This window comes from Salmo salar, chromosome ssa18 (assembly GCF_905237065.1).
Source record: "Salmo salar chromosome ssa18, Ssal_v3.1, whole genome shotgun sequence".
In the NCBI taxonomy this organism is placed as follows: domain Eukaryota; kingdom Metazoa; phylum Chordata; class Actinopteri; order Salmoniformes; family Salmonidae; genus Salmo; species Salmo salar.
Genome location: NC_059459.1, coordinates 73,459,655 through 73,603,833, shown reverse-complemented (window position 1 = coordinate 73,603,833; position 144,179 = coordinate 73,459,655). Strand labels below are relative to the sequence as shown.

General features: G+C 43.4%; 3 protein-coding genes, 1 long non-coding RNA gene, 2 other non-coding genes and 1 pseudogene across 15 annotated transcripts; 1 reads left to right on the top strand and 6 right to left on the bottom strand.

The window, feature by feature from the left end:
• Nucleotides 1-13,061: 13,061 nt before the first annotated feature.
• LOC106577904 (transcription factor Sox-19b-like) lies at nucleotides 13,062-18,458 on the bottom strand. The gene is made up of 3 exons (XM_014156344.2): nucleotides 18,292-18,458; nucleotides 17,430-18,085; nucleotides 13,062-15,439 (listed from the first exon to the last, which is right to left on the bottom strand). Exons 1-3 carry the CDS (start codon nucleotides 18,298-18,300, stop codon nucleotides 15,193-15,195), a joined length of 912 nt encoding a protein of 303 aa, XP_014011819.1. The 5' UTR covers nucleotides 18,301-18,458; the 3' UTR covers nucleotides 13,062-15,192.
• A 22,790-nt stretch (nucleotides 18,459-41,248) lies between these two features.
• Nucleotides 41,249-51,838, bottom strand: eif4a1a (eukaryotic translation initiation factor 4A1A). Its single transcript, XM_014156345.2, has 11 exons — nucleotides 51,748-51,838; nucleotides 50,354-50,405; nucleotides 49,886-50,018; nucleotides 49,123-49,262; nucleotides 48,327-48,495; nucleotides 47,651-47,760; nucleotides 46,559-46,702; nucleotides 45,701-45,838; nucleotides 44,522-44,611; nucleotides 44,150-44,229; nucleotides 41,249-43,213 (listed from the first exon to the last, which is right to left on the bottom strand). The coding sequence occupies exons 1-11, from the start codon at nucleotides 51,768-51,770 to the stop codon at nucleotides 43,069-43,071; spliced, it is 1,224 nt and encodes a 407-aa protein (XP_014011820.1). The 5' UTR covers nucleotides 51,771-51,838; the 3' UTR covers nucleotides 41,249-43,068.
• On the bottom strand, nucleotides 43,474-43,616 carry LOC123728814 (small nucleolar RNA SNORD10). The gene has a single exon (XR_006760587.1). It is a non-coding gene; the product is annotated as a small nucleolar RNA SNORD10 (small nucleolar RNA).
• Nucleotides 47,950-48,092, bottom strand: LOC123728813 (small nucleolar RNA SNORD10). Its single transcript, XR_006760586.1, has one exon. It is a non-coding gene; the product is annotated as a small nucleolar RNA SNORD10 (small nucleolar RNA).
• Nucleotides 51,839-55,470: 3,632 nt separating the features above from the next.
• senp3b (SUMO specific peptidase 3b) lies at nucleotides 55,471-82,499 on the bottom strand. 2 transcript variants are annotated; one of them, XR_001322224.2, is made up of 12 exons: nucleotides 82,221-82,499; nucleotides 80,574-81,368; nucleotides 80,016-80,156; nucleotides 78,307-78,418; nucleotides 74,559-74,706; nucleotides 63,215-63,262; nucleotides 59,425-59,502; nucleotides 57,449-57,586; nucleotides 57,115-57,198; nucleotides 56,966-57,016; nucleotides 56,176-56,339; nucleotides 55,471-55,689 (listed from the first exon to the last, which is right to left on the bottom strand). XR_001322224.2 is itself a non-coding variant. In XM_014156346.2 (11 exons), the coding sequence occupies exons 2-11, from the start codon at nucleotides 81,328-81,330 to the stop codon at nucleotides 56,229-56,231; spliced, it is 1,668 nt and encodes a 555-aa protein (XP_014011821.1). In that variant the 5' UTR covers nucleotides 81,331-81,368; nucleotides 82,221-82,499; the 3' UTR covers nucleotides 55,471-56,228. The 2 variants fall into 2 exon arrangements, 1 of the variants encoding a protein (XP_014011821.1); XM_014156346.2 differs by having other exon boundaries at nucleotides 55,471-56,339.
• LOC123728815 (uncharacterized) lies at nucleotides 58,032-58,166 on the bottom strand (annotated as a pseudogene).
• Nucleotides 82,421-142,799, top strand: LOC106577907 (uncharacterized). 9 transcript variants are annotated; one of them, XR_006760518.1, is made up of 6 exons: nucleotides 82,421-82,658; nucleotides 83,178-83,536; nucleotides 83,717-86,667; nucleotides 87,560-87,647; nucleotides 96,837-96,940; nucleotides 141,823-142,799. It is a non-coding gene; the product is annotated as an uncharacterized lncRNA (long non-coding RNA). The 9 variants fall into 9 exon arrangements; XR_006760522.1 differs by having other exon boundaries at nucleotides 83,671-86,667; XR_006760519.1 differs by having other exon boundaries at nucleotides 83,178-83,956; nucleotides 84,764-86,667.
• Nucleotides 142,800-144,179: the final 1,380 nt, after the last annotated feature.

The following is a 144,179-nucleotide window of genomic DNA, read 5'->3' as shown; positions in this document are numbered from 1 at the left end:
TGGCATAGAAGGCCCTCTTGCCTTGTCTCTCAGCTCGATCACAGCTTTGTGGAAGTTACCTGTGGCGCTGATGTTTAGGCCGAGGTATCTATAGTTTTTTGTGTGCTCTAAGGTAACGGTGTCTAGATAGAATTTGTATTTGTGGTCCTGGCAACTGGACCTTTTTTGGAACACCATTATTTTGTCTTACTGAGATTTGCTGTCAGGGCCCAGGTCTGACAGAATCTGTGCAGAAGATCTAGGCGCTGCTATACACCCTCCTTGGTTGGGGACAGAAGCACCAGATCATCAGCAAACAGTAGACATTTGACTTCAGATTCTAGTAGGGTGAGGCCGGGTGCTGCAGACTGTTCTAGTGCCCTCGCCAATTCGTTGATATATATGTTGAAGAGGGTGGGGCTTAAGCTGCATCCCTCTATCACCCCGCGACCCTGTGGGAAGAAATATGTGTTTTTGCCCATTTTAACCGCACACTTGTTTGTGTACATGGATTATATAATGTCATATGTTTTTCAACACCACTTTATATCAATTTGTATAGCAGACCCTCACGCCAAATTGAGTCAAGCTTTTTTGACATCAACAAAGCATGAAAAGACTTTGCCTTTGTTTTGGTCTGTTTCTTTGTCACTTAGGGTGTGCAGGGTGAATACGTGGTCTGTCTCACGATAATTTGGTAAAAAGACAATTTGACATTTGCTCAGTACATTGTTTTCACTGAGGAAACGTATGAATCTTCTGTTAATGATAATGCAGAGGATTTTCGCAAGGTTGCTGTTGACACGTATCCCACGGTAGTTATTGGGGTCAAATTTGTCTTCACTTTTGTGGATTGGGGTGATCAGTCCTTGGTTCCAAATATTGGGCAAGAATCCAGGGCCAAGGATGATGTTAAAGAGTTTAAGTATAGCCAATTGGAATTTGTGGTCTGTATATTTTATCATTTTATTGAGGATACCATCAACACCACAGGCCTTTTTGGGTTGGAGGCTTTGTATTGTGTCCTGTAGTTCATTCAATGTAATTGGAGAATCCAGTGGGTTCTGGTAGTCTTTAATAGTTGATTCTAAGATTTGTATTTGATCATGTATATGTTTTTGTTCTTTGTTCTTTGTTATAGAGCCAAAAAGATTGGAGAAGTGGTTTACCCATACATCTCTATTTTGGATAGATAACTCTTCGTGTTGTTGTTTGTTTAGAGTTTTCCAATTTTCCCAGATGTGGTTAGATTCTATGGATTTTTCACTTACATTGAGCTGACTTCTGATGTGCTGTTCCTTCTTTTTCCGTAATGTATTTCTATATTGCTTTAGTGATTCACCATAGTGAAGGTGTAGGCTCAGGTTTTCTGTGTCTCTATGTTTTTGATTAGATAGGTTTCTCAATTTCTTTCTTGGATTTTTGCATTTTTCATCAAACCATTTGTCATTGTTGTTAATTTTCTTTGGTTTTCTGTTTGAAATTTTTAGATTTGATAGGGAAGCTGAAAGTTCAAATATACTGTTTAGGTTTTCTACTGCCAAGTTTACACCTTCACTATTACAGTGGAACATTTTGTCCAGGAAGTTGTCTAAAAGGGATTGAATTTGTTGTTGCCTAATTATTTTTTGCTAAGTTTCCACACTACTTTTGGTAGGTTTCTCTCTCTCTCTCAGACCTGTCTACCTCAGGACGTGTCTCTACTAGCTCATCAATGTTACCTCTCCCTCCCTCTCTCTCGCTCTCTCTCTCAGACCGGTCTACCTTAGGGCATCAAATCAAATCAAGCTTTATTTATGCAGCACATTTCAGACATGGAATGCCAAACAGTGTGCTTTACATGAAGCAATTAATAAAAATAAAAGCTGAACTATTTACTACACAACAAAGATAAGATTAAAAACTAAAGAATGACATAAACTGAACAACTAAAAAGCACCCTAAGGAAAAGCAAAGATAAAATGATGTGTTTTAAGATCTCTTTTAAATATGTCCACAGCTTCAGCCCCCCTCAGATTCTCTAGCAGGCTATTCCAGAGGCTGGGGGCATAATAACTAAAGGCTGCCTCTCCATGCCTCTTGGTCCAAGGCTTTGGGGTAGGTAAGAGGCCAGTGCCAGAGGACCTGAGGGACCTACTGGGTACATAACTTAAAAGCATGTCTGACATGTATTGGGGTGCACAATCGTGAATTGATTTAAAAACCAATAGAAGAATCTTTAAATTAATTTTAAAACTCCCAGGCAGCCAGTGCAGAGACCTTAAAACCGGTGTAATGTGTGCTCATGGTCCTGTGTGGCTCAGTTGGTAGAGTATGGTGTTTTCTCCGTACTGGGGGACCAGTACGGAGAAAAAAATGTATGAAATGTATGCATTCACTACTGTAAGTCGCTCTGCTAAATTACTAAAAATGTGAAAAATGCTCTCCGTGTGGTCTTGGTCAGTACCTGTGCTGCAGCATTCTGTATGTTATGCAGTTGACCAATGGCTTTTTTGGGTAGACCAGACAAGAGAGCATTACATTAGTCAAACCTGCTTGTAATAAAAGCATGGATGAGTCTCTGTATCAGCCTGAGAGAGAAAGAGACGCACTTTGGCAATGTTCCTCAGGTGGTAAAAAGCTATTTTGGTCACATTCCTAATGTGTGATTGAAAATGTAGTTCTGAATCTAAAATAACATCTAGGTTTTTTTTACCTGGTGTTTTATCTTTATTGCCCATGAATTAAAAGGTGCGGCTAGATTCTCTCTCTGTGCTTTGCTCCAACAAAGAGTACCTCGGTCTTGTCTTGATTTAGCTGGAGGAATCACTAATACTGTCTAATAATTTACCAGTTGAGCTAAAATCCTCTGGTGACACAGAAATGTAAAGTTGTGTATCGTCTGCATAGCAGTGAAAATCAATGCTGTCCTTTCTGATAACACTGCCAACAGGTAACATATAAACTGAACAGTACCGGACCCAAAATGTAATCCTGTGGAATGCCACATGTGATATGTATTTTCTCTGAGTTATGTTCACCAAGAGTGACAAAAATCTCTCGACCGGTAAAATAGGTCCTAAACCAATTTAGAACAGGACCGGCATGTCTCTACTACCTCATTAAGGTTAACTCTCTCTCTATGTCTCTCCCTCTTTCTCTCGCTCTCTCTCATACCTGTCTACCTCAGGGCCTGTCTCAACTATTTGGTTTGACTTGATTTACTAGCTCTTTAAGGCTACCTCTCTCAGATCTGTCTACCTCAGGGCCTGTCTCTACTATTTGGTTTGACTTGATTTACTAGGTCTTTAAGGCTACCTCTCTCAGACCTGTCTACCTCAGGGCTTGTCCTCTGCTAGCTCTTTAAGGTTATCTCTCTCAGACCTGTCTACCTCAGGGCTTGTCTCTACTAGCTCTTTAAGGTTATCTCTCTCAGACCTGTCTACCTTAGGGCTTGTCTCTACTAGCTCTTTAAGGTTATCTCTCTCAGACCTGTCTACCTCAGAGCTTGTCTCTACTAGCTCTTTAAGGTTATCTCTCTCAGACCTGTCTACCTTAGGGCTTGTCTCTACTAGCTCTTTAAGGTTATCTCTCTCAGACCTGTCTACCTCAGAGCTTGCCCTCTACTAGCTCTTTAAGGTTATCTCTCTCAGACCTGTCTACCTCAGGGCTTGTCTCTACTAGCCTTTAAGGTTATCTCTCTCAGACCTGTCTACCTCAGGGCTTGTCTCTACTAGCTCTTTAAGGTTACCTGTCACTCCCTTGACAAACATTTCCTCTATTAGCAGCATTATACCCATGTCTAATGTGTCCCATCTGTCATTGCTGTGTGTGTGTGTGTGTGTGTGTGTGTGTGTGTGTGTGTGTGTGTGTGTGTGTGTGTGTGTGTGTGTGTGTGTGTGTGTGTGTGTGTGTGTGTGTGTGTGTGTGTGTGTGTGTGTGACTCAGACCTACACTACCTGGGAAACTGTGTGTATACATACCACCCATGGTCTTAACAGAGAGTTGAGAATAGGACACAACATCATGATGTTTGCCAACTTGTAGTTTTTGGTTGGTTATTATCAAATAATAAATAACATTAGTGACGCTTGTTAAATCACAGATGGTATACCAGTAGTTCATTTAGTATTTAAGTCAGCAAATATCTCAAACCACACACTCAACAGGTGATTTTTTTACATAGTGGTTGGCTACTAGATTTCATCGCAATCATACGATTATATATTTCAACATATCCATCCATATAGGTCATGAACCGTCATTCTGATTTCTATGTAAAATTGCCTTTTGAGTGACTAAAATATCACCCATAATATTTGTTTTGGATAGAAATGCTTAAAATTGGAGAAAAAGTTTGAAAGACAGGCTGAGTGGATGGGGAGGGTATATTCATGAGCTCGTCTTGACTGACAGCTCTTTGAAACGCCTATGTCAAGCAACTTGGATGCAGTGAGCAGTGTTGCAGTAAAATCATCTCAAGCAAACTTGGTGATACACAAAGCAACTCAAACAACATTGAAATTGTATCAAATATTTTTATACATCTTCCGTTTGGCATGTCTGTTGTGATGCGGTTCACAGCAGCACTGACTGATGTGTTGACTTCACAACTGCGTCTGACTGGTCACTTTTAATTATTATTATTATTATACCTTTATTTCAACAAGGAACACAGACTGAGACCAAGGGCTCTTTTACAGCTGGGCCCTGCGTATACATGTTTACACATACAGTTTAGGTACAATGATTAAGACACTACACAAGACATACAAAACAATCACAGATAACACCAAAAAAAACAGCAGCAGATTACATTTACACATAGGTTATTCCCCTAACAGCACAAAAACTTGCATTACCCGAAACAGTTACAAGCAATACAAAAATAAAAATCCTCCAATAAATATTTAAAATGGGCAAGGGGGACAAGAGTCTGAAGTTTAAGTTTAGTCTGCAGGCTATTCCATAGGCAAGGAGTGTAACAGGAAAAGGCAGCCATACCCAACTCTGTGGAAATCACATGGGCCTCATGCTTGAGACCTGGTTTTAGGAATTATAATTCTAATATTGATGAGTGATGATAAATAAGAAGGTAGTTTATTCAGAAGTGCTTTATAGACAAACACGAGAGCATGTTGTTCTCGTCTCACGGACAGCGAAGTCCAACCCACATTTTGATATAAAACACAGTGATGAGTTCTGTAGCTAGCACCTGTAATAAACCTAAGTGTGCAATGATAAGTAGCATCCAGTGATTTAAGTGTTGATGCCGTAGCATGCATGTAAATAATATCCCCATAATCTATAACATACATAAAAGTAGCTTGCACAATTTGTCTTCTATTTGTAGAGGACAAACATGTCCTGTTTCTATAGAGGAAGCCTAGCTTGATTTTTAGCCGTTTACAAAGTTCGTCAATATGCATTTTAAAAGACAGTTTATCATCCAACCATATCCCTAAGTATCTATATGCAGAGACCTGATTAATTCGAGAACCATCTAAGCTTGTAAGTGCAAGTGTATTTTCAACCAACTTTTTGAAACTATTAAAAATCATAAAATGTGTTTTCTTTGCATTTAAAACAAGTTTCAGCTGTATAAAAGACCCTTGTAATATCTTAAAATATGTCTCCAATAGTGATAATGCTTGGTCAGCCGTTGAAGCAATAGAGTACATGACAGTGTCATCAGCATGTAACCCTGGTCACTTTAATAATGGAACACTGGTCACTTTAATAATGGAACACTGGTCACTTTAATAATGTTTACATACTGTTTTACCCATTTTATATGTATATACTGTATTCTAGTCAAGTCCATCCTATTCAACTATTGCTGTACATATGCTATTCTATCCATGTATTCTACAGATAGAATATGTAGTATATCTACATACTGTCCATAAAGTCTATACATCCCATCAAATATACAGTGCATTTGGAAAGTATTCAGACCACTTGACTTTTTCCATATTTTGTTACGTTAGTCTTATTCTAAAATTGATTAAATAATTTTTTCCATCCTCAATCTACACACAATACCCCATAATGACAAAGTAAAAACAGGTTTTCAAAAAACTTTTTTTTTGCAAATGTATATAAAAAGAAGAAAACCCCCCAGAAATACCTTATTTACATAAGTATTCAGACCCTTTGCTATGAGACTCTAAATTGAGCTCAGATGCATCCTGTTTCCATTGATCATCCTTGAGATGTTTCTACAACTTGATTGGAGTCCACATGTGGTAAATTCAATTGATTGAATGAGGTTCAAAGGCTTGGTTTTTGCTCTGACATGCACTGTCAACTGTTGGAGTTGACAGTGCATGTCAGAGCAAAAACCAAGCCATGAGGTCGAAGGAATTGTCTGTAGAGCTCCGAGACAGGATTGTGTCAAGGCACAGATCTGGGGAAGGGTACCAAACAAATTCAGCACCATTGAAGGTCCCCAACAACCCAGTGGCCTCCATCATTCTTAAATGGAAGAAGTTTGGAACCACCAAGACTCTTCCTAGCTGGCTTTTGGGGGAGAAGGGCCTTGGTCAGGGAGGTAACCAAGAACCTGATGGTCACTCTGACAGAGCTCCAGAGTTCCTCTGTGGAGATGGGAGAACCTTCCAGAAGGACAACCATCTATGCAGCACTCCACCAATCAGGCCTTTATGGTAGAGTGGCCAGACGGAAGCCACTCCTCAGTAAAAGGCATATGACAGCCCGCTTGGAGTTTGCCAAAAGGCACCTAAAGGACTTTCAGCCATGAGAAACAAGAATCTCTGGTCTGAAAAAAACAAGATTGAACTCTTTGGCTTGAATGCCAAGTGTCACATCAGGAGGAAACCTGGCACCATCCCTACGGTGAAGCACGGTGGTGGCAGCATCATGCTGTGGGGATGTTTTTCAGCGTCAGGGACTGGGAGACAAGATCGAAATTGGGGAGAAAAAGGGGTAAAATACAAAAAAAGTATTATAATAATTTGAGAGTTAGGGTGATGTCACCTTATCCCCTTAATAATTCCGCCTCCTGATACCAAGTGTTTGACATGGGGGAGGGGACCAGTAACTTTATGAGCAAACTTATCAATGTAGAAGCAAAGGTTCATGACCTTTAACGAAATCATCCATCTCATTCATCTTGACTGTGAGTGTGAAGCTGTTTGAAACTCCTGAGACAAGGAGGGATGATGACATGTGATGTTTGACTGCAGACTGGAGCCAGACTCACAGACGGTCTTGTCTTATCGTTTCTGAGTTCCTTGAATTAACTCGATGCAGCAAACCAAGCAGCACTAAATACTACTATGCTAGCCCAGCAAGTAGGCCTCCTCCACACACACACATGACAAATCAGCAGAGATTTTGGCTGGCAGGGAAGGGTGGCGTCTTCAACAGCAACTGTTGAGAGTTGTGGGAGGAAGGGAACACAAACATACCTCCCTACCACAGAGAAAACTGTCACTGTGTTAACATATTATCTTGTTGGGCTGGTTCATCCAGACCTGTATTTCACTTTCACAATCACTGATGATGATGATGTTGGCTGACCTTTCTTTAGACTCCATTTTGCAAGATGGTGTGTATTGTGTATTGTGTAACCATGGAAAAGTGAAGATACCTGTGTAACTTTGACTCAAATTGCACTTAATCTTCTTGCCGACTCTGAATAGCTCTACCCAAACCCCTGGACATGCACGTGCACCGATAGGCTCTACCTGTGCAGAGCACGTGCCCCTTTGCTCTTACAGTCTCCAAAGGGCCCTTTTTGGTGGTGATATCATTCCCCAGTGTTGTTTTTTTAATTGTTCTCAACCCACTGCCCGCAAGTCGTCGTTAAATGATCATCTATGATTCAGAACCAAAGAGTGTCTCGTCTTGATTGACTCGTCATATCCAGATTAGTTACCAGAAATAACTTGTTTAATTTCTTCCAGTTTTGCCGGGCAAAATCAGAGTAGGCCTAAATGTATTATCCATATAAAATACAGTTTAGAAATCTACTACTCACTCATCTTCACCAGAACAATATGGCTACCTGGCGATTTGATTGATCATTTTCATATTTCAGATAGGCCTAGTTTGGGTGGCTACTGGCGATGTCAAAAGATAAACTGCTGTAACATCGCACTGCCTTTAATATTATGGGATGGAGAAGTAACATATTCTGGCGAATTTATTACGATATTTGTGAGGAAGAACAGGGCTTCCCGGCTGGCAAGTAGCACTGTGCGAGTAGGCCTGCCCTCCAAAGTGATGGCGTGGTGCAGACAGAACATGCGTTTCCATCCGATCCTGTAACCCCACTACAACAAGTAGGTAGAATGATCGTGCTTGCTCTGGACTCCAGAGTAGTGACATCATATATCCCTAGTTGATGTCGGATGCTAACATGGATTACTTTCAGCTCCAAATGCAGGCGTAGAACGCAGTTTATTTCTGTAGCCTATCTTGCGTTTTGAAAATGCGTCACCGTTTATGGCTGTAATGTCAGACTAAATGCAGCAATTGTGAGCGCATATGTGTGCGCGGGTGTTCGCAAGTTTTATAGGCCTACGGCTTCTTTTTGGGGGTTCCAGGTCAAACGGTTTGACAACCACCGGGATACATGATAGTTGCAACAAATGGAGTTGGGTTAGATATTAGTCATGGTAGGATACAGTATTTCTTACAATCCTCTATTATGACTGGAATTGTGTTGGTCGTTGTTAACAAGTGCAGCATTTATTCCACTTCAAAATAGTTTAGCAAAATACTTTACTCATCGGATTGTGCTGATTTCCCCTCTTGTAGTAATTGCTCAACAAATCTGTGACAGCGGTTGGCGGAAGAAAAAAAATGTGTGTGCCCTTTTTTTTCTGTTTGAGCACATGACCCCCATGCCCTGACAAAACAAGACTTTTGGAGGAATATGTCACCCATTTATATGGTCAAATCTATTGGATATCATGTCAGTCGTCATTGCTACAAAATCTCCTCCACTAATTATAGACCTGACAGGGCAGACAAGTACCCATAGAAGTTATACGGATGTACGTCACAAAACTGCATATTATTACGAATTAATCACTGATCAGGGTTTCCGGTTGCCTCCCTCCTCTCTCCCTCCCCGAGCTACTCTGTGACTCGGGGTGTTCCGCTGCGAGCGGGTGAGGGTGAGTGAAAAATGCGGCGGACCCGGTGTTCACTGACATTGCAGCTGTTCGCTCTCTCCTACATGGTAGCCGACCGGAGCGGCGCTGCGCCGCGCCAGAAACAGACACCCACCCACTTGCTCACCTGCGAGCAAACAACGCAACGAGCTGGTCTTTCAACGACCTGTGGAGAAGGGAGTGGTTGGTTGGCAGTCACACAGTCAGACGTTGATGGGCTGTGGGCTTAAGGTTTTTTTTTTTACCTGTATTTCTGTAGTTAACCTCTCCATGACCATTGATAGGCCTCTATACCGCAGTTGTTAGGCCCATATCTATTAAAACTATATATCTTATTTAAAATGGGCACATTCTATGTTCATAATATGTGTGAGGGGTTGTGTCTAGTTGGGATACTGTTGCCCAACATATAGCCACTTTTATTGTCCAAATAAGCTTCTGCATAAACCTCAAATAGTGGTTTTGGTCAATTAAAGTCCACATAAAAACACGCATAAAACAAGACGTAAGAAGTTGTGCAATTACTATTGGATGTGGTAACTTTAATTTATAGCATTACTTTTCTGTGACGCTCAAATCCTTGCCTAGTCCTAGGTAAACTGTGTGTGCGCGCAGAGCGGGCGCGGTTGCAGAAAGGGTGCGCTCTGGCCTGCTCTGCGTGCGAGAGAGGAGTGGTTTCTTGGCTCCCCAAGGAATGCAGGTAAATAATACGCACGAGAAGTTTCCATGACAACGTTTGATGTGGTGAGGCTTCCTATAGCAGTGCTTACGAAATAGAAATAGGGTTTCTCTTTCTCTTTAGATAACCCGCAATCTCCTACTTTTGAGTGCTGCTCACTGACACATTTAGAGGGACTCAGTGAGGCCAGTTGCTGCGCGTTCATTAGGATAACTAAAAGGATAAATGACATAACAGCAAGCGTTTAGGGTTAGGATCCTAGGATAAGAGGAAAGTTAGTTGAAATGTTGTTGACAGTTTACTGAACATGAACATCTACTGAACATCTTACATAATACTAAACATCTTACAAACCATCTATTTGGGGCTAAATCATTATATGAGGAGGAAATGTGTCAGACTGCACCAGACAACAACTTGCTTAAGGCAAATGTCAACTTGCAGATAAAAAAATAACTGAGGGTATTTGTACCCGACCACCTGAGTCATAGAGGAGACTGTTGTTTGCTTCTGTTGACTACAACTTCTCGTAATTCTTTAAAAGTCACACCACCAGCATCTCCCACGCACTTGTTTAGCCCCGGCTCACCAAATCCATGGCAACCACTTATTGAAGCCTCACTGCCCTTTGCTAAGAGATTGGATGAATTCTACCAGAAATCCTCCTTCCTAAATACACACCACCCCAACACGACCCTTACCACAACCTCACCAAAACCAACCCCCATCTGAATGCACAGGGTGCACAAACTTCTGCCATACAGGGGCACTTTAAAAGGACTTTGTCCAATTATAGGCTATAGATCACTAAAGTAATGTCAAACGTATAGGCCCATATGTGACAATTTAAAAAGTCCTATAGCTATACAGTTCCACCACTCATGTCAAAGAATTGGAGCACCAAAATGTTCTCTCCACACACAATTTATTAACGTTTCTCTTTATCTTTCTTATTTTGGAATAAACCATGTTTTTCAACTATCCAAATGCTCGGAGCAAATTAATATTCCGAGGTGTGCATGTGGTTATGGGCCGGGGCTAGTGTAGTGGCGGCCAATTTACGTGCTTCTTGTCCAGTTTCACAGCCCTAAATTGCCAGGGAAACGACAGGCCATGTTGGTAGAGCTGGCTCCTGAATGTCAGATTGTCATAGAGAGAAGGAGAGAGAGAGAGAGAGAGAGAGAGAGACGTAAAAACACCAAATAATGACAACTCGCTAATTATCAAAATCCAGAAAAGATCCCTTCAATTCTACAACCACCTAAAAGGAAGCGATTCCCAAACCTTCCATAACAAAGCCTTCACCTACAGAGAAATTAACCTGGAGAAGAGCCCCCTAAGCAAGCTGGTCCTGGGGCTCTGTTCACAAACACAAACAAACCCCACAGAGCCCCAGGACAGCAACACAATTAGACCCAACCAAACAAAAAGATAATTACTTGACATATTGGAAAGAATTTGCAAAAAATAACTGCGCAAACTAGAATGCTATTAGGCCCTAAACAGAGAGTACACAGTGGCAGAATACCTGACCACTGTGACTGACCCAAAATTAAGGAAATCTTTGACTATGTACAGACTCAATGAGCATATCCTTGCTATTGAGAAAGGCCGCCGTAGGCAGACCTGGCTCTCAAGAGAAGACAGGCTATGTGCACGCTGCCCACAAAATGAGGTGGAAACTGAGCTGCACTTCCTAACCTCCTGCCAAATGTATGACCATATTAGAGACACATATTTCACTCAGATTACACAGACCCACAAAGAATTCGAAAACAAATCCAATTTTTATAAACTCCCATATCCATTGGGTGAAATACCACAGTGTGCCATCACAGCTGCAATATTTGGGATCTGTTTCCACAAGAAAAGGGCAACCAGTGAAGAACAAACACCATTGTAAATACAACCTATATTTATGTTTATTTATTTTACCTTTTGTACTTTAACTATTCGCACATCATTACAACACTGTATATAGACATATGACATTTGAAATGCTATTATTTTGGAACTTTTGTGAGTGTAATGTTTACTGTAAATTTTATCTATTTCACTTGCTTTGGCAATGTAAACAAATGTTTCCCATGCCAATAAAGCCCCTTAAATTGAATTGAGAGAGAGCGAGCGAGAGGGGGTAGTGTAGGGCTTACTCCCCCCTTCAACGCACTCCACTCATCTCTTCTCCTAGCTACTCTCCCATCTACTCTGCGATTAGCCTGCGCAGGCTCTTCAATTTCCATGAGAATTGCGACAGGCGGTGAAAGGGTTAAGCCTGAGCCGGAGAAAAAGGGGCGACGAAGCCCCCCGAATGCAACGCTAATTTTCTGCTCCGCGGGGGAGCGAGAGAAAGGGAACAAAGCTCTCTGGGGGAGTCTGCGAAGACTCCGCGGCTTTACTATGTGCACCTGCGAGCTCAAAAGCTACTGACAATGTGCCTCCGAAACGGACAATTACGAGCGGGCCAGCCACCCGCTTTATCTCAGGAGAGGGAAGGGAGGGGGTTTTAAAAGAAGAAGTAAACGATCGACCCTAAATCACTCTGCAGCACTCCCCCCTCTCCTCGCGCCTCTCCTGCACCCCGGACGCCTCTGTTCTACCATCTCCCAAAACTTTTTGTCTGACTCCCTCGAAAGTTTTATTTTAAGCATCCCTAAGCATAACGGTGTCCACCTGTGGTGCCACTGTTTAAAGTAAACCCAGCTCGTTTTGATTGAGCGCGTGATGTCAGGCCTGCGATTGTTATTTTGTGTAATGATTTCCGCGGACAGATGAGGTATAACTCAAACAGCTGAGCTGCCATAGCTGAATAGGAGCAAATGAAAAATGTGTTGTAAAACATTAGTCACCTTTATAACAAAAGCATAAAAACGTAGGTCTATTGGCTTGCTTTATCTATTGGATTAGTATCCCGCACTTGAATTTATTTAAGCCTGTATTATGCCATTTCTTTCTGAACTTTGCCCGACAAATAGGCCATCTCAATCGAATTATAAATCCGTCTCCAAATGATTCCCACATCAAAACCTTTTTTGAATCGACCTCTCAATCTGACGTGGATAATCTGCTAACTGGCACAATGTAAATCTATTGTGTCAGACATTTCCCATATAGAATAGCCTATGGTGCGTTCTTTGTGAAAACACTAAATTGCAAAAAAAAAAGACAAAAAAAGGAATAGGCCTACAAAAGTGCATTTCCAAAGGTCAGTGAACACAATGTTATATAGCTTAGAAAATAAGTCATGGCTTAATGTTCCAAGAAATATATTTGTAGACCAGAGTTGTAATTTTTATTAATACTTGTCATCCTTGCCACAGGTGAACATGAGTTAAAAAAAATAACCTTAGTATCAGGGCCTTAAGAATATTTATACACATCAAAAGTTGCAAGCCTTTTCCCCCTCACTATACACACAACCAGGATTGACCTAAATAAAAAAATAACACAGTAAAAGTTCAGTTTAACACACTTGGATTGCAATGTAAACAGTCGTGTTTAGTTATTCTTTTAAATTACAATTAACCCTACCTTGACTTATAAAAGTTATTAGGTACTAATTTCCATTTCAATGCAAGCAAGTTCCTGTTTGGATTGCACAATACTAGGAGACTCAAAACATGACCAATTCTATCCATCTGGTAGAATGGTTCTACCACTTTCATAGCCTAGGTCACCCACTTTTTACTATATATATATATATATATATATATATAAAAACTTTAAGCAGCACTGGTAGACTAAATTATCATAAATGTTGGTTAGCAGGGGCTGTCAAATGAAGGAACATTCACCATCACCCCCTAAGTCTTGTTCAAGCAACTTGAGAAAACATGGCAACTCCTTTTGTAGAATAATTATTAGGAAAATATTACACGGTATCTGAAAATACCTCAAGCAGACAACTGACAGCTCAAATACAAACATGACAAGTTGGATAACTGAGAAATGTAGTGTAAAATAAAATCATTTTTATTCTCCGTTAGTTGCCCGGGCAGAGTGTCATAACAGTGCTTGGTTGAACATGTCTAAAAAGTAGAAATCCATACAGTTGCCAAACTAGAGCACATTAAAGTGTATTTGGTAAAAAATATCTAGCTAAAACTTTGAGCTGAAGTAAACAATTAAATGGAACGCAGCATTTGTATAACAGTTAAGCGTGTTCTATGAACAAAGTTAAAACCTGCAGAATACAGAGGCTATTTGAACAGTAAGCAGTATAGCAACTTGGGACTTTGCCAGCAGCGTAACTCCAAACATTTACAAAAAAAAAGGGTCAAAATAGTTGACTAACAAACAATAATATGGTGCATTAAAACTCATTGCAGGAACAAGGCGTAATGTTAACTTTAAACCATGCTGTTATGTTAAACATTTTATACTCAAACTAAATTAAAATGCATTGGTATGTGGTTTGGACAGTTGCGTCTACTAAACAGGAGTTAAAATAATTTCATACTGTTTTCCATTGTATTCAGTGAACTCATGAGATTGGACAACAGACTATACCATGTCATCCTATGGGATCGGATTGGCTTTAAAAACAAGAGCACATAACAAAGAGGCCATACATACATATAAAAAAATAATAAGTCACTTCATTCAAGTTATGTGCATTTCTCCATCTAGTTCACTTCACTAGCAGGCATCTAGTTGATTTGAGATGATCTGTTCTGGAATCAGAATCTTTTCAAGCCTTGTGGCAGGTCATGTGATTTGTATGTCACTGGCCCTTGGAGGACCTTGATTGGCTAACCTAGTTCCCAGTGTGTTGTGTTCCTGTGGTGGGGCCCCTCCATTGTGGGTTTTGTGCCTGCATCCCAAATGGCATCCTATTCCCTTTATAGTGCACTACTTCTGACCAGGGCCCATAGTGCTTAGATCCTAATTTGTGCATGATGGGTAATAGGGTGCCATTTGAGAGACAAGTCGTGTCTCCATCCCGGTCGGTTCAGGTCGTGATGATTACCCATCAACCCAAGGGGCCGACGCTACCGTGCCAGTAGGAGAATACAATGGAACGTTGTGAACATTATAGTCTTGAAACATACATAGAGCCTGGGAGTTTCTGAACCAAGATTGTACACAAACGTTGTCATCATGGAGAGAAGTAAAGATCGTATGTACAATACAGCAGTCCTTCATAGTTCACAGAGAAGGGACAGGTCTCCATCCAAATAGTGGATGGGAGACTGAACAAACCACCCAGTCTTGGGACGGACGAAGGGATTCTAGTTAAAATTGCAGAGGTAGAAAAATAACCTTTCCTATAAAGTCACTGCTGTTTTTAATGCAACACGGAACCATAATGAGCGTGTCTAAGGCTGTGGCGTTCAGTTCCGGGGGTGCTTTTTAACTTGTGTCCCGGGCACACCCAACATCAGTCCCAGTCACTACCCCCAACGGTCCCTAGATATGACTGAGGGGAACGGTCCCACTGAGATAGTGTTGCTGGACGCTGTAGCCTCCTCTCTGGGCGGCCGGGTCATTGCCGTCCCCCCCGGGGATGTACATACTGATCATATCCCTCAGGTCCCCTTGGAGAGGCCCGCGGTGGTGGTTAGGTCCACCAGTCGGGGAGTGTGATACTGGCTCTGGCTTCACCATGGACATGACCGGGCTGGGCTGCTGGGAGCTGCTGCTGTAGGACATGGGGCTGGGGAGGCGAGACGGGTACAGTTAGCGACTGGACAATATCAATGTTATGCCATGCAATGTCAAAGTGTGACATGCTACAGTGTAAAATGCTACGGTGTGCCATTTTTGTCCCATGCAACTGAACTCACCCAATTCAGGTAGAATTGTAGCATATTGAACCCATTACACTATTCTATGCATCTGAAATGTCCTAATAATATCAACTTCAGTAGCACTATTCATTACATAAAAGAATCTGAAAGGGCTTTCAAGCAACAAAAAACAATTTAGAAAGCATTCATCGGCTGGAAGGTTCTGTAGCATTGCACCCTCCTTGAAATAGCCTCAAACTCAATATGGTGTAATTTGCTGTTCAGTGGGTTTCATTTTCAATAGTTGTTTTGTAATAAAAAGGCATATTGATTGAAAGACCAACCCATCTGAATAAAAATGATTATGATGCGTAACAGACTTGATTGATGTGACCAACATGACAGAACTGCCAGTCACCCGAAGGTAGAGCCCTATACATGTGATGGAATTCACCTTGTTTACAAAAGGCATGGGGCTTGGGCGTGGGGCTGGGGACAGCTAGGGCAGGCCCAGACTGGTTAGGCCACCAACATGACTAGCGCATTGTAAAGTGAACGACAGATATTCTCCTTTAGGTTCACTACAGCTAATCGGAATTCACCATAAACCAACTAAACTTCAGGCGAGAACATTTTTAAATATTGTAAGACTGAAAAGGAGTTGTTTAAAAGTATACTTTTGTTATATTTCTCTAGAAGAGGCCTGGGAGAAGGCACTGAAGCAGACTAGAGGGTGAAGGACCACACACACAAAGCTTTCCCATAGTGGGCCTCTTCACATGCTCATTCCACAGGCCTGAAAACAACAACCTACATTAAACTCAAACGAATAACCTTTAATATTGAGTAAAGTTCTTAAGACAAAAAAGGTAGCATATTTTAATTAATTGTTACAATTACAGTTCTAACTTACAGGTTTTAGGCCTACACAGGTCCTTTGGCAAAATAATCTAAATTATAATATGTGCAGTAGATTTATCATTTCTGATCCCAAAAAAACAGCCATCTTCTGAAAAAATATAATTTGCAAAAAGAAAAAAAAAAGTTATGGCTCTGTGCTGGGTGGGTGACTGTTGTCGAGAGTCATGACACGGGTTATAATGAATCTTCATTTCTGACAGGCCAGCAGATCCAGTTTGGCAACTAACAGATGATCAGATCCACTTGTGTGAGTGTGTTGAAGTGTTTGCCCATGTGAATATTGACTAAACTATAGTAACTCAACTAATTAGATGGGATAAACAAATAAAGATCATTATTCTAATTGTCAAATAGATATTTTAAAACAATAACGAAATAGGATAGGTAAAGCCAACAAATATTGAAATAGGCCTAGTGCAATTGACAACGCAGTAAAAAGCAAATGTTAAAGGGTTTAATAATTGATCTTGGCTTTCAGAATATCAGCCACAACGTATTATTGTAATTAGGCCTAAAGTAGCCTATACCCGATACAATTTAATTTGATTAAACAATTTGTTTTGATGATTGGAACATTGATTCGTCATCTTCAATAGCTATTGCCTTCCACTGTTTGACTTCGAGAAAGTGAGTGCCTGGTTATCATGACTGATATCCAATCTTCCATTCAGATGATACTTTATATAGAGGCCATTTAAAGCAGAATACAAACGTTCAAGCAAGTGTTGAAGTAGACCAAGGTTTACGAGGGTGACCTCTTCAAACTTACAATACTTAATAGACCAAATAATCGAATGAAAAATGCTCAATTTAGTGGAGCTGACGGGCATAATGGAAAAACAAGTACACGCATCAACCTTTTAATTTAAAAGTTTTTTTTTTTTTAAATACCCAAACTGGGATTACGTGTAGTCTAAGAGCATGTGACGTTACATGTTGTCCCTCGAGTCATTTACAAGAAGAGCATGTGGAAGAATGGAACAGAACATAGTCTACCTGTAGGTGTTGGCTCCATTCATATACGTCTGTGCTGCAGTCATGGCCTGGGGATACTGGAGCGCGGACAGGTCATAGCGGTGCAGCTGCTGAGTGTAGCCGAGGGCCTCGTTCTGCATCCCAGCGTAACCTCCCGCCGGGCCCCATCCGTAGCTCTCCATTCTGGTGCTCCCACCTTGGCCCTGCGCGGCCGCTGCGGCCAGCAGGTTCCCGGCGGAGAGAGGGTACTTTGCCATCTGGTTGTCCTTCTTGAGCAGGGGCTTGGTCTTGCGCCGTGGCTTGTACTTGTAGTCGGGATAATCCTTCATGTGCACTGCCCTGAGGCGCTTGGCTTCGTCGATGAACGGCCGCTTCTCGGCGTCTGTCAGCAGCTTCCACTCCGCGCCCAGCCGCTTGCTGATCTCAGAATTGTGCATCTTGGGGTTCTCCTGGGCCATCTTGCGGCGCTGGCCCCTGGACCACACCATGAAGGCATTCATGGGCCTTTTGACCTTGTCCATTGGGTCCCCGCCCGGAGGGCACACGGATTTGGACCCCATGTGAGAGTTGCCAATGTTTCCAGTGACCGGGGACATGCCCTGGGCCGTTTGGTGCTGCTGCTGTTGTTGCCCAGAAGGCTTCAGCTCGTGTTCCATCATGCTATACATTGTTTGGAACTTTAAAAAAAGTGTCACAGTTCAAAATTAATCAAATTTAAAAAATTGATAAGTAAACTAAGTCACAGCCTCTGTCGCCTGTTACAGGCGAAGCCGAACGCACCAGGTGTTCCAAATCAACTAATTAACTAATAAGAACACAGAAGACACACCCGCTTCGAACCACAGGGATTAAATTACGAGTTGGTGTGTAAAGTGGTCATTACCTCAATCATGGGAGAGAAAAGTAAACTCGAAACGTTTACGCTGTTTTAAAAAAACAAACACTCCTTCTGTCAGTAGGTTCTCGGCTCAGTTGCAGACAACCACTTGTAGCGCTTCGATTCCCTCAAACTGAAGAGACCTGCGGGATGACAAAAAGTTCTTCTCTTTCACTCGTCTGGTTTTTCCGAGATAATTGTATTCCAAGAGTCGGGACCAATCCCCGAGCGCGATGGGCTTCCCCGTGCGCGCGCTCATTTGCATCACCATAGGTGGGTCCGGCGCGAGCTGCATGTGCTGGAAGAGCGGGCACTTGTTGATGAGCAAAAGAAAGCGTGTGAGAGAGACCGGGTGCTTTTCAATGAGAAAACGTAATAATCCCGATACACCCATTTAAAAGTGTGTTTTTAGCTCCAATTATTATAATGAAACGTTTAAAAATCATTCGATGACATTGGTAGTTTGGCACACAGCGTACGCATGGATCGGTGTGTATAAAATTGGTATACTTGCTGTGCTTCCATGATTAGGAGTAAAACACAACATGTAAACGTATTATAAAACATTCATATATTTTAACACATTTAATCGATGTATTTATTTCATGATAATGTCAAGACAATTTAAGGCTATTGAATAGAAGGCTACTTCTGTTGCACTTGTAACCACAACAACAAAGTCCACAACAACAGCAAGCTAATTTTACCAAACGAATCGACACAGTGTGTTGTGTCATAGTGTGTCTGCTGCTTTTCTAGACGTCTGACCTCGTTGAAACGATTGTTAGCCTATAAAGACGTTTGTGACTTCTATACATGGTATTGATACGTTTACAATGGCGCAAAGAATTCCTGTGGGGTTCCATGAGAATGAGGTCTGTTGGTTCAGCCAAATAGACGCTTTTCTTATGCTGGAGTTCCAATAGAATACCGGTAGGTCAATATTTCCCAAACCTACCAGGGGCATTCTGGCTCTCTATCAACCCAGTACCTAACTTCATTCTTCCTTTCATACTATTCTTTTTGAAAGGAAAAAGACCAGTCATCATTCAAGTGATGTCTAGCAGATAGATAGGGCTTTGCTCCTCTCCAAGCTCCATCAAAAGGTCAGATAAGGACAAATCATTTCCCACTGGGCACAGAAGTCAATTCAAGATATATTCCAAGTTTAGTTCAACTTAATTTCAACATGTAAACAAAGTTCGTTCTAACAGTGTGTGCCCAGCTGGTTGGAATTACTTGATATCATACAAGTGGAAATCTTTGTATAATATAGACAGATAGTGTATACATAATAAATTGGTTCTTTCATTTTATTAATATGTTCAAAGCACCTTTAAAGTGTTTTCATTTGGCTACTTTGAAACAGGTGGTGTGGTCAGGTCACAGTCAGATCTTTAGTTGCTCTCTGAGGTTTCTAACATGCAGGTGACACACAGATATGTGTGTGTGTGTGTGTGTGTGTGTGTGTGTGGACCCCCCCCAATAGGTGAGCCAGTTTCTGTGAGAGTGACCTGGTTGACACCTGACTGACAGACATTATAAATCTCTCTCTCTCTCGCTCTGTCTCACTGTGTTTGGGTCTCAGTGTGTGCTTGAGGGGCAGGTGTGTTAAAGGGTGTTTTGGGTAGCAGGTGTGTGTAAGTGTGTGTGAGAGGGAGAGAGTGTGTTAGATGCAGGTCTTTGTCACGTAAGAGTGTGTGTTTGTGTGTGTGTGTTCTGTATAGGCGTATAGAGTGCAGGTGTGCTGAGTGGGACAGTTTCTGAGAGAGACATCTGACAAGATAAAACATATTCTGCTAGAGTGACCTGGTTGACACCTAATTGACACACATTATAAATCTCTCTGTCAATTCAATTTCAATTTAAGGGCTTTACTGGCATGGGAAACATATGTTAACATTGCCAAAGCAAGTGAACTAGATAAGTTAACAATAAACATTACACTCACAAAAGTTCCAAAAGACTAAAGACATTACAAATGTCATATTATGTAGAAATAGATAAAGTACAAAAGAGAAAATAAATAAACATAAACATGGGTTGTATTTACAATGGTGTTTGTTCTTCACTGCTTGCCCTTTTCTTGTCTCTCAATTCAATTTCAATTTAAGGACTTTATTGGCATGGGAAACATATGTCAACATTGCCAAAGCAAGTGAAGTAGATAATAAACAAAAGTGAAATAAACAAAAATTAACAGTAAACATTACACTCACAGAAGTTCCAAAATAATAAAGACATTTCAAATCTCTCTCTCTCCCTCTGTCTCGCTGTGTTTGGGTCCCAGTGTGTGCTTGAGGGGCAGGTGCGTTGAAGGGTGTTTTGCATCGCAGGTGTGTGTAAGTGTGTGAGAGGGAGAGAGTGTGTTAGATGCAGGTGTTTGTCATGTAAGAGTGTGTGTTTGTGTATGTTCTGTTTAGGCCCCTAGAGTGCAGGTGTGCTGAGTGGGGGGAGAAAAGCCTTAGAGAGTGTGTGCATGTGTGTATATGTATGTGTTTGCGTGTGTGTGAGAGAAAGTGTGTTTGTGTGAGCGTGTGTGTGTGTTTTCTGGTGAGGCCAGGTGTTGGTCTCTGTTGGTGACTGACAGTAACGCCCAGACACCAATCAAACCAGGGATTGTGGGGCTCCACTCTGCCGTTTCCGTTTCCAAGACAACCCCCTTTGGAATCTTTTCCAACACTCCCTCCCTTTCTCCTCTCTCTTCCCTTCACTCCCTCTCTCTCTCTTTTTTTACATTCAGTTTTGCAGTCTGTTTTTTTCTTGTTTTTTCCCTTTTTCTTCTACAAAAACAACTCTCCTACTCAGGACCTCTGCCCCAGTCTCTCTCTCTCTCACACACACACACACACACACACACACACACACACACACACACACACACACACACACACACACACACACACACACACACACACACACACACACACACACACACACACACACACTCTCTCTCTCCCTACACACATTCACATATATATACCAGCCACCACTTTGCCACTCTTTGTCAATGTTAAAATCCTGTTTTCAAGTCCTTGAAAGTTTAAATCCGCAGCAGCAAGTTGCAACAAGGTTTTCCATTCCTACTGCTTGACAAAAGCCCAGCCACTCACACCATTGTCCGGGGCTTTCCTTAAATACTAATGGACTGATGCGGCAGCACCTGTGCTATTGTACTGTCTGTTTACTATTAGAGCTTACTAATCACTTAAATGTGGGGTTCGTTCACATTACTACACATGTGCCTTGGGATATGAGTATAGACTACACGGCCTATATTCTGTCTGTGACAGTTGTTGTTGGGAAATCAAAGACGAATCTGAAATAAATAGGATCACATTTCTGAGTGATTTCTGTCATGATTTTAGTGGTTTGTAGTAGAGGTCTTCTCGAGTCCAAAAAGTTGGACCCGGACCCGAACGGACCTGAGAGTAATCAGACCCGAACCAGAATAGACTCGGCAACAACCAGACCTAGACCCCACTCGTACCCTAGACCAGACCCGATTGGACCCAAGTTGCTCTTCTGGTTAACAAATAGGCTCTTATATGTTGGCTGGGCTTTCTATAAGTCAATACAATCCACTTTTAGCGTAAAATGAATATATATACAGTACCAGTAAAATGTTTGGACACACCTACTCATTCAAGGCTTTTTCTTTATTTTTACTATCTTCTACATTGTAGAAAAATAGTGAAGACATCAAAATTATGAAATAACTCATATGGAATCGTGTAGTAACCAAAACAAGCGTTAAACAAATGAAAACATATTTTATATTTTAGTTTTTTCAAAGTAGCCACCCTTTGCCTTGATGACAGCTTTGCACACGCTTGGCATTCTCTCAACTAGCTTCACCTGGAATGCTTTTTCAACAGTCTTGAAGGAGTTCCCACATATGGTGAACACTTGTTGGCTGCTTTTCCTTCACTCTGCGGTCCAACTCAATCCCAAACCATCTCAATTGGGTTGCGGTCGGGTGATCAAATCAAATCACATCAAACTTTATTTGTCACATGCACCGAATACAAAAAGTGTAGACCTTACCCTGAAATGCTTGCTTACAAGCCCTTAACCAACAGTGCAGTTCAAGAAGAGTTAAGAAAATATTTACCAAATACACTAAAGTAAAAAATAGTAACACAATAACATAACAATAATGAGGCTATATACAGGGGGTACCGGTACCGAGTCAGTGTGTGGGGCTACAAGTTAGTTGAGGTAATTTGTACATGTAGGTAGGGGTGAAGTGACTATGAATAGATAATAAACAGTGAGTAGCAGCAGTGTACAAAACAAATGTGGGGGGGGGGGTCAATGTAATAGTCCGGTAGCCATTTGATTAATTATTCAGCAGTCTTATGGCTTGGGGGTAGAAGATGTTAAGGAGCATTTTGGTCTTAGACTTGGCGCTCCGGTTGCGCTTGCCATGCGGTAATAGAGAAAACAGTCTATGACTTGTGTGACTAGAGCCTCTGACAATTTTATGGGCTTTCCTCTGACACGCCTATTATATAGGTCCTGGATTGCACAACAGTGGTAGGCCTGATCACCGACAACGATGAGACAGCCTTTAGGGAGGAGTTTAGAGAACCTGCACATTGTGGTGCCAGGACAACAACCTCTCCCTCAATGTGAGTAATCATGGACTACAGGAAAAGGCTGGCCCGAACAGGCCCCCATTAACATCAACGGGGCTGTAGTGAAGCGGGTCGAGAGATTCAAGTTCATTGGTGTCCACATCACCAACGAACTATCATGGTCCAAACACACCAAGACAGTCGTGAAGAGGGCACGACAAAATCTGGTTTGGACACGTAGTCATGGGTGAACAGGGAGTACAGGAGGGGACTAAGTACACACCCCTGAGGGGCCCCAGTGTTGAGGATCAGCGTGGCAGACGAGTTGTTGCCTACCCTTACAACCTGGGGGCGGCCCATCAGGAAGTCCAGGATCCAGTTGCAGAGGAAGGTGTTTAGTCCCAGGGTCCTTAGCTTAGTGATGAGCTTCGTGGGCACAATGGTGTTGAACGCTGAGCTGTAGTCAATGAACAGCATTCTTACATAGGTGTTCCTTTTGTCCAGGTGGGAAAGGGCAGTGTGGAGTGCGATTGAGATTGCATCATCTTTGGATCTGTTGGGCGGTAATGGTAGGTAGGGTTTTTGGGATGATGGTGTTGATGTGAGCCATGACCAGCCTTTCAAAGCACTTCATGGCTACAGACGTGAGTGCTACGGGTCGGTAGTAATTTAGGCAGGTTACCTTAGTGTTCTTGGGCAAAAGCACTATGGTAGACTGCTTAAAGCATGTTGGTATTACAGACTCGGCCAGGGAGAGGTTGAAAATGTCAGTGAAGACACTTGCTAGTTGGTTCGCGCTTGCTCGCAGTACACATCCTTGTAATCCATCTGGCCCTGCGACCTTGTGAATGTTGACCTGTCTAAAGGTCTTACTCACAAGTTCTGGGACACTGTAAAGTCCATGGAGAATAAGAGCGCCTCCTCCCAGCTGCCCACTGCACTGAGGCTAGGAAACACTGTCACCACTGATAAATCTACAATTATCGAGAATTTCAATAAGCATTTTTCTACAGCTGGCCATGCTTTCCTCCTGGCTACCCCTACCCTGGCCAACAGCTCTGCACCCCCCGCAGCAACTTGCCCAAGCCCCCCCACTTCTCCTTCACCCAAATCCAGATAGCTGATGTTCTGAAAGAGCTGCAAAATCTGGACCACTACAAATCAGCTGGGCTAGACAATCTGGACCCTCTCTTTCTAAAATTATCCACCGCAATTGTTGCAAGCACTATTACTAGTCTGTTCAACCTCTCTTTCGTATCGCCTGAGATCGCTAAAGATTGGAAAGCTGCCGCGGTCATCCCCCTATTCAAAGGGGGAGACACTCTAGACCCAAACTGTTACAGACCCATATCTATCCTGCCCTGCCTTTCTAAAGTCTTCGAAAGCCAAGTTAACAAACAGATCACCGACCATTTCGAATCCCACCGTACCTTCTCCGCTATGCAATCTGGTTTCCGAGCTGGTCATGGGTACACCTTAGCCACGCTCAAGGTCCTAAAATATATCATAACTGCCATCAATAAAAGACAGTACTGTGCAGCCATCTTCATCGACCTGGCCAAGGCTTTCAACTCTGTCAATCAGCGCATTCTTATCGGCAGACTCAATAGCCTTGGTTTCTCAAATGACTGCCTCGCCTGGTTCACCAACTACTTCTCAGATAGAGTTCAGTGTGTCAAATCGGAGGGCCTGTTGTCCAGACCTCTGGCAGTCTCTATGGGGGTGCCACAAGGTTCAATTATTGGGCAGACTCTTTTCTCTGTATATATCAATGATGTCGCTCTTGCTGCTGGTGATTCTCTGATCCACCTCTACGCAGACAACACCATTCTGTATACTTGTGGCCCTTGTTTGGACACTATGCTAACAAACCTCCAGACGAGCTTCAATGCCGTAGAACACTCCTTCAGTGGCCTCCAACTGCTCTTAAATGCAAGTATAACGAAATGCATGATCTTCAACCGATCACTGCCCGCACCTGCCTGCCCGTCCAGCATCACTACTCTGGACGGTTCTGACTTAGAATATGTGGACAACTACAAATACCTAGGTGTCTGGTTAGACTGTAAACTCTCCTTCCAGACTCACATTACATCTAGATGTTCCGCTAGCGGAACGCCTCGCCAATATCCAATGATAGAGCGTGGCGCGAATTACAAACACCTCAAAAATCCCAAAACTTCAAATTTTCAAACATATGACTATTTTACACCATTTTAAAGACAAGACTCTCCTTTATCTAACCACATTGTCCGATTTCAAAAAGGCTTTACAACGAAAGCAAAACATTAGATTATGTCAGGAGAGTACCCAGCCAGAAATAATCACACACCCATTTTTCAAGCTAGCATATAATGTCACAAAAACCAAAACCACAGCTAAATGCAGCACTAACCTTTGATGATCTTCATCAGATGACACTCCTAGGACATTATGTTATACAGTACATGCATGTTTTGTTCAATCAAGTTCATATATCAAAAAACAGCTTTTTACATTAGCATGTGACGTTCAGAACTAGCATACCCACCGAAAACTTCCGGTGAATTTACAAAATTACTCACGATAAACGTTCACAAAAAACAAAACAATTATTTTAAGAATTATAGATACAGAACTCCTTTATGCAATCGCGGTGTCCGATTTTAAAATAGCTTTTCGGTGAAAGCACATTTTGCAATATTCTGAGTAGATAGCCCGGCCATCATGGCTAGCTATTTTGACACCCACCAAGTTTGGCACTCACCAAACTCAGATTTACTATAAGAAAAATTGGATTACCTTTGCTGTTCTTCGTCAGAATGCACTCCCAGGACTTCTACTTCAACACCCAATGTTGTTTTGGTTCCAAATAATCCATAGTTATATCCAAATAGCTGCGTTTTGTTCTTGCGTTCAAGACACTATCCGAAGGGTGACGCGCCGGTGCGTATCGTGACAAAAAAATGTAAAAATATTCCATTACCGTACTTCGAAGCATGTCAAACGCTGTTTAAAATAATTTTTTATGCGATTTTTCTCGTAAAATAGCGATAATATTCCGACCGGGAGACCTTGTTTTCATTCAAACACTGAAAACAGAAAATGGAGTCTTCACATGCACGCGCGCGTCCGTGTCATTGTTCTCAGAACGACCACTTTCCAAAACCCCTACTGTTTTCGCCCAGGGACTGCAGAGTCATCATTCCCCGTTCTGGCGCCTTCTGAGAGCCTATGGGAGCCTTAGAAAATGTCACGTTACAGCAGAGATCCTCTATTTTCGATAAAGAGGCTATAGAAGGACAAGAAATGGTCAGACAGGGCACTTCCTGTATGGAATCTTCTCAGGTTTTGACCTGCCATATGAGTTCTGTTATACTCACAGACACCATTCAAACCGTTTTAGAAACTTTAGGGTGTTTTCTATCCAAATCAAACAATTATATGCATATTCTAGTTTCTGGGCAGGAGTAATAACCAGATTAAATCGGGTACGTTTTTTATCCGGCCGTGAAAATACTGCCCCCTATCCTAAACAGGTTAAGCATCTCCAATCCAAAATTTCTATTTCGCAACAAAGCCTCCTTCATTTATGCTGCTAAACATACCCTCGTAAAACTGACTATCCTACCGATCCTTGACTTCAGCGATGTAATTTACAAAATAGCCTCCAACACTCTACTCAGCAAATTGGATGTAGTCTATCACAGTGCCATCCGTTTTGTCACCAAAGCCCCATATACTACCCACCACTGCCACCTATATGCTTTCGTTGGCTGGCCCTCGCTTCATATTCGTCGCCAAACCCACTGGCTCCAGGTCATCAATAAGTCTTTACTAGGTTAAGCCCCGCCTTATCTCAGCTCACTGGTCACCATAGGAACACCCACCCGTAGTATGTGCTCCAGCAGGTATATTTCACTGGTCATCCCCAAAGCCAACTCCTGCTTTGGCCACCTTTCCTTCCAGTTCTCTGCTGCCAATGACTGGAACAAATTGCAAAAATCACTGAAGCTGGAGACTTATATCTCCCTCACTACATTTAAGCATCAGCTGTCAGAGCAGCTTACTGATCATTGTACCTGTATACAGCCCATCTATAAATAGCCCACCCAACTACCTCATCCCCATATTGTTATTTATTTTTTTGCTCCTTTGCACCCCAGTATCTCTACTTGCACATCATCTTCTGCACATCTATCACTCCAGTGTAATGCTAAATTGTAATTATTTTGCCACTGTGGCCTATTTATTTCCTTAACTCTCTAATCTTACTACATTTGCACACACTGTATATAGATTTTTTATTGTGTTATTGACTGTATGTTGTTTATCCCATGTGTAACTCTGTGTTGTTTGTGTCGCACTGCTTTGCTTTATCTTGGCCAGGTCGCAGTTGTAAATGAGAACTTGTTCTCAACTGGCCTACCTGGTTAAATAAAGGTGAAATAAAAAAATTAAAAACATTTGCTGTGGAGAGCGTGATCACACAGTTTTCCGGTATAGCTGGTGCTCTCATGCATGTTTTAGTGTTATTTGCCTCGAAGCGAGCATAGAAGTAGTGTAGCTCGTCCGGTAGGCTCGTGTCACTGGGCAGCTCTCGGCTGTGCTTCCCTTTGTAGTCTGTAATGGTTTGCAGGCCCTGCCACATCCAATGAGCGTCAGAGCCGGTGAAGTACGACTCGATCTTAGTCCTGTTTTGACGCTTTGCCTGTTTGATGGTTTGTCTTTGCAGCAATTCAACCATGTAGGCCTGATTCACGCAGTCTCCTCTGAACAGTTGATGTTGAGATGTGTCTGTTTCTTGAAATCTGTGAAGCATTTATTTGGGCTGGAATCTGAGGTGCAGTTAACTCTAATGAACTTATCCTCTGCAGCAGAGGTAACTCTGGGTCTTCCTTTCCTGTGGCGGTCCTCATGAGAGCCAGTTTCAACATAGCGCTTGATGGTTTTTGCGACTGCACTTGAACAAATGTTCGAAGTTCTTGAAATGTTCTGCATTGACTGACCTTCATGTCTTAAAATAATGATGGGCTGTCGTTTATCTTTGCTTATTTGAGCTGTTGACATAATATGGACTTGGACTTTTACCAAATAGGGCTATCTTCTGTATACCACCCTTACTTTGAAGTCACAACACAACCGATTGGCTCAAACGCATTAAGAAGGAAAGACATTCCACAAATGAGCTATTTAACAAGGCACACCTGTTAATTGAAATGCATTCCAGGTGACTACTTCATGAAGCTTGTTGAGAGAATACCAAGAGTGTGCAAAGCTGTCAAGGCAAAGGGTGGCTACTTTGTTTAACACTTTTTTGGTTGCTAAATTATTCCATATGTTTTATTTTATAGTTTAGATGTCTTCACTATTATTCTACAATGTAGAAAATAGTAAAAATAAAGAAAAAACGTTGAATAAGTAGTTGTTTCCAAACATTTGACTGGTGCTATATATATCTGCTATGGGCTATGCAGAGCCTTGGTCGGGTCCAATTGGGTCTATAAACTGGAGTTAGACTGAGAACCGAAAGAATCAAACCAACCCGGACCAGAGGGAAAAGTTTGAATTTTGGTTCCGGTCTCGGTGTTCGGGTGGAGCCGTGAAGACCTCTAGTTTGTAGCCTATGGTGTTACTTGGGCTACAATATAGGCTTATATAAGGCTAAAGTAACCTTTCCTTTAATTATTTTAATTATTTTAAACACTCTTGAAACTCAAGTCGATACTTGCAATAGCCTACATTCAGGAACTTTCATTCAGGAACTTTCAAAAGCAACACACAAGAAAAAAATAACAAGACCAAAGCGGATGTATAGTATTAGTTATGTCAATAGACAAATGTACGAGGATTAGTTTGTTGTTATAATATCAAGCCTTCCTTCTTTTTTTGCTCCATGTGATAGTTTCGGGGTCATTACCTATAATTATCTTCACACCTCCGCTTCTCTCGCTCGCTCAATTAAATTCGAAGGACTTTATTGGCATGGGAAACATATGTTTACATTGCCATAGCAAGTGAAATAGATAATAAATAAAAATGGAAAAAAACAATAAAAAATGAACAGTAAACATTACACTCAAATGTCGCCCCGGACGTTTAGAGACCCATCTGCCATCCTCAAGGCAAGTGTTGATAGGCGATACCTGCCAATAATGTCGCCTACTGTGGATGACAGTAGACGGTAGCAGTGGCCGCTGTGCAGCCCGAATACTGGTTGCCGCATTGGGTGCATTTGCATTGGAAACAAATTCGCAGCAGCCTTATACACGACAATGCGCCTCGCTACATGATATTAACGGCGAATAAAATAAAGAGCGCGTTTAACCAGTGTGGAGTTTCGAAATCTTGCACGTCATTACTCATATGTCAACCCTGAGAGAGGGATGGTGAGAAGTATTTTCACCTCGGATAATGAGAGGGCTATCAGGAGAAATTCGCTGAATTGTTAGGGAATAAAATAAATATGGGAATTACCACACTGCTATAAGTGCCTGATAATCAGGTGTTAACAGCCATCACTTTTTTTGGAGTTTGTAGAAAAAAATTAAATAATGTCTTGGTAAAAACAAGTTTTAAACTACACTCATGTTGTCAGCATGACTTGCCAAGTTAAATAAAGGTAAAATAAAATAATAAATAGGCCATAAGTGGATGAATAATTACAATTTAGCATTAACACTGGAGTGATAGATGTGCAGATGAGGATGTTCAAGAAAGGATACTGGGGCGAAAAATCCCGTGTGGCTCAGTTGGTAGAGCATGGTGTTTGCAATGCCAGGGTTGTGGGTTCGCTTCCCACAGGGGACCAGTACGGAGAAAAAAAATGTATGAAATGTATGCATTCACTACTGTAAGTTGCTCTGGATAAGAGTGTCTGCTAAATGACTAAAATGTAAAATGGGATGAGGTAGTTGGGTGGGTTATTTACAGATGGGCTGTGTACAGGTGCAGTGATCAGTAAGCTGCTCTGACAGCTGATGCTTAAAGTTAGTGAGGGAGATATAAGTCTCCAGCTTCAGTGATTTTTGCAATTCATTCCAGTCATTGGCAGCAGAGAACTGGAAGGAAAGGCAGCTAAAGCAGGTGTTGGCTTTGGGGATGACCAGTGAAATATACCTGCTGGAGCACATGCTACGGGTGGGTGTTGCTATGGTGACCAGTGAGCTGAGATAAGGCGGGTGTTGCTATGGTGACCAGTGAGCTGAGATAAGGCAGGGCTTTACGTAGCAAAGACTTATAGATGACCTGGAGCCAGTGGGTTTGGCGACGAATATGAAGTGAGGGCCAGCCAACGAGAGCATACAGGTCGCAGTGGTAGGTAGTATATGGGGCTTTTGTGACAAAACGGATGGCACTGTGATAGACTACATCAAATTTGCTGAGTTGAGTGTTGGAGGCTATTTTGTAAATTACATCGCCGAAGTCGAAGATTGGTAGGATAGTCAGTTTTACGAGGGTATGTTTAGCTTAATGTGAGTCTGGAAGGAGAGTTTACAGTCTAACCAGACACCTAGGTATTTGTAGTTGTCCAGGTTTGTTAACACAGTGTCCAAAGAAGGGCCAGAAGTATACAGAATGGTGTTGCCTGCGTAGATGTGGATCAGAGAATCACCAGCAGCAAGAGCAACACCATTGATATATACAGAGAAAATAGTCCCCCGAGAATTGAACCCTATGGCACCCCCATAGAGACTGCCAGAGGTCCGGACAACAGGCCCTCCGATTTAACACACTGAACTCTATCTGAGAAGTAGTTGGTGAACCAGGTGAGACAGTCATTTGAGAAACCAAGGCTATTCAGTCTGCCGATAAGAATGCGCTGATTGACAGAGTCGAAAGCCTTGGCCAGGTCGATGAAGATGGCTGCACAGTACTGTCTTTTATTGATGGCGGTTATGATATCGTTTAGGACCTTGACCTCTCTTCAATGAGACATTGCAGGGATCTAGCTTGCGGACTTAATATAAAACTTGAGTTATCGGCATACATGGACACCTTTGTTTTTAAGCCTTGGATTTTTAATCTTCTAATGTTGTTATTGGATCTGATTTTAATAGCTAGCATTTCGATGGCCATAACGAATAGATATGGTGACAGCGGACATCCTTGTTTAACTCCTCTTGACAATTCAAAACTCTCTGAGAAGTAGCCGTTATTTACTATTTTACACATGGGGTTGCTATACATTATCTTTACCCATTTTATAACAGAATTAACGAAATTGAAAAAATACAGGCATTTATAAATAAAATCCAGTCTTACATTATCAAAATCCGCTATAAATACCATTCCTGGCTTCTTATATGTTTCATGATGTTCTATTATTTCTAGTAGTTGTCGTATATGATCTCCAGTGTATCATCCATGTAAAAAAACCTGACTGATCAAGATGAACAATACCTGGTAAAACCCTTTTAATTCTGAGTGCTATGCATTTTGCTAGTATTTTTAGCATCACAACATTGATGTGTAAGGGGCCTCCAGTTTTTTAGATAGACTGGGTCTTTATGTTTGCCATCTGGGTCTTATCAAAAAATACTTGATATACCTCCACCGGTATGCCATCAAGCCCTGGGGTTTTTCCAGACTGAAATAATTTAATAGTCTCAAGAAGTTCTTCCGCTGTAATTTGGCCTTCGCACTGATCTTTCTGTACATTTGTTAATTTTCCATTTTTTATATTATTTGGAAAGAATTCCTTACCATAATCTTCATTTAGTGGGAAAGGATGAGATGGAAAAGAGAACATCTGCCAATTAGCTTCCTCTTTTAAAATATAATTCGGAGAATCATAGATGACTCCGTCTTCAGTAACGAGTTTCTGCAAATTATTTTTGTTAGCGTTCCTGTATTGGAGATTCAGGAAGAATTTTGTGCATTTTTCTCCATATTCCATCCAGTTTGCTTTATTTTTGTAATAGATTACATTAGATCGTTCTTGAATAAGTTCCTCAAGTTCTTTTTGTTTTTCCTCTAACTTATTTTGTATATCTGTAGTATCGTTTTTATTGCTATCTACCTGTACTATTAGTTCATGGATTTCCCTTGTTAGTCTTGTCTCTTTTGCCAGAAACTGCTTTTTTTAAATTATTGATGAATATTTAATTGAATGACCCCTGAAGGAACATTTAAAGGTATCCCAAACAATAAGGGGATTTGCTGAACCTATATTATACTGGAAAATTCAGTTATAAATTATTTTGTCTTTGTTAAAAATAAGTTGTCCTCCAGTAAACTTTGATTACATTTCCAATATCCCCGTCCAGATGGAAAATCTATGAGTTATGTGAATGTCAATTAGATGATGATCCGATCACATTCTGTCTCCTATTAAAACTTTTTTAACCGTTGATACAAGAGAGAAAGAGACAAGAAAGTAGTCAAGACAACTAGCTTGATTAAGTCTCCTCCATGTATATCTCACTAGGTCGGGATTTTTTAGTCTCCAAATATCCACTATTTCTAATGTGTCCATAATATTTGTCATTTCCTTAAGGGCACAGTGATGATAGTTTGTAGAGTGATTACCTTTTCAGTCCATTGAGGTACTTAACACTGTGTTATAGTGTCCTACCATAATGATTAGATCATTTGTAGCCTGTATGTTCAATAAATTGGTATAAATGTTTTCGAAGAAGTGTGGATCATCCTGATTTGGACCATATAGATTAATGAGACAAATCTCTTTTTTTGTCCACTTTCATATTCAAAAGGATCCACCTTTCTTGCGAACCATTCCTGACTATTTGCACATTCAGATCGAAACTTTTGTTAATTAATATCATCACACCCTTTGAGTTCCTTTGTCCATGACAGAAAATTATTTCACCACCCCATTCCTTTTTCCATGCACCTTCATCTAAGGATGTAGATTGAGTTTCCTGTAAACAGTATATGTTATATTCCTTTTCATTTAGCCATGTAAAGACTGATCTTCTTTTTTTATAATCTGCTAAACCGATACAATTATAACTGGCTATACTTATTTCACCCCTTACCATAACTAGATACTATTCTCAGTCTAAATTGACCATAATTAGTGCTTGTAAAGTTACTGCCATCAGAGGTATTATGAAGGTCAAAACTAGAGCTTTCAAATGTCTGATATTTAGAATTCATGAAATAGGTTCTAGCAGTATTTGTTTTATTCCCTTGCCTGTTTGTCTGTGAGCCAATGCCACAGATGTTAGAAAATTGAGACAAGTGAGAGACTTATTTCTGGAAAGGTGGGATTTTTAAAAGTAGAAGCTCAAACTGTTTGGGCACAGACCTGGATAGTATGACAGAACTCTGCAGACTATCTCTGCAGTAGATTGCAACTCCGCCCCCTTTGGCAGTTCTATCTTGACGTAAAATGTTGTAGTTGGGGATGGAAATTTCAGAATTTTTGGTGGCCTTCCTAAACCAGGATTCAGACACGGCTAAGACATCAGGGTTAGTGGAGTGTGCTAAAGCAGTGAATAAAACAAACTTAGGGAGGAGGCTTCTGATGTTTACATGCATGAAACCAAGGCTTTTACAGTTACAGAAGTCAACAAATGAGAGCGCCAAGGGAATAGGTGTGATACTGGGGGCTACAGGGCCTGGGCTAACCACTACACCACCAGAGGAGGAGCAGGATAAGGGAACGGTTAAAGGCTATAAGAACTGGTCATCTAGTGCGCTGGGAACAGAGAATAAAAGGAGCAGATTTCTGGGCGTTGTGGAATAGATTCAGGGCTTAATGTACAGACAAAAGTATGGTAGGATGTGTGTACAGTGGAGGTAAACCTAGGCGTTGAGTGACGATGAGAGAGATTGCGTCTCTGGAGGCACCAGTTAAGCCAGGAGAGGTCTCCGCATGTGTGGGGGGTGGGACAAAAGAGCTATCTGAGGCATGCTTGGCGGGACTGGGGGCTCTACAGTGAAATAAAACAATAAGTTCTAACCGAGACAGCAGTAGACAAGGCATATTGACATTAGAGAGAGGCATAAAGCAATCACGGGTGTGGGTGTTGATCGGGAGAGCTAAGACAACAACGGGTAAATGGCGATGAATGGGCAGAGAGGGTCAGTTAGGTACGCACAGGACCTGAGTTCGAGACTGGGGCTGACAGATAAACAAAAAGAGGTACCGCGTTAGTAAATAGTCCAGCAGGCATCAGTTGTGTAGCCGAGTGATCGTAGGGTCCAATGAGCAGCAATAGGTGAGTCAGGGAGCCGTTTGGTAGTCGCTACCACGCTAGGCAAGCGGGAGACAACGGCATTTAGAAAGTTAGCGGATCGGTCTTCGGCGACATCGCAATGGAAAAGCCTGTTGAAACCGCATCGGACGATTACGTCGACAGACCAGTCGTGATGTATCGGTGGGGCTCTGTGTTGACAATAAAGGGTCCAGGCCAATTGGCAAAAGAGGTATTGTAGCCCAAGAAGTTAGCTGATATATGGGCCTAGGTCGAGGCTAGCTCTAGGCTAACTGGTGCTTGCTTCGGGACAGAGGTCTTAGCTGATTGCAGCTAGCTAGCTGCGATGATCCGGTGTAGTGGTCCAGAGCTTGCGGCAGGAATCCGGTGATGTGGTAGAGAGAAGCAGTCCGATATGCTCTGAGTTGATATCGCGCTGTGCAGACTGGCAGGTATTGTCCGAGTTAAGGCTCGCTGGTGTCCGAGCTAAAGGTGAAGACCGCTAGCCGTGGCTAACAAAGACTGATAGCTAGTAGCTAGTTAGATGGCTAGCTCTTGATGGAGGTTCCAGTTATAAGGAATACAAATAGCAGATCCGTACCACATTGGGTGAGGCGGGTTGCATGAAAGTATATTTAGTTCGTAGATAGAAAGTGAGATTAAAATATATACAAAAAAAACCTTGACTATTTACTCAGGATAAGACACGGGATAAGACAAAGACAAACACACGTCCGACTGCTACGCCATCTTGGAAAAAAGGTTAATGATTAATTCATATTAAGCTAGAATCTAATTCATAACACCCTGCCACCCTTTACTGAAGTGGAGGTCCCTATCACCCTTTACTGAAGTGGAGGTCCCTATCACCCTTTACTGAAGTGGAGGTCCCTATCACCCTTTACTGAAGTGGAGGTCCCTATCACCCTTTACTGAAGTGGAGGTCCCTATCACCCTTTACTGAAGTGGAGGTCCCTATCACCCTTTACTGAAGTGGAGGTCCCTATCACCCTTTACTGAAGTGGATGTCCCTGACACCCTTTAACGAATATGGTGTCCCAAACACCCTTTACCGAAGTTGATGTCCCTGACACCCTTTACCGAATTGGATGTATGTCCCTGACACCCTTTACAGAATTGGATGTATGTCCCTGACACCCTTTACAGAATTGGGTGTCAGTCACTTAATGTGCATTTGAGAAGCCTAGCATGACATCATGGCCACTGAGTCCCACTCAGGGCAGTGTGTATCTAAACCCTACTTTAGAGTTTATTGTCAGAGTCATTCGCACCAGACCAAATAATGAGGATTCAAATGCTATGTTAATCACCCCGATAACATTGAGCTTAATGGAAAGGAAATGAGAATGAACAGAAATTAAGTGAGACGAAATCAACTAAGAAACGGGGGTTAAAAAAGGAAAGAAAGATAGATTAGAGAGGGGCAGAGAAGGAAAGATAGATTAGAGAGGGGCAGAGAAAGACAGATAGATTAGAGAGAGGCAGAGAAAGAATGAAAGAAAGACAGACAGAAAGAAAGGAGGGAATAAGTTGAAGAAGTGAAGGAAGAAAGGAGATAGAAAAGTTGGAGGAGAGAGAGAAGTCTGGCTAAAGAAAAGAAGAGAAGGGTGGTGGGTTTTGGTGGCGAAGGAGGTGGAGGAATGGAAAGGAGGGCGGGGTTGTTCCTCAGTCTTCTCTGACAGGCCCATTGAATGCACCTCTATTCTCGCTCTCCCTCCTCTCTCCCTCCTCTCTTCTCATGCTAATGGTGCCTTCAGTCTCCCATCCATCCGTCACAGCCCAGAAAGACCTTGGCAGGCCCTTTACGAGCCTCCCCCTCGCATAATCCTCTGCCCCACAATCGAGCAGCCAGCGGGGGGGAGAGGGAGGTGGAGGTTGGGGTTATAGCCAGCACAGACCCAGGGTAGTGAAAGTGGTTGGGGTTGGACGGTGGGCCACCTACACTGTGACTGAGTGAACACGTATAATAACACACAGAAACATAACTTGTTGTGATGAGGTGTCGGCCACAGGGGGTTTGGAATGGGCTAGGGGATAGACCTGTTTGTTTGGGAAGGGGACAAACAGAGAGGTATGGTCTATGGTGGAGTGAGTGAGGGGAGTGCTGGGAAGTTGGCGGACAGTGTATGAGGGACAGATGGATGAAAATGGTTTGTGTGGTTTATGGGTGTGTATGGGTGCATGTGTGTTGAGGAATATTGAATAAAGATGCCTTTGGGCTTGAATAGCTGCTACTATAATTGAGGTTATATACGGTGAGAGAGATGCTAGTAGATTACCCGACCAACAGGCTTACTCTAAACAAAATACACTATAACGTATGTGGACACCACTTCAAATTAGTGGACTTGGCTGGTTCAGCCACACCCGTTGCTGACAGGTATATAAAATTGAGCGCACAGCCATGCAATCTCCATAGACAATCATTGGCAGAAGTATGGCCTTACTGAAGAGCTCAGTGACTTTCGAAGTGGCACGTCATAGGATGCCACCTTTCCAACAAGTCTGCCCTGCTAGAGCTGCCCCGGTCAACTGTAAGTGCTGTTATTGTGAAGTGGGAACGTCTAGGAGCAACAATGGCTCAGCTGCGAAGTGGTAGGTCACACAAGCTCACAGAACAGGACCGCAGAGTGCTGAAGTGCTTAGAGTGTAAAAATGGTCTGTCCTCAGTTGTAACACTGCTTCTGGAAGCAACGTCAGCAAAATAACTGTTCGTTGTGAGCTTCATTAAATGGGTTTCCATGGCCGAGCAGCCACACACAAGCCTAAGATCACCATGAACGATGCCAAGCGTCGGCTGGAGTGGTGTAAAGTTTGCCGCCATTGGACTCTGGAGCAGTGGAAACTTGTTCTCTGGTGTGTTGAATCACAATCTACCATCTGGCAGTCCGACGGAGGAATCTGGGTTTGGCGGATGCCAGGAGAACGCTACCTGCCCCAATGCATAGTGCCAACTGTAAAGTTTGGTGGAGGAGGAATAATGGTCTGGGGCTTATTTCATGGTTTGGGCTAAGTCCCTTAGTTCCAGTGAAGGGAAATCTTAATGCTACAGAATACAATGACATTCTAGATGATTCTGTGCTTCCAAATTTGTGGCAACAGCTTCGGGAAGGCCCTTTCCTGTTTCAGCATGACAATGCCCCCGTGCACAATAGCGAAGTCCATACAGAAATGGTTTGCTGAGATCGGTGTGGAAGAACATGACTGGCCTGCAAAGAGCCCTGACCTCAACCCTATCGAACACCTTTGAGATGAATTGGAATGACGACTCAGAGCCAGGCCTAATTGCCCAACATCAGTGCCCGACCTCTGTAATGCTCTTGTGGCTGAATGGAAGCAAGTCCCAGCAGCAATGTTCCAACATCTAGTTAAAAGCCTTCCCAGAAAAGTGGAGGCTTTTATAGCAGCAAAGGGGGGACCGATGCCATATTAATGCCCATGATTTTGAAATGAGATATTCGACGTGCAGGTGTCCACATACTTTTAGTCATGTAGTATAGCAATAATCAAAATGCCAAGGAGGGAATTAAAAGACGAATGGTTAGTAACAAAATGCCTCTGAATGTATCCAGGTCTTTCCCTCTAATATAGAAACACCAACAGACACAGCAGTAATACATATGGCTTATTGGGGCAAACCAGGGTAGTTCAAGTGGATGAACTTTTCCTGAAACGACATCTGGTGGTTATTAAGCAAAACTTCACCTCTAAGATCCTCAGACTTCAAAGGATAGTTTTCCAGGATTATAATTTCCAATATAGTATTGAAATAGCTCTGAAATTTGGTGGAAAATGTATCACTCACTATCTGATCAAATGACTACTTGATCATGTCTACCATCTAACAACTCCAGTGATGGTATGTATGAATATAATCTTCTATCTCCTTTTGTTTCATAAGAAATGTATCATAGCAAAGATAGGTGATAAAATCTGCAGAATTTCCAATCATCATTCTATCTCAGCTATTCGATTGGCTGTTACAAGAGACGAGGCCTGTATCAAGACAAATAGATTGTTCATAGTTTAATCTGCTAATTTAAAAAAAACATCTTTGTCTTTGTTTTGATTTCTGATACTATTTTATAACACTGCACTTGTTTCCCACCCTGCTCAAGCCAGCTGTGACATGTAGTTATCAGTAGTCTAATGTACTGAAGTAAAAATACTTTAAAGTACTACATAAGTCATTTTTTGGGGTATCTGTACTTTACTATTTATATTTTGGACAACTTTTTATTTTACTTCACTACATTCCTAAAGAAAAAATTATGAACTTTTTACTCCATACATTTTCCCTGACACCCGAAAGTACTCATTACATTTTCAATGCTTAGCAGGACAGGAAAGTGGTCCAATTCACACACTTATCAAGAGAACATTCCTGGTCATCCCTACTGCTTCTGATCTGGCTGACTCACTAAACACAAATGCTTTGTTTGTAACTGAAGTCTGAGTGTTGGAGTGTACCACTGGCTATCGGTAAAATAATAATATATATATATATATATATATATATTTTTTTAAATTATGTATACTTTTACTTTTGATACTTAAGTATATTTTAGAAACTACATTTACTTTTGATACTTAAGTATATTTAAAACCAAATACCAAATACTCAAGTAGTATTTTACTGGGTGACTTTCACTTTTACTTGAGTCATTTTCTATTAAGGTATTTTTACTTTTACTCAAGTATGAGGGTTGAGTACTTTTTCCACCACTGGTGGTTATCAAGGAACTATAGTAGCCCAGACAAAGTTACTAGTGCCTAATAAGATGTCTATCTGTTACTATGTATTGTCACTGGCCACACTGTCAACCAATCAACCCAACTGTGTCAGTGGCATGTAGGTATCAGGGGATCAGATGCCTGATAAGATGTTTTCCTGTTACAAAGACATGTAACCACAAGCCACACTTGAAACAGATACAGTTGCTTCAAGATAATAGCTTTAGTTGTACCAAGGAATCATGGCAAAGTTCCAGTGACATGCAGGCGTCAGGGAAATGCAGCTACTAGCTAGTAGTAAAATTGACGCTTTTTATGCTGTGTACGTGTTATGAAGTGTAATTGAAAGAGAGCGACTCTCCGTTGGGGCTGATCTGTGACCCACTAGCACCTCCCCCGGTTATAAAGGGGAATAAGGCAACCTCAGAGTTACACACAAGGATACTTTATTGACACACACACGGATGAAACACACATGGAAAGGTAGTGGAAGTCGAGATGAGTCCAGCTGTTGTGCAGGACAGAGATGAGCTTGCTGCTTTCTCTGTGGCTGCTTGAGGGAGACAGAGGGGGAGGCAGGAATTGGGGATCTGGGACCCAAGATGACTGTCTGATTGGCTAACCACACTGTGGCGCAGCGGTCTAAGGCACTGCATCTCAGTGCAAGAGGCGTCACTACAGACACCCTGGTTCGAATCTAGGCTGTATCACAACTGGCTGTGATTGGGAGTCCCATAGGGTGGCGCACAATTGGCCCAGCGTCGCCCGGGTTTGGCCGTCATTGTAAAAACGAATTTGTTCTTAAATGACTTGCATAGTTAAATAAAAGTGTGATAAGGCCCCTGGCAACCATGACTCCTAGCAACCTATCATTTGGCTAGGGACAGAGGTGTGAAGGGACGGTTTACAACCCATAGCCTAGCCTGCTTTGTGTCCCTGAGAGAGGGCAGTGAGAATGAGATGGTCATTCTACCCCTCTAACCAGGGACTGATTTAGACCTGGGACACTCCAGGTAGAGCAGAAAACCAGCAGTAGTCCGGACCTCGTAGCGTAAGATTTGAACACCCTTGAACTAGAGCAAGTTGAAACAGACCAACTGTACTTTAAGTAAGCTGCGTTTAGGTACGCAGCCCAATTCTGACATATTGTTTTCCACAAATTGGTATTTTGACCAATCAGATCAGCTCTGAAAAGTATCTCATGTGATTGATCAAAAGACCAATTATTGGAAAAAAGATCATAATTGGGCTGCTTGTCTAAACATAGTTCTAGTAGCAGCACCAGGGGGTGATGGCAGCGGCCAATTCCCAAGACACCAGGAACATAATTTCAGGGGTTCCGACTAGTTAGTAGACAGCAGGTTAGGAGAATTAACACGGTAGGTTAGGAGAATTAGGTTAGGAGAACTAACACAGCAGGTTAGGAGAATTTACGTGGTAGATTAGGAAAATGAATGCAGTAGATTAGAAAAATTAACGTGAAGGGTTGGGATAAGTTACACGGCAGGTTAGGAGAATTAATGCGGTAGGAGATAGTTCTAACCTGACTCATACTAACGCAGCAGGTTAGAACTAACGGTTAGGAAGAGTTAGATAAAATGCTTTCCTAACCTGCCTATTGCTGTACTAGTCACAACCTCATTCCAGAACATAGCCGTTTCAAAGTTGGGCAGCCTGACTGGGTTTATACTGGTTGCCTCCTTGTGGCCATGTCAAACAGTACCAGTTTGTAACCCACCGTCAGCTCTATCAATTAAGATTTATCACGATCTCAATGGTAGGATGTTTTTTAGGACAATTTGAGCTGTCTAAAAGGGTGACGTGATTATTAAATTTATAACTGCATTGTTGGAAAAGGACCAGTATGTAAGCTTATCACTGTATATTACACCTGTTGTCTACGAAGCATGTGACAAGTTGTTTAAGTACATATGAATGCATCTTGAAGCATGATTTACTTGATTTTGAACAGTACCAGTTTGTAAGCAAGGACATTAAAGATTTGTGAAATAGGCTTACCTTAAGACTTGTACCCAAAAGCCTGTTTGATCATAGGCAGCACCACAATTATTTCACCGTTGAAGTTAAACTGGGTGGTACGTCCTATGAATTAAGGAGGTGGGACTTCCTATGAATTAAGGAGGGATCACAACTCCATCCAGGTCATTAGGATCAGCCAATGATTTATACTCGTAAACATCCCATAATTGCAGGTGGCAGCCAGTCACCAACCTTGGCTTTATACCTGTTCAAACACTTGCAGTAGGCACCCTTTCAGTTCACCAACTCAGTGGAACTGTACTTCAAGATAGTTGGCCTCAATGGAGCTGCCCGTGCTCACCATAACAGGACAGAGCCAATGTCTATGGCTTAACATAAATATGTGAAAGCAGGTGAACAAACTAAACACCAGGAATATTATTCGAAATACTAGTTTGACAACCTAATGTGTGAAAATGGACACGAATGCAACTTCAACCATAGTTCTTGTTAAAAAGGAGAAATACCTTTATTTTATTTAAGACCATTAAAATAAATACTATACAGAACCCAATGTAGAAAAGTTGGTACACGGCTTCTGTCTCAAAAAAAATGTTAACATCACATTTCCTTTAATAAATTCAGTTAAAAAATAGCACTGACCAAGCAATAACTCTGCACATTCCTTTTCCCACCCACCCAGTGACAGGCAATTTTATAAAACGAAAAAATAAAAAGACAATCGCCATCATTTGTAGGTCGGTCCTTCGTATAAAGACCTCTCCAACAGTTTGGTGAGGTAGGTTACAAAAGTGACACCCTTTCAAATCTAATCTTTCTGGAAAGAAAATCGTAAACTAAAGGAAATAGCCTGTGAAGCGTAAAATCCTCACAACCGGGTTTGTGACCATTGGAAACAAGGCATAGCTGGATCTCTGTAAGGCTGCAGAACCCTTCCAACTGCTATTGCTGGGAAAATCGGGGAATTTTTGGGAAAAGTTGGAATGTCACAATTTTCTGCCTTGAGCAGCAGTCACCCCATCAATACACGACAGGCCTCAAACTAAAATAATGCTACCGCAACTTGGGACTATACAAAAGGATAAAGAAAGTATAAACAAGAGAATCACACAGCAGAGATCAGGATCAAGGAAACATTTCATACTCATTCATGATCACTTCTCTACATTTTATTTTTTATTTGTTGAAGATGCTCCTTGAACCCCTTTAAAACCCACCCCCCAAGACGAGTTGAAACCAGTTTCATTTTGTTGGATACATTGTAGTCTTTTCAGAAGTACTATTCTGTAAGTAATAACTTCTCCAAGCCCCCCCCAAAAAAGGTCAATAGTAATTTATAGTCGCACACTTAGTGAAGAACTTAACACCCACTGACTGAAGATCAATGAAGCACGTCACAATAGTGAGGCCGCGTCCAAAATTGCACCCTGTAGCCTACATAGTGCAGTATATAGGGAATATGGTGCAGAGTCAGATGCAGCCAGAGTCACCCTAACTAAAAGCTAGTCACTTCCCAACATTATACACAAATGCCATTAAGTTGCATCAATTGGGGGTAAAGAGTAGACAACCACAACTAAGGTGGTCAGGTCAGTCCATGAAGTTAAATAGAGGGCACAGACGGCAGGCGGTTAAGAGCGTTACCAGCAACCTTTAGATTACTGGCCCAAAACTGAAAAAAAAATGCCGACATGCCCTTGAGCAAGGCACTTAACAGAAATTGCTCCTGTAAGACGCTCTGGATAAGAGCATCTGCTAAATAACTAAAATGCACAAAAGCCATTACGGCAAAGATGCATGTGCCCTCTATCAAACTCTATGGGGAGTTAAAACTTATCACCCAGTATCAGTTCTAAATGTCAGTCTTTAGTGCTTGGCACCCAATCATTTAGAAACATCTCAGGGTGTCAGGGGTTTAAAAACCCAAGAGGAACAAACCCATCGACAATGCATTTTTGACTTTGGAAAGAGGTGTGGGTGGGGTAGAACTTAAGTAAGCTATACTAGACTTAACAGAGTGTAAAGGGCTATTAGGACAAGACAGAACCCCCAGTGTAAGAGCAAAATCATTTGTAATGGGTTTGAACACCAGTCGGTATTCAATCACAAGGATGGGAATCAAAGGTGAAATAGGATCGGATTGGATTTCAGGTCAAGAGGGGGAGGGCTCCAGGATCTGAGTGATCATTATTTTAACCAATTGGAGGGGGATATTGGGTTTGGGGGTTTTGTTGAAGCCAAGGGAATTGGAGAGGGGGGGGGACAGAAGGTTTGGGACGGGGCAGAAGGAAGTCTTCCAGAATCTAGATGAGGTCAGCCACGTTCATGGGCATCTCCTCAACAGTGGTGTTGTAGAATGTCTCGATGTCCCTCAGCGTGCGCTTGTCCTCCTCAGTAACCATGTTGATGGCAACTCCCTTGCGGCCAAAACGACCCCCTCGACCAATCCTGACAGATAGAATGGAGGGTTTAGGTTGGATATTTAGTTTCATCTCTTTTGGTCGACATGTAGTTGAAATGGACCTGCTGCATGTAGAGGAGCTGCTTGGTGCTACTGGACAAGAGATCAGTTCAACCCATTATCTGGAACCATTGACAGTTCACATTTACCCAGTCGTTTTCCCAATTCTGTAATTCTACCCAGTGTACTCCACTAAATGCATTGTTAGAGAACATGGAAAGGAATCTCAACTTCCATCAAATACGCTGTATTCAGCCAGTGTGGAATCTGATCATGAGGTCCAGAGCCCTGAGGTCCAGAACACACCAACCAACAGAACGCTGAGTGGTAGAACTAGAACACCCAGGGGGTTCTAGAGTCAGTTGACACGCATGGATTTCATCATTATACAGCTCTAGAAACCTACACTTACTATTCATGGTAGCAGATGCACGACTGAGCATTCTAATCAATGAGCGCTGATGATTATCAAGTGCATTTCAGTGGCTTGGAAATACAATGACATTGAAAAGTAGTTAGAAAAACCTGATCATTTTAGTGTATAATATTTGAGTGGAGCACACCATTAGTTATCCATTTGACAATTTGCTAGCACAACATTGACACCAGTCTAAAGTAAAACTGATGCCAATGCTGGCTAAGTTGTTTCATAAGTAATATGACTACTTTAGCGATGGCAGTGTACTTCAGGCTAGAGTCATTGGCCTCTGTCCAGAATGACTGAGGGTGTCAGAACTTTAGGACCCACACTACACTGTCGCTTAAGCACGTTCATAATGGTATGAACAAGAGGTGCCACCTACAAAGTCAGATATATGTAGGCACATATCAAACATGCACCACCCTGGTGTTAATATATTGCTCTGCATGGATCATAATGTTCCCAAATCTAACTGCCTTCTGGGAATTGGAGTTGTAGTCACCTGTGGATGTAGTTCTCCCTATTGGTGGGCAGATCATAGTTGATGACCAGGGACACCTGCTGGACATCAATACCTCTGGCCTGGAGCGGGACAGAGACCGAGGGAATAATCACTCATTAGCGCTGTACTTCGACTGGTGACAAAGCGTAAGAGGATGCACATGTTTTACATAGTCAGTCAACAAGGAAACAGACATTACATTGGAGAACGATTGTAAACCGCTAATAAGTCATGGGACAAGTCATTGGGACATTGAGGCCAGTCACTGGAGAGCAGACTAGATTCACTACCAAAGACCAAGCTGGTAGGAGAAATCTGGGGCCAAATTAACAGGGAGTGGGTGGGGGACACCATTAACAGGAAGGGACTTACCAGCAGGTCAGTGGTGATGAGAACCCTGCTGGAGCCTGAACGGAACTCCCTCATGATCAAGTCCCTCTCCTTCTGGTCCATGTCTCCGTGCTGGAAGAGATCAGACATGAGCTACAAGTTATATGAATGCATAAGACAGGGGTATGAGAGATTCCTTTAGACTCTGGGTTTCAGTTTGGATAGTGTAGACTATCATTGGTGTGGTAATGCCACGATGGCCTTAACTGGGTTGTCAAAATGCTATACACAATGTGAAAATAATAAGTTTGTCATCTGTGCCCATAGCATGAACCAGCCTATTCCTCACTGAGCAGAGCTGGCTGGGATGAACATGGACTGATTCTCTTCCCCTGCCAGATATAAGACTCAGTGCCATTAGAGGACACTGCCTTGCCCAGTTGACAGGGGGCATGAAGTCAGATGGTATAAATAGAATTCTGACCCCATTGACTTGACGTGCACACAAGTTGTATGGGACAACCCCACCTTGACATAGTTACATTAAGGAAATCAGACTACACTTATGGACATTACTTTGATGGCCTTGTGCCTGGGCCACAAATCTTAGAGCCAATTTAAGCTTGATCTGAAAAGATGTTGGAGACTCCGTATGGAGGGTGAGGGGCAATTGTGGAGCCTCCGGAGGTAAGCAGAGACCAAATTAAGCTCTGTACCGCATTGCGCCTCCCAAATATTGTAACAAGGCTGAGGACACCATATAATTCCGCGTTGACATGATTGGTTGCCTGTAGGTGGGGGCAAGAGGTCCTGTATAAACAAGCTCCCTTGACAACAGCTCTGTGAAGCTGAAGTAGGAATGCCCTGACTTCTGCAGAGGCTGTATCACCGTAAATTCTGCACGGCCAGTGCAGATGTTGAATTGACCACGCAGCGCCTTAATCTAAAATAACCGTAAATGAAACCGTTACAGCTTCAATTCTCATGCATTTAGTCTGTAGCATAAGGCTCAAGTTATATTCATGCTATTATGGCTGAAGCCTAAGAAATCGCAAGTTCAAAGGGGGTTCCGTACTCTTGCTAGAGATTTCATAGCCACAGCTAGAGTAGTCAGGTCAGCCCATAGAACTGAATAGAGGGCACACTCGACATTACAGCAGCGATGCATGGTGGTGCCCTCTATCCAACCCCATGGGTTAGTCAAAAGGGTCCTCGTCTTACCAGAGCGGACACAGTGAAATCCCTGGCATGCATCTTCTCAGTGAGCCAGTCCACCTTCCTCCTAGTATTGATGAAGATCACAGCCTGGGTGATTGTCAGGGTCTCATAGAGATCACACAGGGTGTCAAGCTTCCACTCCTGGTAGAGGGGAGACATTGAGAATGGGTTAGATGACTATGCAGTCAAGGATGTGAGTTTAGTCACTCACAAGGATAACCTTCCACAATATGGATATCGTCTGAACAGAAGTAGCTTTAGTATCATTTAGTTTATCCTTGCAAGATTAGGTACAAATGGCCAAAGAGAAGTATAGAACATCTCAAAACAGATGATTTACCACCCAATATTTCCACTCAGACTTCTAACCTAGTCCAACTTATCTACGAGCCAAAATCTCACAAGAGGAAAGTCTATGGCAGGACAGTAAATCATGAAGGTGTGCCATTCGCAGCTTTACAGTCAGATCGCCTGTGGTAACAACCAGCTGACAGAATGCCAACGGGAGGCCCAGGGGGTTCTGGGATCAGTTGACATGCATGAGTTATCAAAACCAGCCATTGGATTACTGCAGCCATTTTGCAAGTTTAATTTAATGTATGTAACGTAGTAGTCTTTGGTTGAAGTTACTCCAGATAAGATTCTGATACATTACTGAAATGTAACACCTCGGGATTGAAGGCAGCGCGGCCATAGGATGTACTCAACTAGCCCGTAAGAAAACAGGCTAAATTGATTCTAGCGAGATATTGGACCAAATGCAACCCCATCTTAGGTCTGTGCCTAAAGGAAATGTACTCAGACCACCCAAACCTAAGCTCCCCAACTGATCTTAGATCTGTGCCTAAGGGCAATGCACACCTCTTTCTCCACATTGATGTAGAACTGGCGGATACCCTCCAGGGTAAGCTCCTCCTTCTTGACCAGGATGCGGATTGGCTCACGCATGAACTTCTTGGTGACCTCCAGGACATCCTGGGGCATGGTGGCAGACAGCAGAACCACCTAGAGGGGTGTCAGAGGTTAAAGGTCATGTTTAACTACTTGATGTAACAGGAACGATAAAGGGTTGTTAGATGTGTTTAAGTCAATGGCCTTTCGTCAATTGTATTTGCTTAACGCCCGAGTCCTCCCGCCTCCCTTTGAAAAAGGTCAAAGGTAATCGAGGAGCGGAAGAGTGAAATCACTAGGCGCCTTTGTCAAGATGGGAGATCCCAAAAGCGATTTAAAACAAATCAAGCAAGACATTTTAGATAAAAACTATTCTACTTAGATTAACAGGCACATGGTGCCCTACCGACAAAACAAAAGTTGATTCAAGGGGGTGCGGCTGATCAAACCTCTTCTGAAGGACCGATGGCCACCTTACAAGGTTAGTCATGCTTATCTTGTAGGGGAGAACTCTTCCATTCAACTACTAACAAGTAGACACTACCACCGTTTCTGGGTCTCGGAGGAGCAAGGGCAGAGAATGGACTTTCACACGAGAAATGGCATCAAATGAAAAGTTCCTTGAAGTCTACAACAGTTCAGCCTCAGGGAAGAGGCAATGCCAACCACACCCACAGGAGTGACTGGTGTGCTGAACAGTTGTAAACTGAAAGTTGGGCAACCGGTGACTAAGTTGTAAACAGCTAATAAGTTATGGGTTGGGACTGGGGCCAGTCACCGTGGAGAGCAGTTAAACTGAAGCAAGTTCATAACTAAAAGCAAAGTACACAGCAATGCAGTTAAGCCTGTCCTACAGATGAGTTAGCTGAAAGGTGTAATAAGTGACTTATGCAAGCTAACTAAATGTCCTTAAGACAGTGCACTTTAGCAATGACCACCATGGCAAATATTTCAAGCTAGAGGAAAAACCAGACACAAATGTCAATTAAAGTTAATTCCAATCAGATTTTAGCTCGAGTTACTACAGATGGGTTGGGGTGAGTACTAGTCAGAATGACAGACCTGCGTGCTGGTGGGGAGCTTCTGGAAGATCTCGTAGATCTGGTCCTTGAAACCACGACTCAACATCTCATCAGCCTCATCCAGCACAAACATCTTGATGTTCTTGGAGGCTGCATGGAGGCAAGGTGGAGTGACGCAACATTAAAAATACATCTACAAGTAGGCACTTCATTCTTCACTGGTATTATCACTACTACATTCATGGCAGAAGGGATAAAATGAGGACAAATGCCCAGTGAACCATCTGAGTCAATGCCTTTACTACGTGCAAACCAAGTTGTGAGTGATTGAAAAATACTGTATTCAGCCAGTGTGGAATCTGATCATGAGGTCCAGAGCCCTGAGGTCCAGAACACACCAACCAACAGAACGCTGAGTGGTAGAACTAGAACACCCAGGGGGTTCTAGAGTCAGTTGACACGCATGGATTTCATCATTATACAGCTCTAGAATACTACCCTGTCAAGCAAAGAAAAGTCTTATCATGAACTGTAAACCTGGGTGCTACTAAGGAACAAATGCGCAACAAACCATTGTTACCACTACACACGGTATTGGTCAACTACTACATGTGGTGAGTTGGATAACACGTATTAAAGTACTTTTTACAAACCTCACGTCAAGCAGAAATTCAGCCATAGATGGTCAATTAAACAATGGTTTAACACCTACTTACCCAGGTATTTGCGGTTCAACATATCAAACACACGACCAGGGGTCCCCACCACTATGTGAGGGGCCTCAGCCTGCAGCTTGGTGACCTCGTTACGGACGTTGGTCCCTCCAATACAGGCATGGCAGGAGGCTCCCATGTAGTCACCCAGGGCCAGGATGACCTTCTGGATCTATTGAGGGGAGGAGGAGATATTATAGTGAAGTTCAAGTGAACAATCAGGGGAGAAATAGAACGGTTTCACACTATAGCGGGGTTGTTTTCTTTACTCAAGACACTGTACTTTGTTAGACTGCCACCTATTTTCCACATCAAAAGCTCTCAACGCTATGTTGGAAGCACGTGACATACAACTGTGCCCATAGCATGAACCAGCCTATTCCTCACTGAGCAGAGCTGGCTGGGATGAACATGGACTGATTCTCTTCCCCTGCCAGATATAAGACTCAGTGCCATTAGAGGACACTGCCTTGCCCAGTTGACAGGGGGGGGGGGGGGTTAATGAGGTCAATAAACACAAAAGGTCCCGAGTTTAGAATTGTGTGACACTTCAGGGTTGATTTAGGGTTAGCAAAATGGCAGCTACATAAACCCAGGCCAAACCAAAGTTAGCTTTGTGGCATGTCTTAAAAGCAGTCACTGATAAGAAACTAAACCTACTGAAGTTATTGCAATTCTTGGATATAGGACCACAGGACAAGAAATGCAACAGTTTCATGCTAGAGATGTGAACATTACCCATTTGTTTTTAATTCCTTCTATTGTCCAGCTCATCCCCTCTCCTCCCTTGTCAACACACCTGCTGAGCCAACTCTCTGGTGGGAGCCAGGACCAGGGCCTGTGTGCCCTTCAGCTCCATGTCAATCTGCTGCAGGATGGAGATGGCAAAGGTCGCAGTCTTCCCAGTACCAGACTGAGCCTGTGCAATCACATCATAACCTGGAGACAGACAAGAATGCCAAGCTCAACATATAAATAAAGTTCATACACACTCAGGCAGATTTAGTGGTAGGTTTACTAAACTGTTACTCTTTGAGTGTTAACATTCTAGCAAAGCATTGGTTATGTCAAAACACAAGGTTATGTCAACTCCAACCAATACCAGTTTGCTTTCAGAGTTGTTTCAATAAGGCAGTAAATATATAAGCTACTTATACCAAAATGAACGTAATTTGACGAGTGTATGTCATCTGTGCCCATAGCATGAACCAGCCTATTCCTCACTGAGCAGAGCTGGCTGGGATGAACATGGACTGATTCTCTTCCCCTGCCAGATATAAGACTCAGTGCCATTAGAGGACACTGCCTTGCCCAGTTGACAGGGGGCATGAAGTCAACAAGCAGAAGTAAAGACTTCAGCACTTTTAGTACCTTCATTTTAAGTGACCATTAGCCGTCTTTCAAGCTGACGAGCTAAGAAAATTGCAGTCACTGTAGTGACCATGCTGTATTAACATGGCAAGTTCCCTGTTCGGATGTTTTGAATGATCCCATAAGGCTTAGATTCCGTATTTTACCATTATGTCTAAGAATCTGAAAAGTGGGTGTGGTTGAGTACTCACCCTTGATACAAGGGAGGATGGCCCTCTGCTGGATAGCAGAGGGTTTCTCAAAACCATAGGCATAGATTCCCCTGAGCAGCTTCTCGCCCAGGTTCATCTCATCAAAACTGTCCACTATCTCATTCCAGTTGCTCTGTAGGACGAGGGAAGAATAGACATCCACATTACATTTTGGTAAGTTAGCAGACAACCTTTTCCAGTGTAAACCACTGGTGAGCCAATAGGTTCCCCTGAAACTAAATAGGACAGCCATCCTTCAGCAACTCTACACATCTAACTTCATACATTAGAGCTTCTGGAATCCAGTTAGCAAGGCCTCATTACACAGTATCTTGACCATTTGAGCATGTACAGTGTTTGCATTTAATTAGTCAGATTGCACACATTATTGAGTTCTAACTAGAGCTATTGCGTATCTAGCTAGTCTTTCACATCCAATGTAGAAGTTGTCACAGAAGCAATACACACCTCAATGATCCCATCTGGCTCCATGCCCTCTGGGCCATTGTCTCTGGGAGGTCTGAAATTTAACAGCAGTAGATGGTCATGATTAACAAATAGCCAAGCTATAATGACACAAGGGAAATCCTATGCTTTACAATCTAAAGCTGGCATATTGTAGCTTTAAAAGATGTCGAGAAATATCGTAAACCTACACTTCCCAGTAATATGTTTTTGGTGATGACAGTAATATCTACCAGAAAAGCATTAGAATAAGTCAGCTAAACTTCTCAGAAGAGTTAATACTATTGCCGAACAGCAGATTTGCACACTAGAGAGATCTAACGTCGAGGGGGGCGCGGCATTTTCTTAGAAAAAGTCCCATGGTCTACAAAGCCGCCATTTCAAGATGGTCGTTTTTCACGGCCTGAATGCTGGTTATAGCTAGCGGGATAACAGCATGCGTAAACGTTTGAATATACAAAATGAGTTGTAAAAAAAGTAATCTGAATAACATTGTATGTTATTGAACATCCAAGTAATGCATTTTCCTACTGAAATGAAGCACCATGAAAACGATTGGTAGGTACCTGGTTTACATATACGTGTCAAACTAGGATTAGCTTGCTAGACAGCCAACTAGGCCCAAAGTAGAGCCCCTTTTCGATTTATTTGGCAGCTTAATCTATATCACATCGCGACCATTTTTTGAACACACAAGTCGTGTCCGGTGTGCTAAGTAGTTCAGAAAAAAAACATAGCAATCGTAAATCATGCCATCTTTATCATAAGGCCTGCCATTTCCCCGAAGTACCGTTAACTACTACGACGACCATGTGCGTGAAATTTCCCCCTGCACTCGCCATCCAGCTGACCTGTAATTTGCTACCATGTTGCCCTGAACAAGATAAATAGGTCGTCGTATTTTCAAAAGTAGGGTTTATCAATACTAGATTAAACACATCGGGCGGTATTTCGGGAAGGCCTAGACCAGGCTTGAAAATCTTCACTCAAGTGTATGCGGAGAAACCGGCACCGCCGCATCTCGTACTGAAAATTAGCAAATTGGGCTAACGATCTGGCAGCGGTTTTCAAATCAAACCTACCCCATGTTTCCCTAATCACCAGCTTTTATTTCATTGACAATAAAACGCTGTCTTTCGACGTTACAGATAAGTAAAAAGTTCACAAAATGCAGGGTCGATGGACCTTTAAACGAGCTAACGTTAACTAAATTAACATTAACTGGCTAGCCCGTAATATGCTAGCGACTGTAAACAAACACGCGCAACAATTTCTCTTCAAACATTGCATACATTTTCAGATCACATGCGTTACGAAAACACATAATGTTCTATTTAAATTCACAACTTAAACAATATTACGCAATACATTGCCAACTATATGCGTTAATTCCTTACCTATCTTCATACTCAGCCGACATTATCACAAAGGATGAGAATGTGGTAGGAACCTTATATATACGTCAACGTGATGAGCAAACTAGCGATTTCATTGCAGCAGCACCATGTCAATCAAATGTGACTCCACCCACTATGACATATCATTGGCTAATTCATACGTCATTAAGTAAGTGATTGACAGCATAATGGCGTTTATTTGCACACAAGCAGGCGGGATATAGTGCGTAACCCTCCCATTGCATGTAGCTATTGGGCAAAAGCAGTCTTAATGTCGGTTTTCATTGGGTATTTCCTTTGCAATATTGAGCGCGCTCGGACACTGATCTTAGAACAGCGTTTTTGGTCCTGTTAGAAAATCTCATTCAAGAATAAGAATTCTAAAACCGATCCAGGGCTAGTTCATGTGAAACAAACCATATGACCAGAGCCCTGCACAAGTCTGCACGTCACTATATCTTCATTTCGCAAATTGAAGTAATAATTATGCCGCGTTCAAGTGCTAGTCGGATCTAGGACATTTGGAAATGTTCGACTTGATAACTGGTTGTAGTTATACACGTGCCGCGTTCAACGAATCAACAATTCGAAAATGTCCTACAAGTTCCGACGAACATTTGAAAGCGGCATTAGATGACGTCTCCTATTTTCGCAACGTATACTGCTTCAGTTTATGTGGGATAACATGATTCAGTTAATAAAGCATCATCACTTACCTAGACTACCCTCTGTTTTTAGTCATAGAGATAAAACTAATCTAATGATGACTAACGTCGTTTTCTTTGGTAATGTTCACCATAAAACAACAACAGAGATGTGATGGGCAATTTCTGCTCCACTCTACCCTGGGTTCAAATAGCACACCTTTGAGTAGTAACATTGGATGTTCAGTTATCATGGTCAAGTCATATTGACAGAATTCCTGTGAAGATGGGGAGAGGTAGGTCTGTTATAAAAACACGTTACAAGTTTTTTGACACAAAAATCAACTGACTAGTTGTTCAGCCTGTGATATTGATATTGTGACTATGTACAGACAGTGAGCATAGCCTTGCTGTTGAGAAAGGCCGCCTTAGGCAGACCTGGCTCTAAAGAGAAGACAGGCTATGTGCACACTGCACACAAAATGAGGTGGAAGCTGAGCTGCACTTCCTAACCTCCTGCCCAATGTATGACCATATTAGAGACACATACTTCCCTCAGATTACACAGATCCACAAAGAATTCAAAAAAACAAACCCAATTTTGATAAACTCCCATATCTACTGGGTGAAATACCACAGTGTGCCATCACAGCAGCAAGATTTGTGACCTGTTGCCACAAGAAAAGGGCAACCAGTGAAGAATAAACACCATTGTAAATACAACCCATATTTGTTTTTTTATTTTCCCGTTTGTACTTTGACTATTTGCACATCGTTACAGCACTATGTATATACATAATATGACATTTGAAATGTCTTTATTCTTTTGGAACTTCTGTGAGTGTTTACTGTTAATTTTTATTGTTTATTTCACTTTTGTTTATTATCTACTTCACTTGCTTTGGCAATGTTAATATATGTTTCCCATGCCAATAAAGTCCTTACATTGAATTGAATTGATATTGTCCCATCTTCATGACTGTCTGGTAATATAGTCAATATCTGGTGTGGCCACTAGCTGCATTAATTACTGCAGTGCATCTCCTCCTCATGGACTGTACCAGATTTGCCAGTTCTTGCTATGAGATGTTACCTCACTATTCCCCCAAGGCACCTGCAGGTTCCTGAACATTTCTGGGGGTAATGGCCCTAGCCCTCACCCTCCAATCCAACAGGTCCCAGACGTGCTCAATGGGATTGAGATCCGGGCTCTGCGCTGGCTATGACAGAACACTGACATTCCTGTCTTGCAGGAAATCACACACAGAACGAGCAGTATGGCTGGTGGCATTATCATGCCGGAGGGTCATGTCAGGATGAGCCTGCAGGAAGGGTACCACATGAGGGAGGAGGATGTCTTCCCTGTAACGCACAGCATTGAGATTGCCTGCTATGACAACAAGCTCAGTCCGATGATGCTGTTACACACCGCCCCAGACCATGATGGACCCTCCAACTCCAAATCAATCCCGCTCCAGAGTACAGGCCTCGGTGTAACGCTCATTCCTTTGACGATAAACGAGAATCCGACCATCACCCCTGGTGATACAAAACCACAACTTGTCAGTGAAGAGCACTTTTTGCCAGTCCTGTCTGGTCCAGCGATGGTGCCCATCGGTGACGTTGTTGCCGGTGATGTCTGGTGAGGACCTGCCTTACAACAGGCCTACAAGCCCTCACTCCAGCCTCTCTCAGCCTATTGAGCACAGTCTGAGCACTGATGGAGGGATTGTGCGTTCCTGGTGTAACTCGGGCAGTTGTTGTCATCCTGTACCTGTCCCGCAGGTGTGATGTTCGAATGTACCGATCCTGTGCAGGTGTTGTTACACGTGGTTTGTCACTGCGAGGACGATCAGCTGTCCGTCCTGTCTCCCAGTAGCGCCGTCTTAGGCATCTCACAGTACAAACATTGCAATTTATTGCCCTGGCCACATCTGCAGTCCTCATGCCTCCTTGCAGCATGCCTAAGGCACCTTCGCGCAGATGAGCAGGGACCCATCTTTCTTTTGGTGATTTTCAGTCTCAGTAGAAAGGCCTCTTTAGTGTCCTAAGTTTTCATAACTGTGACCTTAATTGCCTACTGTCTGTAAGCTGTTAGTGTCTTAACGACCGTTATTCCTCATATTTTCCCTGACACCCAAAAGTACTAGTTACATTTTGAATGCTTAGCAGGACAAGAAAATTGTATAATTCACGCACTTATCAAGAGAAAATACCCAGTCATCCCTACTGCCTCTAATCTGGCAGACTCACTAAACACAAATGCTTAGTTTGGAAATGCTGTCGGAGCGTTGAACTGTGCCCCTGGCTATCCATAATTATTTTTTTAAATCAAGAAAATCATGTCTGGTTTGCTTAATATAGGGAATTTCAAATGTATACTTTTGATACTTAAGTAAAACTCAAAGTATTTGTTTTTAAGTGTACTTAAGTAGTATTTTACTGGGTGACTTTCACTTGAGTCATTTTCTTAAGGTATCGTTACTTTTACTAAAGTATGATAATTGGGTACTTTTTCCACCACTGCCAAATATTGCCTCTTCCTCAAATTATGAAAAACCATCCTATTCCTCAATTTAAATCTTTTCACATTGTACGTGACATAAATATTCAACTTTCATTCATCTCTTCCTTGCCCTGTGTTTGTTTATTCTTATCAACTTTGTCTATCATTGTCGGTTGCCACTATTGCCGCCTAATCTTGTTGAATTACCACTTGTGTTGTCCTTGATGATTTTCTTAAATTCTATGTGGAGGCGTCACCGGCTGGAGCAGCCTTATGTATGCATTTTTAAAAATTGTCTAATAAATTCAATAAATGCTTTTTAAAAGAAAGTCAATTATGTTCCATCCGACTTCTGCTCAAAACACACTAAAAAAAATAAAAATAAAAAAAACATGATACCTATCAACAATGTGCTTTCAGTTACTAAAAGAAAGAGGGAAATATGAAGTAGTACCACTGAAGAATATGTGCTTCCCCGGTCAAAAGTGATGCACTATAAAGGGGCATAGGCTACCATTTGGGATCCAAAGTTGTTTGTAGCCTACATGGTCCAACCCATATGACGTCAACATGAACTGGTAAGATAGTTTTTATTTGAATCAAAATATGAAACATAATCATCACTGCCCTCAAAACACCATGAACAATAAGCATTAGCAACATGTTTATTTTTTTTTTACTGACGAGAGAGAGGAACAAAAAACAAGAACTTAAGTAAAGAAGCTAGAATAACCACTTGTTTCCACTCCAATCGTCTGTTTGGGGGGCTCCTGCGTCGATAAGGTGATACATCTGTTGAGAGAAACAGAGAGAGAGAGAGAGAGTCTCCCAAGTCCAAATAAAATGTATTTTAAAATTTTTTTAAAATACACAGTTTCACTGTCAGAGAATAGCAGACATGGTTTACATCCCAAAAGGAACCCTATTACCTATACCTTGTACTGCATTTGATCCAAGGCCCATAAGGCTATGGTCAAAAGTAGTACACTACATAGGGAACAGTGTGCCATTTAGGACACACTCTTAGACTTGGCCTCTGTCAACCACAAGGAAACAACCATGAACATGAAAATTAAAACTAGGGGGTCAAGGGAGAAAAACAGAAAGAGGGCAGAAAACACATGGGGAGAAAATATAAAAATGCCCTCCTGACTTATAGTAGTAAAGTCTCTGGATGTCGTTGTCAAGAGGAAAAAATGTTCCTTTGAAATGTAACACTTTTTTCCTTTCTTTCAGTCACTAGCTTGTTAACCATAGCTCGTTAGAACCATCCCTCACTTCCTCGTTAGAATCTGCTGCTTCTTCGCTAAGAATCCTCAGAGGGCGTGGCGTCACAGCGAGAGCTTGCAGTGACACAGTTCTTTGTACATGAGTCTTCTCAGTTTGGGCATATCCTGCTGGCCGAAGCTGAACGGCTGCCCCAGGGCCAGAGTCTTGCAGTACTGGAAGGAACACAGAGAGAGAGGTTAGAAATAGTGCAGGGTTTCCCAAACTCTGTCCCAGGCCCTGCCTGGGTGCAGGTTTTGTTTTTTGCCCCAGCACTACACAGCTTATTCAAATAATCAAAGCTTGATGAGTTGGTTATTTGAATCAGCTGTGTAGTGCTAGGGGGAAAAAAAAAAAAGTGCACCCAGGGGTGTCCTGAGGACAGAGTTTGGGAAACAAAAGCCCCCAAAGCAGTGTCCAGGCCTTCTGGCACCAAATTGTCCCAGCTAGCCATCAGAGGGCAAGGTTAAGCAGTTATCATATCAAACCTATTAAATCCTAGTGTTTTGGATCTTTGTTATTTCTATATTCTTATTTAAAAAAATGTAGTTCTGTCCTTAAGCTGTTCTTGTCTATTAGTGTTCTGTATTATGGCATGTTTCATGTGGACCCCAGGAAGAGTGGCTGCTGCATTTGCAAAAGCTAATGGTGATCCTAATACAATCCTGATTTAAAGGAGTGTCTAGGTCTTGGGGCTAGGGCTTGATTTGGAATTCAGCTCAAGAGTGTGACGTACATGGACAGCTATGAACCATGGCTCTAGATCCAAGTATGAACATCTAGGATTATAATTAGGACCCACCTGAAGAACGAACGCTCCGCAGTCACTGTCATTGTTCTGGCGACCAACATTCTGAAACACACATCGAAATGTTTTGGTAAAACACAACATATTTCACGACACAGTCAAACAATCATCTGGATGTTAATTCCTGAGAAATCTTGACATACCATTTTGAAATAGCCTTTCCACCCTGTGAGGAAATCTCTCTGGTCTTTCTTGACAGCCTCCGCCTGCAGGTACTTTGCAATATGCTGAGGAGGTGGTGGAAAAGAGCAGATCATTTATAGAGACCAGTTCCTGAAGTCGGCTGATGCTGTCCGCAACTTCACATTTGACTGCTTTAACACTGGCTCCTAAATATAAAATAATACCTAACGCCCAAAATGAGTACTGTCAACTATTTCAGTCCCACTTCGAAACACAGATAAAGACTAAATCAATATAGATGATTTTTAGGACTTGTTCTAATCTGAAAGACATGAGTGGTAGTCAGGCACTCACCTTTGGGCAGCGTCGGTTAAGTGTGCGTTGGGAATCGAAGTAGGTGATGGCCCTACGGGGGATGTCAACGCTGACCAAGGACCAGTGGACCTCCAGGTGGATGGGGATCAACAGCAGGTCCTTCTGGAATATGTCCACCTGATAGAGTAGAGTGAGAGCATTATGATGAATAACAACACGTAATATGTGCTAGTTTCATCCGAGGGGGGAAGAGAGAAAGGGTTGAAGTGAAAGTGTTGTCTGTCTTGGTTTGCTCTTGGGGGTGTGTGTGTGTGTGTGCGTGTGTGTTAAGGCTTGGGTTTCTGTTCGGCGTTTTAACAAAACACATTTGTAAAGACGACTACACACTAGTACAATCAGTGCAAATCAACGTGCGGTAGGAAACAACGCTACGGCAGATGGCAAAAGTTGAAATATTTTAACTCTGGCGGCAAGTCCTATCTACCGTGGCGGCTGACGGTATTTACCATCATGCTCTAATAGAAAACAATGAAATCCGGTTTACTGTCTAGCTTGTACCGTCTAAACGCACCATTAGGGTTAGCTAAAATGACATCAAAAGCCGAATTCCTTCTAGCCAAATCAGGAGAAAGCGTGAACGCAGTTCCCCCACTACCGTAAATTATGCCGTTGAGATTCACATTTGGGGAATTCGCAGGGGTCAACACAAAAACTGGAGTGCAATGGCTGCGCCTGGGTTAACCTGCCAGGTAAGTACACTGAAAAAAATATATATAAAAAACACAAGATACATACATTTCAAAGATTTTAGTGAGTTACAGTTCATAAGGAAATCAGTCAATGGAAATCAATTCATTAGGCACTAATCTATGGATTTCACATGACTGGGAATACAGATATGCATCGGTTGGTCACATAAAAAAGTAATGTAGGGGCGTGGATCAGAAAACCAGTGACCACCATTTCCCTCATGCAGTGCAACACATCTCCTTCGCTTAGAGTTGATCAGGCTAGGCTGTTGATTGTTGGCTGTGGAATGTTGTCCACTCTTCAATGACTGTGTGAAGTTGCTGGATATTGGCGGGAACTGGATCACGCTGTCGTACACGTCAACCCAGGGCATCCCAAACATGCTTAATGGGTGCCATGCCTGGTGAGTATGCAGGCCATGGAAGAACTGGGACATTTTCAGCTTCCAGGAATTGTGTACAGATCCTTGCGACATGGGGCCGTGCATCATCATGCTGAAACATGAGGTGATGGCTGCGAATGAATGGCACAACAATGGGCCTCAAGATCTCCTCACAGTATGTCTGTGCATTCAAATTGCCTTCGATAAAATGCAAATTGTGTTCTCCATAGCTTATGCCCGCCCATACCATAACCCCACTATGGTGCACTCTGTTCACTATGTTGCAAACTGCTCCCCCACACATGGTCTTCAGTTGTGAGGCCGGTTGGACGTACTGCCAAATTCACCAAAACGACATTGGAGGCGGCTTATGGTAGAGAAATTAACATTCAATTCTCTGGCAACAGCTCTGGTGGACATTCCAACAGTCAGCATGCCAATTGCACCTCCCTCAAAACTTGGAGACATCTGTCACACTGTATTGTGTGACAAAAGTGCACATTTAGAGTGGCCTTTTAATGTCCCCAGCACAAGGTGCACCTGTGTAATGATCATGCGGTTTAATCAGCTTCTTCATATACCACACCTGTCAGGTGGATGGATTAACTTGGCAAAGGAGAAACACTAACTAACAGGGATGTAAACACATTTGTGCACAAAATAAGAGAAAAGGTTTTTGTGTGTATTGAACATTTCTGGGATATAATTCAGCTCATGAAACATGGGACCAATACTTTAATGTCGCGTTTATAATTTTGTTCAGTATATTTTTGTTCAGTGAGGTACGCTACAATTTCAATGTAAAATGGATTGACAAAGGATCATGAAAAGCCAGCGTAAAAGGGGAAAAGAAAACATTTATGGGATGAATAGGGTTTCTTACGTTCTTTGTCCATCGTTTGACTCCATCGTAGCCTTTCGTCCTCAACTTGTCGTAAAAGAAACTGTTGAAGAAGTGAACCTGAGAGGGAGAAAGACGGATGGTACAGGTATTCTCATTCACTGAATATAGTGCATTCAGAAAGTATTAATACCCCTCGACTTAATCCACGTTGTATTTATTTTCTCACCCATCTACCACAATACTCCATAATGACAAAGTGAAAGTGTTATTGAAATCTTCGCAAATGTAGTGAGAATGAAATACAAAAGTCTAATTTACATACAGTACAAGTCAAAAGTTTGAACACACACACACTCAAGGATTTCCTTATTTTTAATATTTTCTACATTGTAGAATAGTGAAGACATCAAAACTAGGAAATAACACATGGAATCTTGTAGTAACCAAAGTGTTAAATCAAAATATATTTTATAATTGAGATTCTTCAAAGTAGCCACCCTTTGCCTTGACAGCTTTGCACACTCTTGGCATTCTCTCAACCAGCTTCACCTGGAATGCTTTTCCAACAGTCTTGAAGGAGTTCCCACATATGCTGAGCACTTGGTGGCTGCTTTTCCTTCGCTCTGCGGTCCAACTCATCTCAAACCATCTCAATTGGAACCAAAATCTCAAATGTGGACCAAAAGGACAGATTTTCACCGGTCTAATGTCAACTGCTTGTGTTTCTTGGCCCAAGCAAGTCACTTCTTCTTATTGGTGTGGTTTCTTTGCAGCAATTCACCCCTGAAGGATTGATTCACACAGTCTCATCTGAACAGTTGATCTTGAGATGTGTTACTTGAACTCCGTGAAGCATTTGTTTGGGCTGCAATCCGAGGTGCAGTTAATTCTAATGAACTCATCCTCTGCAGCAGAGGCAACTCTGGTTCTTCCTTTCCTGTGGCGGTCCTTATGAGAGCCAGTTTCATTATCGCACTAGATGGTTTTTGCGACTGCACTTGAAGAAACGTTCAAAGTTCTTAAATGTCTGGATTGACCGACCATGTCTTAAAGTAAATGGACTGTCGTTTCTCTTTGCTTATTTGAGCTGTTCTTGCCATAATATGGACTTGGTCTTTTACCAAATATGGCTATGTTCTGTATACCACCCCTACTTTGTCACAACACAACTGATAGGCTGAAATGCATTAAGAAGGAAAGAAATTCCAGAAATTAACAAAGCACACCTGTTAATTGAAATGCATTCCAGGTGACTACCTCATGAAGCTGGTTGAGAGAATGCAAGCGTGCAAAACTGTCATCAAGGCAAAGGGTGGCTACTTTGAAGAACCTGATTTTTTAAAAATATGCTTAACACTTTTCTGGTTGTGATGTCTTCACTACTATTCTACAACATAGAAAATTCTAAAAAATAAATTAAAACCTTGGAACGAGTAGGTGTGTCCAAACTTTTGACTGGTACTATAAGTATTCACACCCCTTTGCTATGACACTCCAAATTGAGCTCAGGGGCATCCAATTCCCTTTTATCATCCTTGCAATGTCACTACAACTTGAAAGTCTACCTGTGGCCAATTCAAATTGTTTAGACATGATTTAGAAAGAAACACACCTGTCTATATAAGGTCCCACAGTTGACAGTGCATGTCAGAGCAGAAATTATACCATGAAGTCCAAGAAACTGTCCATAGATCTTCGGGATACAATTGTGATGAGGCATCTGGGGAAGGGTATAAAACTATTTCTAGAGTGTTGTAAGTTTCCAAGAGCACAGTGGTCTCCTTCACTGGGAAAGTTAAAAAAATAAAAAAATAAAAAAATAAATGGACCTAGCCACACTAAAGATGGCCATCCGACCAAACGTGCAAGAATGACCTTGGTCAGGGAGGTGACCAAGAACTAAATTACCATTGATTGTAGATCTAGAGAGTTTTAGAGTTCCTTGGCTCAGTAGGAAAACCATCTATACAGCACTTCACCAATCTGGGATTTATGGGAGAATGGCAAGACTGAAGCCACTCCTGAGAAAAAGCCACATGACAGCAAGCCTGGAGTTTGCATAAAGGCACGTGAAAGAAAAAAAAGAGTGTGGTCTGAAGAGACAAAAAAGTGAAACTCTTTGGCCTGAATGCAGAGCAAAACCCGCCACAACTCATCACCAATCTAACACAATCCCTCCCATGAAGCATGGTGGTGGCCAATGTTCCCTCTAAGCTGCCACAGAAGAAATAGACTTAGTATGCAAGAGATTTTGTTATAGACAGAATGCATCGAAGTAGGATTCCATTGCATTGACTCAGCCCAACTAAGCGCCTACTTTACACAGACCGCTGCGGAATAACCGTTCAGAGCTGCAGTATCCCTATATGCAAATAGACCATTGCCATATATAGATCTGTGCCATTTATTTGAACTGGACTGTGTTTACAGCATGAGCGGTGGTGAGTGACACGCTTGTTTTGAGATCAAAGCGAAAGCTGCATTTAGCCACGTGTGCACAGTTCATATCCTTTGCTAGTTAGTGAGTTATTAGCTCAGTCAGATCATTTGTAGTCAGCAACATTTCTAGACATCTTTGAAAAGCTAGTCAGGTGAAGAGCTTTTTTTGTCTTAAAGGGGCAGTGTTGTATTTTGAGACAGGCTTGAATAAGCCAGGTAGCTAATAGGCAGAGGGTAGCATAATTTGCCTGATTCCCTGTTATAACGGTATGGGAATAATAATGCATTTTATTTTGTAAAGTGGTTTCTTGCATCAAACACCATTTTCAGTCACCTTGTCTGAAGGACAAGTGGATGAGCAGGTTAATGTCAAGCACTGCATGACTTTTTCAAAAGTCTCATGGAATGTAAGTCTACATTGAACACCACACATTGGCTGCTACTGTAGGCTGAATGATAGAACAGATATTTCCATGTATAAATTTGATGGGATGCATTTTCTCCATTGTTTTTGTAGGCCTACATTATGATCTGGTAGGCCTACATTATGATCAAATAGCCAAAGTAGCCTACTTGACTACTGTAACTTAAAGCGGGTGAAGCCTGTGTTCACAGTAAACACGCGCTGGAAGTTGCACAGAAGTTTGCGCTCAGCAGACCTGAAATTTGCTCAGTACTGGAAGAAAATTGAGGGAACATTGGTGGCAGCATCATGCTATGGGGAAGCTTTTGAGCGGCAGGGACTGGGAGACTGGTAAGGATGGAGGGAACAATGAATGGAGTCAAATACAGGCAAATCCTTGTGGAGAACCTGCTTCAGAGTGTAAATGACAGACTGGGGGCGAAGATTTACATTCCAACAGGACACTGACCAAAAGCAACACTAGAATGGCTTCAGAACAAGAATGTGAAAGTCCTTGAATGGCCCAGCCAAAACCCAGACTTGAATCCCGGTGAAAATCTGTGGAGACTTGAAGATTGCTGTTCACCGCCGCTCCCCATCTAACTTAAAGCTTGAGAAAATCTGCAAGGAAGAATGGGAGAAAATCCCCACATCCAGATGTGCAAAGCTGATACAGACACATCCAACACGACTCAAAGTTGTAAACGCCACCAAAGGTGCATCTACAAAGTGAATACTTATGCAAATGTGGTAATTCATTGAAAATGAAGTATAGCACTATCAAAACATGTTTTCACTGTCATCATGCGGTATTGTGTGTAGATGGGTAAAAATAAATCTAGTTAAACAATTTTGAATTCTGGCCTTAACAAAATGTGGAAAAAGTCAGGGGGTATGAATACTTACTGAAGGCACTGTATATGGTTTTTCTGTGGGGGGGGGGAACATTATGGATTTTGTGGAAGTATGTTGTAAATGTTTTCCTACCTTCTCAGGCACCGAGTCCATCACAAGGTCACCATACATGTTCATGACCTGAAGAAACATTTTATCACCACAATGTCTTGCTTTTAAACTCTTTAAAGGCCCAGTGCTGTCAAACATGATGTTCCTGTGCTCTATCTACACACACACTTACAGTTTGGAATAATTCTGTAAAATGTTGAAAATGTTACTACCCTTCTAGTGTAAAAGCGGCTTGAGGGATTTTATTCTACTTTTTTTTTTTTTAAAGAATCTCTGTGGGATGGAGTTTTGGCCTACCTGGTGACATCACCAGGCAGTAAATTCATTAATAGATCAATATGAGAGTTCCAAACATCTCTGCCAACAGCTAGTTTTCAGTTTTCCCCTCCCCACTCAGACCACTCCCAGACAGTCGTAGCAAAATTCTTGCTTGAGAAATTGCTATTTGTTTCTTTGACTATTTTAATCGAAAAACGATCACAGTAACCATGTTTCCATCCACAGTTCTAATATGCAAGTGAAGTTATACTGTATATAAAAAAATAATCACAACAGCTGTGATGGAAACGCAGACATAATTTGTTAGTTCGACATAGTGGGATCTTTTTGTGACGGTAAAATTAATTATGCGAGAAATGGCGGGGTAAATGCCTTTATGGGCAAATATAGATTATAATAACCATCATATAGAAGTAAACTTGGAGTCACACGATGATATGGTATGTGTGGTCCTCCCACTGTCCATGTTATCCTGGGATCCTTGGGATGTCCCTATCCCATTGAAGTTGAAATACATTTTAAAAATTGTAAAAGGGACACTTCTGGATTTGGGCAATGAGGCCCTTTATCTACTCACCCAAAGTCAGATGAACTCTTGGATACAATTTGTATGTCTTGGTGTCCACAATGAAGGAAGTTTCATGAACCAGTTATAACTAGCGTTAGCGCAATGACTGGCAGTCTAGGTTATCTGCTAGCACGCAGATGCCATAGACCTCCAGTCATTGCGATAACATTATTTAGCAATTAAACTAGTTAGCGTAAATACAAAAATGGTATCCACGAGTTCATCAGACTCTGGGGAAGTAGAAAAAGGGCCTCATTACCAACATTATGAACTATCCCTTTAAGGTAAGGGTTAAGGTTAGGTTGGAGATGAAGGTTAGGGTTTAGAGTCAGGATGTCCCAAGGATTCCGAATAGCACTGACCTTCCTTGCACTACGACTAGAAAAACCATGCATTTTGTTAAGATACAGATTAAATAAATTAAGAACTTCACAGGGTGGTGATAGCCAGCGGTGATGAGCGTGATGCTCTTAATTTTTTTTTTTTTTAAATAAATAAAAATGCTTGGCTACCATTTGACAAAAAAAATATTCTTGCTCTTATCCATAATAATCTCATCATGTAGACCAGGGTTTTCCCAAACTCTGTCCTGGGGCCCCCCCTTGGTGCACGTTTTGGATTTGACCTAGCACTACACAGCTGATTAAAATAATCAAAGCTTGATGAGTTGGTTATTTTGTGTAGTGCTTGGGCAAAAACAAAAATGTGTACCCAGGGGGGTCCCCGGGACCGAGTTTGGGAAGACAAGTCTACCCATACAGCATTCTGAGCTGTTAGTTATAGAGTGCATGTGCCATGACCAAAATAGGCACATATGCTATTTAACACAAAGGTAGAGTTGAAAATACAATGGAAACACATCGAACTTTCGATTTTTATTCGGTACAATTTTTGGGGGATAAAAAGTACATTTTCAACAAGTCCATTTGGTGGAAACACACCACTGGTAAGAACATTTGCATATTTTCTTAATGCGAATACTCAAAAATCTGCATAAAAATCTGACGCTAATTGGATGGAAACCTAACCAGTAAATACATACACCAACCAGAAGCCATGGATTACAGGCAACAACCGCATGGCACTAAAGGGTAGAGCTGCCGCTTCAAGGAGCAGGATTATAACCCGGAAACTACATCATCCAACAAACAGGCAATACAGGACTAAGATTGAATCGTATTACACCGGCTCCAACGCTCGTCAGATGTGGCAGGGCCTGCAAACTATTACAGACTACAAAGGGAAGCACAGCCGCGAGCTGCCCAGTTACACGAGACTACCAGACAAACTAAATTACTTCTATGCTCGCGTCGAGGCAAGCAACACTGAAACACGCATGAGAGCATCAACTGTTCCGGACGACTGTGTGATCACACTCTCTGAAGCCTACGTGTGTAAGACCTTTAAACAGGTCAACATACACAAGGCTGCGGGGCCAGACAGATTACCAGGATATTTGCTCCGGGAATGTGCTAACCAACTGGCAGGTGTCTTCACTGACATTTTCAGCCTGTCTCTGACAGAGTCTGTAATACCAACATGTTTCAAGCAGACCATCATAGTCCCTGTGCCCAAGAACACAGAGGTAACCTGCATAAATGACTACCGATCCGTAGCACTCACGTCTGTAGCCATGAAGTGCTTTGAAAGGCTGGTCATGGCTCATCAATTCCATTATCCCAGAAACCCTAGACCTACTCTAATTTGCATATCGCCCCAACAGATCCACAGCCGATGCAATCTCTATTGCACTCCACACCGCCCTTTCCCACCTGGACAAAAAAGGAACACCTATGTGAGAATGCTATTTATTGACCACAGCCCAGCGTTCAACACCATAGTGCCCTCAAAGCGCATCACTAAGCTAAGGACCCTGGGACTAAGCACCTCCCTCTGTAACTGGATCCTGGACTTCCTGACGGGCCGCCCCCAGGTGGTAAGGGCAGGTAACAACACATCCGACACGCTGATCCTCAACACGGGAGCCCCTTAGGGCATGTACTCCATATTCACTCATGACTGCATAGCCAGGCACGACTCCAACACCATCATTAAGTTTGCCGATGACAACAGAGGTAGGCCTGATCACCGAGAAAGATGACAGCCTATAGGGAGGAGGACAGAACCGGGCCGTGTGGTGACAGGACAACAACCTCTTCCTCAATGTAACCAAGACAAAGGAGATGATTGTGGACTACAGGAAAAAGAGGACTGAGCACGGCCCCGTTCTCATCGACGGGGCTGTAGTGGAGCAGGTTGAGAGCTTCAAGTTCCTTGGTGTCCACATCACCAACAAACTATCATGGTCCAAACACACCAAGACAGTTGTGAAGAGGGCACGACAAAGCCTCTTCCCTCTCAGGAGTGTGGAAAGATTTGGCATGGGTCCTCAGCTCCTAAAAACGTTCTACAACTGCACCACCGAGAGCATCCTGACTGGTTGCATAACTGCCTGGTATTTCAACTGCTCGGCCTCCGACCGCAAAGCACTACAGAGGGTAGTGCGTACGGACCAGTACATCACTGGGGCCAAGCTTCCTGCCATCCAGGACCTCTTTACCAGGCGGTGTCAGAGGAAGGCCCTAAATATGGTCAAAGCCTCCAGCCACCCTAGTCATACTAAAACATGAAACGCCCGTGCTCAGGTCTGTTCAACGCTGGTCCAACCAAAAGGATTTGGTGAGCGAGTTTATTAGCAAGTGCATCGGTGATGTTGTACCCACAGCGACTAATAAAACCTTTCCCAACCAGAAACCGTGGATTGATGGCAGCATTCGCGCAAAACTGAAAGCGCGAACCACCACTTAATCAGGGCAAGGCGACCTGAAACATGACCCAATACAAACAGTGTAGCTATTCCCTCTGCAAGGCAATCAAACAAGCTAAGCTTCAGTATAGAGACAAAGTAGAGTCACAAGTCAACGGCTCAGACAAGAGAGGCATGTGGCAGGGTCTACAGTCAATCATGGACTACAAAAAGAAAACCAGACCTGTCGCAGACCACGATGTCTTGCTCCCAGACAAACTAAACAACTTCTTTGCTCACTTTGAGGACAATACAGTGCCACCGACACGGCCCGCTACCAAAACCTGCAGGCTCTCCTTCACTGCAGCCAACATGACTAAAACATTTAAACTTGTGAACCCTCACAAGGCTGCCGGCCCAGACGGCGTCCACAGAGCATGCGCAGACCAGCTGGCTGGTGTTTACACGTACATATTCAATCAATCTTGATCCCAGTCTGCTGTTCCCACATGTTCCAAAGAAAGCTAAAGTAACTGAGCTAAATGACTATCGCCCCGTAGCATTCACTTCCGTCATCATGAAGTGCTTTGAGAGACTAGTCACCTTCACCCTACCTGACACCCTAGACCCACTCCAATTTGCTTACCTCCCCAATAAGTCCACAGACGACGCAATCACACTGCCCTAACCCATTTGGACAAGAGGAATACCTATGTAAGAATGCTGTTCATAGACTACAGCTCAGCATTTAACACCATAGTACCCTCCAAACTCGTCATTAAGCTCGAGACCCTGGGTCTCGACCCCGCCCTGTGCAACTGGGTCCTGGACTTCCTGACAGGCTGCCCCCAGGTGGTGAGGGTAGGAAAAAAAATCACCCCGCTGATCCTCAACACTGTGGTAGGCTTGATTACCAACAACGATGAGATGGCTTACAGGGAGGAGGTGAGGGCCCTTGGAGTGTGGTGTCAGGAAAATAACCTCACACTCAATATCAACAAATCAAAGGAGATGATCGTGGACTTCAGGAAACAGCAGCCCCCTATCCACATCGACGGGACAGTAGTGGAGAAGGTGGAAAGTTTTAAGTTCACGGACAAACTGAAATGGTCCACCCACACAGACAGCACGGTGAAGAAGGCGCAGCAGCGCCTCTTCAGCCTCCATCAAAAACACTCAAACTTCTACAGATGCACAATCGAGAGCATCCTGTCGGGCTGTATCACCGCCTGGTACGGCAACAGCACCGCCCAAAACCATAAGGCTCTTCAGAGGGTAGTGAGTTCTGCACAACGCATCACCGGGGGCAAACTACCTGACCTCCAGAACAGCAATACCACCCGATGTCACAGGAAGGACAAACAGATCATCAAGGACAACAACCACCCGAGCCACTGCCTGTTCACCCCGCTATCATTCAGAAGGCGAGGTCAGTACAGGTGCATCAAAGCTGGGACCGAGAGACTGAAAAACAGCTTCTATCTCAAGGCCATCAGACTGTTAAACAGCCATCACTAACATTGAGTGGCTGCTACCAACATACTGACTCATCTCACGCCACTTTTATAATAAAAAATTGGATGTAATAAATGTATCACTACCCACTTTAAAACAATGCCACTTTATATGAAGTTTACATACCCTACATTACTCATCTCATTTTACCTTTATTTAACCAGGTAGGCTAGTTGAGAACAAGTTCTCATTTGCAACAACGACCTGGCCAAGATAAAGCAAAGAAGTTCGACACATAGAACACCACAGAGTTACACATGGAATAAACCAACAAACAATCAACAATACAGTAGAAAAATCTATATACAGCATGTGCAAATGAAGTAGGATAAGATAAGTAAAGCAATAAATAGGCCATAGAGGCAAAATAATTACAATTTAGCATTAACACTGGAGTGATAGACGTGCAGATGATGATGTGCAAGTAGAGATACTGGGGTGCAAAAGATAACAAAAAGATAACAAAAAGATAACAGGGCTCCGGGCAGCCGAGCGGAAATGGAGGAAAACTTGCCTCCCTGCGGACCTGGCATCCTTTCACTCCCTCCTCTCTACATTTTCCTCTTCTGTCTCTGCTGCTAAAGCCACTTTCTACCACTCTAAATTCCAAGCATCTGCCTCTAACCCTAGGAAGCTCTTTGCCACCTTCTCCTCCCCTAGGAAGCTCTTTGCCACCTTCTCCTCCCTCCTGAATCCCCCCCCCCCCCTTCTCCCTCTCTGCGGATGACTTCGTCAACCATTTTGAAAAGAAGGTCGACGACATCCGATCCTCGTTTGCTAAGTCAAGCGACACCGCTGGTCCTGCTCACACTGCCCTACCCTGTGCTTTGACCTCTTTCTCCCCTCTTTCTCCAGATGAAATCTCGCGTCTTGTGACGGCCGGCCGCCCAACAACCTGCCCGCTTGACCCTATCCCCTCCTCTCTTCTCCTGACCATTTCCGGAGACCTTCTCCCTTACCTCACCTCGCTCATCAACTCATCCTTGACCGCTGGCTACGTCCCTTCCGTCTTCAAGAGAGCGAGAGTTGCACCCCTTCTGAAAAAACCTACACTCGAGCCCTCCGATGTCAACAACTACAGACCAGTATCCCTTCTTTCTTTTCTCTCCAAAACTCTTGAACGTGCCGTCCTTGGCCAGCTCTCCTGCTATCTCTCTCAGAATGACCTTCTTGATCCAAATCAGTCAGGTTTCAAGACTGGTCATTCAACTGAGACTGCTCTTCTCTGTGTCACGGAGGCTCTCTGCACTGCTAAAGCTAACTCTCTCTCCTCTGCTCTCATCCTCCTAGACCTATGTGCTGCCTTTGATACTGTGAACCATCAGATCCTCCTCTCCACCCTCTCCGAGTTGGGCATCTCCGGCGCGGCCCACGCTTGGATTGCGTCCTACCTGACAGGTGGCTCCTACCAGGTGGCGTGGCGAGAATCTGTCTCCGCACCACGTGCTCTCACCACTGGTGTCCCCCAGGGCTCTGTTCTAGGCCCTCTCCTATTCTCGCTATACACCAAGTCACTTGGCTCTGTCATATCCTCACATGGTCTCTCCTATCATTGCTATGCAGACGACACACAATTAATCTTCTCCTTTCCCCCTTCCGATAACCAGGTGGCGAATCGCATCTCTGCATGTCTGGCAGACATATCAGTGTGGATGACGGATCACCACCTCAAGCTGAACCTCGGGAAGACGGAGCTGCTCTTCCTCCCGGGGAAGGACTGCCCGTTCCATGATCTCGCCATCACGGTTGACAACTCCATTGTGTCTTCCTCCCGGGGAAGGACTGCCCGTTCCATGATCTCGCCATCACGGTTGACAACTCCATTGTGTCCTCCTCCCAGAGTGCTAAGAACCTTGGCGTGACCCTGGACAACACCCTGTCGTTCTCTACTAACATCAAGGCGGTGACCCGATCCTGTAGGTTCATGCTCTACAACATTCGCAGAGTACGACCCTGCCTCACACAGGAAGCGGCGCAGGTCCTAATCCAGGCACTTGTCATCTCCCGTCTGGATTACTGCAACTCGCTGTTGGCTGGGCTCCCTGCCTGTGCCATTAAACCCCTACAACTCATCCAGAACGCCGCAGCCCGTCTGGTGTTCAACCTTCCCAAGTTCTCTCACGTCATCCCGCTCCTCCGCTCTCTCCACTGGCTTCCAGTTGAAGCTCGCATCCGCTACAAGACCATGGTGCTTGCCTACGGAGCTGTGAGGGGAACGGCACCTCCGTACCTTCAGGCTCTGATCAGGCCCTACACCCAAACAAGGGCACTGCGTTCATCCACCTCTGGCCTGCTCGCCTCCCTACCTCTGAGGAAGCACAGTTCCCGCTCAGCCCAGTCAAAACTGTTCGCTGCTCTGGCACCCCAATGGTGGAACAAGCTCCCTCACGACGCCAGGACAGCGGAGTCAATCACCACCTTCCGGAGACACCTGAAACCCCACCTCTTTAAGGAATACCTAGGATAGGATAAAGTAATCCTTCTAACCCCCCCCCTTAAAAGATTTAGATGCACTATTGTAAAGTGGTTGTTCCACTGGATATCATAAGATGAATGCACCAATTTGTAAGTCGCTCTGGATAAGAGCGTCTGCTAAATGACTTAAATGTAATGTAAATGTAATAAATAACAATATAGAGATGAGGTAGTTGGGTAGGCTATTTACAGATTGGCTGTGTACAGGTACAGTGATCAGTAAGCTGCTCTGACAGCTGATGCTTAAAGTTAGAGAGGGAGATATGAGTCTCCAGCTTCAGTGATTTTTGCATCTCGTTCCAGTCATTGGCAGCAGAGAACTGTAAGGAAAGGCGGCCAAATGAGGTGTTGGCTTTGGGGATGACCAGTGAAATATACCTGCTGGAGCACATGCTACGGGTGGGTGTTGCTATGGTGACCAGTGAGCTGAGAGAAGGCAGGGCTTTACCTAGCAAAGACTTACAGATGACCTGGAGCCAGTGGGTTTGGCGACGAATATGAAGCGAGGGCCAGCCAACGAGAGCATACAGGTCACAGTGGTGGGTAGTATATGGGGTATTGGTGACAAAACGGATGGCACTGTGATAGACTACATCCAGTTTGCTGAGTAGAGCGTTGGAGGCTATTTTGTAATTGACATGGCCGAAGTCAAGGATCGGTAGCATAGTCCGTTTTACGAGGGTGTTTGACAGCATGAGTGAACGAGGCTTTGTTGCGAAATAGGAAGCCGATTCTAGATTTCATTTCGAATTGAAGATTTCTAATGTGAGACTGGAAGGCGAGTCTACAGTCTAACCAGTCACCTAGGTATTTGTAGTTGTCCACATATTGTAAGTTAGAACCGCCCAGAGTAGTGATGCTGGACGGGCGGGCAGCGATCGGTTGAAGAGCATGCATTTAGTTTTACTTGCATTTAAGAGCAGTTGGAGGCCACGGAAAGAGAGTTGTATGGCATTGAAGCTCATCTGGAGGTTAGTTAACACAGTTTACAATGAAGGGCCAGAGGTATACAGGATGGTGTTACCAGCAGCGAGAGCGACATCATTGATGTATACAGAGTAGAGTGTCGGCCCGAGAATTGAACCCTGTGGCACCCCCATAGAGACTGCCAGAGGTCCGGACAACAGGCCCTCCGATTTGACATACTGAACTCTATCGGAGAAGTAGTTGGTGAACCAAGCGAGGCAATCATTTGAGAAACCAAGGCTGTCGAGTCTGCCAATAAGAATGTGGTGATTGACAGAGTCAAAAGTCTTAGCCTGGTCGATGAATACGGCTGCACAGTAATGTCTCTTATCGATGGCGGTTATGATATCGTTTAGGATCTTGAGCGTGGCTGAGGTGCACCCATGACCAGCTCGGAAACCAGATTGCATAGCGGAGAAGGTACGGTGAGATTCTAAATGGTCAGTAATCTGTTTGTTAACTTGGCTTTCGAAGACCTTAGAAAGGCAGGGTAGGATAGATATAGGTCTGTAGCAGTCCCCCTTTGAAGAGGGGGATGACCGCGGCAGCTTTCCAATCTTTGGGAATCTCAGACAACACGAAAGAGAGGTTGAACAGGCTAGTAATAGGGGTTGCAATAATTTCGGCAGATAATTTTAGAAAGAGAGGGTCCAGATTGTCTAGCCCGTCTGATTTGTAGGGGCCCAGATTTTGCCGCTTTCAGAACATCAGCTATCTGGATTTGGGTGTAGGAGAAGTGGGGGAGGTTTGGGCGAGTTGCTGTGGGGAGCGCAGGGCTGTTGGGGTAGCCAGATGGAAAGCATGGCCAGCCGTAGAAAAATGCTTCTTGAAATTCTCAATTATTGTGGATTTATCGGTAGTGACAGTGTTTCCTATCCTCAGTGGAGTGGGCAGCTGGGAGGAGGTGCTCTTACTCTCCATGGACTTTACAGTGTCTCTGAACTTTGAGTTTGTACTACAGGATGCAAAATTCTGTTTGAAAAAGCTAGTCTTAGCTTTCCTAACTGCCTGTGTATATTGGTTCCCATCTTCCCTGAAAAGCTGCATATCATGGGGGCTATTCGATGCTAATGCAGAACGCCACAGGATGTTTTTGTGCTGGTCAAGTGCAGACAGGTCTGGAGTGAACCAAGGGCTATATCTGTTCCTGGTTCTAAATTCTTTGAATGGAGCATGCTTATTTAAGATGGTGAGGAAGGCACTTTTAAAGAATAACCAGGCATCCTCTACTAACGGAATGAGGTCAATGTCATTCCAGGATACCCCGGCCAGGTCGATTAGAAGTGTTTCACGGAGCGTTTGACAGTGATGAGGGGTGGTCGTTTGACCATAGACCCATTACGGATGCAGGCAATGAGGCAGTGATCGCTGAGATCTTGGTTGAAAACAGCAGCGGTGTATTTGGAGGGCGAGTTAGTTAGGATGATATCTATGAGGGTGCCCGTGTTTACAGATTTGGGGTTGTACCTGGTAGGTTCAATGATAATTTGTGTGAGATTGAGGGCATCAAACTTAGATTGTAGGATGGCCGGGGTGTTAAGCATGTCCCAGTTTAGGTCACCTAGCAGCACGAGCTCTGAAGATAGATGGGGTTAATCAATTCACATAGTGTCCAGGGCACAGCTGGGGGCAGAGGGTGGTCTATAGCAAGCGGCAACGGTGAGAGACTTGTTTCTGGAAAGGTGAATTTTTAGAAGTAGAAGCTGGAATTGTTTTGGTACAGACCTGGATAGTAAGACAGAAGTCTGCAGGCTCTCTCTGCAGTAGATTACAACATGGCCCCCTTTGGCAGTTCTATCTTGGCGGAAAATGTAAATGTGTATATACTGAACTCTAACATCTACTGCATCTTGCCTATGCCGTTCGGCCATCACTCATCCATATATTTTTATGTACATATTCTTATTCATTCTCTTACACTTCTGTGTATAAGGTAGTTGTGAAATTGTTAGATATTACTGTATGGTCGGAACTAGAAGCACAAGCATTTCGCTACACTCGCATTAACATCTGTTAACCATGTGTGACAAATAAAATTTGATTCATAGACTGTTCTCTCTGCTACCGCACGGCAAGTGGTACCAGAACGCCAAGTCTTAGTCCAAAAGGCCTCTAAACAGCTTCTACCCCAAAGCCATAAGACTCCTGAACAGCTAATCAAATGGCTACCCAGACTATTTGCATTGCCTGCCCCCCAAATTTGCTGCTACACTATTAATTTATGCATAGTCACTTTAACTCTACCTACATGCACATATTACCTTGACTAACCTTTGCCCCCACACATTGTCTCTGTACCGGTACCCCGTATATAGCCTCGCTTCTGTTATTTTACTGCTGCTCTTTAATTATTTGTTACTCAATTATTTTTTACTTAAAACTTATTTTTCTTAAAACTGCATAGTTGGTTAAGGGCTTGTAAGTAAGCATTTCACTGTAAGGTCTACAGCTGTTGTATTCGGCGCATGTGACAAATACAATTTGAGGTACTTAAATTGTTACCAAGAAATGATTTGATATTGAGATAAAAATGGTTGCATTGGACCTTGGAAAAATAACACCTCTTTGCCAACAAGGCACAATCCTAACTTGACATGCAAACAAATAGAAATGTAGCATAAGTCATGCAAAGATGTCATTGCAAAGTATGCAAAACATATGCAAAAATTCAGGTGCAGATATTAAGTTAGAATCCAGTCTGTTGTATTTTGTCGGGGGGTCCCACCTTAGGGCATACAGTTGTGTTATTACTTGTTATAAGCATGCGACAGGCCTTATAATGCTTTATAGAATGTTTAGTACAGGGTCCCACCCACCTGGTCATTGAGCCAGTTCTGTCCGTACAGCGTGCTGAGATCATCCATGGTGAGGACATGACGCTTGTAGTTGACGCGGAACCCTCGCACCATGGCTGTGCCGGACGACCTCTGGTAGGACTGGATTAAGTGTTGCACCACCGCTTTCCTGTTTTACATGGAAACATCAGACGAGGAATATAAAACGTTCAAAACCTTTTCTGTATTATACTGGCCGCCTTTTTGTATTTTTTTGGAAATATGACATGGAAGTGAAGGATAACTTGAACCATAAAATACATACATACACACACACACAGTTGAAGTCAGACGTTTACATACACCTTAGCCAAATACATTTAAACTCAGTGAAAATTCCCTGTCTTTGGTCAATTAGGATCAACACTTTATTTTAAGAATGTGAAATGTCAGAATAATAGTAGAGAGAATGATTTCAGCTTTTATTTCTTTCATCACATTCCCATTGGGTCAGAAGTTTACATACACTCAATAAGTATTTGGTAGCATTGCCTTTAAATTGTTTAACTTGGGTCAAACGATTCGGGTAGCCTTCCACAAGCTTCCCACAATAGGTTGGATGAATTTTGGACCATTCCTCCTGACAGAGCTGGTGTAACTGAGTCAGGTTTGTAGGCCTCCTTGCTCGCACAAGCTTTTTCAGTTCTGCCCACACATTTCTATATGATTGAGGTCAGGGCTTTGTGATGGCCACTCCAATACCTTGACTTTGTTGTCCTTAAGCCATTTTGCTACAACTTTGGAAGTATGCTTGGGTCCATTGTCCATCTGGAAGACCAAGCTTTAACTTCCTGACTGATGTCTTGAGATGTTTCTTCAATATATCCACAAAATGTTCCTTCATGATGCCATCTAAATTGTGAAGGGCACTAGTCCCTCCTGCAGCAAAGCACCCCCACAACATGATGCTGCCACCTCCGTGCTTCAGGGTTGGGATGGTGTTCTTTGGCTTGCAAGCCTCCCTCTTTTTCCTCCAAACATAATGATGGTCATTATGGCCAAACAGTTCTATTTTTGTTTCATCAGACCAGAGGACATTTCTCCAAAAAGTACAATCTTCGTCCCCATGTGCAGTTTTAAACCGTAGTCTGGCTTTTTCATGGCGGTTTTGGAGCAGTGGCTTCTTCCTTTCAGGTTATCATGATATAGGACTCATTTTACTGTGGATATAGATACTTCTGTCTCTGTTTCCTCCAGCATCTTCACAAGGTCCTTTGCCGTTGTTCTGGGATTGATTTGCACTTTTCGCACCAAAGTACGTTCATCTCTAGGAGACAACGCGTCTCCTTCCTGAGCGGTATGACGGCTGCGTGGTCCCATGGTGTTTATACTTGCGTACTATTGTTTGTACAGATGAACGTGGTACCTTCAGGCGTTTGGAAATTGCTCCAAAGGATGAACTAGACTTGTGGAGGACTACAATTTTTTCTGAGGTCTTGGCTGATTTCTTTTGATTTTCCCATGATGTCAAGCAAAGAAGCACTGAGTTTGAAGGTAGGCCTTGAAATACATCCACAGGTACACCTCCAATTGACTAAAATTATGTGAATTAGCCTGTCTGAAGCTTCTAAAGCCATGACATCACTTTCTGGAATTTTCCAAGCTGTTTAAAGGCACAGTCAACTTAGTGTATGTAAACTTCTGACCCACTGGAATTGTGATACAGTGAATTATCAATGAAATAATCTGTCTAAACAATTGTTGGAAAATGACTTGTGTCATGCACAAAGTAGATGTCCTAACCAATTTGCCAAAACTATAGTTTGTTAACAAGAAATTTGTGGAGTGGTTGAAAAACGAGTTAATGAGTCCAAACTAAGTATGTAAACTTCCGACTTCAACTGTGAGAGATATATATATATATATAGTGTTAAAAGTTTACACTTGGTAACAGCTGCGTCGTATGTACCAAGACGTTTTTCTACAACTATTCCCTCAGTTTCATTCCGTTTTCTTCTGTTTGGTGCCTAAACCCTAGTGATGAATGGACAGAACTGGCTCAAGGGCCAAGTTCATTTTATTTCACCTTTATTTAACCAGGTAGGCTAGTTAATAACAAGTTCTCATTTGCAACTGCGACCTGGCCAAGATAAAGCATAGCAATTTGACACATACAACAACACAGAGTTACACATGGAATAAACAAAACAGTCAATAATACAGTAGAAGGAAAAAAAAGATTTAAAAAAGTATATACAGTGAGTGCAAATGAGGTAAGATAAGGGAGTTAAGGTAATAAATAGGCCATGGTGGGGAAGTACTTACAATATAGCAATTAAACACTGGAATGGTGGATGTGCAGAAGATGAATGTGTATAGATACTGGGGTGCAAAGAAGCAAGATAAATAAATAAATACAGTATGGGAATGAGGTAGATAGATGGGCTGTTTACAGATGGGCTATGTACAGGTGCAGTGATCTGTGAGCTGCTCTGACAGCTGGTGCTTAAAGCTAGTGAGGGAGATATGAGTCTCAAGCTTCAGTGATTTTTGCAGTTCGTTCCAGTCATTGGCAGGAGAGAACTGGAAGGAAAGGCAACCAAAGGAGATATTGGCTTTGGGGGTGACCAGTGAGATATACCTGCTGGAGCGCGTGCTACGAGTGGGTGCTGCTATGGTGACCTGATACATGTGGCACCCCCATAGAGACTGCCAGAGGTCCGGACAACAGGCCCTCAGATTTGACATACTGAACTATCGGAGAAGTAGTTGGTGAACCAAGCGAGGCAATCATTTGAGAAACAAAGGCTGTCGAGTCTGCCAATAAGAATGTGGTGATTGACAGAGTCGAAAGCCTTGGCCAGGTCGATGAATACGGCTGCACAGTAATGTCTCTTATCGATGGCGGTTATGATGTCGTTTAGGACCTTGAGGGTGGCTGAGGTGCACCCATGACCAGCTCTGAAACCAGATTGCATAGCTGAGAAGGTACGGAGGGATTAGAAATGGACGGTAATCTTTTTGTTAACTTGGCTTTCGAAGACCTTAGAAAGACAGGGTAGGATAGATATAGGTCTGTAGCAGTTTGGGTCTAGAGTGTCACCCCCTTTGAAAAGACGGATGACCGTGGCAGATTTCCAATCTTTGGGAATCTCAGACGATACGAAAGAAAGCTTGAACATGTTAGTAATAGTGGGTGGGACCCTGTACTAAACACTCTACAAAGCATTATAATGCCTTACAGATGGTTTCAGTCACCATCTTCAGTTCATAAGATTTGTGCCTTGTCATAACACAAAGACTAACTTGATTCAACATACTCAGAACTTGGGTGATGCTGGTAACATGTTGGTGGTTTCCTTTCCCTTTGGTTAAAATAGCTTAACAGATAAGAAGAGGTAAAAATACCATATTTGGGAGTCTGAAATCATAGTATTAGAATCATTCAGATTCTATGTCTGAGTGCTGCGTAGAAGGAATGCATGACTACTCTCTGTAAGGATAGATTTATTTACATTCCACCTGGCCTCGGCCAAGAGAACCAGGCTTTTTAAGGCCAACATTTAAAAGGCTCCTTACCGATCCCAAGTAGACATCAGTTAGTATAAATATTAGGCTACATTGTGTTTCTTTTTTGGGTTGGTGTCGCTCTCTGTGTATGTGTCCCTGCACAGTATAGGAAATTATGTTTCATTGGGGTTTGTATGTGTGTACCATGAGTGAACGTGTCCATACGCAGGTGTGCGTGTATTGCTTTGCATGTATATGTATGTGTGTGGGTCAGACGGACCTGTGAGGCTGTGAGAAGTTGTCGTTGAAGATGTCCTGTAGTTTCTCCACCACGTCGTCAGCGTGGATGGGGATCAGACTGCCATACTTCTGGAGAGACTCGTCCAGGATCCCTGAGAGAATGGGAAAACAGAATGTTGGGAGAGTAATAGTGAATCACACAGACAGTAGAGGATTCTACTATGGGGGAAATGACACAGACAGTAGAGGATTCTACTATTGGGGGGAAATGACACAGACAGTAGAGGATTCTACTATGGGGGGGGGGAGAGAAATCCCAGACAGTAGAGGATTCTACATGACCTTCAGCAGCCAATCTCAGTCCTATAATCATATCCTGGTAGCAGGTGTGCAAAGAAACTATATCAATAGGAAAGAAGAACCTTAATATCTATTACTTTAACTGAGCATCAATTGACACCTGATGTAGATTTCACCGGAGTTGATGCAACACTTCCTTGAAGTGAACTGACCACCTGCACGGACTCTCCCTAGCTTAATACACTCGCCCCCCAATTCCCCCTTCCCCAAAGCATGTGTAAATATTGGACTATTATAAATTGAGCCTTACTGTATTATCCTTCAGCTAACATGTTTATTCTATTCTACGGAACCGTTTACTTTATGTTCATATTCTTATATTTTATTATTTCTTATTGTTGTTGCATTGTGGAGAAGGTACCTTCAAGTAAGCTTGTCATTGGACGATGTATACTGTACATACGACTAGTAAAACTTGGAACTTCCTTTTACATTTTCATCATAGGTTCGATATGTAAAATCATGGCTGCGGTCCAAACACTTAAAAGACACACCCTCGTCCACTTACCCCCCACCTTGTGCCCTTGCGGGAATCCCCATCTTGGAGGGCGGTCCAAATGATTAGCCAAGCAAGGGAAGTTTGCAACGTAAGCCCCTCGACCCTCGTTTTTAGTCAGCTTTGCGAGTGTGCAATTATGTTCACTCCGGGGCCTGAAACTCCCCATAATTCAATTCACTACGATTGTGCATCCGCTAAGTCAGCGAAAACTTAAAAACAACATCAATGCAGAAGTCAACATAAGAGTGTAAGTAAAAACAAATAAGTTTGAAATTGTGCTACTAATGCACATGATGGCACAAACACGTCTCGCAAAAAGTAAATGTTTTTGTTTGGTTATCATTTGGAAATTGTAGAAATAAAAAAAATGTCCTTCATAAGTCCCAGCTAGGCAGGCTAACGTTAGTTAGCTAATTAATTTGCTAGCTATCATACAGTAGGCATATATGAATAATTATACATTTAATATAAGTAGACATGCACTCATAATTGACTGTAGCGCATATAAAGCACCCACAAGCTACCGGTGGCTGAAAACACAATCATCGCGAGATGAAAGAATGACGAAGTTCCGGGCCAAGGGTGGTCCATTTAAAAATCATTCCTTCCTCACCCTGCAAGTGTATACTCGTCAGACGTCATCAAAAGTGTCCACTTAATTTGAGGGCTGAGTGGATAGGGTGTGTCTAAGTGTTTGGACCGTAGCCCATGTCATCTAACAAGCTTCATTTCTCCAACTCTAACAAAATATGACATGAATTAATGTAAAGTGTATTTGCCAGAAATGTCTGCATAACATGTTTGTAAGAGTGTTTTAGTAATTTCATAATATAACCAATTTAACTAGAAAAGGTCATTTTCCTGAAGAACAATTATATGTTTTAGTTTACCATGCACGCAGCTCATGTGTTCTTCAGTGAGGGCGACCTCCACAGGTTTCTCTCGGACAATAGAGTAGGAAGCCTCTGGTTCCCCCAGAACTCCCATCTGGATGGACTGGTAGTCTCCTGAGTAACCATTCAACCGGTCGTCTGCAGGGATGACAACTTTAGTCAATTCAAATGTTATTCGTCACATGCTTGGTAAACAACAGGTGTAGATGAACAGTGAAATGCTTAGTTACGGGCCCTTCCCAACAACGCAGAGAGAATTGCTAACATTATGATGATTGTCATCTTACATCCTGGTTAGTATGAGCTTAAGAATAATTAAAACATTACGGCAATTATCGTGGAGATTGCACAGTTTAAGATTTGTAAAAATCAACGCACTCATTGTCAGACGCTTTAAGCAATACACTTGTTTTCCTCTCGTAAGTTAATGGTACCCGTTAATGTGTATAACATTTATGGAATGTTTATGTATGGCTCCATCTAAGTGTGTTGTTTATCGAAGAAACTGTCGACCCTTCAGTTTCTCAAAAACAACTCCCCATCTAGGGAGCTCACCTCGTTCAGATCCACTGAGCCTCTCGTCGTCTGACAGCGGGCTGAGGCCTAGGTCTGCTCCCCTCCTGTGCCGGTTGGCGTACTGACTGTACTGGGGCCACTTCCTCGCCCTCCTGTGCCCCAGAGTGCCGACCCACAGGGCCCGCTGACGCCAGGTCTTCCAATGCTGAGTAAGGCGGGACCGAAGGCCGGAATGGGAGCGGAGCTTCCGCCAGCGCCTTAGCCTGCGCTGCCGGAGCACATTGAGCCTGGACTGGATAGGGTTGATGGGAAAGTCCCTGGCTTTATTTTCGGCCTGGTTGTTGTCATTGTCGTCGTCATCATCCTCCAGTGGTGCTTGCAGCTGGTGATGATGATGATTCTGCTCTTGTAGGGATGTGGTGGGAACCATGTGTGGGACCTCCCATTCAACCTCAGCCTCCTCTCCATCTTCCTCCTCTTCTTCCTGCTCCTCTTCATCCCAGCCTTCACCTTCTTCGAAATCCACTTCTTCCTCCTCATCTTCTTCCTCATCCCCATCTTCCTCCATCTCCTCCCGTTCCAACTCCTCCATGTACTCAGCATCCCAGGCCTCCCTTTCTTTCTGGTCCAGTTTCAGGTGCATGGGGCTGGGCATCTGATGGGTGGAGGTGGGGTCCATCCCCAGGTGACCCCCAGAGATCCCTACACCACCACCTCCACTGTCTTCCTGACCCACAGCTAGGCCCAGCTCTCCCTGCCAGCGGTTCTGTGCTAGGCTGCTACCACTGTCCCTCATGGTCCACGGGCAACCCACGACCTGCGCCAGCTCGTCGCCTGTGGAACAAGTGAGGGGAGAGACAACGGAAGAATGGCACGACTGGTTAGTGGGATTTTTTGCAGTAGGTAAAGGTATTCTGGTACTAATAAGCAAATCTATATCAAATGAAGTGTCTCGCATGTGTGCATGCTTAATAACCTGCAACCCGATTTTTATTTCTGCAATTATTTGCCCAAATGTGTGTGTTGGATAGGTAAGCTGTCCATGTCACATAAGTAGTTGTCAACAGCTCAATATAAGTTCCAACAATTTGCATTGACTAATTTACATCCTTGGCCGTGAAAAGCCATACATGCAGTTAGGTGACATTACTGTAACTAATCATTATTGCTGTGAACTGGAAACAGAATGTGTAATTATTGCGCTAACTAGGCAGTGATGGTTTACACTCCTATTGAAGACGCAAAAAGAATACATATTTTACAAATTTGCATTACAGGACTGCTCATTAGGTAGTAAAACATCAGCTGGCAAGGTGGCTACAGCTGGCGTATGCAGCTAGTTTTTTAGCCATTAGCTGCTAAGCTAACTAGCTAACGTTAGCTAGCTAATGAGAAGATGGAAACATGTTTAGGTTGTTTCGACATGACCTACTTAAGCAAATTTTACGTTAACTATCAAACTATTTATATGTTACACCTTAGTGTGTTGCATACACAATGTAGAAGCAACTGCATTCGTGAAATAGCAAGTTAGCTACATAACAAATTAGGTGTAAAACGGTGCTGTTAGCAAGACTAGCTAGTTATGTCGCTGCTAACGCAAGCTAACTAGCCAACATAAAAAAAACAAAATACAGCCGGTCGGCCTAACGTATGTGTTTAGAGATAATGCTAACCCGTACTCACCGTTAAACTGCAGTTTTGTGCAAATGTATGACTTATATACAGTTAAGCGTTTGCGCAGTGTTTTAAATTATATTTGGGATCAAAACTGACACAAATGTTCTAGTAAACCTCATTCAATGAAGCAGACAGGTGTAGTTGAAGCAATCGTCAGTCACCCCCAGTTACTTTGATCCCTTTCCGGACTTCCGGTTTCAAGAAAATAACATCACTTTTAGTACAGATGATTTGCTGTTTTACGGCACTATGCACAATAAGGGACTTAACTTTAATTACATTTTGGACGTTTTAAAATGGGTTAAAAAGCAATAGCAGTTTACCAAGACGATTTTATTATAACAACCCTGCCGATTGACAACACAAAAGTGGTCGCGCTGCATATGCGTCATTTTTGACCTAGCGCCTTGACGTGACATCCGAGCAGAGCAGGGCAGTGTACAGGTAAGAAATGGTCTTTTCGACCATTTTGCTTTATATCAATATGGGAAGGAATTTATATAATCTGTAAATGCGCGACATAACAGAAAATAATACATTATACTAGTGTAATTATATTCAGCTGTGAGCGCTTTTGAAGTGTTCTGTGTTTTTCAAAGTGTTTGTTTATTTGCCTGTCAGTGTCAACAAAATGACACGTTTATCTAGTCTAGGTTTGTTACACTCAATGTTAAGATGGTGTCAGATATTTGTTGATAGAGAAAATTGATCGTTTTAGAATGTCTACGTGATGCTATGCATGGCTTTCTCGATATTGAAATGTGACCCTTGCTCTATAGATGATTTTCTGAAAAATACGTTTGAACTGCACAAACCCTGGCTGCCACTTCTCTCTGCACATTCTCAAGAATGTTATCTAAAATCTTTTCTAGTAGGCTACATCAAGAGATTGGATGACTCAGGGATCGCTTGCATCAATACAACTCTCCACTCATCCCCTGTTATTTCCACTCTTTCTTCTAGGGAAGAATAAAGTGCCTTAGACAGAATGAGTGTTCCCAACAACACAGGAAAAATATGAGCATAGTGACAAGATGGAGCAGTTCCTCTGGAAGTACACAGGAGGAAAGTGTCCTTCAACTGGAAAGACATGGTCATGTTCCTTGAGGGAGAGGACTGCTAGCATTGAAAGTACGCTGTACAATAAGAATTGAGCAGTAAAGGAAGGCTAACCTATATCAGAGCCTTCTATGTGTAAATAGGTTATGTAAAGAAACACTGACAATGGTGACTGGCTGACTGTTAGACTTATACTTAGAGGAGTATCTACCATGGTGGATAAATGAAGATATCCCATAAAGGCTGCTTACCATTAAAAAAAGGTTGGTCACAGTTCCGGTCTACTTAAGGAGTTGCTCTCCCATACGCACCAATGCAATAGCAGCTGGGTCTGGTCTAGTTAGTTAATTGACTGTATATGAACCAGAAAAATATCTCGCTTCCTCTTCCGTCTCAGGTATCTACCACAAATCACGTGACAATATTTTTGCCCACAATTCCAGAACAACACGTTCTCCGGACGTTAAAGAACGAGCGTATCTTTGCTTGGCAGCCCGGCGAAGACCTGTCCACGGAGTAGATGTGTGAGGTCACGTTCAGACGCTGTAAACAGCTGTTCCGGTACGACTTCCTGACACGTGATGACATCATGGGGAAGCCATGGAGGACAGTGGTGCTGAATGACTGTCTGGGCATGTATGACTGGCCCTTGGGTGCCAAGTATTTGAATCCTTAACAATTGGGTGAGTTTAGATGGATCGATGGGCTAAGAGGACTGAAAGAGGGAGAGATGGGGATAGAGAAATTGTCTGGGCATGTACAGCTGGTCACTGGGGGCAAAGTTCCTCCCCAACAAATGGGTGAGTTTGGATGGATGGATGGGAGGAGGAGGATGGATGGATTTCTTTATCTAATCTGCAGGGACCAGTCAAAACAGTAGTGTTACAGTAGTGTCTCAAAGACTTGGTTAGACATCATCAAATCAAATTGTATTTTTCCACATACACCGAATACAACAGGTGTAGACCTTACAGTGAAATGCTTACTTACAAGCCCTTAACCAACAATGCAGTTTAAAAAAATCAGAATAAGAAGAAAAAGGAACAAGTAATAAAGAGCAGCAGTAAAATAACAATAGCGAGGCTATATACAGGGGGTACCAGTACAGAGTCAATGTGCAGGGGCACTGGTTAGTCGAGGTAATTGAGGTGATATGTACATGTAGGTGGAGTTGTTAAATTGACTATGCATAAATAATAAGAGAGTAGCAGCGGTGTAAAATAGGTGTGGGGGGGGGCAAATGCAAATAGTCTGGGAAGCCATTTGATTAGATTTTCAGGAATCTTATGGCTTGGGGGTAGAAGCTGTTTAGAAGCCTCTTGGACCTAGACTTGGCACTCCGGTACCGCTTGCTGTGCGGTAGCAGAGAGAACGTCTATGATAACATCATTTTGAAGAAGCATCATATGGTGTAATGTATGTCTTTATCTTCTCAAGAGACATGATATGAGAGATTATTACAGTGTAAGCATGGCTTTGTTCTGTTTCAGATGTTTGGTGGGACAGTGGCCAACTCCGGATCCCAGAGACATAGCCAGTTTGTGCAGGATACAGAGGACATGACAGTAGACAAACAATCAGCATACACATTCATTCATATCTACCTTTGAAATGTATTGGAAGCCATGTAAACACGTCTCAACAGTGATTTCATGGTGGCAGGTTGCCGTTCAGTGTGTTATGCATGTATGCACTTTGCCCTGGATGCTGCTAACTATGCTAGAATGCTGTACCTAAAAGACAACTTCTAGTTGTTACCACACAACCATACAATTTTACATTTAAGCAGACACACTTATCCAGTGACTTACAGTAGGGAGTGCATACATTTTTCATAATTTTTCCAAACTGGTCCCCCGGTGGGAATTGAACCCACAACCCTGGCATTGCAAGCACCATGCTCTACCAACTAGGCATTGACCCAAATGTTCTCCATAAAAACCAAAAACCCTAAAAGGTAGACAGCAGAGAAACAGATTGCACATCGCCCATAGATAAACAGGTATGGAGACAATATAACTACAGGCTATTTATTTCTCTACTTCAATAAACATATATCCCAGTAACACAAAACTGTTGGAATACAATGACACGCCAGTTAAATACAACTTCTGGTGTCCGAAGTCCTGTAAGCTTCACCTGTTGTTGTTTCCCTCCAATACCAGAGCTATGAGGACCACAGCCAAGTACGATCCAAGTACACAGGTGGGTGGGACACATACACTGGTTATTTCGTATTTGTAATACAAATAAATACACTGACTTATATAAAAACGTAAATACATTGGAAACCAAACCTTGGATGATTTTGTTTTCTTCAGCAACTCAGCCATGATTCATAGAGTTAAACGACTTGAGTGCCAATGAGAATTCACTAGTATTTACTGTGAATAGACCATACTATAGTGATAAAACCGCTCTCCTATCCATGAATTCATCATCAACACCCCTGATTTTGAGGCTGCTAAGTTCTGGGAAGGGAACCTGGGGTAGACGGGTAGACAGGCTGTAGTGTCTTCCCAGCTTTACCCCCCCCCCCCCCTCGATGGAGCCTGTCACGGTCTGCACTCTGATTAAAAAAGGATTGTGGATGTGATTGGTTGCGTAACCAGCAGGGCTATTGTGATCAGATTGCAGATACTCTTAAAAAACTAGACGATTGCTTCTCCGATTACTTTTGAATTCGGAAGAGATGTTTCCGGGAAAGAAAAGGTGCATTCTGACACCTTTCTGTTTTCTCGGAGGCATTCGGTTTGGCTTTGAAAACGGTGCCAGTTTGGGTCTGTTCCACCTGAGCTTTCGAACCGCGGGTAAGGGACCACTGTGATGCCACGTTTGTTTGATGGATCCTTTTTGTCTTCTGGGGCCTCTTGGGGGGAGGGTAGTCCAAAGGTAGTTGGGAGTGGTCGGGTTGCGTTGCTGAGTGTTTGGGTAGTCCAAATATTACGTTGCTGATTGCTGTTTTGAACAGCTGACTAGTGGCTGTAACGGACTGCATCTGGGGAGTAACCTACCCAACCCTGCATAAGGTACAATTATTTCAAAATGTTACAAGTGTACATTTGTGTGGTACTGACCCTGTGACTATTAGTACTGTTTTGGAGTAAGGGCATTAACTACAATTCTCTTACCAACTATATTATTTACATATGTATTTTTATTTATGTATTGTATGTCTCGTTTTGCTCTATATGGAAAGAACACGTTGAATTATTGGAAATCAACATTACATCTTTGAAAATTACAATAAAAACATTGTAAAAAAATGTGGGCCACTCTCTTTCAGTGTTAGCTTGTGATGTTATATATCAAATCTGTCCAACCTATATTGATTGTGACTTATGTCTTTGACAGGTCAGAGACCCCAAGACTGCTGGTGATGCCAGGAGTGATGGTAGGAGATATGGGGGAAAAACTGGGTCAGAACGGACTGGACAATGGATAGGTTCAATACCATTTGTTTTTATAGAAAATAAAATGATGCCTTTCATCACACCATCCTATTCTTTGGCATTCAATCAAAATGAGAAGCATTCGTGTTATTATTATATTACTTGAGTCATATTCATTGTGAACTTTGGTGGTGACACTTCAAGACCACCAGAGGGCAGTAGAATCCTACTTTATATTACTTAGAACGGCCACAATGTTATTTGGAAAATAACTTTCAACCATGAGAATGTTCTCCCAGGGTGTGCATAACATTCTCTCCCAGGGTGTGTAAAGTTTATACAGTACAAATGCTTAGAAATAAGCTATACAGTGTACAAAACATTAGGAACACCTTCCTAATATTGAATTGCACACCCCCTTTGCCCTCAGAACACCCTCTTGTTGTCGAGACATGGACTCTACGAGTTGTCGAACATGTTCCACAGGGATAATGGCCCATGTTGACTCCAATGCTTCCCACAGTTGTGTCCAGTTGGTTGAATGTACTTTGGGTGATAGACACAGGAAACTGTTGAGCTTGAAAAACCCAGCAGGTTGCAGTTCTTGACACCTACTACCATACCCTGTTCAAAGGCTCTTAAATCTTTTGTCTCGCCAATTCACCCTCTGAATGGCACACATACACAATCCATGTCTCAATTGTCTCGAGGCTTAAAAATCCTTCTTTAACCCGTCTCCTCCCCTTCATCTACACTGATTTGAAGTGACATCAATAAGGGAATCATAGTTTTCACCTTGATTGAGCTGGTCCCTCTGTCATGGAAAGAGTATTCCTAAAATGGGCTCTCTGGTTATTGGCAACTACCTAAGATATTAGTTTTTTCACCGATCAGGTTTGCAGTGTTTCACAATGGCCAAGTCCCTCTGCTCAATAAGATCAGTGATGTCACCTTGAGGGATACTCCGTCATACCTTTTTAAGGTGAGGAAACCCACCTGCATGCACACACACACACACCCACACTCCTTTCACACATACTTTTCCGCTCTGGAAACAGGAAAGGATGAGGAAGTAGAAGTTCATTTTTTACAACTAATTGCGTGTCCACGACTATGATCAAATATCTTCTATTGTGTCTCAGAACCTAATAGTTTGTCACTGTAAAGTTTTAGCCAGGATTCCAACACCAACCTTCTGTAGGACTTGGCTGGGCTCTACTCATTCGTGGTGGGATGTCAAATGAAAACATATAAACAAACATTCTGGTTTGAAGTCTTCAGGCCTCCACGCCTGATCTCACAGAAAGAATCTTTCCTCTGTATTTGTTCCAAACAAACATGGATGGGTTTGACCCGTGAAAAGAAAAATGTCTGTCTGTGTTTGCACACACAAACACACACACACACAGACATGCACACGTGCACACACATACACATAGACAGACACACACACTGAGATGACACTGCATGAGCTCAAACACGTAAAAAGAAAAAGAGCGGGCCTCTCTGGGTTTTCCTGAATGATGGGAACTTGGCCTTAAGAGGCTTCTGAGAAAACACCTAATGACTAGGGGAGGAGGGAGCCCTTAATCGCTCTGCGGTTAGGATTGGATCCCCAGAAAGGCTTGTATTCGTTACAGCAAACCGTAACAAAATGCAGTAAAAAGTTTTGCAATGGAAAATGAAAATGAGTGTTTTGTTTTATTGGACAAGTTCAGTGTGTCCCCTACCTGTTTCTGACCGTGTTCTTCTGTTTGGTGTCTAATGAATATGACCCTGGTCAAAAATGGCACTTTTTTACTGCTAGTTTAATGGGTAACAAGGAGCCTAGAGGAAAAAGGGGGTGAGGAGAGTAGGAGGAAATGTTTGGAAAATTCCTCTGTACCCTTGAGACATGTAAAGGAGTCAGTCTTAACATGACTACTCTAAACAACCTGAAACTGTTCATGTTGGTGAAAGTCAACAGAAAATGATTCACATTGATGTTAAACTTGTACATAAACTTGGAGAACTGGACTGTCTTAATCAGTTGATAGTAATTAAGTAGGATTTCCTTCTACAATCAGTTATTTTTTTAAACAAGTGAATGCTGATACTCTTGAAGAGTTTTACCCTCTTGCATTATTCAAGATTTATTCAAGGGCTGCACAAATAAATTCGGAAAGATATGAAAACTGGTCCGTCCACTCTCCCTCCCTCCCGTCCACCCTCCCTCTCGTCCTTCCGTCCACCCTCCCTCCCGTCCACCCTCTCTCCCTCCCTCCCTCCCGTCCGCCCTCTCTCCCTCCCTCCCGTCCGCCCTCTCCCTCCCTCCCGTCGTCCACCTTCTCTCCCTCCCTCCCGTCCGTCCACCCTCTCTCCCTCCTTTGTATGACCCCCTAACAAGCGTTTCCCTGGGTGCCCTGTCCAGTCCACCCTCTCCCTCCCTCCCGTCTACCCTCTCCCTCCCCTCTCTCCCTCCCTCCCATCCACCCGTCCACCCTCTCTTCCTCCTCTGTATGACCCCCTAACAAGCGTTTCCCTGGGTGCCCTGTCCGGGGGCTGAGTCTCCATCTCTAGAATGGCCGTTGTCGACCTGAAGCTTGCCATGACCGTAGCTAGTCACGTCTCCGCCACCCGTTGTCAGTTTGGTCCCAAAGACGACCAGGAAGTCCCAGTTGGTTACTGTTGGTGAACATAACTAGTGCCAGGAATTTTTCCGGAGACATTCCTTGGGATATAAATCCTTTATCATTTCACTGAAGGTTACATACATCTTCTGTGGAGCCAAGAAGGACTAGTGGTCTCTAAGGGGTCAGCCAATAGGGATCAGAATACATGATAAACAATATAACAAACTAGTTGTTATAGCCGGGTTTGGAAAGCCAGCAATGCAAATAAATCTCATATTTTCCCAGAGACACTTTTTCCCCCAATTACTTTGCAATGCACCACTGTAAATCCATCTTCATGGCCTTTTGGAGGTCCAGATCAGTATGATGATGGACAGAACAACCAACAGGGAAGAAAGGAAAGGAAGGTAAGGGGAGTGGAGGAAGGGAAAGAGGGTTAGGCAGTGATCCCAATACTTGAGAGAGAGGGGGAGGGAGAGACACAATCGCATCCTCTCTCCTCTCCTCCTCCTCCTCAAAACCCATTGGAGGAGAAGGTCAGAGGGGCGAGACCTCTGGCTTTCTTGTCCAATGGGTTTTCAGAAGGGGAAGAGGAGAGGATGCGAGGAGAGGTGTCGGTGTGTGTGCGGAGTATATGCCTTATGGCTATCTGTTTGTTCTAGTTGGGCAGAGATCCATCTCCTGCTCCAGTAAATCCCTAGGGTCCTGGATGGCTCAGAGTGTGTCCAGGAGTGTAGAGGCCTGAGGAGGACACAGACACCTGGCCAGTGAGTCAGACAGATGGGGGTCCTGGTCCCTAATCAAACCCTAACCCTTGCTTCGTGTCAAATCTGCCTCCTAATAATGATGTTGGATGTTGTCTCCCTCTGGTTAGTCCCCTGGGGGCCATCAGGGATGACAACAACCCTAACTATACCTACGAGAGACACAGCATGTTCCAACAGCAGACCAGCAATTATCTGCTCAGCCAACTACACGCCAAACTACACGGTAGTCTGTTTGTGGGAAAAACTGCATTTAAATAACTTATAAATGGCATATTGGTTGGATTCTATTTTTGTTTCTCATTAGTTTATTACAAAGTCTGATTGTATTGGTAGCCTCTCACTGTTCACAGTTCTGGTTTGGACATTTTCTATACAGATCAGCTTTTAAATTCTACATGATAAACCTTGATTTACAGTTGAAGTCGGAAGTTTACATACACCTTAGCCAAATACATTTATACTCAGTTTCACAATTCCTGACATTTAATCCTAGTAAAAGTTCCCTGTCTTAGGTCAGTTAGGATCAACACTTTATTTTAAGAATGTGAAATGTCAGAATAATAGTAGAGAGAATAATTTATTTTAGCTTTTATTTCTTTCATCACATTCCCTTTGGGTCAGAAGTTTACATACACTCAATTAGTATTTAACATTGCCTTTAAATTGTTTAACTTGGGTCAAACGTTTTGGGTAGCCTTCCACAAGCTTCCCACAATAGGTTGGGTGAATTTTGGCCCATTCCTCCTGACCGAGCTGGTGTAACTGAGTCAGGTTTGTAGGCCTCCTTGCTCGCACACGCTTTTTCTGTTCTGCCCACAAATTTTCTATAGGATTGAGGTCAGGGCTTTGTGATGGCCACTCCGATACCTTGACTTTGTTGCCCTTAAGCCATTATGCCACAACTTTGGAAGAATGCTTGGGGTCATTGTCGATTTGGAAGACTCATTTGCGACCAAGCTTTAACTTCCTGACTGATGTCTTGATGTTGCTTCAATATATCCACATAATTTTCCTGCCTCATAATGCCATCTATTTTGTGAAGGGCACCAGTCTCTCCTGCAGCAAAGCACCCCCACAACATGATGCTGCCACCCCCGTGCTTCACGGTTGGGATGGTGTTCTTCGGCTTGCAAGCCTCCCCCTTTTTCCTCCAAACATAACGATAGTCATTTTGGCCAAACAGTTCAATTTTTGTTTCATGAGACCAGAGGACATTTCTCCAAAAAGTACGATCTTTGTCCCCATGTGCAGTTGCAAACCGTAGTTTGGCTTTTTTATGGCGGTTTTTGAGCAGTGGCTTCTTCCTTTGCTGAGCGGCCTTTCAGGTTATGTCGATATTGGACTCGTTTTACTGTGGATATAGATACTTTTGTACCTGTTTGCTCCAGCATCTTCACAAGGTCCTTTGCTGTTGTTCTGAGATTGATTTACACTTTTCGCACCAACGTACGTTCATCTCTAGGAGACAGAACGAGTCTCCTTCCTGAGCGGTTTGACGGCTGCTTGGTCCTATGGTGTTTATACTTGCGTACTATTGTTTGTACAGATGAACGTGGTACCTTCAGGCATTTGGACATTTCTCCCAAGGATGAACCAGACTTGTGGTCTACAATTTGTTTCTGAGGTCTTGGCTGATTTCTTTTGATTTTCCCATGACGTCAAGCAAAGAGGCACTGAGTTTGAAAGTAGGCCTTGAAATACATCCACAGGTACACCTCCAATTGACGTCACCTCCAAATGATGTCAATTAGCCAATCAGAAGCTTCTAAAGCCATGACACATTTTTCTGGACATTTCCAAGCTGTTTAAAGGCACAGTCAACTTAGTGTATGTAAACTTCTGACCCACTGGAATTGTGATACAGTGAATCATAAGTGAAATAATCTGTCTGTAAACAATTGTTGGAAAAATGACTTGTGTCATGCACACAGTAAATGTCCTAACCGACTTGCCAAAACTGTAGTTTGATAACAAGAAATTTGTGGAATGGTTGAAAAAAGTTAATGACTCCAACCTAAGTGTATGTAAACTTCCGACTTCAACTGTATCTGATCTTTGTTCATGTAGTGAGGATTGAGTCTCCACACACACACGTGACACCATAATAATAGCAGGAACGGAGCATATGGAATGGCATTGAACACATGGAAACCATGTGTTTCATGTATTTGATACAGTTCCACTGATTCCGTTCCAGTCATTAACGAGCCCGTCCTCCCCCATTAAGGTGACACAAAGCTGTGCGGGACACCCTTCGCTCTGTGCCTATGAACAGTCAGTTCTATAAGCCGTCCACTGTTCTGGTTCTGGTGGAAAGCTCTTTACTGGAAAGCTATTGTCATGATGCCAGATGTAACAGCCACACTCCAGCTGCCACACCTGGTAGAGGGTAAGCAAAGCCACGCCGACCCTCTGAATGACCCCAGACCCTGGCTAGGCCCCAGAACCCTGTTCAATTGTAGGAACAAAATAATGTCAAATAAAAAAGCAACTAAACAAATGCAAATAGAATGTGTTGAATCGAGAACACACACACACAGGCTCCAGGTTGTGTTTTCCCTGCTAAGTTCTGCATGCAGCTGTGTGAGTGAATGAATGCCCTTCCAAGGTAAAGCCATCCAGACAGCCCATGTCTCAGAGAGGGAACAGATGATGTGATTCTTGGCTAGAGTCTCTCTTTCCTCACACACACACACACACACACACACACCCCAAGCCCTTTCTCCCCCATCTGCAAAACATCTGGTTGGTTTATTGACATCATACCACAGAGGGTGACTCAGTCTGCGGGTCGCCTAGCAACACAGGTCAGCTCTGGCATCTAATTGGCTGGGTTGGAAAGAGAAAGGGTAAAAATAAAAGCTCCCATTTTGTCTACCGGATCGGTCACAGCCTGTCACCATTGTAATGTTTATGTTGTCACAGTAAAGGCCAAGCACGTGTGTCTGTGTCATAAGAGGGAGGTGGAGGAGTAGAATTCAAGTGTGTGTGTGTGTGTGTGCTTGTGTTAGGCTTGGGCAGTACAGCGTATACACAGTGGCTGTTTCCACATTTGGAAATAGCCACGACATGGTTTTTTCAATAGCACAATTTGATGGTACTGTATCTAGAACCTAGACGAGTTCTTCGATTTTCCCAATTGGATAATTGATTTAACCCTTTTTGGTTCCAGGTAGAACCCTCTTGGGTTCCATGTATAACCCTTTCCACAGAGCATTTTACATGGAAGCCAACATGGGTTATTCTATGGGGACAGCCAAATAACCCTATTGGAAGTGTTAACGCATTTGAATATTTGTAGCAACTTTTTAAGTAAAAGCTGTAGTAAACAGACAGCGTTCTTCATTTCACCTCGCACATCGTTTGTCATTGTGAAGCTTACCGGTAGTCCCCAGTCATGTGCCAGGTGATCTAGTTACAGTATGGAATTTAGAATTAAGTGTTTGCCAGCTAAATATCTTGTAACTATTAAGTTACATGTCTAAAATGTGCTAAATGCTCTGCAGTTGTGCATTTTGTTTTCTAATTTAGAAGCTAGTTATCTAGCAAAGTGGTTAGCTTCTTGCAAAATCAAACTTCTCTTGGTACCCGCAGAGAATCCCCTCCTGGAACAAGAGCCTTGCTGTCTAATATTTGTTTTGTGTGTGCAGCAAACTAAGTAGCATTTTTTAGTTACCTGTATAACTTTATGGATGTCTGTCCTGCAAATAGTTTTTCAGAGACGAAAACATTTTCACAATGCGCTCATTAGCATTTAGCTAGCATTCGCTATGGGATTTCACGTGTACTCGTTAGAATTGCTAAGCTTCGGATTACAGAGGCTTAGTGGGGTTTGAAAATAGCTCCTTGTGTTCAGTGCCGGTATTACCGAATGTCGTGGTATGCTCCCTCTCAATGCTTTGATTTTGTTTTTGTTATTTCTCTTTCCTCTTTATTTTTATTAAAGTGGTTTATAAGGTTTCCTAGTAACTAACATTGTCCAAAAAAACGAAATCTACTCTAAAGCTATAATTATTTCCTTATCTGACCCTTCAAAGTTCATATGGTCTCTGGTTAGTGTGTGTGTGTGTGTGTGTGTGTGTGTGTGTGTGTGTGTGTGTGTGTGTGTGTCTAAACCCTACAACCATATCCTCATGATAATCGATCCAGATCATATGTTTGTCCTCATCATCATGTTATACACTCCTCTGCATGCCTTGGCCATAGAAGCTGTGAAAACAAATGCGCGCGCACACACAGACAGACAGACACACACAGACATCTGCACTCGCTCAACCCCCACTCCTCATGAAGCTATCCATATACAACCCAGTGTTATTATAGTCCGAAGGATTCAGGTCAGTCACTCACTACCTCTAACATATGTGTGCCTTTTGGATAGGGAATCATTTAACCTGGAAAATCTTTGATACTCCAAGTGTGTGTGTGTGTGTGTGTGTGTGTGCGCGCGCACACACGCACGTGCGCATATTCGTTCTATGGCTTCCTTTTGTGTGAAAGCCTCCCTGTCTGAAGTCCCGCAAGGAGGCTTTGGCCCAGCCAGGCATTTCCACCACAGAACCCCCGATTTCCACATGTTTCCAGGTTGACTGAAGGCTTCTCTCTTACTGTTACCAGACAGAGTGTTTGAGCTTGATGACGTATGACTTTGACAGACTGGGACTGAGTTGTCAAAGACCTCTTCGATGCTATGAATATACTACAAATACCATCACAAAAATTATAGTGTATTTAAGCAATAAGGCACCAAGGGGGTTCACGCAATCAGCATTCAGGGCTCGAACCACCTAGTTTACCATTTTTTCTTTATCACTGGAGGCTTCTAAGAGAATGTTGTTTAAACATTTTCTTGATGTTGTGTGACCTTTTGGTTCCTCACAAACTGGAGCAGGGTTTCCACAGGGATGTTTTAAAGGGATACGTCAGGATTTTGGCAATATGTATATACTTCCCCAGAGTCAGATGAACTTGTGGATACCATTTTTATGTCTCTGTGTCCAGTATGAAGGATGTTAAAGGTAGTTTCACAAGCCAATGCTTACTAACATTAGTTTCTGCTAGCATGCTAATGAGCCTCATTGCCAAAATCCCAAAGTATCCCTTTCATCGTTTCCCGTGACTTGCTAGAATATGAACTGGATTAATAAAGTCTTAATGATACTGTACGCATTGGAACCATTCCTTGATTCTCTTCCCTAACGTTGTACTGTAAATATAACCTGATAATCTCTGAAGCTAAATTAATTTCCCTTTTAATAGGTACATAGTGTCTATAAACTCAGCAAAAAAAAGAAACGTCATCTCACTGTCAACTGCGTTTATTTTCAGCAAACTTAACATGTGTAAATATTCGTATAAACATAACAAGATTCAACAACTGAAACATAAGCTGAACAAGTTCCACACACATGTGACTAAAAGAAGGGGGGGGGGGGTCAAAAGTAAGTCAGTATCTGGTGTGGCCACCAGCTGCATTATGTACTGCAGTGTATCTCCTCATGGACTGCACCGGATTTGCCAATTCTTGCTGTGAGATGTTACCCCACTCTTCCTGCAAGTTCCTGGACATTTCTGGGGGGAATGGCCCTAGCCCTCACCCTCCGATCCAACAGGTCCCAGATGTGCTCAATAGGATTGAGATCCGGGGTCATCGCTGGCCATGGTAGAACACTGACATTCCTGTCTTGCAGGAAATCACGCACAGAAAAAGCAATATAGCTGGTGGCATTGTCATGCTGGAGCGTCATGTCAGGATTAGCCTGCAGGAAGGGTACCACATGAGGGAGGAGGATGTCTTCCCTGTAACGCACAGCATTGAGATTGCCTGCAATGACAAGCTTAGTCCGATGATGCTGTTACACACCGCCCCAGACCATGACGGACCCTCCACCTCCAAATCGATCCCGCTTCAGAGTATAGGCCTCGGTGTAACGCTCATTCCTTTGATGATAAACGCGAATCCGATCATCACCCCTGGTGAGACAAAACCGCGACTCGTCAGTGAAGAGCACTTTTTGCCAGTCCTGTCTGGTCCAGCGACGGTGGGTTTGTGACCATAGGCGACGTTGCTGCCGATGATGTCTGGTGCAGGGGCCCTGGGGATCTGTCTTTTGGTGTTTTTCAGAGTCAGTAGAAAGGCCTCTAGTGTCCTAAGTTTCCATAACTGTGACCTTAATTGCCTACCGTCTGTAAGCTGTTAGTGTCTTAACGACCGTTCCACAGGTGCATGTTCATTAATTGTTTATGGTTCATTGAACAAGCATGGGAAACAGTGTTTAAAGCCTTTACAATAAAGATCTGTGAAGGTATTTGGATTTTTACGAATTATCTTTGAAAGACAGGGTCCTGAAAAAGGGCCGTTTCTTTTTTTGCTGAGTTTAAAACCTTATGAAATCTCCAAAGCCAAACTAACTTCCCCTTTTAATAGGTACATATAGTAAATATAACCTGATGTAAAAAAATACAAATAATATTTAACTAGGCAAGTCAGTTAAGAACAAATTCTTATTTACAATGGCCTACCCCGGCCAAACCCAAACCTGGACGACGCTGGGCCAATTGTGCTCCGCCCTATGGGACTCCCAATCACGGCCTGGAATCGAACCAGGGTCTGTAGTGATGCCTCTAGCACTGAGACGCAGTGCCTTAGACCGCTGTGCCACTCGAGAGCCCTGATGAAATATTTGTTTTTAGCAGAAAGGGCAAATTCACTTCCTTCATACTGTACACTGAGTATACAAAACATTAAGAACACCGATTAAATTTTTTTAATTCTCTATATTCCCACCTCAGTGCTGTTGGCAGTGTATAAATGGCTGGTGTGTTTCCTTACGAGAGAGAGTCAGGAGGCTGGCTCAGGAGAAGGCTTCTGGCAAGGCTGACTTCGAGGCTCGCAGGTTAGTAGTACACACACACACACCATCACAACTAGGGCTGTAGCGGTCATGAAATGTTGTGTTAACGGTAATAATATATGTGTGAAATTAGTTTTGAATTCAAATGGACCGTTATCATGCACCGTTCTCAGGACAGGGGTAGTGGAAAAAATACATGTCATTTATGCACTTAAATAGCGACTGGAGAATGCTTTTCACGTGGTTCATTTTCATGCCAGCCAGGTAGACTATACTCCTGTTGTACAGATAAACAATGTGCTTAATATTGACACACACATACATATACACATACATATACACACACATACATATATATACATATATATATTAGTTAGCCTATAGAAAGCTGATGGATCCTCTTTTTAATAGAGGCCATCACTCTGTTTTCTCACGCAATTTCATAGCATATAGAAATGTTGCACAACATGGGCTCATGAAGTATTTGATTAGATTTTCAATTACATTTGCATTGTTGTCAGATTTATTAGATGGACAATAGAGTGCTGAGTACCAGGCAGTTATCAAGTTTGGTAGGCTACTAATGACCATCGGCAGCATTAGAGCTTGGCGAAGCCTAATTACCGTAACTAAATGGTCACGTGGAATTTGACTGTGGTCATGACTCGTGACCGCCGGTGTGGCGGTAATACGGTCATCGTAACAGCCCTAATCACAACATGACGCCACCCCACAGCACTATGAATGAGCTAATGGTTCTATGGCGTAATAACCCAAAATAGATCTTAAGACTGCTAAGGTAATGTGCAAGAATGTAAATATAAACTCACCTTTCTCAAGCACGTGTCATTACGTATAGAAGGTATTTTGTGTGAGTGTGTGTGTGTTTCAAAAGCCAGCTGAGCCTTATTCTATCTAAACTTGAAGACTAAAAATCATTGCCTGTGATCACTTCTGGAGGAATTTAAATATCAACACACCCTTGTCGTCACGTCATTAGGAATAGAGAGCATTTTGGGTGTGTGTGCTTGTTTCATCCTTTAGTTCAACAAAACATTAGTTGGGCCTTATTCAATGTCAACTAGGCTGGTGCTGTTGTCAACGGACGGATATGTCTGCACCTAACTCTGACTTTTATTTGAAATCACGCACTCATGTCAAAAGGAAATCGGCAAGGAAATTGGACACAGATTTTAATTTTAGGAATCATTCCAAAAATAATACGGAATGCAGGCCTTTTATCTGCTGGAAAGTCTTTTGATTGTGTGTGTGTGAATGAGGATGCTCTACAATGTACCATAGAGAATACAGTCATTCTGTTAAATATATAGCCACAGAATTTTTATTTTTTATTTATTCATTTAACCAGGTAGGCCAGTTGAGAACAAGTTCTCATTTACAACTGCGACCTGGCCATGATAAAGCAAAGCAGTGTGACAAAAAACAACAGAGTTACACGTGGGATAAAAAAAAAAGTACAGTCAATAACACTATAGAAAAATGTATTTACAGTGTGTGCAAATGCAGAAGATTAGGGAGGTAAAGCAATAAATAGGCCATAGAGGTGAAATAATTACAATTTAGCATTAACACTGGAGTGATAGATGTGCAGATGATGATGTGCAAGTAGAGATACTGGGGTGCAAAAGAGCAAAAAGATAAATAACAATATGGGGATGAGGTAGTTGGGTGGGCTATTTATAGATTTGCTGTAAACAGGTACAATGATCAGTAAGCTGCTCTGACAGCTGATGCTTAAATTTAGTGAGGGAGATATAAGTCTCCAGCTTCAGTGATTTTTGCAATTTGTTCCAGTCATTGGCAGCAGAGAACTGGAAGGAAAGGTGGCCAAAGCAGGTGTTGGCTTTGGATGACCAGTGAAATATACCTGCTGGAGCGCGTGCTACGAGTGGGTGTTGATATGGTGACCAGTGAGCTGAGATAAGGCGGGGCTTTACATAGCAAAGACTTGTAGATGACCTGGAGCCAGTGGGTTTGGCGACGAATATGTAGCGAGGGCCAGCCAACGAGAGCATACAGGTCACAGTGGTGGGTAGTATATGGGGCTTTGGTGACAAAACGGATGGCACTATGATAGACTACATCCAGTTTGCTGAGTAGAGTGTGGGAGGCTAGTTTGTAAATGACATCGCCGATGTCAAGGATCGGTAGGATAGTCAGTTTTACGAGGGTATGTTTGATGACATGAGTGAAGGAGGCTTTGTTGCAAAATAGGAAGCCGATTTCTAGATTTAATTTTGAATTGGAGATGCTTAATGTGAGTCTGGAAGAAGAGTTTACAGTCTAACCAGACACCTAGGTAGTTGTCCACATATTCTAAGTCAGAACTATCCAGAGTAGTGATGCTAGTTGGGCGAGCGGGTGCCGGCAGAAATTGGTTTAAGAGCATGCATTTAGTTTTACTAGCATTTAAAGCAGTTGGAGCCCACGGAAGGAGTGTTGTACGGCATTGAAGCTCTGTCACGAGAATTTTACTATCTCAATGGTTGAACTCAACTATCACTCAAGCTTTGTCTATTTCCCAGAGGTCGTAAGTCTCCGGTTAATAAAGAATTAGACAAAGTCTCAGATTCTGCAATAGATCAATACTTTATTCAGAGAGTGATCTGCCCTCTCAAGTTCAGAGCCCATCTTATATACACACACAAGTTCCTGTCATAGGCTACTCCCTGCTCAGATAGAATAGTGGAAAAATACAGACTAACACATCTCATTATCTTCTGCAAGCCATTTCTAACAATTACTCCCCTACCTAGGTTGGGGAGGCCTCTTTCCTGTTATTGGTTTCAAAGTTATCACAAGGTCGTCTGTAGACAGTTCAGTTGTCCTTTGATGTCTCAACTATACATTTCTCTTATTGCTAAATAGTAACACATTGTTTTAGACTTAACTTGTCTTACACACACATTATTGGATTATAGTCTTATAATTCTAATACATTTCACACAGTTATACAGTTTCAGGGTGGAACACTTTAGTCATTATCTTAAAACATATAAATTATTCTATCAAGCTCTTTTGGAGGTTTGTTAACACGATGTCCAAAGAAGGACCAGATGTATACAGAATGGTGTCGTCTGCGTAGAGGTGGATCAGAGAATCACCAGCAGCAAGAGCGACATCATTGATATATACATAGAAAAGAGTCAGCCCGAGAACTGAACCCTGTGGCACCCCCAAAGAGACTGCCAGAGGTCCGGACAACAGGCCCTCCGATTTGACACACTGAACTCTATCTGAGAAGTAGTTGGTGAACCAGGCGGGGCAGTCATTTGAGAAACCAAGGCTATTGAGTCTGCCGATAAGAATGCGCTGATTGACAGAGTCGAAAGCCTTGGCCAGGTCAATGAAGACGGCTGCACAGTACTGTCTTTTATCGATGGCAGTTATAATATCGTTTAGGACCTTGAGCGTGGCTGAGGTGCACCCATGACCAGCTCGGAAACCAGATTGCATAGCGGAGAAGGTACGGTGGGATTCAAAATGGTCGGTGATCTGTTTGTTGACTTGGCTTTCGAAGATTTTAGAGCGGCAGGGCAGGATGGATATAGGTCTGTAACAGTTTGGGTCTAGTGTCTCCCCCTTTGAAGAGAGGGATCACCGCTGCAGCTTTCCAATCTTTGGGGATCTCAGACGATACGAAAGAGCGGTTGAACAAGCTAGTAATAGGGGTTGAAACCATTTTGGCGGATCATTTTAGAAAGAGAGGGTCCATATTGTCTAACCCAGCTGTAGGGATCCAGATTTTGCAGCTCTTTCAGAACATCAGCTGTCTGGATTTGGGTGAAGGAGAAGCGGGAAGGAGAAGCGGGAGGGGGGGCTTGGGCAAGTTGCTGCAGGGGGTGCAGAGCTGTTGGCCAGGGTAGGGGTAGCCAAGTGGAAAGCATGGCCAGCCGTAGAAAAAAGCTTATTGAAATTATCGTAGATTTATCGATGGTGACAGTGTTTCCTAGCCTCAGTGCTGTGGGCAGCTGGGAGGAGGTGGTCTTATTCTCCATGGACTTTTCAGTGTCCCAAAAGTTTTTGGAATTAGTGCTACAGGATGCAAGTTTCTGTTTGAAAAGCTAGCCTTAGCTTTCCTAACTGACTGTGTATATTGGTTCCTGACTTCCATGAAAAGTTGCGTATTGCGGGGGCTATTTGATGCTAATGCAGAACACCACAGGGTGTTTTGTGCTGGTCAATGGCAGTCAAGTCTGTGGTGAACCAAGGGTTATATCTGTTCTTAGTTCAACATTTTTTAATGGGGCATGTTTATTTAAGATGGTGAGGAAAGCACTTTTAAAGAGCAACCAGGCATCCTTTACTGACGGGATGAGGTCAATATTCTTCGGTTAGAAAGGCCTGCTCGCTTAAGTGTTTTAGGGAGTGTTTGACAGGGATGAGGGGTGGTTGTTTGATCGCAGACCCATAACGGACGCAGGCAGTGATCTCTGAGATCTTGATTGAAGACAGCAGAGGTGTATTTATAGGGCAAGTTGGTCAGGATGATATCTATGAGGGTGCCCATGGTTACGGATTTATTGTTGTACCTAGTGGGTTCCTTGAAAATTTGTGTGAGTTTGAGGGCATCTAGCTTAGATTGTAGGACGGCCGGGGTGTTATTAAGCATATCCCAGTTTAGGTCACCTAACAGGATGAACTCTGAAGATAATTTGGGGGCAATCAATTCACATATGGTGTCCAAGGCACAGCTGGTGGCTGAGGGCGGTCTATAACAAGCGTCAATGGTGAGCGACTTGTAGCTACAGAAATATGGATGAACACCAATGTATTTAAATGTCTTCAAGACAGGACTTAGAAAGAGAGAGAGACCTTCCTTTTCTCAGATCTCTTCTCTGCCTCCTGAAGAATGAGGGTTTAGGAGGTTTGTGTTGGGGATAGACACGGTTATTCAAACATCTTAACGGACTGTGGCAAACCTCTTCAAGGTTAGGAGCGTTTGTCACAAATTAAGTGGTAAACTGTCACCAAAATCAGCCCAGAATGAAAGTTCTTTCGAACATGACAGTACCTGTGTGTTTGTTTCTCCGTCCTGGTCCCCCCAGGCCGCAGGCAAGGTCAAGGATATAAGGGTTCGGTACACAAATCTGGTTCTCGGTAGGTCCAGGTCTAAACGCCAACAGGTAAGTCCAAAACAGTCCAGCTCATACACGGTAAATCCAGCCAATATAGATTCTCTTTCTCTATGGTTCATAGAACCTTCCAGCCCTCTCTCTCCCTTCCCGGTTTGTCTTGACCCTTTATTTGTGGGTCGGCTCCACCTTCTGAGGGTTCCCCTTGCTTCTGGGAATTGTTTTGGCAGTCGGCCATTTTGCGATCTGTAGTTCTGATCGGGGTGGCCATTTTAGTGATCGGGCAGAGCCCGTTTATTAGTTCTGCTCTCACGTATCTGCCATTTATCACTCAACCCCCTTCTTTGCCACACATCTCCCCCCCCCTAGATCCGACCCCCTAGGTCGGGCTACCGCAGCAAAATATGCGTGCATGCAGGATAACCCATCCACAGTTCCCATTTCCTTCCCTGCTCTGTGTTTCAAGTCAAAGTGAAACGGTTGGAGACTCAGAAACCACCGCATCACCCGAGCGTTCTTCTCTTTAGCCCTATGCATCCAGGTGAGTGGGCCATGGTCACTGATGAGGGTGAAGTGGCGCCCCAGCAGGTAGTATTTCAGGCTTTCTAGAGCCCACTTTACTGCCAGCGCCTCTTTCTCAACGACTGCGTAGTTGGTTTCCCGTGGTTCCAGCTTCCTGCTTAAAAACAGGATGGGGTGTTCCGCCCCTTCTACCTCTTGGTATAGCACTGCTCCCAAGCCAACCTCTGAGGCATCCGTCTGAACCACGAACTCTCTCTCAAAGTCTGGTACCACCAGCACTGGATTACAGCAGAGGGCCTCCTGTAATGTCCTAAATGCTTTGGTGGCCCTTTCATCCCACTTGACCATGTTTGGCCCTCTGGCTCTAGTCATGTCGGTGAGTGGGGCGGCCACTGTGGCATAACTTGGGATGAACTTCCGATAGTAACCGATCAGCCCTAGGAAGGCTCGAACCTGCTTCTTATTTACGGGTTTCGGCCATTCTCTAATTGCCTCCATCTTCTTACGTTGGGGTTTGATTAACCCTCTTCCCACGGTGTATCCCAGATACTCTGTTTCCTTTAACCCCACGTAACACTTGGCAGGATTCGCCGTGAGCCCTGCCTTTCTAAGGGCGTCTAACACTGCCTGTACCCGGGGTAAGTGGGATTCCCAATCTGGGCTGTAGATCCCCACGTCATCTAAATAAGCTGCGGCGTATGCTTGGTGCGGTTTTAGGACCTTGTCCATGAGCCGTTGAAAGGTGGTTGGGGCCCCGTGTAAGCCGAATGGCATGACGGTGTATTGAAACAAACCGTCAGGGATTGCAAAGGCTGTCTTTTCTTTGGCCCTGGGGGTCAGAGGAATTTGCCAGTACCCTTTTGTCAGGTCCAGGGTCGTAATGTACCGAGCTTTACCAATTTTATCCAGTAGTTCGTTTACTCTGGGCATGGGGTAGGCATCAAACTTGGAGATTTCATTTACCTTCCGAAAGTCGTTACAGAACCGCAAAGCCCCATCGGGCTTGGAGACCATCACAATTGGGCTAGACCACTCACTATGTGACTCTTCGATCACTCCAGCTGTCAACATACCCGATATGACCTCATGTTCACTTTTCTCCCTGGTAGGGAAACGATATCATGAGCCGTAACCTCAGTTCGGCCGGGTACCTCTGAAAACACATCTCTGTTTTTCTGGATCAGGGTTTTTACTTCCTGTACTTGTGCTGGGGACAGAGTAGGTGAAATATTTACTTCGGCTGTCTCCTGAGTGTGTGTGTGGGTTACGTGACCATTAGTGTTTCTCTCTCTCCATGCTTTTAACAGGTTTATGTGATAAATCTGTTCCTGGGCCGTCGACCTGGCTGTCGGAGCCGATAATTAACTTCTCCTATTCTCTCCTGTACTTCATATGGTCCTTTCCATGTGGCTAGTAGTTTGCACTCTACTGTGGGGATCAGCACTAACACCTTATCTCCCGGTTGAAATTCCCTCAGGGTAGCCTGCCGGTTATAAGTGTGCCGCTGGTGCTCTTGTGCTTGTCAAATGTGTAGAGGAGCTTATTCTGTCTGGTATTGGGGTCGTATTTCCCGATCCTGGTGGTCCCTGTTGTCCCTTTCCAGGAGTAGAGGACTCCTCCATCCCTTTCAATGTTGAGGATCCGAGTGTCAACGATCCCTGAGTATTCTGTGTGTTTGTTCCTCCGTCCTGGTCCACCCAGGCCGCAGGCAAGGTCAAGGATAGCAGGGTTCGGTACACAAATCTGGTTCTCGGTAGGTCCAGGTCTAAACGCCAACAGGTAAGTCCAAAACAGTCCAGCTCATACACGGTAAATCCAGCCAATATAGATTGTCTCTTTCTCTATGGTTCATAGATCCTTCCAGCCCTCTCTCTCCCTTCCTGGTTTGTCTTGACCCTTTACCACTGGGTCGGCTCCACCTTCTGAGGGTTCCCCTTGCTTCTGGGAATTGTAGTTTTGGCAGTCGGCCATTTTGTGATCTGTAGTTCTGACCGGGGTGGCCATTTTAGTGATCGGGCAGAGCCCGTTTATTAGGTCTGCTCTCACATATCTGACATTTATCACTCGACCCCCTTCTTTGCCACAGGACGTTAGTATTCGATTACTTTGGAGAGTATTCATTTTTGAGAATAAAAAAAAATACATTCAGCCAGACCGAATGTTTATAATAAAATACTATTTAAAGAAAGACATGGTTGCTTAGACATGTTTGGGTCCTGTCTAAGTCTTTCTGCAATCGGTTCAATTGCCAATGCAAACAAGAGGGGGAGGGAGGACATTCCTGTCTTGTAGGCTGTTGTTTCATATGAATGGAGTTGTTGTTGTAGACAAGGCCTCCTCTAACGTAGCTGGCTACTCTAGCTAGCTAGCTTCTTTAAAATGATTTCCGTCAAGACAGGCATTACCAGATGGTATGATCGATAAACTGTGGCAGTAACAAGTTTGTTTAATTAGCGCGAGTCGGTTTGGCTATGTTCTCTCTCTTTCTCCATGCGTCACATAGACTGTCACACACACTGGCCCCTGCTCCACTCTTGCCCCTCCCCCACCCCTCTGTTGAAACAAGCAGTGGCTCTCAAGTCGTGTGAGCAAGTCTCCATTGAAGTTTAAAAATACATATTATTTCAAAATACATGTATTTTGATTATCCGGATATCTGAAAAAATAAAGATATTATTCAAGTCGTGAAATTATTTCAAAAGCCTTTCCCTAGTTTGTGTTTGGTTTTACTATCCTTGTGAGGACCTTCTGGTAAAACATGGAAAATTCTGACAAGTGGGGAAAAGGAAAAAAGCTATTTTAGGGGTTAAGGAAAATAGGATTTTGAATGGGAATCAATTAATGGTCCCCATAAGGATGGTAAAACGTGTGTGTGTGTGTGTGTGTGTGTGTGTGTGTGTGTGTGTGTGTGTAACGAGCAAGCGTTTGATTTGGCAGCCCTCAGAAAGCCAGTTGGCTCATAATGTGTGGTGTGGTGTTGTCCAAACAAGGATTAGCTAAAGGCCGTCATGTGTTAACTCAGAGACCAATAACATGTGTGTTTATGACTACTAAATCAAATCAATCTAAAATGTGGTTTGACTTATTTCACTTTTTATTAGCTCCAGTAAGAATATAAGACAAATTGGTAAGATTTCACTTTCCCTACATGGTAGCGTAATTTAGATGTTGGACTCAAAAGCTTCACTGCAGTGTCCCCTTTAACAAAAAATAAATAAATACAAAACATGTATGTTGATCTTCCATTACTTCACCGATTGCTACAGCGATAGATGAGGCAGAGGGACCCGTGAGGTAGAGGGACCTGTGAGGGACCCGTGAGGTAGAGGGACAGGTGAGGGACCCGTGAGGTAGAGGGACAGGTGAGGTAGAGGGACAGGTGGGGGGTAGAGGACCTGTGTTCTGTCTGCCAACATGGCACAGGAAGGCTGGGCATTGCCCAGTCAAGGCCAGACAGGGAGAGAGGCACACAATAACAGGGCTATGATAACTGGGGGGATGTAGGGTGTGTGGTAGAAGGCTGTATGTGGGGTGTGTGGTAGAAGGCTGTATGTGGGGTGTGTGGTAGAAGGCTGTAAGTGGGGTGTGGGGTAGAAGGCTGTGTATGTGGGGTGTGGGGTAGAAGGCTGTGTGTGTGTGGGGGGGTGGTAGAAGGCTGTGTGTGTGTGGGGGGGGTGTGTGGTAGAAGGCTGTGTGTGCGGGGGGGTGTGTGGTAGAAGGCTGTGTGTGTGTGTGGGGGTGTGTGGTAGAAGGCTGTGTGTGTGGGGGGGTGTGGTAGAAGGCTGTGTGTTGGGGGGGTGGTAGAAGGCTGTGTGTGGGGGGGTGTGGTAGAAGGCTGTGTGTGGGGGGGTGTGGTAGAAGGCTGTGTGTGTGGGGGGGTGTGGTAGAAGGCTGTGTGTGTGGGGGGGTGTGGTAGAAGGCTGTGTGTGTGGGGGGGGTGTGGTAGAAGGCTGTGTGTGTGGGGGGGGGTGTGGTAGAAAGCTGTGTGTGTGGGGGATGTGGTAGAAGGCTGTGTGTGTGGAGGGTAGAAGGCTGTGTGTGTGGAGGGTAGAAGGCTGTGTGTGGGGGGTGTGGTAGAAGGCTGTGTGTTGGGGGGTGGTAGAAGGCTGTGTGTGGGGGGGGTGTGGTAGAAGGCTGTGTGTGGGGGGGTGTGGTAGAAGGCTGTGTGTGTGTGGGGGGGGTGGTAGAAGGCTGTGTGTGGGGGGGTGTGTGGTAAAAGGCTGTGTGTGTGGGCATGTGGGGTGTGTGGTAAAAGGCTGTGTGTGTGGGCATGTGGGGTGTGTGGTAGAAGGCTATGTGTGTGTGGGGTGTGTGGTAAAGGCTGTGTGTGTGGGCATGTGGGGTGTGTGGTAAAGGCTGTGTGTGTGGGCATGTGGGGTGTGTGGTAAAAGGCTGTGTGTGTGGGCATGTGGGGTGTGTGGTAGAAGGCTATGTGGGGTGTGTGGTAGAAGGCTATGTGTGTGGGGGGTGTGTGGTAGAAGGCTGTGTGTGTGGGGGGCTGTGTGTGGGGGTGTGGTAGAAGGTGGGGTGTGTGGTAGAAGGCTGTGTGTGGCAGAAGGCTGTGTGTGTGTGGGGGGGGTGTGGTAGAAGGCTGTGTGTGTGTGGGGGCTGTGTGTGTGGGGGTGTGGTAGAAGCCGGGGTGTGTGGTAGAAAGCTGTGTGTGGGGTCTGTGGTAAAAGGCTGTGTGTGGGGTCTGTGGTAGAAGGCTGTGTGTGTGGGGTGTGTGGTAGAAGGCTGTGTGTGGTAGAAGGTGGGGTGTGTGGTAGAAGGCTGTATTTGGGATGTGTGGTAGAAGGCTGTGTGTGTGGGTATGTGGGGTGTGTGGTAGAAGGCTATGTGTGTGGGGGTGTGTGGTAGAAGGCTGTGTGTGGGGGGGTGGTAGAAGGCTGTGTGTGGGGGTGTGTGGTAGAAGGCTGTGTGTGTGGGGTGTGTGGTAGAAGGCTGTGTGTGTGGGGATGTGGGGTGTGTGGTAGAAGGCTGTGTGTGTGGGGAGTGTGGTAGAAGGCTGTGTGTGTGGGGGGGTGGTAGAGGCTGTGTATGTGGGGTGTGTGGTAGAAGGCTATGTGTGTGTGGGGGGTGTGGTAGAAGGCTGTGTGTGTGGGGGGTGTGGTAAAAGGCTGTGTGTGTGGGCATGTGGGGTGTGTGGTAGAAGGCTATGTGTGTGGGGTGTGTGTGGTAGAAGGCTGTGTGTGTGTGTGGGGTGTGTGGTTGAAGGCTGTGTGTGGGGGGGGTGTGTGGTAGAAGGCTGTGTATGTGGGGTGTGTGGTAAAGGCTGTGTGTGTGGGCATGTGGGGTGTGTGGTAGAAGGCTATGTGTGTGGGGGGTGTGTGGTAGAAGGCTATGTGTGTGGGGGTGTGGTAGAAGGCTGTGTGGGGGGGGTGTGTGGTAGAAGGCTGTGTGGGGGGGTGTGGTAGAAGGCTGTGTGGGGGGGTGTGGTAGAAGGCTGTGTGTGTGTGTGTGGGGGTGTGGTAGAAGGCTGTGTGTTGGGGGGTGGTAGAAGGCTGTGTGTGGGGGGGTGGTTGAAGGCTGTGTGTGGGGGGGGTGTGGTAGAAGGCTGTGTGTGGGGGGGTGTGGTAGAAGGCTGTGTGTGTGGGTGGGGTGTGGTAGAAGGCTGTGTGTGTGTGGGGTGTGTGGTAAAGGCTGTGTGTGTGGGCATGTGGGGTGTGTGGTAAAAGGCTGTGTGTGTGTGGGCATGTGGGGTGTGTGGTAAAGGCTGTGTGTGTGTGGGCATGTGGGGTGTGTGGTAGAAGGCTATGTGTGTGTGTGGGGGTGTGTGGTAGAAGGCTGTGTGTGTGTGGGGGGGTGTGTGGTAGAAGGCTGTGTGTGGGGTGGGGGTGTGGTAGAAGGCTGTGTGTGTGGGGGTGTGGTAGAAGGTGGGGTGTGTGGTAGAAGGCTGTGTGTGGCAGAAGGCTGTGTGTGTGGGGTGTGTGGTAAAGGCTGTGTGTGTGGGCATGTGGGGTGTGTGGTAAAAGGCTGTGTGTGTGGGCATGTGGGGTGTGTGGTAGAAGGCTATGTGTGTGGGGGGGTGTGGTAGAAGGCTGTGTGTGTGGGGGGGGGTGTGGTAGAAGGCTGTGTATGTGGGGTGTGTGGTAAAGGCTGTGTGTGTGGGCATGTGGGGTGTGTGGTAGAAGGCTATGTGGGGTGTGTGGTAGAAGGCTATGTGTGTGGGGGTGTGTGGTAAAAGGCTGTGTGTGTGGGCATGTGGGGTGTGTGGTAGAAGGCTATGTGTGTGTGGGGTGTGTGGTAGAAGGCTATGTGTGTGTGGGGTGTGTGGTAGAAGGCTATGTGTGTGGGGGGTGTGTGGTAGTAGGCTGTGTGTTTGGGGGGGTGTGGTAGAAGGCTGTGTGTGTGTGGGGGGCTGTGTGTGTGGGGGTGTGGTAGAAGGCGGGGTGTGTGGTAGAAAGCTGTGTGGGGTCTGTGGTAGAAGGCTGTGTGTGTGGGGTGTGTGGTAGAAGGCTGTGTGTGGTAGAAGGTGGGGTGTGTGGTAGAAGGCTGTATTTGGGATGTGTGGTAGAAGGCTGTGTGTGTGGGTGGGTATGTGGGGTGTGTGGTAGAAGGCTATGTGTGTGGGGGGTGTGTGGTAGAAGGCTGTGTGTGGGGGGTGGTAGAAGGCTGTGTGTGGGGGGGGTGGTAGAAGGCTGTGTGTGGGGGGGTGTGGTAGAAGGCTGTGTGTGTGGGGTGTGTGGTAGAAGGCTGTGTGTGTGGGGATGTGGGGTGTGTGGTAGAAGGCTGTGTGTGTGGGGGTGTGGTAGAAGGCTATGTGTGTGTGGGGGTGTGGTAAAAGGCTGTGTGTGTGGGCATGTGGGGTGTGTGGTAGAAGGCTATGTGTGTGGGGTGTGTGTGGTAGAAGGCTGTGTGTGTGTGTGGGGGGTGTGTGGTAGAAGGCTGTGTGTGTGTGGGGGTGTGTGGTAGAAGGCTGTGTATGTGGGGTGTGTGGTAAAAGGCTGTGTGTGTGGGCATGTGGGGTGTGTGGTAGAAGGCTATGTGTGTGGGGGTGTGTGGTAGAAGGCTGTGTGTGGGGGTGTGTGGTAGAAGGCTGTGTGTGGGGGGTGTGGTAGAAGGCTGTGTGTGTGGGGGTGTGGTAGAAGGCTGTGTGTGGGGGGGTGGTAGAAGGCTGTGTATGGGGTGGGTGGTAGAAGGTGGGATGTGTGGTAGAAGGCAGTATTTGGGGTGTGTGGTAGAAGGCTGTGTGTGGGGATGTGGGGTGTGTGGTAGAAGGCTGTGTATGTGGGGTGTGTGGTAGAAGGCTGTGTGTGTGGGGATGTGGGGTGTGGTATAAGGCTGTGTGTGGGGTGTGTGGTAGAAGGCTGTGTGTGGGGTGTGTGGTAGAAGGCTGTGTATGTGGGGTGTGTGGTAGAAGGCTGTGTGTGTGTGGAGGAACAAAGGAACATGGAGGAACAAAGTGTTACACAACACACATTTGTCTGTTCTTGCTCATTTGGCTAGCTAAGATACTAACCTGCCAATACCTGAACACACTTTCTATGTATTCAGCATCCATTTACTGATCTGATTAAAACACAATGTCTATGTATTCATCATCATTAAAACATCTTATTAAAACACACAGTCCTTTCAGTGCTCCTATGTATGACTAACAGTAGGCTTAACAGTCATTCCATTGATTTAATCATACACTCCTCCTCATGGGGACATGGGAAATGACCCCACGAGAGGGAATGTTCCTGGTTTTACTATCCTTTGGGGACTTTTGGGTATTTCCGGTACCCATGAGGATACTGTTAAAGGAGGGGTGGGGAAGCTTTTCACTGGGACACAGAGAGGAGTTTCTTCCAGTAACACACTGAGCCCAGTGTCAGCCAGGAGGGGTGCGGGTGGTTAAGTGTGAGTAATGCATTATCAGGAGGAAAAAGGTGTGTGTGTGTGTTAGCGATGATAATGCATTACACGCACACACTTAGAGAGAGACCTCTGTAACATTCACTGTTTTGCTAGGAGTCCCCTCATCTTTCTGGCCCCAGAAAAGGGATGTTCTGTTTTCCCTCTGTGAAGATTCAGAGATAAAGACAGTCCACAACACATGGAGATGTATGATGATAAAGCAGTTCTGGACACAGTGGGATGAATATGCCGTCCAGGCTGGGCTGAGTAGTAGAATCATTCAGAACAATTTGAAGCAAATCGAAGTCAAGTTGATAATTAATCAATGTTTTTATCATCATCGTGACCTTATAGCAGTACAACAGAACAGTCACAACAGTATGAGCTGTTGCATTCTGTAGTTAGGGATAGGAGTTTTCCTGACCTCATAACTTGACCAGGAAAAACTCTTGGCCCTGGTCATAGTCAGTAGGAATAGTATTAGCAGGAGCAGGTGTTAACACGATGCTGTTGTTTAACTTAATGAACTTTTATGATGTCGTAGTTTCACAGCAGACGTTTAACTACAGTAGTGTTGCTTTATGTCGTTGACGTAATGGAATTTCTCTCCAACCTCACGCATGTGTGAGTCGGACCGCCTCTGCTCCCTATGCAGACTGTGTGTTCGTGGGCATAACGTTTCATTCCTCCAAGTGAACCCATAGCACCGCCATTTCATTTCAAAATTTGTGTCCGTAGATTAGAAACCCATTTCTTTTTTAATTGCGTTAACACGATCCAGAGAGGCATAACAAATGTCCAGCGATGTAGATCACCATGGCAACAGCTACCCAAACCCATACTAACTAATGCTGTAGTAGTGATGTCAGTGAGATGGTGGATCTGTCCCAAATGGCACCCTATTCCCTATGTAGTGCACTGCGTTTGACTAGTGCCCATAGGGCTCTGATTAAAAGTAGTGTAGTATGTAGGAAATGGAGTGTTATTTGGGACTTAGGCATGGTGTGAGTGACTGTTACCATGACAATAACAAGACATGCTGCATCCAATCAACGCCCTGCCTGAGGTGTTGCCAAAGCAACACAGCGCTGGTGATTGAACCCAGACGCACAGGGGAATTCCAGAACTTCCCAGAAGTTCTTATGGAATGGGGAGGGAAGCATTGAATATACACTCTGAATAGGGGTCAAACTCATCCACAACGAAGAGGAAAGAATCCATTGATGACTAGTGATATAGTTAATAATAGGGCAGTTGGATTTGACACGCAGGCCTTATAACACCCTTATAAGCATGGTTTGATACATGCATAGCTTTCTCATAGTGCAGTTCAGGTTAGAATGGAGAAGAAAACATGTTGTATGACAAAGGGTACTGAGCTAAAGGGTAGAGCTGCCGCTTTCAAGGAGTGGGACTCGAACTCGGAAGCTTATAAGAAATCCCACTATGCCTTCCAACTGGTCAAAGGTCAAATGGTCAAAGTCTCCAGTCACCCTGTTAATAATAGACTGTTCTCTTTGCTACCGCACGGCAAGCTGTACCGGAGCGCCAAGTCTAGGTCCAAAAGGTTTCTTAACAGCTTCTAACCCCAAGCCATGAGACTCCTGAACAGCTAATCAAATGGCTGCCCAGAACCCTCTTTTACGCTGCTGCTACTCTCTATTTATTATCTATGCATAGTCACTTTAACTATACCTACATATACATATTAACTCAATTACCTCAACTAACCGGTACCCCCGCACATTGACCCTGTATATAGCCTCGCTATTGTTATTTTACTGTTACTATTCATCAAGCATTGCTCACTCTATAGACCAAAAAATGGCAACCTCTAGTCAAACTGTTATCATAACGTCCTGGAGGGTAGTCAAACTGTTATCATAACGTCCTGGAGGGTAGTCAAACTGTTATCATAACCCCCTGAGTGTAGTCAAACGTTATCATAACCCCCCTGAGTGTAGTCAAACTGTTATCATGACCCCCTGAAATGTAGTCAAACTGTTATCATAACCCCCCTGAGTGTAGTCAAACTGTTATCATAACCCCCCTGGAGGGTAGTCAAACTGTTATCATAACCCCCCTGGAAGGTAGTCACTGTTATCATAAACCCCTGGAGGGTAGTCAAACTGTTATCATAACCCCCCTGAGTGTAGTCAAACTGTTATCATAAACCCCTGAAATGTAGTCAAACTGTTATCATAACCCCCTGGAGGGTAGTCAAACTGTTATCATAACCCCCTGGAGGGTAGTCAAACTGTTATCATAACCCCCTGAAATGTAGTCAAACTGTTATCATAACCCCCCTGAAATGTAGTCAAACGTTATCATAACCCCCCTGAGTGTAGTCAAACTGTTATCATAACCCCCTGAGTGTAGTCAAACTGTTATCATAACCCCCTGGAGTGTAGTCACTGTTATCATAACCCCCCTGAAATGTAGTCAAACTGTTATCATAACCCCCTGAAGGGTAGTCAAACTGTTATCATAACCCCCTGACTGTAGTCAAACTTTTATCATAACCCCCTGAAATGTAGTCGAACTGTTATCATAACCCCCTGAATTGTAGTCAAACTTATCATAACCCCCTTGAAATGTAGTCAAACTGTTATCATAACCCCCTGAAATGTAGTCAAACTGTTATCATAACCCCCTGGAGGGTAGTCAAACTGTTATCATAACCCCCCTGAAATGTAGTCAAACTGTTATCATAACCCCCTGGAGGGTAGTCAAACTGTTATCATAACCCCCCTGAAATGTAGTCAAACTGTTATCATAACCCCCCTGAGTGTAGTCAAACTGTTATCATAACCCCCTGGAGGGTAGTCAAACTGTTATCATAACCCCCCTGGAAGGTAGTCACTGTTATCATAACCCCCTGAAATGTAGTCAAACTGTTATCGTAACCCCCTGGAGGGTAGTCAAACTGTTATCGTAACCCCCTGGAGGGTAGTCAAACTGTTATCGTAACCCCCTGGAGGGTAGTCAAACTGTTATCGTAACCCCCTGGAGGGTAGTCAAACTGTTATCGTAACCCCCTGAAGTGTAGTCAAACTGTTATCGTAACCCCCTGAAATGTAGTCAAACTGTTATGATAACCCCCTGAGTGTAGTCACTGTTATCATAACCCCCTGGAGGGTAGTCAAACTGTTATCATAACCCGCCTGGAGGGTAGTCAAACTGTTATCATAACCGCCTAGAGGGTAGTCAAACTGTTATCATAACCCCCTGAAATGTAGTCAAACTGTTATGATAACGCCCTGAGTGTAGTCACTGTTATCATAACCCCCCTGAATTGTAGTCAAACTGTTATCATAACCCCCTGAAATGTAGTCAAACTGTTATGATAACCCCCTGAGTGTAGTCACTGTTATCATAACCCCCCTGAAATGTAGTCAAACTGTTATCATAACCCCTTGAGTGTAGTCAAACTGTTATCATAACCCCCTGAAATGTAGTCAAACTGTTATGATAACCCCCTGAGTGAGTCACTGTTATCATAACCCCCCTGAAATGTAGTCAAACTGTTATCATAACCCCCTGAATTGTAGTCAAACTGTTATCATAACCCCCCTGAAATGTAGTCAAACTGTTATCATAACCCCCTGAAATGTAGTCAAACTGTTATCATAACCCCCCAGAGTGTAGTCAAACTGTTATCATAACCTCCTGAAATGTAGTCAAACTGTTATCATAACCCCCTGAAATGTAGTCAAACTGTTATCATAACCCCCTGGAGGGTAGTCAAACTGTTATCATAACCCCCCTGAGTGTAGTCAAACTGTTATCATAACCCCCTGGAGGGTAGTCAAACTGTTATCGTAACCCCCTGGAGGGTAGTCAAACTGTTATCGTAACCCCCTGGAGGGTAGTCAAACTGTTATCGTAACCCCCTGGAGGGTAGTCAAACTGTTATCGTAACCCCCTGGAGGGTAGTCAAACTGTTATCGTAACCCCCTGGAGGGTAGTCAAACTGTTATCGTAACCCCCTGAATTGTAGTCAAACTGTTATCATAACCCCCTGAATTGTAGTCAAACTGTTATCATAACCCCCTGAATTGTAGTCAAACTGTTATCATAACCCCCTGAAATGTAGTCAAACTGTTATCATAACCCCCTGAGTGTAGTCACTGTTATCATAACCCCCTGGAGGGTAGTCAAACTGTTATCATAACCCCCCGGAGTGTAGTCAAACTGTTATCATAACCCCCCGAAATGTAGTCAAACTGTTATCATAACCCCCTGGAGGGTAGTCAAACTGTTATCATAACCCCCTGAAATGTAGTCAAACTGTTATCATAACCCCCTGAATTGTAGTCAAACTGTTATCATAACCCCCCTGAAATGTAGTCAAACTGTTATCATAACCCCCCTGAAATGTAGTCAAACTGTTATCATAACCCCCTGAAATGTAGTCAAACTGTTATCATAACCCCCTGGAGGGTAGTCACTGTTATCATAACCCCCTGGAGGGTAGTCACTGTTATCATAACCCCCTGGAGGGTAGTCACTGTTATCATAACCCCTGGAGGGTAGTCACTGTTATCATAACCCCCTGGAGGGTAGTCACTGTTATCATAACCCCCTGGAGGGTAGTCACTGTTATCATAACCCCCTGGAGGGTAGTCAAACTGTTATCATAACCCCCTGGAGGGTAGTCAAACTGTTATCATAACCCCCTGGAGGGTAGTCAAACTGTTATCATAACCCCCTGGAGGGTAGTCAAACTGTTATTATAACCCCTTGAGTGTAGTCAAACTGTTATCTTAACCCCCCTGAAATGTAGTCAAACTGTTATCATAACCCCCCCTGAAATGTAGTCAAACTGTTATCATAACCCCCCTGAGTGTAGTCAAACTGTTATCATAACCCCCTGGAGGGTAGTCAAACTGTTGTCATAACCCCCCGGAGTGTAGTCAAACTGTTATCATAACCCCCTGAAATGTAGTCAAACTGTTATCATAACCCCCTGGAGGGTAGTCAAACTGTTATCATAACCCCCCGGAGTGTAGTCAAACTGTTATCATAACCCCCTTAAATGTAGTCAAACTGTTATCATAACCCCCTGGAGGGTAGTCAAACTGTTATCATAACCCCCCGAATTGTAGTCAAACTGTTATCATAACCCCCCTGAAATGTAGTCAAACTGTTATCATAACCCCCCTGAAATGTAGTCAAACTGTTATCATAACCCCCTGAAATGTAGTCAAACTGTTATCATAACCCCCTGAAATGTAGTCAAACTGTTATCATAACCCCCCTGAGTGTAGTCAAACTGTTATCATAACCCCCTGGAGGGTAGTCAAACTGTTATCATAACCCCCTGGAGGGTAGTCAAACTGTTATCATAACCCCCCTGGAAGGTAGTCACTGTTATCATAACCCCCCTGGAAGGTAGTCACTGTTATCATAACCCCCTGAAATGTAGTCAAACTGTTATCGTAACCCCTTGGAGGGTAGTCAAACTGTTATCGTAACCCCCTGGAGGGTAGTCAAACTTATCGTAACCCCCTGGAGGGTAGTCAAACTGTTATGATAACCCCCTGAGTGTAGTCACTGTTATCATAACCCCCTGGAGGGTAGTCAAACTGTTATCATAACCGCCTAGAGGGTAGTCAAACTGTTATCATAACCCCCTGGAGGGTAGTCACTGTTATCATAACCCCCTGGAGGGTAGTCACTGTTATCATAACCCCCTGGAGGGTAGTCAAACTGTTATCATAACCCCCTGGAGGGTAGTCAAACTGTTATCATAACCCCCTGGAGGGTAGTCAAACTGTTATCATAACCCCCTGGAGGGTAGTCAAACTGTTATCATAACCCCTTGAGTGTAGTCAAACTGTTATCATAACCCCCCTGAAATGTAGTCAAACTGTTATCATAACCCCCTGAAATGTAGTCAAACTGTTATCATAACCCCCTGGAGGGTAGTCAAACTGTTATCATAACCCCCTGAAATGTAGTCAAACTGTTATCATAACCCCCTGGAGGGTAGTCAAACTGTTATCATAACCCCCTGAAATGTAGTCAAACTGTTATCATAACCCCCCTGAGTGTAGTCAAACTGTTATCATAACCCCCTGGAGGGTAGTCAAACTGTTATCATAACCCCCCTGGAAGGTAGTCACTGTTATCATAACCCCCTAAAATGTAGTCAAACTGTTATCGTAACCCCTTGGAGGGTAGTCAAACTGTTATCGTAACCCCCTGGAGGGTAGTCAAACTGTTATCGTAACCCCCTGGAGGGTAGTCAAACTGTTATCGTAACCCCCTGGAGGGTAGTCAAACTGTTATCGTAACCCCCTGGAGTGTAGTCAAACTGTTATCGTAACCCCCTGAAATGTAGTCAAACTGTTATGATAACCCCCTGAGTGTAGTCACTGTTATCATAACCCCCTGGAGGGTAGTCAAACTGTTATCATAACCCGCCTGGAGGGTAGTCAAACTGTTATCATAACCGCCTAGAGGGTAGTCAAACTGTTATCATAACCCCCTGAATTGTAGTCAAACTGTTATCATAACCCCCTGAATTGTAGTCAAACTGTTATCATAACCCCCTGAAATGTAGTCAAACTGTTATCATAACCCCCTGAAATGTAGTCAAACTGTTATCATAACCCCCTGAGTGTAGTCACTGTTATCATAACCCCCTGGAGGGTAGTCAAACTGTTATCATAACCCCCCGGAGTGTAGTCAAACTGTTATCATAACCCCCTGAAATGTAGTCAGACTGTTATCATAACCCCCTGGAGGGTAGTCAAACTGTTATCATAACCCCCTGAATTGTAGTCAAACTGTTATCATAACCCCCTGAATTGTAGTCAAACTGTTATCATAACCCCCCTGAAATGTAGTCAAACTGTTATCATAACCCCCTGAAATGTAGTCAAACTGTTATCATAACCCCCCTGAGTGTAGTCAAACTGTTATCATAACCCCCTGGAGGGTAGTCACTGTTATCATAACCCCCTGGAGGGTAGTCACTTTTATCATAACCCCCTGGAGGGTAGTCACTGTTATCATAACCCCCTGGAGGGTAGTCACTGTTATCATAACCCCCCTGAGTGTAGTCAAACTGTTATCATAACCCCCCTGAGTGTAGTCAAACTGTTATCATAACCCCTCTGGAAGGTAGTCACTGTTATCATAACCCCCCTGAGTGTAGTCAAACTGTTATCATAAACCCCTGAAATGTAGTCAAACTGTTATCATAACCCCCCTGAGTGTAGTCAAACGTTATCATAACCCTCCTGAGTGTAGTCAAACTGTTATCATAACCCCCTGGAGTGTAGTCACTGTTATCATAACCCCCTGGAGTGTAGTCACTGTTATCATAACCCCCTGGAGTGTAGTCAAACTGTTATCATAACCCCCTGAAATGTAGTCAAACTGTTATCATAACCCCCTGGAGGGTAGTCAAACTGTTATCATAACCCCCCTGAAATGTAGTCAAACTGTTATCATAACCCCCTGGAGGGTAGTCAAACTGTTATCGTAACCCCCTGGAGGGTAGTCAAACTGTTATCGTAACCCCCTGGAGGGTAGTCAAACTGTTATCGTAACCCCCTGGAGGGTAGTCAAACTGTTATCGTAACCCCCTGGAGGGTAGTCAAACTGTTATCGTAACCCCCTGAATTGTAGTCAAACTGTTATCATAACCCCCTGAATTGTAGTCAAACTGTTATCATAACCCCCTGAATTGTAGTCAAACTGTTATCATAACCCCCTGAATTGTAGTCAAACTGTTATCATAACCCCCTGAAATGTAGTCAAACTGTTATCATAACCCCCTGAGTGTAGTCACTGTTATCATAACCCCCTGGAGGGTAGTCAAACTGTTATCATAACCCCCCGGAGTGTAGTCAAACTGTTATCATAACCCCCCGAAATGTAGTCAAACTGTTATCATAACCCCCTGGAGGGTAGTCAAACTGTTATCATAACCCCCTGAAATGTAGTCAAACTGTTATCATAACCCCCTGAATTGTAGTCAAACTGTTATCATAACCCCCCTGAAATGTAGTCAAACTGTTATCATAACCCCCCTGAAATGTAGTCAAACTGTTATCATAACCCCCTGAAATGTAGTCAAACTGTTATCATAACCCCCTGGAGGGTAGTCACTGTTATCATAACCCCCTGGAGGGTAGTCACTGTTATCATAACCCCCTGGAGGGTAGTCACTGTTATCATAACCCCCTGGAGGGTAGTCACTGTTATCATAACCCCCTGGAGGGTAGTCACTGTTATCATAACCCCCTGGAGGGTAGTCACTGTTATCATAACCCCCTGGAGGGTAGTCAAACTGTTATCATAACCCCCTGGAGGGTAGTCAAACTGTTATCATAACCCCCTGGAGGGTAGTCAAACTGTTATCATAACCCCCTGGAGGGTAGTCAAACTGTTATTATAACCCCTTGAGTGTAGTCAAACTGTTATCTTAACCCCCCTGAAATGTAGTCAAACTGTTATCATAACCCCCCTGAAATGTAGTCAAACTGTTATCATAACCCCCCCTGAGTGTAGTCAAACTGTTATCATAACCCCCTGGAGGGTAGTCAAACTGTTGTCATAACCCCCCGGAGTGTAGTCAAACTGTTATCATAACCCCCTGAAATGTAGTCAAACTGTTATCATAACCCCCTGGAGGGTAGTCAAACTGTTATCATAACCCCCCGGAGTGTAGTCAAACTGTTATCATAACCCCCTGAAATGTAGTCAAACTGTTATCATAACCCCCTGGAGGGTAGTCAAACTGTTATCATAACCCCCGAATTGTAGTCAAACTGTTATCATAACCCCCTGAAATGTAGTCAAACTGTTATCATAACCCCCTGAAATGTAGTCAAACTGTTATCATAACCCCCTGAAATGTAGTCAAACTGTTATCATAACCCCTGAAATGTAGTCAAACTGTTATCATAACCCCCTGAGTGTAGTCAAACTGTTATCATAACCCCCTGGAGGGTAGTCAAACTGTTATCATAACCCCCTGGAGGGTAGTCAAACTGTTATCATAACCCCCTGGAAGGTAGTCACTGTTATCATAACCCCCTGGAAGGTAGTCACTGTTATCATAACCCCCTGAAATGTAGTCAAACTGTTATCGTAACCCCTTGGAGGGTAGTCAAACTGTTATCGTAACCCCCTGGAGGGTAGTCAAACTTATCGTAACCCCCTGGAGGGTAGTCAAACTGTTATGATAACCCCCTGAGTGTAGTCACTGTTATCATAACCCCCTGGAGGGTAGTCAAACTGTTATCATAACCGCCTAGAGGGTAGTCAAACTGTTATCATAACCCCCTGGAGGGTAGTCACTGTTATCATAACCCCCTGGAGGGTAGTCAAACTGTTATCATAACCCCTGGAGGGTAGTCAAACTGTTATCATAACCCCCTGGAGGGTAGTCAAACTGTTATCATAACCCCCTGGAGGGTAGTCAAACTGTTATCATAACCCCCTGGAGGGTAGTCAAACTGTTATCATAACCCCCTGAAATGTAGTCAAACTGTTATCATAACCCCCCTGAAATGTAGTCAAACTGTTATCATAACCCCCTGAAATGTAGTCAAACTGTTATCATAACCCCCTGGAGGGTAGTCAAACTGTTATCATAACCCCCTGAATTGTAGTCAAACTGTTATCATAACCCCCCTGAAATGTAGTCAAACTGTTATCATAACCCCCTGAAATGTAGTCAAACTGTTATCATAACCCCCTGAGTGTAGTCACTGTTATCATAACCCCCTGGAGGGTAGTCAAACTGTTATCATAACCCCCCGGAGTGTAGTCAAACTGTTATCATAACCCCCTGAAATGTAGTCAGACTGTTATCATAACCCCCTGGAGGGTAGTCAAACTGTTATCATAACCCCCTGAATTGTAGTCAAACTGTTATCATAACCCCCTGAATTGTAGTCAAACTGTTATCATAACCCCCTGAAATGTAGTCAAACTGTTATCATAACCCCCTGAAATGTAGTCAAACTGTTATCATAACCCCCTGAGTGTAGTCAAACTGTTATCATAACCCCCTGGAGGGTAGTCACTGTTATCATAACCCCCTGGAGGGTAGTCACTGTTATCATAACCCCCTGGAGGGTAGTCACTGTTATCATAACCCCCTGGAGGGTAGTCACTGTTATCATAACCCCCCTGAGTGTAGTCAAACTGTTATCATAACCCCCCTGAGTGTAGTCAAACTGTTATCATAACCCCCCTGGAAGGTAGTCACTGTTATCATAACCCCCCTGAGTGTAGTCAAACTGTTATCATAAACCCCTGAAATGTAGTCAAACTGTTATCATAACCCCCCTGAGTGTAGTCAAACGTTATCATAACCCTCCTGAGTGTAGTCAAACTGTTATCATAACCCCCTGGAGTGTAGTCACTGTTATCATAACCCCCTGGAGTGTAGTCACTGTTATCATAACCCCCTGGAGTGTAGTCAAACTGTTATCATAACCCCCTGAAATGTAGTCAAACTGTTATCATAACCCCCTGGAGGGTAGTCAAACTGTTATCATAACCCCCCTGAAATGTAGTCAAACTGTTATCATAACCCCCTGGAGGGTAGTCAAACTGTTATCATAACCCCCTGGAGGGTAGTCAAACTGTTATCATAACCCCCCTGGAAGGTAGTCACTGTTATCATAACCCCCTGAAGGGTAGTCAAACTGTTATCATAACCCCCTGAAGGGTAGTCAAACTGTTATCATAACCCCCTGACTGTAGTCAAACTTTTATCATAACCCCCTGAAATGTAGTCGAACTGTTATCATAACCCCCTGAATTGTAGTCAAACTTATCATAACCCCCTTGAAATGTAGTCAAACTGTTATCATAACCCCCTGAAATGTAGTCAAACTGTTATCATAACCCCCTGGAGGGTAGTCAAACTGTTATCATAACCCCCCTGAAATGTAGTCAAACTGTTATCATAACCCCCTGGAGGGTAGTCAAACTGTTATCATAACCCCCCTGAAATGTAGTCAAACTGTTATCATAACCCCCCTGAGTGTAGTCAAACTGTTATCATAACCCCCTGGAGGGTAGTCAAACTGTTATCATAACCCCCCTGGAAGGTAGTCACTGTTATCATAACCCCCTGAAATGTAGTCAAACTGTTATCGTAACCCCCTGGAGGGTAGTCAAACTGTTATCGTAACCCCCTGGAGGGTAGTCAAACTGTTATCGTAACCCCCTGGAGGGTAGTCAAACTGTTATCGTAACCCCCTGGAGGGTAGTCAAACTGTTATCGTAACCCCCTGAAGTGTAGTCAAACTGTTATCGTAACCCCCTGAAATGTAGTCAAACTGTTATGATAACCCCCTGAGTGTAGTCACTGTTATCATAACCCCCTGGAGGGTAGTCAAGCTGTTATCATAACCCGCCTGGAGGGTAGTCAAACTGTTATCATAACCGCCTAGAGGGTAGTCAAACTGTTATCATAACCCCCTGAAATGTAGTCAAACTGTTATGATAACCCCCTGAGTGTAGTCACTGTTATCATAACCCCCCTGAATTGTAGTCAAACTGTTATCATAACCCCCTGAAATGTAGTCAAACTGTTATGATAACCCCTGAGTGTAGTCACTGTTATCATAACCCCCTGAAATGTAGTCAAACTGTTATCATAACCCCTTGAGTGTAGTCAAACTGTTATCATAACCCCCTGAAATGTAGTCAAACTGTTATGATAACCCCCTGAGTGAGTCACTGTTATCATAACCCCCCTGAAATGTAGTCAAACTGTTATCATAACCCCCTGAATTGTAGTCAAACTGTTATCATAACCCCCCTGAAATGTAGTCAAACTGTTATCATAACCCCCTGAAATGTAGTCAAACTGTTATCATAACCCCCCAGAGTGTAGTCAAACTGTTATCATAACCTCCTGAAATGTAGTCAAACTGTTATCATAACCCCCTGAAATGTAGTCAAACTGTTATCATAACCCCCTGGAGGGTAGTCAAACTGTTATCATAACCCCCCTGAGTGTAGTCAAACTGTTATCATAACCCCCTGGAGGGTAGTCAAACTGTTATCGTAACCCCCTGGAGGGTAGTCAAACTGTTATCGTAACCCCCTGGAGGGTAGTCAAACTGTTATCGTAACCCCCTGGAGGGTAGTCAAACTGTTATCGTAACCCCCTGGAGGGTAGTCAAACTGTTATCGTAACCCCCTGGAGGGTAGTCAAACTGTTATCGTAACCCCTGAATTGTAGTCAAACTGTTATCATAACCCCCTGAATTGTAGTCAAACTGTTATCATAACCCCCTGAATTGTAGTCAAACTGTTATCATAACCCCCTGAAATGTAGTCAAACTGTTATCATAACCCCCTGAGTGTAGTCACTGTTATCATAACCCCCTGGAGGGTAGTCAAACTGTTATCATAACCCCCGGAGTGTAGTCAAACTGTTATCATAACCCCCGAAATGTAGTCAAACTGTTATCATAACCCCCTGGAGGGTAGTCAAACTGTTATCATAACCCCCTGAAATGTAGTCAAACTGTTATCATAACCCCCTGAATTGTAGTCAAACTGTTATCATAACCCCCCTGAAATGTAGTCAAACTGTTATCATAACCCCCCTGAAATGTAGTCAAACTGTTATCATAACCCCCTGAAATGTAGTCAAACTGTTATCATAACCCCCTGGAGGGTAGTCACTGTTATCATAACCCCCTGGAGGGTAGTCATTGTTATCATAACCCCCTGGAGGGTAGTCACTGTTATCATAACCCCCTGGAGGGTAGTCACTGTTATCATAACCCCCTGGAGGGTAGTCACTGTTATCATAACCCCCTGGAGGGTAGTCACTGTTATCATAACCCCCTGGAGGGTAGTCAAACTGTTATCATAACCCCTGGAGGGTAGTCAAACTGTTATCATAACCCCCTGGAGGGTAGTCAAACTGTTATCATAACCCCCTGGAGGGTAGTCAAACTGTTATTATAACCCCTTGAGTGTAGTCAAACTGTTATCTTAACCCCCCTGAAATGTAGTCAAACTGTTATCATAACCCCCCTGAAATGTAGTCAAACTGTTATCATAACCCCCCTGAGTGTAGTCAAACTGTTATCATAACCCCCTGGAGGGTAGTCAAACTGTTGTCATAACCCCCCGGAGTGTAGTCAAACTGTTATCATAACCCCCTGAAATGTAGTCAAACTGTTATCATAACCCCCTGGAGGGTAGTCAAACTGTTATCATAACCCCCCGGAGTGTAGTCAAACTGTTATCATAACCCCCTTAAATGTAGTCAAACTGTTATCATAACCCCCTGGAGGGTAGTCAAACTGTTATCATAACCCCCCGAATTGTAGTCAAACTGTTATCATAACCCCCCTGAAATGTAGTCAAACTGTTATCATAACCCCCTGAAATGTAGTCAAACTGTTATCATAACCCCCCTGAAATGTAGTCAAACTGTTATCATAACCCCCTGAAATGTAGTCAAACTGTTATCATAACCCCCTGAGTGTAGTCAAACTGTTATCATAACCCCCTGGAGGGTAGTCAAACTGTTATCGTAACCCCCTGGAGGGTAGTCAAACTGTTATCATAACCCCCCTGGAAGGTAGTCACTGTTATCATAACCCCCCTGGAAGGTAGTCACTGTTATCATAACCCCCTGAAATGTAGTCAAACTGTTATCGTAACCCCTTGGAGGGTAGTCAAACTGTTATCGTAACCCCCTGGAGGGTAGTCAAACTTATCGTAACCCCCTGGAGGGTAGTCAAACTGTTATGATAACCCCCTGAGTGTAGTCACTGTTATCATAACCCCCTGGAGGGTAGTCAAACTGTTATCATAACCGCCTAGAGGGTAGTCAAACTGTTATCATAACCCCCTGGAGGGTAGTCACTGTTATCATAACCCCCTGGAGGGTAGTCACTGTTATCATAACCCCCTGGAGGGTAGTCAAACTGTTATCATAACCCCCTGGAGGGTAGTCAAACTGTTATCATAACCCCCTGGAGGGTAGTCAAACTGTTATCATAACCCCCTGGAGGGTAGTCAAACTGTTATCATAACCCCTTGAGTGTAGTCAAACTGTTATCATAACCCCCCTGAAATGTAGTCAAACTGTTATCATAACCCCCTGAAATGTAGTCAAACTGTTATCATAACCCCCTGGAGGGTAGTCAAACTGTTATCATAACCCCCTGAAATGTAGTCAAACTGTTATCATAACCCCCTGGAGGGTAGTCAAACTGTTATCATAACCCCCTGAAATGTAGTCAAACTGTTATCATAACCCCCCTGAGTGTAGTCAAACTGTTATCATAACCCCCTGGAGGGTAGTCAAACTGTTATCATAACCCCCCTGGAAGGTAGTCACTGTTATCATAACCCCTAAAATGTAGTCAAACTGTTATCGTAACCCCTTGGAGGGTAGTCAAACTGTTATCGTAACCCCCTGGAGGGTAGTCAAACTGTTATCGTAACCCCCTGGAGGGTAGTCAAACTGTTATCGTAACCCCCTGGAGGGTAGTCAAACTGTTATCGTAACCCCTGGAGTGTAGTCAAACTGTTATCGTAACCCCCTGAAATGTAGTCAAACTGTTATGATAACCCCTGAGTGTAGTCACTGTTATCATAACCCCCTGGAGGGTAGTCAAACTGTTATCATAACCCGCCTGGAGGGTAGTCAAACTGTTATCATAACCGCCTAGAGGGTAGTCAAACTGTTATCATAACCCCCTGAATTGTAGTCAAACTGTTATCATAACCCCCTGAATTGTAGTCAAACTGTTATCATAACCCCCCTGAAATGTAGTCAAACTGTTATCATAACCCCCTGAAATGTAGTCAAACTGTTATCATAACCCCCTGAGTGTAGTCACTGTTATCATAACCCCCTGGAGGGTAGTCAAACTGTTATCATAACCCCCCGGAGTGTAGTCAAACTGTTATCATAACCCCCCGAAATGTAGTCAAACTGTTATCATAACCCCCTGGAGGGTAGTCAAACTGTTATCATAACCCCTGAAATGTAGTCAAACTGTTATCATAACCCCTGAATTGTAGTCAAACTGTTATCATAACCCCCCTGAAATGTAGTCAAACTGTTATCATAACCCCCTGAAATGTAGTCAAACTGTTATCATAACCCCCTGAAATGTAGTCAAACTGTTATCATAACCCCCTGGAGGGTAGTCACTGTTATCATAACCCCCTGGAGGGTAGTCATTGTTATCATAACCCCCTGGAGGGTAGTCACTGTTATCATAACCCCCTGGAGGGTAGTCACTGTTATCATAACCCCCTGGAGGGTAGTCACTGTTATCATAACCCCCTGGAGGGTAGTCACTGTTATCATAACCCCCTGGAGGGTAGTCAAACTGTTATCATAACCCCCTGGAGGGTAGTCAAACTGTTATCATAACCCCTGGAGGGTAGTCAAACTGTTATCATAACCCCCTGGAGGGTAGTCAAACTGTTATTATAACCCCTTGAGTGTAGTCAAACTGTTATCTTAACCCCCTGAAATGTAGTCAAACTGTTATCATAACCCCCTGAAATGTAGTCAAACTGTTATCATAACCCCCCTGAGTGTAGTCAAACTGTTATCATAACCCCCTGGAGGGTAGTCAAACTGTTGTCATAACCCCCCGGAGTGTAGTCAAACTGTTATCATAACCCCCTGAAATGTAGTCAAACTGTTATCATAACCCCCTGGAGGGTAGTCAAACTGTTATCATAACCCCCGGAGTGTAGTCAAACTGTTATCATAACCCCCTTAAATGTAGTCAAACTGTTATCATAACCCCCTGGAGGGTAGTCAAACTGTTATCATAACCCCCGAATTGTAGTCAAACTGTTATCATAACCCCCCTGAAATGTAGTCAAACTGTTATCATAACCCCCTGAAATGTAGTCAAACTGTTATCATAACCCCCTGAAATGTAGTCAAACTGTTATCATAACCCCTGAAATGTAGTCAAACTGTTATCATAACCCCCTGAGTGTAGTCAAACTGTTATCATAACCCCCTGGAGGGTAGTCAAACTGTTATCGTAACCCCCTGGAGGGTAGTCAAACTGTTATCATAACCCCCTGGAAGGTAGTCACTGTTATCATAACCCCCTGGAAGGTAGTCACTGTTATCATAACCCCTGAAATGTAGTCAAACTGTTATCGTAACCCCTTGGAGGGTAGTCAAACTGTTATCGTAACCCCTGGAGGGTAGTCAAACTTATCGTAACCCCCTGGAGGGTAGTCAAACTGTTATGATAACCCCCTGAGTGTAGTCACTGTTATCATAACCCCCTGGAGGGTAGTCAAACTGTTATCATAACCGCCTAGAGGGTAGTCAAACTGTTATCATAACCCCCTGGAGGGTAGTCACTGTTATCATAACCCCCTGGAGGGTAGTCACTGTTATCATAACCCCCTGGAGGGTAGTCAAACTGTTATCATAACCCCCTGGAGGGTAGTCAAACTGTTATCATAACCCCCTGGAGGGTAGTCAAACTGTTATCATAACCCCCTGGAGGGTAGTCAAACTGTTATCATAACCCCTTGAGTGTAGTCAAACTGTTATCATAACCCCCCTGAAATGTAGTCAAACTGTTATCATAACCCCCTGAAATGTAGTCAAACTGTTATCATAACCCCCTGGAGGGTAGTCAAACTGTTATCATAACCCCCTGAAATGTAGTCAAACTGTTATCATAACCCCCTGGAGGGTAGTCAAACTGTTATCATAACCCCCTGAAATGTAGTCAAACTGTTATCATAACCCCCCTGAGTGTAGTCAAACTGTTATCATAACCCCCTGGAGGGTAGTCAAACTGTTATCATAACCCCCCTGGAAGGTAGTCACTGTTATCATAACCCCCTAAAATGTAGTCAAACTGTTATCGTAACCCCTTGGAGGGTAGTCAAACTGTTATCGTAACCCCCTGGAGGGTAGTCAAACTGTTATCGTAACCCCCTGGAGGGTAGTCAAACTGTTATCGTAACCCCCTGGAGGGTAGTCAAACTGTTATCGTAACCCCCTGGAGTGTAGTCAAACTGTTATCGTAACCCCCTGAAATGTAGTCAAACTGTTATGATAACCCCCTGAGTGTAGTCACTGTTATCATAACCCCCTGGAGGGTAGTCAAACTGTTATCATAACCCGCCTGGAGGGTAGTCAAACTGTTATCATAACCGCCTAGAGGGTAGTCAAACTGTTATCATAACCCCCTGAATTGTAGTCAAACTGTTATCATAACCCCCTGAATTGTAGTCAAACTGTTATCATAACCCCCCTGAAATGTAGTCAAACTGTTATCATAACCCCCTGAAATGTAGTCAAACTGTTATCATAACCCCCTGAGTGTAGTCACTGTTATCATAACCCCCTGGAGGGTAGTCAAACTGTTATCATAACCCCCCGGAGTGTAGTCAAACTGTTATCATAACCCCCTGAAATGTAGTCAGACTGTTATCATAACCCCCTGGAGGGTAGTCAAACTGTTATCATAACCCCCTGAATTGTAGTCAAACTGTTATCATAACCCCTGAATTGTAGTCAAACTGTTATCATAACCCCCTGAAATGTAGTCAAACTGTTATCATAACCCCCTGAAATGTAGTCAAACTGTTATCATAACCCCCCTGAGTGTAGTCAAACTGTTATCATAACCCCCTGGAGGGTAGTCACTGTTATCATAACCCCCTGGAGGGTAGTCACTTTTATCATAACCCCCTGGAGGGTAGTCACTGTTATCATAACCCCTGGAGGGTAGTCACTGTTATCATAACCCCCCTGAGTGTAGTCAAACTGTTATCATAACCCCCCTGAGTGTAGTCAAACTGTTATCATAACCCCTCTGGAAGGTAGTCACTGTTATCATAACCCCCCTGAGTGTAGTCAAACTGTTATCATAAACCCCTGAAATGTAGTCAAACTGTTATCATAACCCCCCTGAGTGTAGTCAAACGTTATCATAACCCTCCTGAGTGTAGTCAAACTGTTATCATAACCCCCTGGAGTGTAGTCACTGTTATCATAACCCCCTGGAGTGTAGTCACTGTTATCATAACCCCCTGGAGTGTAGTCAAACTGTTATCATAACCCCCTGAAATGTAGTCAAACTGTTATCATAACCCCTGGAGGGTAGTCAAACTGTTATCATAACCCCCCTGAAATGTAGTCAAACTGTTATCATAACCCCTGGAGGGTAGTCAAACTGTTATCGTAACCCCCTGGAGGGTAGTCAAACTGTTATCGTAACCCCCTGGAGGGTAGTCAAACTGTTATCGTAACCCCTGGAGGGTAATCAAACTGTTATCGTAACCCCCTGGAGGGTAGTCAAACTGTTATCGTAACCCCCTGAATTGTAGTCAAACTGTTATCATAACCCCCTGAATTGTAGTCAAACTGTTATCATAACCCCTGAATTGTAGTCAAACTGTTATCATAACCCCCTGAATTGTAGTCAAACTGTTATCATAACCCCCTGAAATGTAGTCAAACTGTTATCATAACCCCTGAGTGTAGTCACTGTTATCATAACCCCCTGGAGGGTAGTCAAACTGTTATCATAACCCCCCGGAGTGTAGTCAAACTGTTATCATAACCCCCCGAAATGTAGTCAAACTGTTATCATAACCCCCTGGAGGGTAGTCAAACTGTTATCATAACCCCCTGAAATGTAGTCAAACTGTTATCATAACCCCCTGAATTGTAGTCAAACTGTTATCATAACCCCCCTGAAATGTAGTCAAACTGTTATCATAACCCCCCTGAAATGTAGTCAAACTGTTATCATAACCCCCTGAAATGTAGTCAAACTGTTATCATAACCCCCTGGAGGGTAGTCACTGTTATCATAACCCCCTGGAGGGTAGTCACTGTTATCATAACCCCCTGGAGGGTAGTCACTGTTATCATAACCCCCTGGAGGGTAGTCACTGTTATCATAACCCCCTGGAGGGTAGTCACTGTTATCATAACCCCCTGGAGGGTAGTCACTGTTATCATAACCCCCTGGAGGGTAGTCAAACTGTTATCATAACCCCCTGGAGGGTAGTCAAACTGTTATCATAACCCCCTGGAGGGTAGTCAAACTGTTATCATAACCCCCTGGAGGGTAGTCAAACTGTTATTATAACCCCTTGAGTGTAGTCAAACTGTTATCTTAACCCCCCTGAAATGTAGTCAAACTGTTATCATAACCCCCCTGAAATGTAGTCAAACTGTTATCATAACCCCCCTGAGTGTAGTCAAACTGTTATCATAACCCCCTGGAGGGTAGTCAAACTGTTGTCATAACCCCCCGGAGTGTAGTCAAACTGTTATCATAACCCCCTGAACTGTAGTCAAACTGTTATCATAACCCCCTGGAGGGTAGTCAAACTGTTATCATAACCCCCGGAGTGTAGTCAAACTGTTATCATAACCCCCTGAAATGTAGTCAAACTGTTATCATAACCCCCTGGAGGGTAGTCAAACTGTTATCATAACCCCCGAATTGTAGTCAAACTGTTATCATAACCCCCTGAAATGTAGTCAAACTGTTATCATAACCCCCTGAAATGTAGTCAAACTGTTATCATAACCCCCTGAAATGTAGTCAAACTGTTATCATAACCCCCTGAAATGTAGTCAAACTGTTATCATAACCCCCCTGAGTGTAGTCAAACTGTTATCATAACCCCCTGGAGGGTAGTCAAACTGTTATCATAACCCCCTGGAGGGTAGTCAAACTGTTATCATAACCCCCTGGAAGGTAGTCACTGTTATCATAACCCCCCTGGAAGGTAGTCACTGTTATCATAACCCCCTGAAATGTAGTCAAACTGTTATCGTAACCCCTTGGAGGGTAGTCAAACTGTTATCGTAACCCCCTGGAGGGTAGTCAAACTTATCGTAACCCCCTGGAGGGTAGTCAAACTGTTATGATAACCCCCTGAGTGTAGTCACTGTTATCATAACCCCCTGGAGGGTAGTCAAACTGTTATCATAACCGCCTAGAGGGTAGTCAAACTGTTATCATAACCCCCTGGAGGGTAGTCACTGTTATCATAACCCCCTGGAGGGTAGTCAAACTGTTATCATAACCCCCTGGAGGGTAGTCAAACTGTTATCATAACCCCCTGGAGGGTAGTCAAACTGTTATCATAACCCCCTGGAGGGTAGTCAAACTGTTATCATAACCCCCTGGAGGGTAGTCAAACTGTTATCATAACCCCCCTGAAATGTAGTCAAACTGTTATCATAACCCCCCTGAAATGTAGTCAAACTGTTATCATAACCCCCTGAAATGTAGTCAAACTGTTATCATAACCCCCTGGAGGGTAGTCAAACTGTTATCATAACCCCCTGAAATGTAGTCAAACTGTTATCATAACCCCCTGAAATGTAGTCAAACTGTTATCATAACCCCCCTGAGTGTAGTCAAACTGTTATCATAACCCCCTGGAGGGTAGTCAAACTGTTATCATAACCCCCCTGGAAGGTAGTCACTGTTATCATAACCCCTAAAATGTAGTCAAACTGTTATCGTAACCCCTTGGAGGGTAGTCAAACTGTTATCGTAACCCCCTGGAGGGTAGTCAAACTGTTATCGTAACCCCCTGGAGGGTAGTCAAACTGTTATCGTAACCCCCTGGAGTGTAGTCAAACTGTTATCGTAACCCCCTGAAATGTAGTCAAACTGTTATGATAACCCCTGAGTGTAGTCACTGTTATCATAACCCCCTGGAGGGTAGTCAAACTGTTATCATAACCCGCCTGGAGGGTAGTCAAACTGTTATCATAACCGCCTAGAGGGTAGTCAAACTGTTATCATAACCCCCTGAATTGTAGTCAAACTGTTATCATAACCCCCTGAATTGTAGTCAAACTGTTATCATAACCCCCTGAAATGTAGTCAAACTGTTATCATAACCCCCTGAAATGTAGTCAAACTGTTATCATAACCCCCTGAGTGTAGTCACTGTTATCATAACCCCCTGGAGGGTAGTCAAACTGTTATCATAACCCCCGGAGTGTAGTCAAACTGTTATCATAACCCCCTGAAATGTAGTCAGACTGTTATCATAACCCCCTGGAGGGTAGTCAAACTGTTATCAAAACCCCTGAATTGTAGTCAAACTGTTATCATAACCCCTGAATTGTAGTCAAACTGTTATCATAACCCCCCTGAAATGTAGTCAAACTGTTATCATAACCCCCTGAAATGTAGTCAAACTGTTATCATAACCCCCTGAGTGTAGTCAAACTGTTATCATAACCCCCCTGGAGGGTAGTCACTGTTATCATAACCCCTGGAGGGTAGTCACTGTTATCATAACCCCCTGGAGGGTAGTCACTGTTATCATAACCCCCTGGAGGGTAGTCACTGTTATCATAACCCCCCTGAGTGTAGTCAAACTGTTATCATAACCCCCCTGAGTGTAGTCAAACTGTTATCATAACCCCCCTGGAAGGTAGTCACTGTTATCATAACCCCCTGAGTGTAGTCAAACTGTTATCATAAACCCCTGAAATGTAGTCAAACTGTTATCATAACCCCCCTGAGTGTAGTCAAACGTTATCATAACCCTCCTGAGTGTAGTCAAACTGTTATCATAACCCCCTGGAGTGTAGTCACTGTTATCATAACCCCCTGGAGTGTAGTCACTGTTATCATAACCCCCTGGAGTGTAGTCAAACTGTTATCATAACCCCCTGAAATGTAGTCAAACTGTTATCATAACCCCCTGGAGGGTAGTCAAACTGTTATCATAACCCCCCTGAAATGTAGTCAAACTGTTATCATAACCCCCTGGAGGGTAGTCAAACTGTTATCATAACCCCCTGAAATGTAGTCAAACTGTTATCATAACCCCCCTGAGTGTAGTCAAACTGTTATCATAACCCCCTGGAGGGTAGTCAAACTGTTATCATAACCCCCCTGGAAGGTAGTCACTGTTATCATAACCCCCTGAAATGTAGTCAAACTGTTATCGTAACCCCCTGGAGGGTAGTCAAACTGTTATCGTAACCCCCTGGAGGGTAGTCAAACTGTTATCATAACCCCCTGGAGGGTAGTCAAACTGTTATCATAACCGCCTAGAGGGTAGTCAAACTGTTATCATAACCCCCTGAAATGTAGTCAAACTGTTATGATAACCCCCTGAGTGTAGTCACTGTTATCATAACCCCCCTGAATTGTAGTCAAACTGTTATCATAACCCCCCTGAAATGTAGTCAAACTGTTATCATAACCCCCTGAAATGTAGTCAAACTGTTATCATAACCCCCTGAGTGTAGTCACTGTTATCATAACCCCCCTGAATTGTAGTCAAACTGTTATCATAACCCCCCTGAAATGTAGTCAAACTGTTATCATAACCCCCTGAAATGTAGTCAAACTGTTATCGTAACCCCCTGGAGGGTAGTCAAACTGTTATCGTAACCCCCTGGAGGGTAGTCAAACTGTTATCGTAACCCTCTGGAGGGTAGTCAAACTGTTATCGTAACCCCCTGGAGGGTAGTCACTGTTATCGTAGCCCCCTGGAGGGTAGTCAAACTGTTATCGTAACCCCCTGGAGTGTAGTCAAACTGTTATCGTAACCCCCTGAAGTGTAGTCAAACTGTTATCGTAACCCCCTGAAATGTAGTCAAACTGTTATGATAACCCCCTGAGTGTAGTCACTGTTATCATAACCCCCTGGAGGGTAGTCAAACTGTTATCATAACCGCCTAGAGGGTAGTCAAACTGTTATCATAACCCCCTGAAATGTAGTCAAACTGTTATGATAACCCCCTGAGTGTAGTCACTGTTATCATAACCCCCCTGAATTGTAGTCAAACTGTTATCATAACCCCCCTGAAATGTAGTCAAACTGTTATCATAACCCCCTGAAATGTAGTCAAACTGTTATCATAACCCCCTGAGTGTAGTCACTGTTATCATAACCCCCCTGAAATGTAGTCAAACTGTTATCATAACCCCCTGAATTGTAGTCAAACTGTTATCATAACCCCCCCTGAAATGTAGTCAAACTGTTATCATAACCCCTTGAGTGTAGTCACTGTTATCATAACCCCCTGGAGGGTAGTCAAACTGTTATCATAACCCGCCTGGAGGGTAGTCAAACTGTTATCATAACCGCCTAGAGGGTAGTCAAACTGTTATCATAACCCCCTGACATGTAGTCAAACTGTTATGATAACCCCCTGAGTGTAGTCACTGTTATCATAACCCCCCTGAATTGTAGTCAAACTGTTATCATAACCCCCTGAAATGTAGTCAAACTGTTATGATAACCCCCTGAGTGTAGTCACTGTTATCATAACCCCCCTGAAATGTAGTCAAACTGTTATCATAACCCCCTGAATTGTAGTCAAACTGTTATCATAACCCCCCTGAAATGTAGTCAAACTGTTATCATAACCCCCTGAAATGTAGTCAAACTGTTATGATAACCCCCTGAGTGTAGTCACTGTTATCATAACCCCCCTGAAATGTAGTCAAACTGTTATCATAACCCCCTGAATTGTAGTCAAACTGTTATCATAACCCCCCTGAAATGTAGTCAAACTGTTATCATAACCCCCTGAAATGTAGTCAAACTGTTATCATAACCCCCTGGAGGGTAGTCAAACTGTTATCATAACCCCCCTGAAATGTAGTCAAACTGTTATCATAACCCCCTGGAGGGTAGTCAAACTGTTATCATAACCCCCTGAAATGTAGTCAAACTGTTATCATAACCCCCCTGAGTGTAGTCAAACTGTTATCATAACCCCCTGGAGGGTAGTCAAACTGTTATCATAACCCCCCTGGAAGGTAGTCACTGTTATCATAACCCCCTGAAATGTAGTCAAACTGTTATCGTAACCCCCTGGAGGGTAGTCAAACTGTTATCGTAACCCCCTGGAGGGTAGTCAAACTGTTATCGTAACCCCCTGGAGGGTAGTCAAACTGTTATCGTAACCCCCTGGAGGGTAGTCAAACATTTATCGTAACCCCCTGGAGGGTAGTCAAACTGTTATCGTAACCCCCTGAAGGGTAGTCAAACTGTTATGATAACCCCCTGAGTGTAGTCACTGTTATCATAACCCCCTGGAGGGTAGTCAAACTGTTATCATAACCCGCCTGGAGGGTAGTCAAACTGTTATCATAACCCCCTGAAATGTAGTCAAACTGTTATCATAACCCCCCTGAAATGTAGTCAAACTGTTATCATAACCCCCCGGAAATGTAGTCAAACTGTTATCATAACCCCCCGGAAATGTAGTCAAACTGTTATCATAACCCCCCGGAGTGTAGTCAAACTATTATCATAACCCCCCGAAGGGTAGTCAAACTGTTATTATAACCCCCTGAAATGTAGTCAAACTGTTATCATAACCCCCTGAAATGTAGTCAAACTGTTATCATAACCCCCTGAAATGTAGTCAAACTGTTATGATAACCCCCTGAATGTAGTCACTGTTATCATAACCCCCTGGAGGGTAGTCAAACTGTTAACATAACCCACCTGGAGGGTAGTCAAACTGTTATCATAACCCCCTGAAATGTAGTCAAACTGTTATGATAACCCCTGAGTGTAGTCACTGTTATTCTAACCCCCCTGAATTGTAGTCAAACTGTTATCATAACCCCCCTGAAATGTAGTCAAACTGTTATCATAACCCCCTGAAATGTAGTAAAACTGTTATGATAACCCCCTGAGTGTAGTCACTGTTATCATAACCCCCCTGAAATGTAGTCAAACTGTTATCATAACCCCCTGAATTGTAGTCAAACTGTTATCATAACCCCCTGAATGTAGTCACTGTTATCATAACCCCCCTGAAATGTAGTCAAACTGTTATCATAACCCCCTGAAATGTAGTCAAACTGTTATCATAACCCCCTGAAATGTAGTCAAACTGTTATCATAACCCCCTGAATGTAGTCAAACTGTTATGATAACCCCCTGAGTGTAGTCACTGTTATCATAACCCCCCTGAAATGTAGTCAAACTGTTATCATAACCCCCTGAATTGTAGTCAAACTGTTATCATAACTCCCTGAATGTAGTCACTGTTATCATAACCCCCCTGAAATGTAGTCAAACTGTTATCATAACCCCCTGAAATGTAGTCAAACTGTTATGATAACCCCCTGAATGTAGTCACTGTTATCATAACCCCCCTGAAATGTAGTCAAACTGTTATCATAACCCCCTGAATTGTAGTCAAACTGTTATCATAACTCCCTGAATGTAGTCACTGTTATCATAACCCCCCAGAGTGTAGTCAAACTGTTATCATAACCTCCTGAAATGTAGTCAAACTGTTATCATAACCCCCTGGAGGGTAGTCAAACTGTTATCATAACCCCCTGGAGGGTAGTCAAACTGTTATCATAACAGTTTGACTACAATTCAGGGGGTTATCATAACCCCCTGAATGTAGTCACTGTTATCATAACCCCCCTGAAATGTAGTCAAACTGTTATCATAACCCCCTGAAATGTAGTCAAACTGTTATGATAACCCCCTGAGTGTAGTCACTGTTATCATAACCCCCTGAAATGTATTCAAACTGTTATCATAACCCCCTGAATTGTAGTCAAACTGTTATCAAAACCCCCCTGAAATGTAGTCAAACTGTTATCATAACCCCCTGAAATGTAGTCAAACTGTTATCATAACCCCCTGAAATGTAGTCAAACTGTTATCATAACCCCCCAGAGTGTAGTCAAACTGTTATCATAACCTCCTGAAATGTAGTCAAACTGTTATCATAACCCCCTGGAGGGTAGTCAAACTGTTATCATAACCCCCTGGAGGGTAGTCAAACTGTTATCATAACCCCCCTGAGTGTAGTCATACTGTTATCATAACCCCCAGAGGGTAGCCAAACTGTTATCATAACCCCCTGAGTATAGTCAAACTGTTATCATAACCCCCTGAAATGTAGTCAAACTGTTATCATAACCCCCTGAAATGTAGTCAAACTGTTATCATAACCCCCGGAGGGTAGCTAAACTGTTATCATAACCCCACTGAGTGTAGTCAAACTGTTATCATAACCCCCTGGAGGGTAGTCACTGTTATCATAACCCCCTGGAGGGTAGTCACTGTTATCATAACCCCCTGGAGGGTAGTCACTGTTATCATAACCCCCTGGAGGGTAGTCACTGTTATCATAACCCCCTGGAGGGTAGTCACTGTTATCATAACCCCCTGGAGGATAGTCACTGTTATCATAACCCCCTGGAGGGTAGTCAAACTGTTATCATAACCCCCTGAAATGTAGTCAAACTGTTATCATAACCCCCCCTGAAATGTAGTCAAACTGTTATCATAACCCCCCTGAGTGTAGTCAAACTGTTATCATAACCCCCTGGAGGGTAGTCAAACTGTTATGATAACCCCCCTGGAAGGTAGTCACTGTTATCATAACCCCCCTGAAATGTAGTCAAACTGTTATCATAACCCCCCGGAAATGTAGTCAAACTGTTATCATAACCCCCTGGAGTGTAGTCAAACTGTTATCATAACCCCCCGGAGTGTAGTCAAACTGTTATCATAACCCCCCGAAGGGTAGTCAAACTGTTATTATAACCCCCTGAAATGTAGTCAAACTGTTATCATAACCCCCTGAAATGTAGTCAAACTGTTATCATAACCCCCTGAAATGTAGTCAAACTGTTATCATAACCCCCTGAATGTAGTCACTGTTATCATAACCCACCTGGAGGGTAGTCAAACTGTTATCATAACCCCCTGAAATGTAGTCAAACTGTTATGATAACCCCCTGAGTGTAGTCACTGTTATCATAACCCCCCTGAAATGTAGTCAAACTGTTATCATAACCCCCTGAATTGTAGTCAAACTGTTATCATAACCCCCTGAATGTAGTCACTGTTATCATAACCCCCCTGAAATGTAGTCAAACTGTTATCATAACCCCCTGAAATGTAGTCAAACTGTTATCATAACCCCCCGAAGGGTAGTCAAACTGTTATCATAACCCCATGAAATGTAGTCAAACTGTTATCATAACCCCCCTGAAATGTAGTCAAACTGTTATCATAACCCCCTGAAATGTAGTCAAACTGTTATGATAAACCCCTTAGTGTAGTCACTGTTATCATAACCCCCCTGAAATGTATTCAAACTGTTATCATAACCCCCTGAATTGTAGTCAAACTGTTATCAAAAACCCCCTGAAATGTAGTCAAACTGTTATCATAACCTGCTGAAATGTAGTCAAACTGTTATCATAACCCCCTGGAGGGTAGTCAAACTGTTATCATAACCCCCCGAAGGGTAGTCAAACTGTTATTATAACCCCCTGAAATGTAGTCAAACTGTTATCATAACCCCCCTGAGTGTAGTCAAACTGTTATCATAACCCCCGGAGGGTAGCCAAACTGTTATCATAACCCCCTCAGTATAGTCAAACTGTTATCATAACCCCCTGAAATGTAGTCAAACTGTTATCATAACCCTCTGAATTGTAGTCAAACTGTTATCATAACCCCCTGGATGGTAGTCAAACTGTTATCATAACCCCCTGGAGGGTAGTCAAACTGTTATCATAACCCCCTGGAGGGTAGTCAAACTGTTATCATAACCCCCTGAAATGTAGTCAAACTGTTATCATAACCCTCTGAATTGTAGTCAAACTGTTATCATAACCCCCTGGAGGGTAGTCAAACTGTTATCATAACCCGCCTGGAGGGTAGTCAAACTGTTATCATAACCGCCTAGAGGGTAGTCAAACTGTTATCATAACCCCCTGAAATGTAGTCAAACTGTTATGATAACCCCCTGAGTGTAGTCACTGTTATCATAACCCCCCTGAAATGTAGTCAAACTGTTATCATAACCCCCTGAATTGTAGTCAAACTGTTATCATAACCCCCTGAAAAGTAGTCAAACTGTTATCATAACCCCCCAGAGTGTAGTCAAACTGTTATCATAACCTCCTGAAATGTAGTCAAACTGTTATCATAACCCCCTGGAGGGTAGTCAAACTGTTATCATAACCCCCTGGAGGGTAGTCAAACTGTTATCATAACACCCTGGAGTGTAGTCAAACTGTTATCATAACCCCCCTGAAATGTAGTCAAACTGTTATCATAACCCCCCAGAGTGTAGTCAAACTGTTATCATAACCCTCTGAATTGTAGTCAAACTGTTATCATAACCCCCTGAAACGTAGTCAAACTGTTATCATAACCCCCTGAGTATAGTCAAACTGTTATCATAACCCCCTGAAATGTAGTCAAACTGTTATCATAACCCTCTGAATTGTAGTCAAACTGTTATCATAACCCCCCTGAAATGTAGTCAAACTGTTATCATAACCCCCTGAAATGTAGTCAAACTGTTATCATAACCCCCTGGAGGGTAGTCAAACTGTTAACATAACCCCCTGAGTGTAGTCACTGTTATCATAACCCCCTGGAGGGTAGTCAAACTGTTATCATAACCCCCCGGAATGTAGTCAAACTGTTATCATAACCCCCTGAAATGTAGTCAAACTGTTATCATAACCCCCTGGAGGGTAGTCAAACTGTTATCATAACCCCCTGGAGGGTAGTCAAACTGTTATCATAACCCCCTGAAATGTAGTCAAACTGTTATCATAACCCCCCTGAAATGTAGTCAAACTGTTATCATAACCCCCTGAAATGTAGTCAAACTGTTATGACAACCCCCTGAGTGTAGTCACTGTTATCATAACCCCCCTGAAATGTAGTCAAACTGTTATCATAACCCCCCTGAAATGTAGTCAAACTGTTATCATAACCCCCTGAAATGTAGTCAAACTGTTATCATAACCCCCCAGAGTGTAGTCAAACTGTTATCATAACCTCCTGAAATGTAGTCAAACTGTTATCATAACCCCCTGGAGGGTAGTCAAACTGTTATCATAACCCCCTGGAGTGTAGTCAAACTGTTATCATAACCCCCCTGAAATGTAGTCAAACTGTTATCATAACCCCCCTGAGTGTAGTCAAACTTATCATAACCCCCTGGAGGGTAGTCAAACTGTTATCATAACCCCTGGAGGGTAGCCAAACTGTTATCATAACCCCCTGAGTATAGTCAAACTGTTATCATAACCCCCTGAAATGTAGTCAAACTGTTATCATAACCCTCTGAATTGTAGTCAAACTGTTATCATAACCCCCTGAAATGTAGTCAAACTGTTATCATAACCCCCTGGAGGGTAGTCAAACTGTTATCATAACCCCCTGGAGGGTAGCCAAACTGTTATCATAACCCCCTGGAGGGTAGTCAAACTGTTATCATAACCCCCTGGAGTGTAGTCAAACTGTTATCATAACCCCCCTGAAATGTAGTCAAACTGTTATCATAACCCCCCTGAAATGTAGTCAAACTGTTATCATAACCCCCCTGAGTGTAGTCAAACTTATCATAACCCCCTGGAGGGTAGTCAAACTGTTATCATAACCCCTGGAGGGTAGCCAAACTGTTATCATAACCCCCTGAGTATAGTCAAACTGTTATCATAACCCCCTGAAATGTAGTCAAACTGTTATCATAACCCCCTGAATTGTAATCAAACTGTTATCATAACCCCCCTGAAATGTAGTCAAACTGTTATCATAACCCCCCTGAAATGTAGTCAAACTGTTATCATAACCCCCCTGAGTGTAGTCAAACTTATCATAACCCCCTGGAGGGTAGTCAAACTGTTATCATAACCCCTGGAGGGTAGCCAAACTGTTATCATAACCCCCCTGAGTATAGTCAAACTGTTATCATAACCCCCCTGAGTGTAGTCAAACTGTTATCATAACCCCCTGGAGGGTAGTCAAACTGTTATCATAACCCCCTGGAGGGTAGTCAAACTGTTATCATAACCCCCCTGAAATGTAGTCAAACTGTTATCATAACCCCCTGAGTATAGTCAAACTGTTATCATAACCCCCTGAAATGTAGTCAAACGGTTATCATAACCCCCCGAAGGGTAGTCAAACTGTTATCATAACCCCCCTGAAATGTAGTCAAACTGTTATCATAACCCCCTGAAATGTAGTCAAACTGTTATCATAACCCCCTGGAGGGTAGTCAAACTGTTATCATAACCCCCCTGAAATGTAGTCAAACTGTTATCATAACCCCCTGAAATGTAGTCAAACTGTTATCATAACCCCCCTGAGTGTAGTCAAACTGTTATCATAACCCCCTGGAGGGTAGTCACTGTTATCATAACCCCCTGGAGGGTAGTCAAACTGTTATCATAACCCCCTGGAGGGTAGTCAAACTGTTATCATAACCCCCCGGAGTGTAGTCAAACTGTTATCATAACCCCCTGGAGGGTAGTCAAACTGTTATCATAACCCCCTGAAATGTAGTCAAACTGTTATCATAACCCCCTGAATTGTAGTCAAACTGTTATCATAACCCCCCTGAAATGTAGTCAAACTGTTATCATAACCCCCTGAAATGTAGTCAAACTGCTTTCATAACCCCCTGAGGGTAGTCAAACTGTTGGAGGGCAGTAACAGAGAATGTCTGACTTCTGCCATAATCTACTCCTAGTCACCTTCCGTCTATTCAGTATGAAACACTAACAAACCAGACAGGCTTAATACGTCACAACAACCACAAACATTACAAGCAAAGCCTTACGTTTATAGCTGTGTTAAGCTGTCTTAATACCGTTTCTGGAAAGAGACTGTTATATTGTTATGAACGGAGGAGTTTCTGAGAAGAGCTGGTTGAGTAATGCTGCTGACTAGATACAGTATTTATAAAAACACAGAGGTTTATGTTTTTGACACAAAGTATATTCACACACACACACACACACACACACACACACACACACACTACGATTGCACATGTTTTTAATGTAAACTAGTGGTGATTAGTCATAGGTGAGTGTACAGCTAGATAAGATTTAACAGCTGGACTACTATGATATTATATAACATCTCTCTCTCTCTCTCTCTCTGTTTTTCTGTCTGTCTCTCTCTCTCTCCCTGTCTCTGTGTCTGTCTCTCTCTCCCCGTCTCTGTCTCTCTCGCTCTGTTTCTCTGTCTGTCTCTCGGTCTCTCTCTCGCTTTGTCTCTCTCTCACATTTCCTATTAATTCCAACATCTCTCGGTCTCTCTCTCTCTCGGTCTCTCTCTCTCTCGGTCTCTCTCTCTCTCGGTCTCTCTCTCTCTCGGTCTCTCTCTCTCGGTCTCTCTCTCTCTCTCTCTCTCTCTCTCTCTCTCTCTCTCTCTCTCTCACATTTCCTATTCATTCCATCCTCTCTCTCTCTCTCTCTCTCTCTCTCTCTCTCTCTCTCTCTCTCTCTCTCTCTCTCTCTCTCTCTCTCACACACACATTTCCTATTAATTCCATCATCTCTCTTTGTCATCTCTCTTAATTCCATTCCATCATCCCTCTCTGTCATCTCTCTTAATTCCATTCCATCATCTCTCTCTGTCATCTCTCTTAATTCCTTTCCATCATCTCTCTCTGTCATCTCTCCTGTGTTCTAGATGTGTAAGAAGCTATGGTCTACGGTGATGGAGAGAACAAGGTTCTAGAGCATCCACCCTGGTGGGCAGAGTTGAAGCCACTGTACCTCCATTTTGGAAGCTATAGAAATGAAGTCGTTGTCACGCATCCTGGTTCGCGGCGAGGCTACAGACACCTTAGTCTGGCGTTGCCATACCTCCAAAATGAAGTCGTTGTCACGCATCCTGGTTCGCGGCGAAGCTACAGACACCTTAATGCTTTAAAAATAACTTTAAAATGATGTTATGTGAGAAACATAAACATGTTAAATTAAAAATACAAAAACAGTTTACTTAAAGTATATATTTTAGTTACTTTATTGAAAATGCAAATATATTTAAAATTAAACACAGATATGTCTAATGTACATAAGTATTCACACCTCAGAGTCACTACAAGTTCATTATAATCCACATAATAATTCACATTTCCTGTTGCTGCAGAATTATTTTCCTGCTGTAGCAAACTGGCTCAAATTAAGATCCTACATCTGTATGGCCCTCAATTTCAACCCCCCCAAAAAATATAAAATAAATGAAATAAAGGATTTATTTACTATGGTAAAAGTGGGGTAATTGTGGGAAACTGCCTATGAAGGGAAGTCCGAAAGAGATTATATTCATTATATTTTATTTCATAATTGGAACTGATTTACCATGATATGATGCCAGCTAACCCCACATAAATTAGATTATACATAACTACATGAATTAAGATTTCAATCACATGTATTTATAAAGCCCTTTTTACCTCAGCAGATGTCACAAAGTGCTATACAGAAAGATATTTGACTTTATTTTGATTGCCAAATGATTCTATGGTTGTCTAATGTGTATATAGTTGTACTGTATGTCACACGTAATGCTGTATATATCTTTTGCACATTTTGTAAAATACTGACTGAATAAAGGGTTTGTAAAATAAACATGAAATAAAGATTTTTACTAATACAAATACATGGATTGCATTGATGGATTATAATTTCAGTGAAGCACATACTTTGTTAATTTTATATTCGCATCTTAAGTAACCATGCTTGATTGATGAGTAGTACCCTTGCCTGAGACCTGAAGACTTGCGTTAGCTCCCCAAGCTAATGTCGAGGTTTTAGCTCAGCTGGCTGACACTGTTGTGGTTCACTGGAGACCCGGATTTGAAGTCTAGGTGATCACATTAGCAGTTATTACGATCATATAACATTTTAATAATGTTAGTCCTTTTATATACTCATGTTTTCTCATTCCTATCAGTTGAGCTTCATTTTTGGCAATCAGCATCCATTCCAATTCAAATCTGATTAAATCCTTATGAACACACTAAACTCCCAAAATGTCCTGATATTGTTTTCTTAAGCAGGGGCTCTAGTAAAAAAAAAATAACTTCTAAAGTTCTAAAATGATCCATCTCTTCTTAAAGGGATACTTCAGGATTTGGTCTGTGGCTACCCATAGACTCATAGACTTCCAGTCTTTGCACTAGCGCTAGTTAGCAATTTTCTTCAAACTGCATACAGAGACAAAAAAATAACATCCACGGGTTCGTCTGAGTCTGGGGAAGTAGATAAAATGCCTCATTGTGAGGTATCCCCTTTAAGAAAGGGTGGAATCCATATATGTGTCAGAATCTTTCAAACCCCAAAGATCCATTCTTCTAAACACACCATCTTGGCAAAAAAAGAGGTCACATGTTATTTGGATAGTCGCTCTATAAGAAGATACTTATAAGAGGGGGAAAATAGGTTTAGTTCATCCATCCCTGGATCGGATTCTCTGGATCTGAACAAAGTTTGAAAACCGCAAAGATCCTGGTGTGTGTGTAACGATGTGTGCTGAGAGTCGGGAAGCAAGTTCAGGGAGTGAGTGTTTTAATAAATAAACACAACATAATACAAAATAAGAAACACGAACAACGCACAGACATGACACAGGAACAGAAATAATAACGCCTGGGGAAGGAACCAAAGGCAGTGACATATACAGGGCAGGTAATCAAGGAAGTGATATAGTCCAGGTGAGTCTGATGATGCGCAGGTGCGCGTAACGATGGTGACAGGTGTGCGCCATAACGAGCAGCCTGGTGACCTAGAGGCGGGAGAGGGAGCACATGTGACAGTGTGACACATTTTTGTGTTTGTATTTGCCTGGCAACACGCACACACACAACACACACATACATGCACACTCACACGTCGTCTGGGAGGGAAATATTCATTACTCAACACCACAACCCTTGTCCTCCCAACATCCGGTCCTTAAAATGAAGCTTAGGACATATGTTGTCTCAGATTTTACAGTGTGTGTGGTGTGTGTGTGTGTGTGTGTGGACGTGTTTAACTATT

Bases quoted from the DNA above. Each gene is read 5' to 3' on its own strand.
- LOC106577904 (XM_014156344.2), bottom strand. The intron at 15,440-17,429 runs GTAGACTATGTT...TCGCCTCCCCAG, and splicing joins AATGGAGCCAACACCTACAG to CCCCATGTCCTACAGCAGCA.
- eif4a1a (XM_014156345.2), bottom strand. From the start codon at position 51,770: ATGTCGGCTGAGTATGAAGATAG. The intron at 47,761-48,326 runs GTAAGTAGGTGT...GCCTCCATGCAG, and splicing joins GTTGAACCGCAAATACCTGG to CCTCCAAGAACATCAAGATG. The intron at 46,703-47,650 runs GTCTGTCATTCT...ACACCCCTCTAG, and splicing joins AGCTCCCCACCAGCACGCAG to GTGGTTCTGCTGTCTGCCAC.
- senp3b (XM_014156346.2), bottom strand. From the start codon at position 81,330: ATGAGGGACAGTGGTAGCAGCCTAGCACAGAACCGCTGGCAGGGAGAG. The intron at 80,157-80,573 runs GTGAGCTCCCTA...TCATCCCTGCAG, and splicing joins GCTCAGTGGATCTGAACGAG to ACGACCGGTTGAATGGTTAC. The intron at 57,199-57,448 runs GTGAGTGCCTGA...CCACCTCCTCAG, and splicing joins TTAACCGACGCTGCCCAAAG to CATATTGCAAAGTACCTGCA.